Source organism: Diorhabda sublineata, chromosome 7 (genome assembly GCF_026230105.1).
Source record: "Diorhabda sublineata isolate icDioSubl1.1 chromosome 7, icDioSubl1.1, whole genome shotgun sequence".
Lineage (NCBI taxonomy): Eukaryota > Metazoa > Arthropoda > Insecta > Coleoptera > Chrysomelidae > Diorhabda > Diorhabda sublineata.
Window position 1 is genome coordinate 28225508 of NC_079480.1, and position 125026 is coordinate 28350533.

The window sequence follows — 125026 nt, forward strand, 5'->3', positions numbered from 1 at the left end:
AGACACCCCAACTACGGAGGAATTAAACATTTAAAGCTAAATACAGGGATTGAAGATACCGTCTTAACATCTGCAAATATGCGCTATATAGTCTGTGCGCTCGAACTACCGTGCGCTCCATGCACGCATTTTTTTGATGATTATTCGGTTTTCAAATTTTAGTAGTGACAGATTGAGTTTCATACCAGTACCGCTTTTTAGGACCCATATCAAACTTACACATATATTTTACTAAAATTTTTATTAAAATGAAACTGTATGAAACACAATATTCTGTTGTCGTTATTTGTGATTATTATAGTTTTATTTTCACATTTTTGGAATAATATCAAATATAATCATCACATTTTGATAATTAACTTTTACATTTCGTTTACAATTTTGACAATTGTAGTATTTGGACAAAATATAAATATCTTAAAGTGTGGTATGTTTTCCGTGTATATTGTTGTAAAATCAGGCAATTTTAGTGTTTTTGTCTATTTTCAATTGCATTTCATAAGTCATTGAACATTAAAACATCTTCAGTTAATTTCATACAAAAATATTTAAAAGAAAGTATTGAACATTGCTACAAAAGTTATAATTAAAGCTCTGAATTGGACATTTGAAAATAAATAAGAACCTCAAAATTATAAAATTCCTGCTCTAATTTCCTATGGGTTGGATCGAACCTGTTTTTGAAAGTGGTACTTAAAATCGCAACTGAAGAAAATAAAAAAAACTTTAGCCGAGCATTTGATTGAGAGTCTATATTAATTTTTTGGCGATAAAGATATTATTTTATCTATGTATGTGCTGTTCGAGAAAATATTTAAAAGTATAGTTTTTTTCCTCTTTAGTACCACATTCATTGATGAATTTGAAAATTCGGTAAATAAAAGGCACATTTGAGTAAAATTTGCCGAAACTGACCAAATAAAATGATGAAAAGACAAAATGAGGAAGAAAATTGGTTTCATATGAATAACGATTCTGTTTCTGCTAATAAAAAAAATCATAATTATTCTGCTATTTCCTCTGCATTATCAAAAGTATCATCAGTACAAACTTCAATCTCAGGTTTTATAGTTACTACTATCAGCAGTTCCAATTTTTCACCAAATGAATAAGTTATAAGCAAAAAGGTTGATTTTTCTAACAAGTACTTCAAAGTATACTAAGTGATTTTAAAAAAACTTCAGAGGTCTATCAAAAATGAAAAAAATTCGAAAATCATTTGGATTTTCAAAATTTCCCATTATTTCAGTCTGTAATGAAGATGGAAGAAAATAAAAAATACCACGTTATAGGGTTAGTTTTACTCAATATAAAAGGTCCCTTTTTTGTAAAAGCTATAGTTTTCTCTGAAAAAATTCGTAAATCTATCAAGTCGTTTTTCTAAGGCAATCAAGTTTATAAATACCTCCTATAGACGCCAAAATTATCAATTTTTATTGAATCATTCATACAATTACATTCATTACAAATTTTGGAAATTTTTTTTTCAATTATTTGTATGCAATATGGAAAAATCAATACATATTAAATTTTTTTCTGATTATATAATGTTTTATAGAAAATATAGAAAATCGTCTAGAATTTACATCTTCATCAATGTCGATATCGGAATCTGATGTTTCACTCTCAGATTCAACTTCATTTAAGAGCTGAAATTTTTACAATTATCAGGGTCACAAGTTTTATAAGCTGAGGAACATAGCAGCTGCCGCGCCCGTCCCCGCCGAATTCTATACTAACATTCGGACATTGTATTTTGTACCTGGATAATTCCTTACTTGTACGATACATTCTATTCTCCGAAGCCCCTTGTATATGTTATAGCATACCGGAATTTTATAATAGAGATCGAGCCTCACAACGAGAATTTCGTTGTATTCAAAAAATTATTTGTACTGAAAAATTTCTCGTAGCCATTGATCTTATACTTATATATTCTTGAAGTGTATCATTTTTAACCAAAATTGAAAAAAAAAATATTCAAATTAATCAAGTTTAAGCAGCGTTTCCTTATTGGGAACGTGGCAATGAAACACCAATGTAGACTAATTTCAATATATTTTCCGAGCTTTCAAATTCCAATTGTTTTTAGTTTTATGTTTCCAATGTTTCAAAAAGTTTAGGAATTAGAAATAAATTTACAAAAACGTTACAAAAATTATCAATACTTTCTTTTCAGGTTATAAAGAGAATGCATATTTTTCATTCACTGGCATTTTTCTCAATTTTTATATGCAAATATTACAGAAAACACAGTTACAATTAATTTTCGTACAAATTTATTTTTTCTAATAGAACTTCTACGCATATTTAGAGAAAAGAGTTTACTTGATTTGAATATCTTGTTTTTCTCTTTCCTCCATTAAAATGTTTTGTTTAAATAACAAGTCTATCTCATAATCACCCTGAAGTAGAATTATATAGAAAATGCACCCACTTTTCATATGCGTTTATTTTGAAACACAAACGTTTCGTTTATATAAATTTTTATAAAGTTTCAACAAATTTGATTTTCGTTAAGTACGTCACACCTAATTTGATTTATTTTAATCAATTCATATAAATACACGTGAGATATACTACACAAGGTTTACATACTTAATATATACAGTGTGTCCATTGAAAGACTTGGAATATTTGAATCATGTGATCTGGAGTGCTAGTTTGCGGAATTGTAGCTAGAGAACAGCAGTAATTTCTTGAATCGTTGGTAATTATCATATTAAATACACACTATCACTACAATAACACAATTACATTGTTGGGTCGTCAGAGCTGGATATGGAACAGCGATCTATGGAAGGAAGGAAGAGCCAGACAATGTAGTTGTGAACATTACCAACACGTTATAGATGGATATATTGGCGTGATGCTAACTCTGTTAATATCTCTTTATATTATAAATTTAATTTTTTATCATCCATTGGACACAATGTATATCAAATTTACTAACTACATTCAACATAAATTCTATATTTTTCTATCCTAAGTAACAAAAAATATATTCTCTTACGCAACATATACATATATACAATGAAAATTAATATAACTACTATAGTTACAGAGATATGAAAAATTAGGTGTCATTTTTTGACACCCCTATCAAATTAGAACGATTTTTACTGGATTTTGAACTGTAAAAAAATCTAATATGCAGTGCTTCGGATAAAGAATATAATGAATAAAAGTTGTGGAAAAACTTACTTCAAAATTTCTTGGCAAAATATTTATAGAATGTTTTTAAATATTAGATACTAGCTCGTCGAAAATGTACAAATACAATTTTATTTTAAACTGGAAGACCTGAAATTTTGGCACGTAAAAGACTTTTATTCATTACTAGGTTTCAAAGATAAATTGAATACTTTGTATGTATGAAAGTATAAGGAAAAAGATATTTTGGTAGACCGAGGCGAATCGGATCAAAATAAGAAATATGTTCGAAATCAGTATGATCTTAGATGTTAACGTCTAAAATATTCATTTCAAAGGTCTTGATTTGGGTCTAGTCGGATCATATCGTCAGGGGTGAATTGGATCACACTTTTAAACTGATTTATTACTTATATGTTTGAGATGACCTTACGTAAAGCTGTTGAGACGTTTGCAGTACCGTTCACGATCTTGCAGAGAAGAGTTACTTTATCCAGAAACGCAGAAGTTATCTGACCGGCTATTGCGTTTGGCTTCGGAATTACACCTAAAGCAGTGCGTTCGCGTTTGAGTTTGCACAACGTAAAAACATAAAAAACACAAATTGTACAGAAGTGATGGAATGGCTCGCCAAGACAGGTTTCATCGCTTGATGCAAAGAAATAAAAAAGGTATGAAGAAGGATTGATGGTATGAAGAAGGAAAAGTGGCAGAATTCTTTAATATTTTTGAAACAGTAATAGATGATAGCAATTTAAGAGAAAAACCTGAATAAGTATACAATGTTGATGAAACGAGGATGCCCCTTAGTAACCACCCACCCAACATTATAGCCCAAAAAGATACTACAGATGTTGTCAGCATGACCAGTGTTTCATGAGGTGAAAATCTAACCTTTGTAGCCTGCTTGAATGCAACAGGATGGTACCTCCATATGTTCTCTTTAAATGTGTGCGTAAACGTGACGATTTTTTCCTGGTACTGAAGTTGCCATGGCAGAAAAGGTCTGTGCGACCGAAGAAGCTTTTAAGTTGTAGCTACAATATTTCAATCGCTTCCGGACCCTAGAAAAAGTAGTTATAATTTTGGATGAGTACGTGTCTCACACCAGAACTTGTACTTCACATCAAAATCTTTCGGAGCACTTTTCCAATTGGCTTGGAATTAGGCTGCCACTGTTGGAAATGCTACAAATGGTTTAGAAAAGACTGGAATATATCTACTTAACGCCAATGCAATACCTGACTACAAGTTCATCGATAATAAACAGTCGAAAATTGTATAGTCCCAAATTTAGTCCCTAAGTTCCTAACAAATGTCACAAATACGCAACCAGTAGCTGATATAGTGTCATTTGAACAGTCTAACAATGCCTGGTGTTCCACCTGCGTAGTTAAAGAAATACTGCAGATGAAGAATAAAGCGATGGCAGTGATAAACATAGTTCATAAGTAAAACAGAGATAGTATCAAATGATCCAAGTCCAATCAACGAGTTCCCAACAGCCACAAGACCAAATCTCAAGTGCAGTTAAAAATAAGGGTACCAGTACAAGCCACAAATTCAAAACTTCTTGATAATGTAGTACCATCCACAAGTTCGCTACAATCTGACGAATCCCAGCCTCCCATCTGAACAGAAATAATTAAATAAATTCTTCCATCACCTTTAAAATCACCATTGGTTCTAAAAGAATTCGTAAAGCTTCAAAACTTGTTCTGAAGAAATTTGAGGTAGACAATGGAACAAAGTAAAATAAGAAAAAGATTGACGGCAATGAATACGAAAAAAAAACAAAAAGAATAAAGCAAAGCCTGCGATAAAAATTAAGAGTTTATCTGCATAACAGAGAGAGTGACACTGCATTTACTGCTCCGAAATATTCTTACATCCACCATCAGAGTATTGAATTCAGTGCAATGCCCTGAAAAATATGCTGAAAGCCAGGAGGGGGGAGGTGTTAAGGACCATATATATGTGAATAATGTGCCGATAATTAAAATTGATCTCATTATTAATTGTTTACTGATTCCAAAGCTATACTGTTAAGAAAATTTACATGTTGTGTACGATCTGATTCACTCCGAAAATTGGGGCGATTCTGATATTTTTTTCAAGTTTTCAAAAGATAATTTAATGTATGATTCAAGTTGTCAAATGTCTATTTTATAGCTGATTGTTACTTCTTACGTTTTTATTAATAAAAATAACATTATGTAACAGTTTGGTATGACTGTATGATTTGCTGAACTTCAAAGAAAAAGTGATCCGATTCGCTAAATGTAAAGATAAGTATTTGCAGTTCCGCTAGACTTTTGAATAACTTATTATTATGTAGATTCAATTGAAAAAACTGAATAGAATATTTTCACATAGAGCAACTAATCAAATTTGCATGTAGATACAAATATTTTCCTATTAGTATTTCATAACTATATCCAGTAACGTGAGAAATTCTAATTTAATACCGTCTTGTAAAATGACACCACTTAATGAATTATCTAGCTAATTATTTTATTACGAGACCACATTTGACAGAAGAAATAAAAGTTTGAAGCTGATTTTATACAACAAATGATATAACAAAAAATGCAATTAAACAGGAAATAACAATAAAACTGTTAAAAAGTTTAGTATTTAATCTTTTTATTTTATTGTATCTGAAAATGAATGTGCGCAATCGTTAGAATATTATTTTATATTTGTTATACATTTGTATGGTTCACTTCATTAGGAAGTGTATGGTGGTTTTTCTTTAATTATTTGCTCTGTAAATCTAGCTGAACTTTAAATATGTATTAATTTGGAAATATTAGGAACAAAATGAAACATCTAGACTTTCACAATGAATACCATTAGATGGGATGTATGGCTAGTACCAACTGCTCTTCATCATTAATATTCTACTACGATTCTTCCAGGCAGAAATATTTGGAATTGAACTATGTGTGGAAATTAACCTGGAAAGTAAAGTGACACCTCGATTAAGTCTGATAATCAAGCAACCTTTGGACCAAGGAGCTTCCTTTTTATCGAATCAAAGATGAAATTGAAATGCCGAAAAAAACTTAATGAAATGGACAAGAATTACAGAGTCTAAAATCCTGGTCAAATAGAAATCGAAGAGACTCTTTATAATCACCAGAATAAGAGCACAAACATCTTTGATTGGCCCAAATCTGTCCTATGTTTTATATATGAAGCCCATCTGAAACCGTTCCAAAACGTAGAGGAATCTGGAATAGAAATGTATTGGCGCTGCCTTCCTATCTGTATTCACAAAAGTTTCTTCTGAACTGGAGTACTGCCACATAGAAAGAGCAAGAGGAGATTAGGTTTTGCAAAAATGACGAGTTTAGATACTGTGGCTAGGGAGGTGAAGCTCCAGTTCTTCTTGTTTTAGAATGTCTCGCGATTGAAGCTATTAAGCGAGCTCTAAATGGCGAAAACAGCTTTAATATAGGTACACAAAAACATTAAGGTGGCAGTGCTAATGTAATGTGATCTATCAGTTATCGATCCGTTGACTTTTTCTTTTCAAATACTGTCAGTTGTTATAAAGATGAAAAAATTTTTTCTTATCAGTGAACATATACATTGGGTGTGTTCCACTAAGCGTTCACAGCGCTTAAAATAATCTTTTGATGTCACTACGACATCACTATGATGTCGTGACTAACAATTTTGCCAACCATGTCAAGAGGTGAGTTGAAGTGTAGATAATTAGCAAAATTATAAAACCGTGAAAATTTTATTCGATGCGGTAAGGAATATTTGAGTAGAAGTCGACAGTTCTTCAAATTACCTAATAATTATAAATATTCACTGTGAAGATTCCAAAATTTTGCTCTATTTTTTTGTTTTGCCATTTGTTATTATTGACGTCATACTCAAAATGCTCCATAATCCATTACACTGAGATTTATAATGGTAACACATGGGACTAAGTGGAATGGGAAAGACCATGAAAGAAATCAAATTTCAAGTCATTCTTCTGTAAGCATTCAAAATTAATATTGTTAAATATGTTGAAACTGATTGCGGAGTTTTAATGAATTTTTTTTTGATTTGCTAAACGAGGTAAAAAACTAGAAATATTTATAGAGGAGTGGTACGGATAATGTGTTATAAGAAGCCAATATTATGATTTTATGATCAATTACCTACTTACAAATAGAAAATACTTTAAAATAAATATCAATTTGGCAATGTTGCACTTGGTAACGAAATGGTAAATGAAAAGGTTGATAATGTAAAAGTATTTTATGGAATTTCTTTTACAGTAATGTTTTGTCGACGATAAATGAAAAAAATCAAAATTCAGTGCTCTCTGCCTAATACTTATTTTAAATTTCGAATAATTCAGGAATGGACGCATTTGTTCTGTTATTAAAATGAACAAAGGACATAAGATTATTTGTTTGTTACAAAAATCTCACTCATTTATTTATTTTTAAATCCTAAGCTCGTTCTGTCAGCTGCCACCTTTGTGTTTCGAGACTACTACTGCATCTTTCTGCTGTTATGCCTCTTACGTCCGTATATCGGGAATCTAAGCATAACGGATATCTTGAATTTCGGAGGAGGCCGTCCGGTGATATGAGATGCCACTTCTGTTCATCTGAACCATCGCATATGCGCATTATTACTTGGGAGCCTACTGAAACATTAATAATTAAGTTAATTATTTTATGATTCATAGAGTAACGTAACTAGATAATAATATATCAATCATGGAAGTTTAAAAACGTTTTTTCAAAAATTTGTACAAGTCGACACCAAAATAATCTATTATTTTAGAAAAATAGGGCTTTTCAACGGATGTAGAAATACATCCTTTACCATTTAGTAATTCAAAAGCAAGGTTCAAAGGCCACCTGCGTTTATTAATCAATAAAGTGACTTATTGTTGATATTTTCAGTTTTTCGTAATTTGTACTTACAAATACAACAGAATTGTACCTTCTAATCAATTTTTTTAAAATCTAGCACGCATTGTAATTTTTGAAAGTTACATTACTTTATGAATATATATAAAAATTCATTGTCCGTGTGTATGTTCCGAATGAAACGAGTCAACTGATATTCATGAAAGCTGACATATATATGTAATTTGGTCCAACTTAAATGATAGTTATTATTTAAATTAACGGTCTCAATAATTAATAATAAACTGATCATCAACGTTGATTGTTGTTATTAATCGTAGTTTCCATAAGTTTGGAACAGATGGCGCCTTAAATGAATTTCTTTACAGAGAACTGTAAAATTTTGTCCTTTGCACCTCACAGATGGCGCCACACTTCAATGTGATATATTTTTTTAAGCTACACACTATACATGTCTTATTTTGCCTATACCACTTAACGTCGCTTCTTTTAAATAATTCTTCATTTTGTCTTCCTTGCGTACATTACTTATGTACTTATTCAGAGAACAGCGAAATTAATTCACATTAAAAATTCAATTACTATTTTCAGTAAAATGCCACCCAAAAAATCCAACCTGTAGTCTGTAGCCTATAACAAGAATAATCGATGTGCTTGTGTTAAAAGAGCTCAAAAATCAGTCGAACAGAGAGCAAAAAGAAATGCGGCTCAATAAATTCGTGCACGAGAACAGCGTAATAATCGTCGACAAGAAAATGCTTTGAGAACCAGGGTGGCACGGCAGCAACACATAAATTCATATAGAGAACAAAACCGAGAAAATCATCAAACCAACCACGCAGTAACACGTGGATCATTTATTCGTCTTGCATTTAATTATGAACCAGACATCAATTACTCGGCCGATTTCAAAGTTACTATTGGTGCGATGGACAAAATATGCAATTATTGTCAGGCGTTAAAATTTCGCAATGAAACACCCGCCATGTGCCCAATCAATATTAAAGCTGAATTAGATTCTATTCTGGGTGAGACTGCTTCTTTGTTATCAACAATAAAATATTGGGTACCTTAAACGAGGCCGTACGACCTTCAAAGACCAGCATTGCAGTGGTCATCCAAATGAGGTGACGATTTCTGAAATGTTAAAGGAAATCCACTGGATGATCGTCGAGTGAAAGTGCGCGAGTTAATAGACATAGTAGGCATTTCAATAAGTGCGGTATATCGCCTATTAGCTTGGTAAAGATGCTTCCATCGAGTATTTCGCAATGTTTCACAGAAATCAGGCCGAATGTTTTCACCGTTTCATAACTATGGATGAAACGTGAGTCCGAACAAAAGAACAATAAAAACAATCGCTGGAAAGGGAGAACCGGCTCCAAATAAGGCAAAGACTGTTACATCTGAAATGCTAGGTCATATCGTCGGTTTTTCGGGATTCACGTAAAATAATTTTCATTGACTATGCTGAAAAAAGAAAAACTATCAACGGCAAGTATTGTGCGTAATTCATTGCAACATATGAGCGAAGAAATGAAGCACAAACGGCCTTTGGCTAAAAAGAGAGTGTTTATTAATAAAAACAATGGCTAAAATTATTGAATTAAAGTTTGAATTGCTACCGCATGCACCCTATTCGCCAGATTTATTCCCCACGAATTATTTTCTGTTCCAAGATTTGAAGAAATGGCTCTCAAAGATTTACCAACAAAAAAGAGGTGATATCGGCAGTTAATGACTGTTTTGAGGAGCTTGACGATTCTTATTATAAAAAGGGTATTGAACTTATTGAACATCACTGGGAAAAGTTTGTCGAGCTAGAAGGGGATTATGTTGAAAAATAAATAAATTTTTCCCCATATATTTTCTTTGTTGGGCCAGGTACTTCTGGGTCCATCTTTGTATATCCGGTTTTATATTTATACTCTAAAACCGCCGAACTAATCGACAGAAACCGCGCCATAGATCGGACAAATTGCCGGGCATTATATTCTCTACCAATCTTCGAAGCGAGGATACTACCAAGTTTCCAAATAGAATAAAACCGAGAGAAAGTGAAGTTACCAAACAAACATCACGCACGTTTCTAATATATCAGAACCAAGAAAGATTTTCGTAAATTTTCGCAATATTAAATCATTCTTTTGCAAATGATCTGATTTATTTCATATTGAGCTGATGATATCTGTTTTCATTTTGAAATAGTGGGTCAAATGGAATGACAAACTGAGACATCCATTTAGTTCATTGTATTCTAAACTAAAATGCTCTTGTCAATACAAAAGTAGAGTAGAAATAAATTCGCGAATATTAATCACTATGCACTAATAAAAAAAGTAGATATACCCTCAAACAAAACAAAAGTTGTTGTTGCATCGGCAACGGGGAAAGTAAATATCTCAATTCATCTGACTTGAGTATAATTGAATGGGACGTACAATTGAATGAGCTATACTTAAATTACTTCAAATTATCTGATCTTCCATGCAAAAAGGAAATTACTAATATATGATATTTTCAAACTCATTCAAATATAATATGTCAAAAAGATGGCGTTGTCTTTGGAATTTTAAGCAAGCGAAGACATGTAGTTGGTCATTCAAAATTAGTGCATACATGTTTGAGTCATTTTATAGACATAGTAGCTTTGTTAGTCAAAGGGTCAAGTTCCCAATAATTTTGAATTTTCAGTTTATTGCTATATACACATCATATGTTTGAATAATTTTTTTCATATTACTATTATTCTTATTGTGCAAATCCGGTTTAAAGTTAGTTGGAGAGAAATATTTTACATCTATAGATAACAAGAATTCTTTTAGAGTCTATCATATGTCGACAATATTTGAGTGTGTAGAGCTCTAGCGATTAACACATCACGATAGGAAAACAATTCAATGTTGTGAGCAATACATAATTAAGTATTAGGGAGGGAGGAATAGTTTCTACCGTTTGGTGTATTCAAAAACAGAAATGTATATATTGAATGAATTTATGGTTCACTTTATTATTAGTATTAGTATTAAACTTTACCTTTATTGAAATTGATCAGCGTCAAACATAGATCGTGGTGTCTAATAAGGCCTGTGTTAGTCAATCCCCATTCTTGATTACCACCAGTATGATGGCATTGGTACAAAGCTACGATACCATCTAGCTGGTGTCCCATCGAATCCAAACAGAAGGCACCTTGGCGTATTTGGCCGACATGTGAGGTAGTGGCTTGAGGCACCGCTAATTCTGGATAAACATTTTTCAAATACCATTTAAATGGTTTACATTGAAGTCTAGTTTTCAGTTCTAGGCGATCGCTGATACTGTAAAAAAATTTAAGGTTACTTAAAAAAGTATTCTGGAATAATAGCTCTCAACATTTGGATCTCAAACTCATCCATAAGACGGGTCAACAAAAAAATCTTTTTTTGCGATTGGGTTTTAATTAATATATTCTGATTATATAAGCATGTAGATAAAAAGAAATGTGATTAGAGTTTAAAAATCTTTCCATTTTAAGAACTTGCAGTGATTTAACAATGTTTGATTTTTGCGCCCAATCAATTTCGATTTTCGCGCGCTATTGGTGTAGAAAGAGAAGTATGAGGGTGTGTAAGCAGTGTTTCTTGCGTTGCTCGTTGTATACGACAGGTGTTTGAATATTACATACTTTCATATCAATCTTACTTTAATCTACCAGTCAAAAATCAAGACAAAAATGGGCTCCACATGTATTATGTAACTCTTGCAGATATAATCTTGACGGTAAGTTGTCATTAAACAGATTGTTGTATTGTGAGTCCACTCAGGAGTAGAAATTTAAGGAATACAACTTATTCTGACCTACCATCCACATCTGCTTAAATACCACATACAAAAGAAAATACTGTACCTGCTCCGCCATTGTTAGAAAAGCAATTACTATCTGAAGGCAGCCCCGCAATCACGACGAAGTTCATCTGTATCGGTATTTTGAATCTGAACCAAAAATACCACACCTCATCAACTTTCAAGATCTCAATGACTCAATAAGAGACTTAAATCTTCCAAAAAGTAGTTACTGGCATCGCGGTTAAAACAATGGAATTTATTTAAATCTGATATTTGAATATCTTGTCAAAGAAAGCAACATGAAGAATTTTCTTGTTTCTTCAATTAGGCAGATGGCCTCTGTTTTTGCCATGACGGGAAAGGTCTATTTGAAGAAATCGGTATTTCATGTCATACATCTGAATGGCGTATTTTAATTGACAGTTCAACTAAAATTCTGAAAGCTGTTCTACTATAAAATGGGAACAAATTTCAATCGATTCCATTAGCACATTGCGTACATTAAATATATGTAATACAAGTGGGAAGTTATTGGTGATTTCAAGATGGTGTGTTTTTTGGACAGGAATGCAAGATGGTTAGGAAGCAACTGTCGATCTCTATAAACTATATTAATTGCCACCATTGCGTATTAAATTAGGTCTTATTAAACAATTTATAAAAGCTCTTAATAATGAGTCTACAGCTTTCAAATATTTGAAAAGTTTTTTTCTAAAGCTCCCAGAGGCGAAAATTAACGCTGGAATCTTAGTTGGCCCACAAATAAAAAAAATATGAATTTTGATATTTTTGTATAGTTACTCAGCAGTAAAGAGAAAAAGCCTGGATCAATTTTAAGGCAGAAGTTCACGGTGTCCTTGGAAACCATAGAGCTGAAAAGTACGAAGAGATATGATCACGAATTTTTCTATCGTAGGATGTAGAATGTCTAAAAATATATTTGGAAGAACAAGGGGAACGATTCCATCAAGACATAGTGGATTTTGAGAGTTTATATTTGGAGGTTAATAAGAGAAACTTCTAGTAAACATGTCAGAAAAGGAAAAAAAATATTTTTAAATTTCTGAACTGTTGTTTATGATGTGTTTTAATAAATCATCTCTTTGTGGATTTTCTATGTCCTTTCATTGATTCTATACTCATTAAACCAAATTCAGAAGTATTTTTTGTTCAACTTTTTATTTCTAGGTATAAAAGCAATAAAAATAAATAACGTATAATCCGAGCGCAAAAATTTTGTAGACCGGGGAAATTTTAACGAGCTATGAAATGTGTTGTGGACAAAATAACATTTTGGGAATTGGTTAGAAGTATATGGTAACAGAAGAGAACTGGGAGAGATACAAAAGATGTCTTCAGAAACTGAAAGCAAGCTATTCCTTCTGATACCTTTATTATCGAAACGTCTAATAGTATAATTATAACTGTTAGTGTAGTGGTAGTAAACAGTATGTTAAAAATGCACATCAGCAACGGTTCAAAAATTAGTTGGATCAATAAATTAACTTTTTATTTACATAAATCTTCACTTTTATTAGGAGAACTACTGTAAGTATTAACTATATTGACAGTTGGGTTTATTTTGCGCAGTGGAATATAGAATTCATAAATAATAACAAAAAATAGAATTCAATAGAGACAAAACAGGCTCTAACAAGTAGGTTTGGATTTTACAAAGAATTATAACTTTTGATAGTTATTAATAAGAAGCAATTTTGTTACAAATGTTTTTGCTAGAAGAGCTTGAAAAACTATTTAACAATAATTTTAATAACCACATAAAAGAATATGTACATACATGTCAGTTGGTTAGTTACATATTCTTCATAAGTATTATGTGATGACTTACAAGGCTTGCTACAGTGTATGAATGAGAATGAAGAAATTTGATTCTGAATCAACATCAACGGAACAAATTTTGTGAATGTTGAATATAATACTAATTATAAACTACTGTTTGTTTAACCTATAGAGCGGGTAAGCGAATACCAAATTCTGAAAATACAAATTACATCTGATCTTAACATAGGCCTACAGGAGATGTCAGGTAAGTATTGTTTTAAGGCCTGGTTGTAAAAATTTATTGATCAGAATGGTACAGTTTCCTTCATCAGTACGCTTCTTGGACCACCTCAAGGGGGATGTCTTTCAGCGACCTCATTGTGACGGATATTGTCCAAATGTTATCTTTTCAGTCATCTATTAAGCTGAGAAAACAAATAAAAGTCTAGCGGGACGAGGTCTGACGTTGATCTCGTTTATTGTCAGGTAGACGGTTATGAGAAAGGCTGAGTAAGTTGACTTTATTTTAATCTCACTACCTCTAGCTTTTCCCGGTCATCCCGAATATCTTTGGCCTTTTGTTCGACAAGAATTTCGATAGACAATTATACCCATGGATTTCTTGCCTTTCGAAATTCAAAGACATACAGTCGCTTCGGAAAAGGTCGTGACGCATTATTATCTGAACATCTACCGTAAGTTGAAATTACGAGAGAAATGGCGAGGTAGGTAGTTATAAAGTTTGGAACCATGATGTGTAGTAGGAATCTATCTTTAAATTGAAAATTAAAGGCGAACACAAAACATGAAAGCTTTCACAATATGGATCTATGAAAGGATATTTGAATTCGCATGGATTACAAAAATTACAGACCGGTAAATCAATATATAAGAAATATACGAGAGAGCAATAATATGAGAAGGCCAAATATGTATATAAAGAGGAATTAAATAAAGTTACCGCAATTTTTAGTTACAGGAAGAAATAATAATAGGAAGAAAGACGTTTTTGCTTCCTTTCATTAAAGAGTACGACGAAATGATTGTAGGAATTAAGCAGTTTTACTAATGTTTGTCCTGTGAAATCTTGCTAAATGTTTCAACACTTATTTGATGATGATTTTTTATTATTTTGGATATTTCAACACTAAGTGGCATAAAATTGAAAGTCAACAAGTATCTACATTTGATATTGATCGAGATTTTGATCAATTTATTGAACAATAATCTATTGAAATATTCTGACAGTTATACAGTTTATTCAGTATTCTACAATTTTCACGTTTATTTAGAGATAGTTTTCATTTTCACTTTAATTAAATAGGCTAGCAATATTTGAAAATATAACTATTTTTATTTCATCTTTACTGTCATAATCAAATGTTTCTTTGAATATCTTAAAACTATTCATAACTGATGTGTAATTTTGTATTATATACTGGTCGAAACTAGTTCTCGTGATGGTATATTTGTTGAAATGTTGCTTATTTTCTTTAAAGTATTTACTTGTACTCTTGTCAATTAGGTTATATTTGAATTATATCTTATTAGCTAAATTAAGTTTGCATGGATTTACTGAACATTTTTGTTACAGAATAGGCACTTATTGAACCGCGATACAGTGCTAGCAATAATAAATCTGGCATTATATTGACATATACGCAGTAGTAGTATAAATTGTAGGAATATGTAGGAATAAAGAAAGCAGTACTTTGTGCAGTATTTTGACATCTACATACTGAATAAAAATAAGCTCTTGTATTTTTCCATTTTCGCGCGGTGGAAAGGAAAACAAGATTAAGATTTACTTTCGAAGATTATGTAATCCTGCTCAAGGAATTTATTACAAACAACCCCATTTTACATAATACAAATTGTGAAATAATCCATTATAACAGGAAAAGTATTTTTTCTACGATTGTGCGTTTTATCCCACTTTTCCGCACGCATTTTAGTTTTGAAAGTAAACCTTTTCTAGCTTTTTGTAGCATTTTTAATGTTTTGAAAATATAAAATAATAAAGATATTTCTTATAAAACCTAACCATGTACATTCTTCAAAGGAGTGTCACAAAACAACCATCAAACCACCCGGGTTTGATATCAGTTGCTATGACAACCCTGGCGTGTAATTGTTACTAAAACGACAAAGTTATTCAAAACGTCTTGGAAGTGACTGAATAAGTACAATCTTCTTCTAAATTAAACCACATTAAACCGAATCCCATACAATAATATTAATGGATTCATCCGATAAAGAACTTCCCGAAGCCATTTTGAAGGCTGCAAATGAAGCTGTTACCTGCCAAATCCAGGTATGAGAAGCAATACGACCATTTTGTTACATGGTGTAAGGAGAAAGGGGCCAAAACTTATAAGGAACAGGTATTTCTGGCGTATTTTTCAGACCTAAGTACTCTAATACATTATGGTCCCGCTATTCGATAGTAAAAGTTTAGTGAAAATAAAAAAAATTGGACATAGGAAACTTCCATAAGCTAACGTCGTTTCTTAAACAAAAAAAGTTTCAGACGTTCTTCGGCAACGTTCCTAGCAGACTCCGGCGAAGAAATAACCAGCCTAAAGCACCTCGGTGGCTGGAAGTCTACTACTGTCGCTGAGGGTTTTTTGGAGGACTCAGAGTATCAGAAGAAAAAAATATCAAATAAAATTCTCTGTACTACAAATGACTTAAAACCTTAAAAGTTTTATATATTATTATGTTTGTGGGAATAAAATAATTTTTGAAAAATGGGTTGGTATACTTTTTTGTATAACCGGTCGTAGAAAAAATGTTCCTAACTCACGCGTAAAGTGTCTTTCCCGCACTTGACCGCTTGCCCGAACTCCGCTCCGCGTCGTTCGGCATAACTCCAGTCGCGTGCGGGAAAGTATCACTTTCCGCACTTGTTAGGAAAATAACTATTCCATTAGAACCATAAAACAACATATTATGCTACTAATGGAGATTTTTTTGAAAACGGCAAGAGAGTAGGAAGTGAGGTAAGTTTTACCACATATATCTATGTGCAGGAAATTACACTTTAATTTTTGTTATAAAAACAGAAAACAGCCTTTCGCAAAGTAAATCTGTAACTGAAAATATTTTATTCTTGAAGTTTTCATATTGAAATGGTATTTATAATAGCATGTAAAGCAAGATTAACATAAGTAATTACGCAATGAGTATATCTAAACTGTGTAAATTCATCACTTTATGTTTGATATCATTTTTTAGGTCGGGCATAAAAATGTCATTTACCGAAAAAGATGAGCTTCTACAAGAGGTTTCAACTTTGTGCCGAGAAGCTGACTACAGTTTTAAGATACCCCGAAAGGGATCTGCATTAAGTAAAGAGCAATAGTTGTGTGAACTATGAAAAAAGGAAAGAGATGATATTTGTTATGGTTTTAATAATTTGTGATATTGATTGTGTTGATCTTCCAAACATCTTCCTCAGCACTTAACCGTGCAGGATAAGAAAGTTTTCTTAATAGAACGCACAATGCAGTTAAACCTAAAATAAATATCAAGGGTGTCCACAGATTTTCTTTTTGGAATTTTCTGACTTTCTCTGTCCAGATTATAAAATTTATTTAGAAACAAAATGATTTATTTAAAATAATAATAATGATAATAAAAATATTATACTATAATTAAATATAGTTTTTATCACTTTTCTTCAATTTTTATTTAAAATAAAATTCGTATAGGACTAAAACTTGAGTGATTCATGAATTGGTGTGTTTCTTAGGTGAGTTTTTAGTAATTCTAAATGTACCCTCCTTAAGCGGAAATCATTCAGAATTTCTTCATCAATTAAATTATTGATGTCAATATTTAAGGCACCCGGATTTACATATATGTTTATTAAAATATGTTCTAATATCACAAACTCTATCTCATCATCATTTTCACCTGCCAAAATGATTGCTTCCAATGCTTTTTCCATTATCAGGAAAAAAGAAGTAAACACTCACACAATCCTAAATTTGTGGGTTATAAATAAAAACAACTTTAAATGAGAGTGTCAATAAATCTCTTTCTGAAAAGCCCGTTAAAGCTTAGCAGTGTAATAATAAGTTGGCGAATGGTTTTATTTCTAATTTATACTTACTCTCCATATGAAACACTTTTGGCTAGAGGAACTGAAGCGTAATAATAATTTTTATATTCATCCATCCAAACTTCGGCGGCACGTCTCGTGTTTCTGGCAAATACGGTACCACTACCGCCTGGAAAAGTATATGGATGTCTTTTTCGGAATACGTGACCAACCTAAAAATTTTAGATCAATTAAGTTGTCTGTCAATAGAAACCAAAATGCAGACGAAGTGGAAACATAGAGGTTTACCACCGCCGAAGAAATAAAAGATGTTCCTTCTGCTGGGAAGATCATAAGCATAATTATTGTAGATTATTTGCAGAAAGGAAACACAATCCAATCATTTGTGTTTATTAAGTCAATTTATATCCAAAATTACGTGAATTCAGACAAGAGGGGACAGTAACTCTATAATATTGACACAGGAATCAGGATATATGGTCAAATAGTAGTGATTGCGCGATATCAAGAACGATTAAGACAAGGATCAATGAAGAGAATACCAAAAAGATTCACGAAACAAACTATCCAGAAGGTTCATAGTGATAACTAGTTGTTGTACTGTTGAAATGAGAAGTGATAACGGACAACTACTGCTAGGAGTGTAACGGAGAAGAAGAGACGATCGAGCATCTTCCCTGCCAGTACCCTGTCTTGACGGAGAAACGACGTCGAATGTTGAGGGTTGACACAATAGATTGCCTCGAAAAAATAGCGGAATTGGAAATACAAAAAGTAAAAAAAATTTATTATGTGTGGGAAATACTTAAAAATAATCTAGGAGAGATAAAAAAATAGTAGGCTAGTTAATTAAGTTTCCAAATCATGAAAAATATAAGATAACATGGGTTTCAGGCCTCCGAGAGAGCCACAACCAGTTTATATTGAGGTTGCCTGCACCAATTTAACCTAATTTACGTGAGCCGTTAAAAGAAAACCAATTTCTTTCAGATAGTAAAGTGAGCCGTTAATTAGGGATTTGATTTTCGATACGTAGGAGAAATGTTATTACATCTAAGAGTAGAATTTGTTAACTTGAATCAAGACTATGTTGAGAAAAAAAGATTTCAGTTAATGAGAGAAACAAATTTATTTGATTTGAGTAAAAATGTGAAAACATCAAATCACTTACTCTACTGCATGGAATGATTTCCAAGCTTCCACCGCACTGCCATACTCTAAATGAGATTTCTAAATTTTCTCCTCCCCATACATCCATTTTCATGTCGTACTTTCCTAGCTTTTCGAAATAATCTTTGTTTATGACAAATAGTCCACCGGCTATCATTGGTGTCCTTATAGGCTGAAATAAACATATATTTTGAAAATACAGTCTCATCAAATTTCAAAAGTGAGTATTAATGTATTTTGGCAATTTTTATTATACATAAAATTTAGAACGTTCTCGTATCTTCATGAATATTGGAAAGAGGGAAATAGATAGATTGTGTAACAAAGAAAACATTTATAAATTATTATAATTATACAGTAAATCGTTAATTTTTTGTTATTTATATAATTATTGTGAAAAATACAATCAATTCTACCTAAATACATATTTTTATTTTGCGTAATACTTCATTACACATATTAAATATGCATTATTATTTATGTATATTAGAAGAATATGCTGTAAAAGTAGCAGTTTGTTAATTTGATGAAAAGAAATAATAATAGTCATGACGTCTTGAATTACGTTCTCGTCGCGACCACAACGATAGTAATCGATATGTGAAACGTCCGAAAGAGTATTTCTGATTAGTTCTAAGGTAGCAGTTCATTCTGCTACCTTTAAATGCTACCTACCTATAAATGATTTAAATTACGCGCTATCAATAAAATTTAAGTTTGCCAGTATTTTATGAAGGTTCAGGTTCAGACCCCCAGTCGACATCAATTTATCATCATTGTCGTGATCTATATTAATATAGGTAATCGTGGTTACCATCCTATTATAACAGAAACAAATATCGATCCTAGTTCTGACGAGCTCGATTTTCGTGATGATTGCGCTTAAACAACCTTTCACATTGCAAAGTATAGAATATCAATTATCGACATGTGGTTTTCGCTACTTATGTTAATTCAAGTTTTCAAAATCCATACTTCAACCTTCATACTTCTATTCAAAATTGCCAGAAGAAACTACAATATCTGCAATATTTGAAACAACGCCTTCTAGAATTCACGTTGCTAAGTAAATTGCTTATAATTTATATATTTAGTATTGCTGGACAAAACTTCATCGGAACCGGACATAAAACAAGATTCCCACTCTCCCCTACTTATTATTTGTTGAAGAATTCGATTATTATTTATATAAAGTGCTTCTTAATTGGGAAATTTTGGTAAATTTAGCTTTTTAATGTAATATTACAAATACACCCTCTAGTGGTCCTAATATTCTGAAAATAATTTCCACGTGTTTCTTCGGGCCACTTTCAGCCTTGCATTTGGTCCGGTGCGAGTCCGATTTTCGAATTGCCGTCGTTAGCAACCAAATTGCCCCCCTGTGGTGGAAATTATGTCTAACATACTAAATGCACTAAAATGCCGTTATCGTATACTAATTATTAGTCATAGGCAGATATACCTTGGATATAATTAAAATAAATAAACAATAATTAATCAAAAATAAGCAGAAAACAAGCCACAAGGGTGCCTTTGTTTGTTAGACAGAACTCTATTTCAACAGATGACACCCAGTTTAAGTGAAGTGATAGACCATTATTTCACAAGAGCTACGTCGTGTTGCGTGTATGTTGTTAATCGATATTAGATTATATCGATGTAATTGAAACTAATATTGACATTATCGTAAACGTAGATTGACTTCTAAATTGCAAAAAAACGCAATTAAAAAATGTATTATAGACCGCTATTCTACTAGACGTTTGCAATATACAGAGTGAGTTTTATGTATGGAACGCCTCAATTATTTCAGAAACGGCTAGTACGATTTTTATAAACTTTTGTGTAGAAGGGTCTTGTGATATGGCCGGTATTATGGTGGTATTCACATTGTTGTCAGATTTTTCCTTTTCCCTGAAAAATAATGAACTTTGTTATTTCAAATGGATCAACCTGTATATTTTCCGCTTTTCAAAATCCTAATGATAGATAAATGTTACTATCGAAACGATCTAAAATTTTTCGTAAATCGGTAAATCACCATAATTGTAGATACTGGTCCCGTAATAATCTTCGTTGGATGCATGATTCCCACAACCAATATCCCAAGAAACTGAATGTATGGGCTGGAATGATAGGAGACAAAATAATTGGTCCGTTTTTCATTGAGACTAACTTACATAGTTCGGCATATTTAGATTTATTGGAAAATAGCATTATACCTGAGTTGGCTCGGATATTTCCAAATCCCAGTAAGTATTTTCAATTACATTAAAAAACGGACAGTAACAATATCCCAAACGACAATATTTGGCTACAACAAGATGGTGCCCCATCTCACTATGCGTGTGTGGTGGGGCAATACCTAAATAATATGTTCCCTAGAAGAAGGCGTGGTTTTATCGAATAGTCCCCACGATCACCCGACATGAATCCTTTAGACTGTACGGTCACTTAAAAAACATCGTTTATCAAATAAAACCTGCCAATATTCAGGAATTAAAAGATAGGATTACCACAGAGATAAGAAGAACTGAGAAGTCAGGGATGTTGCAAAATATATTGCAAAGTTTTAAAAATCACTTGGCTTGTTGTATTGAAGTAAACGGACAATATTTTGAGCATCTACTGTAATTGATTTTACTGTATGTTCTCGAAAATTCGTAATTCACAAATGTGGATGTACTTCTAACTTGACACAAACATTTAAAGATTTGTCTTCAGTTGTTGAAGATTTTCTACGCCATGATTTGGATAAATATTTTACTGCACCAGTTTCGTTAAACTTTTTACTAACTTCCTAACACCAGACCTTGTTACGAGATTTGTATTAGTACGTAGATTATTAAAGAAACGACTTTATTCAATCGTAGCCATCTAAATGTACAATATTTATTGTAACTTTGATGGAGACACAGTAAATGTAGCTATAAACTATAAATTATGGCATTTAGGTATGGAAAATATCACATGAAAAATAATCAATATTTCATAAGGATTTCTAAAAACACAAAATATATAGGGTGATCCTTTTGAAGTTCATTATTTTTTCGGAAAAAGGAAAGACAACAATGTAGATACCACCATAATACCAGCCGTATCACAACACCCTTGTACATCAAAATTTATAAAAAACGTACAAGCCGTTTCCTAGATAATTGAGGCGTTCCATACATACTACTCACTCTGTATAATATTTACTCATGCTTATTTTGATTTGATAGGTATTTCTCACCTGCGTTGGATCACTCTGTCTATTTTCTCTCTCGGCATAACTCAAATATTCCCATTTGAAGACTAGATTCCAATCAAAACCGCCACGTAAGTCAGCGGAAGCACCGATATATTGAAATGTGTCCATACTTATAACATCTATCACAGGACAAACAACTCTAGTAGGATCCTGAAATATATAGTATATCAGTTTATGAGCAGGTAATTGTCTACGAGAATAAGTTTCTCAAGAGAAGTTATCTAATATGTGAAAATGTATACTTTTTCTATGATTAATAAAGTGCTAAGTATTAATGTAATTATACTTTTTAATTAGCAATAGCAATAGAGAAAATACTATGAAAGTTTGGACGTAATCTGCTGAAACACAAAATACACACTCAGCAGCGTTTCTAAAGAAATATAACTAAGTGTTGCACGTTAGTTGAAAAAGTTGAAGCTTTAGTCTCACAAGTTTAGTAACTTCTGCGAATGTACTAATTATGTGAGTGAGGATAGTAATAATAAATAAATGTTATTCATCATCACGCTCTAATGATTAAAGAAAGCTGGCACTGTAGCTTAGGTTTTAGTTTTGTCTGGACATAAAACATCAACATAACCGCAAATTCGCTTTTTGGGATTCAGATTGGCAGCAACATGTCCTGAAATAGTCACGTGGTCGAATTGCTAACTCTATATATCCCGATACAGTTTCTAATTCCAGATTCGCCCATCGTTAAAGGATTTGGCTCCCAAGCATTCCCCTGACGATGCTCGATTTAATACAGAAGAGACTTAAAGGCGAACCAAAGTTGACCAGAAACTTAGAGCATAGAAGAAAGGCAGCTGACCAGACTTTACTGATACTACCATGACAGTTGTTGCCCAACGAACACAATATGTTGACATCTTATACTCTCTTGAACGAGAAAACTCGCCAACTTAAGTCAGCATGTTCAATAATACGGTTCGATAATAGGGACAACTTCAGAGCGGTATGGCCACTTTAAGGTTTCTACAATTATCATTTACTAGTGTAAGATTGAGAGTGACTACGTAATGTACGTGGTGTGACTTCAAGTGAGTCGACTGTTGGCCGGCGGAGACTCGAGGAAGTGAATTACTCCCTGAAAAACATGCTAATGATCCAAAATTAACTCCCTCGTATTACCAATCTTTACTTGAGTTACTATAAATTGTTCGCTTACTTCGAGGGGTTCTCATTTATTCTAATAACATAAAATTTTGAGGAAATTTCTTCGAGTGTAACTAAATTGAATTCTAAGATCAATAAAGTTTATACAAGTATGTTTATGAGGGTGGAATGCAAGAATAGCTTTCTTACTGCAGCTTTTATTTTTATAACTAATTCTTGTTGATGACAAGCTATTTTATCTCTGCTCCTCAACTATATATGGACCAGTTACACCAGTTCCAATATTTTAATTGAAAATAATCATTATACTTATTATTTATATATTGTACAAAGATTACTCAATTTCAAGAAATATTTCAGAATTCAAACTGAAATCTTACCTCCATAACTCTTTCAAGTAGAGGTTCCAACCAATCCACGTTACACTCGCAATGACTATCTAAAAATGTCAATACAGATGCCGTAGCAGCGTCAGCACCTTTAACTCTCGACCTCATCAATCCTTCTCTTTTCTCATTTCGAATAACACGAACTTTTTGAATTTTCGCCAATTCTTCTCCATCAGATGCTGAAATATTAAATCGATTAATATACTTATTTGAAAAACACAAAAATTTGTATGCTAGATCACATCATAAACGACCGAGTACTGCTTTTGATTTCATATACGAGGGTTGTCTGGAAAGTTTCCAACCTCAATCTGAAAATGTAAACACTTATCAAGATACATTGGGAAATATATTTGCGTATGCGTTGAGAGAATCTCACTATAATTACAGCCATTTTAAACGATTAATTTCTGTTTGAAGATTATTCTGAGTTAGACACTTCGATAGCTAAATTCAAACTTATCAGCTCGACTGACAACGAGCGTTCGGTGACGGTGGAAAAACTACACCAACCAGCGATTTAATCGAGAAAGTTTAATAAATGGTACTGTACGATCGTCAGATTGAGGTTAGAGAGATTGAAGAGACTATCGAAATATCAAAAAAACGCTTTTGTCATAAACGTAATCTATCTGCGTGTTGGGTGATGCGTTTGCTCTATGAGAAAAAAAGCGAAATCGATTGAAAATTTCTCATTTCCACTTTTATACTCCTGAAACGAAAAAACGTTTAAGAAAATGGATTGCAAAAGACGAACCTCAGAAAAAAGCAAAGACGCTTTCATCGGCAGGAAAAGAGATGGGACCGTTTTTTCGGATATTCATGGGATTGTGTTCATCGACTATCTTCAAAAAGATGATAGGATATTAGAAGATTATTATGCATCATTACTTGATAAGGTAGATGAATAAGAAATTGCGAAAAAGCGACTGCATTTGAGGTGTTTTTCTATCAGGACAACGCACCTCACATTTCGGTGATCTCCATTGCTAAAATTCACGAATTGCACTTCGAATGGATAGACTACAAATCGCTTTCACCAGATCTGGCCCCTACAGACTTTTTCCTGTTTCGTAAACTTAAAGTTTCATTAATATGCAGTAGAAACTAGAGAGGAGAACACTACCACTAAACGGCTCCTAAGAACAACAGAAATGCGAACTCTGAGATCAATAACAGGATATACGTTACTCGATAGGAAGAGAAATGAAGAAATAAGGGACGTATGCGATATTCAGGATGTAGTAAGATGGGCAAGGAGCTGCAGAAGAGAATGGAGAGACCATGTTGACAGAATGCCAAATGAACGGATAACAAAAATTGCAAAGGAAAAGAAACCAGGCACAACTAGACCTCCTGGACGACCACCTATAAGGTGGTATGAAAGCTGGTCCTCAGCATCCCAACTACTCCTGGCGTATCCTTGATGAAAATACAGGTCCTAACGTAAGAAGAAGAAGAAGAAGAAGAAAGTTTCATTAAGTGTCTCATGTACCGTAATAACTACGTTAATTATATATTAAACAAATTGTTGTAGATGCATTTATTAGTGATCCCATGTTTAATTCAACACCTTCCAGCAGTTGTTAGAAAAAATGTCTGCTGTCGGAAGTCACCTCCTGTAGGTACATAGAATCGAATTTGATCTAAAGTACCTTTTTGGTATAAAATTGAATGAAGTTTAAGTTCACTTGAAATTTTGCTTATAAATCTAATAATGTATGTTCAATACTATTTGGTACGTGTAACTAGCGCCCTCTATGAGAGTCAGACATAAAAACAAAATCATTGGATGTATCAGCATAAAATTTCAATACAATGTTGCCAGTAGGTGCCGCAAAATCATAAAAAATGTTTATAATTTTTTTCTTCAACGCCCTTTATCTTCATTACGAATTCTATTTATTCTAAATACAGGATCACCTTTTTCTGAAACACCCTGTATATTATTTTTTTGGCTATGAAAAGGTGAAAACAAAACATTATGATTATGATAATAATTACATAAAATGAAACAGAACATCTGAAATTGACCAAAAAATTTAACATTTTAACATTTCTTTTTTTGAAACTAGTCATCTAGTCTACAACCTACTCTAAAACGGTTTCACATGGTAAATTTGAAAATGAAAATTTTTCTCTTCGTAAACGGTTTGGATTTACAATTTCCACAAAATCTAAGATCGTTGTAAGGCTCTTATCATTAATATTTTTTCCTTATAAATCTAACTATAGAGTTCAAATGCTCCTTTATTGGTCATCTAAGGTTTGTAACAGTCAATTCTAATTTTATCGATCTAATTTCGATAATTTTTAGACCCTAACGCCTCTTTGTAAACATTGTCTGAAGTCGCTTCCACTTTGGTGGATTTTTCAATTACGATCCTGTAAAAAATGGGGTATTTTTTCACTTTTTATTCGCTACAAAGATTATTGTAACATTATGTTACAATAAAATATTCATGAACATCATCGGATAAAGCTCATAGAGCCATTCTTTTTCTGATATTTCAAAAACCGTTAAATCAATGGCAGTCAGTGAATTGGATTGTTGACTACAGCCATTACAGACATTAGTAAAGATTGCCCTGTCGTTGCTTATGAAAACCGATTGCTTTTAGTAACATTAACTGTTCCTCCAATTTCCGTTTCAGTTGTAAGAGTACATAGAACTTATTAATTGTTGACATAAATCACGTTTATTTGCGCTACTTACGGTTGTCACTGAAGTCATCTACTAGAATAATTTCCTTAATTAGATGTTCCGGACTCCTATTCAGGACGCTGAAACACATTTATACATATCAGTTCCACATTTAAATTAAGAAATTCAAGAAGAATGAGGTTTATTTTGTATATTATATACGAGGATTGTTCTTTTTTCAACCTCCGATGGGCTGTAAAGAATAGACGGGCGAATATACAAAAATATTTTATTACCAAAAGTTAGATACAACTTCATTCTCTACGTAATCACCTTGACGATTCAGTCATTAGCCCTATCTGTGACCCACGATACATCAGTATGGTGAATTGTCGACTAAAATTTGACACGCCTCGCGCATAACGTCACGCTGAAATCAGAATGTTTCCACGGCCGTTATTGTTCAGTTGGAATTGTCTCATTCACCGGGTTTTTGGGATTGCAATATTTTCTTGGTCTTAGCTAGTATTTGAAACTATTATAGATTTGACATTGTAAAAGATTGTACTTTCTATTATAAGATCATTATGACGGTTTTGGCCGTGGCGACATGCAAAAGCACTAATGGGGCCTTTTCAATAAGGCCCGCGATCGCAATGTGTCACAGAAAGAATAATCCTGTTTTTCGAAGCTTTCAGACCTAATTCGATTCCTCTACGGATGTTTTAAATACTCGTACTCTCAAGTCTACGGATGTTTATAAGTAAATTCAAGGGAAGCGCGTGCCTAGACAAGTTAGAGATAAAGACAGTATCGTTATCTCTTAGCAGCAAGCGGAAATATCCTATTATTTTTGTCGAGAACGATAGAATCTTCCACGCGTTTCGAGTCTAGAGTAGAGCCTTCCTTAACCATATAAAGCGTCGGCACGACGTGAGTCAGTTGAGTCGAGTAGTTGACGCGATACGGTTTTTCAGTCTAAATGGGAAATTGCATATTTTTTCATAGAATGGAAACTCTGAGTTGTAATCGAACAGTTGCTGTTTGTAAGGAATTTAATTTGAAGAGACTATGTACGAAGTAAAAATTCGATTGTTACGCTGAAAAATAAGAATCGACACATTGTCATCTTTATAATCTAAACTTCAATGTCAACAATGGATGTTTACTAAAGCTAATACAGAGAGCGAAGATGCCCTGAAATCAAGTTTCATTATTGCATTAGAAATCGCGAAAAAATCAAAACCTTTCACTGATGGTGATTTTAGAATGTATGTTGAAAGTTGCCGATGTTTCATTTCCATCTCAAATGTCAATAATTCAAAATATTTCGCTCTCAAGAAACACAGTTGCTTCAAAAATAAATGATTTATCTCAAAATATGATTTTTAAACTGAAGTAGAAAATTAAGGAATTGACAGCTGCTTGTTGACGAGAACACGGATACTGTTGATACAGCTCAACTTGCTGTTTTTATAAGAGACATTAACAGTAACTTTGAAATAAGAGCTGAAGAACTGTTACTGTATAATCACTGTATAATTAATCAGGAATCATTGGCATCCAAACGAAAAGTTTTCTGATGTCCCTTATTCCACCGAAGTTCGTTGGCTCAGTCGAGGAGTAGTTTTAGAAAGATTTTTGGGATTACGTGACCCTATTCAAGCTTTCATGTTAGGAAATGGAAAACTGGTGGATTGATTGTGCCTTTTTGGTAGATATGAATAAGCAAAGGACTAATCTGTGCAGCACGCATTCTCTGCATGTTTTGCAGCACCAATTTATGTGAGCAGATGTTTTCCGTCATGAAAATAAATAAGAACAAACATCGCACAAGACTTAGGAATAAACAACTCTAATCAATTCTCAAAATAACTACAACGAATATGATATCTGACATCAATAAGCATCAACAAGAGAAGTCAGGTATCTGGATCCTCTAGCTCAACATAATTACCTACCATCTTTTGTAACTTTGATATTATTTTCAATGTAGCCCATCCATGAATTCAAAATTTAATATATGGCCCTGCAAAATTGAGTTTGACACCACTGTCCTAGGTTTTATCATATCGGAATAATCCATGGTATAAGTTAAGTTTTTTATAATGTAATTCACATTTAATACGTATGTTAAAATCATTTAAAATTTGTTCAAATTCATGAATACGTAAAAATATTTAAAATTATGTATTTAGGATTGACATATATGCTAGATAAATAATTTGTGTGAATTTCTGTCGATGTAACGTGTGCTCGAGTTGTATAGTAAAAGATCGACTGGAAATTTATTAATTGACATTCGATCATCTTTGGTGGGTTTTACGATAATTGGAGTAAATTGTTTGAGTATGACTGAATGAAGTCGATTGCTGTCATAGCCGACACGTGGTAACAATTTAGTCTTATTTGAGGTAAAAAATCATTGAAGGGATCCTATATCTGTCGGAAAGCATTATAAAGCCAATGTGAAGAAATATATCTTGGGAACACCACTAATTATTGGTACACTCAGACTATATAAAATCAACCTTTCGTCAAGAGACCGTGACTGTCGACGTGTCATTGATTGTATGACAGTTAAACCGTGTAAACACTTCTCAAAAGCTTGGATTTATAGTTTATATTTGTTTAATATATGCCCAAAATTAATAGATATTTTTTGTTGATGTCGCTTCTCTTGTAGAATTGTAAATATTTTAAAACTGGCTGGAAATTTACCTACATGTTTTGCTAGCAATCGTTATGATTATTAGATACAATACCACTTATTTACGTGTTAATTTATGTTAGTGCGAGTTTGTACCATCCATTTCGAAGAGGATAATTCCATATAATACATCATACAAGTTTCTAGGATTAAAATATTTACACAAATAAAATGCGCTTGAAGAAATAACTGGAATATACAAAATAATATTTCAGAAATAATATTAATTAATTGAATAATTTCATAATTTTGTTAATTATATTTAAAAGAGTCTGTTATTTCACGGAGAAGGGTGGAAATTATTTTGTAAACAACGCGCGGCCTAGAAAAACTTGGTAATTGGTAAACTTAATAACAACGTATATAATACATAATATACAGACATGTCTTTGTATGAAATATTACTTTGAGAATCAAAATTAAACTTTATAACAGGTTTACAGCATACATTGTACTTTACATTTTGCTTCCACCGTGACGGCAAATTATGCGATAGATCGCGCATGCTTGCGCATTAGCATACCGGTGTATATGTATCGTGTTGTGCAGAAGCTTTGCACTACTCTCTTCATAAAATGTCGCTGCCAATGATCGAAAGTGAATTGTGATGGTTTATCTGAGTAAAACATCGCCACTGCTTCAATTCAGGCAAAAGATAAAATTTCCTAAAATTGCTGAAGGAGTTATTGGGTTAGATATACGCTGTGGATCAGAGCAAATCCAGAAGTCAGAATGCCTCTTGATTCGTTTTGAATAGCTCTCTGTGAGCATTGCAAGGTTTCACTAGATACAGATATTGAAGACTGCATAAACTCCACAAGCAACACATATTTTTGATCGCAAAAAACAGCTTACATTGCCATCTAAAGTTTACTTCGAAAAACACGTGTGCTTTAAGTGACGAGCTTGGATAGTGCTTCCATCAAGATGCGTAGTGCTGGCAGAGTACTGTTGGTCTTTAATTAGAGTCATTCCGGACTCCCAATATAGAAGACATGTGAAACGGTCCAAAAAACATGTTTTTTCAGGCTGATAATAAAACTGGAGTTTCATAAGTACTTATGGCTTTTTATAAAACAATTAAGAATCACTTATTCCTATCCACGAGGAAAAAATGGTTGCCTAATGTTATCAGAAAATAGTAGTTTTTATGTATATCCAACTTCTTCAGCTTTGTCGTCATTAGCATGTATATTTTTGAATTATTCTCAAAGACCGAATATACTAAGATTCATTGCAAAAAAAATATTTTTTATGTTTATATTTACACAGCTTACTGGTGCATTTTCTAATTCAAATTTCTATTCAATTACAATTTCAGCTGTGACTATTCACTTTATTTTCTTAATATTTCACAATTCGATTTCTGCGTGTCTTGTTTAAAACAATGCCATATATAAAAAAAGACAAAAGCCTTCCGTTAATAAAACTACATATGCTTTAATTGAGACCTATAATATTGGGAAATATTAAAAAAATAACAATGAGAATGGGAATGTTTATAACAATAAGTATTTCACATTCAACTTACCTAACAACAGTTCTTAATAAGGTAGATCTGGCTTCGTTGTGAAAAGTAATTATGACTGAGGTAGCAGGAAGCTCTTCGGTATTGTAAGTTTTTCTACGACACCTGAAACAAAGGAAATATCAAACAAAGGAAGAATTGACTACTATTCAAATTGAAACAAATACAGCGTTACTAGTATTGGAAAAGATTGGGAAAAAAATTTGTATTATTTATCTCGATTTATAGTGACAATCCATTTAATAGAGTGTTTTCTCCGATAAATTTTCCAGTATCATTAAATTGTCATGAATTTGCTAGTAATGATAATCTTCTGAGATGGTTTATTCCTAACGGTGGTATACATTTTCACTGCACTATCTTTTTCGATAAATTTATTATCTCATTTTCAAATAAAATTCAAATTATATTTGTTATTTACTTTTGGTATATTTTAGTAAGATTTGCAATGAAAAGAAAATTTTACATTTTGGCAGCTTTAAATTCTATGTACCTTACTAGGTATGATGAGAAAAATAATGGTATATGAAAAATTCAAAAAAATTAATACCCTATCTTTGACCGGCTTCTTTTAGAATTGCTTTCATCTAATCTGTCATAGGCCCTGTTTCTTCACTTCCTAATAAAGTCCCCACTAACTATTATTTACAAAATAAACAAAAATTCGATTTCTTCACCTTCTAATAAATTAAACCTTCGAGTAAATCGAGTTATTTACAAAATAAGTTTAGTAGAAACTTAGCCTAAGATAATAAATATCAAAAGTGATTTGTCAATTTATTATACGATTATTTAATTAGTTTATTTTTCGAAATATTTGTCTTACAAATAATTAGATATTTAATATGTAGTCGATCAGAATCAGGCCAAGTTTCTATCACACCCCACAGCTTTCTTGCACCCTAACCAGGTGTGATGAGAAAATAAAACGGTGCACGTAAAACGTAACTCGAAGTAAGTTTCTATCACATCTGGATATCTTTAAATCTTTGTTATTCATGAGGTGTCATGCAAAAAAAAACATTAACACAAAGTAATATCCTTCAAAGAACTACTTCTGGCCTGCTTCTTCTGGGATACCTTTCATCTGAAGTCAAAAAGTTTTCTCTTTCCGAACATTTTTGATTTGCGGGAAGCTTCTTAACATTGTGATAAATAGGAAGCCAATGGTCCATTTTTTCTCTTAGAATGAAATCTGATCGCACTATCTCCTCATTATCGTATAAAACAAATAACCATGTCCTTGAAAGTTGACTTGTCGACTATTTTATGAACTTTCGGCAAAAAAACACTTCATTTTAAATATTATATTTTTTGTTCGACATTTATTATGAAGGTGGCAATTAATACTCATCCGATGACAAAATGAAGCACTGAAGTTCAACTTCCACCTCAGTGAAGAAAGAAGACGGCATTGGTGACAAAAAATCATTTCAACAATCCCTCCAATCCTCCTTATAATTTACGCAGTATGGACTATCGTATTTGTTGATAGGAATATTAAGGTTATGAAGCGCCAATTTGAATACTGATTTTTGAAAGCGATAAACTTAATGTCTTGTAAAAGAAACAACGAAATTTAAAAGACAGCAATTCTTAACTAATTAATTTCCAGACTGTAGATACATAAGTATTCGAAAGCGCGGAAATTCATTAGAGTTAGTACACTTTGAAGTTTAATTTTGCCACATTCCCACTACGAAAACGCTCTTAATCTAAAACTACGGTGTGTAACTCTTACATATTTGAATTTTCGATTAATGAATGTAACCCCCGTTTAACTTTTATTATTTCACACAACGTTGTAATTTTCTGTACTAATTTCGACAAATAATCTTCGTCTATATAGTTCCATTCGTTTTTAAAGATATTCCAAATATATTAAGTGAAAGTAGGACACTACTCTCTGAATTCCCTATCTAATTTGTCCCACAACAACCCATTCAGTACATTCTTCCTTTCACATTGATACTCTGCACAGCTTTGAGGAATGCTTGGGATCGTTGTCTTGCTGAAAGATAAACTTTCTGCCGATCAGGCGCTGGCCAGAACATTTCCAAACGATCATCAAGTCTCTGCTATCTTTCTTAGTCGAGATTACACATGGACCTAGTATCCGTTTTTCCCTTGACCTGCGTATAAAAACTCTTCTTTTAGATCCAAAAACCTCATTGACTCCATAAAACTCTCTCTCCCACTCTTAATGCCCACTGCAACCTCTTAATTTTATGTTGTCGTCTTGAAAGAGGTTTCTTCAATGCCACTATTTCAAAAAGGCTAGATTCTCTCAATATCCTTTTCACTGTAGAAATACTCAAAGGCAGATACGTAGATTCATTGATCTGAGCTAGTATCTCTGGCCCGTCCTCAATCACTTTTACTGATCAACACAATACGTTTATCTTCAGCGGTTGTGGTTTTCCAAGGTCGATAGTTCCTTGGTTTTACCCATTTTAAAACTTACAGCACTTAATTTGCGAGAGCGAAAACAATTTGTATGCGAACTTCACAAAAAGATATTTTGGCTAAAAAAGTATGAATCACAGTACGTTCTTGTGCCTCACAAGACTAGCTGGGACTAAACTACAATCATAAACACAGAAGAAATAATTCACAGTTAAAGATTTTAAACTTTCGACCGGTAGTGTAGATTGAGAGGAATTCAAGAAACCTAACACAAAAATATAATTAAAATGAAGCGGTTCCTTGATCGTGTTAATTAACTGAGAAGAACACGTATTTCTCGTTTATCTCAATTAGGAAAGTGAAAATCCTCAGCGATTTTATGTGCGTGTTGGTATGAAATATCGTGTCAAAAATAAAACGTTAATCGTATACAAAGTAGAGAAGAGATATTTGATAAAGAGTTATTCCATTCACAAATAGGCATTGCTGGAAGAAAAATTAGTATTTTTATATATATTTTGAATATTAAATTGTAGAAACTCTCTTGTGATAGCTTGATAACAGAAAATGCTCGTAGTATACTGATAAAAGCTTTGTACGAATTCATTCACTTTCATTCGGATTACCAAAAAATACAGATTAAAATCTAAATAAGGAAAGAACGGTCCAAAAGGCAAGCAAGGTTGTAAAACGGCTTCAGTACAATTGACCATCAATCAAACATGAAGTTATTAATGGAAAACACTAGAAAACATCAAATTCGACTACAAACTAGATTACATGAGCTTAAAGACTGTGAATCTATCTCGCTACCACTTTGTTCTATTGATGTTTTGTGAACCCGGACTGTTAATCAGTCGGATAGGAACCACATTATAAAGTGATCTAATTGTCTGGGCGCTATGCGGTTTAAATCTTCTGGCTTTCAAAAACTTGAATGTAAAACTGGTATCACACGATGTCCAATGCTCCCAACGTTGGACGCTGGTATGATTTGACGCATCGTATGGTCGTAGTGAGCTTTTTATTCGACGAATGTTTTGCTTCCAATGTTGGCATTTCTTTAATTAGCGTCAATGCTACGTGTTTTGTATGAAAAACCAAAGTCGCCAGTATCATCCAGTTTATTTCAAAAGAATTTATATCTGTGGTATGCTGTTGATCACTTTTTTGCCAAGTTTTCATTTCTTTAGGTGAGTTTATGTATTGGTTCGTTCAATATTTAGCCAACAATAGAAGAAGAATGTTGGTGCAAACATTAGAACCAGGGTGTAGTTGTAGCACTGCTTCCAGCCTTCTTTCCAATATTCAGCCGTACGCTGGAACGTGAATGTTGGCGCAAACGTTGAATGCATCGTGTAGTACCGGCTTTAGTACGGTAGTATATCTATGGATTGCCTCGCACTCCCAAAGGTGTTCAGCAGTTTTGATTGGTTCCTTACAGAAAAGACAAGAGATGTCGGGAGTTTCACCAAATCTCTTCAAATGGTAGTTCACCGGACGGTGTTCAGTGAGTAACTATTATCAACTTATCTTTGCTCACAATTCGACTAGAAAGCTTTCGAAAGTGTAGGACACTGATCTGTGAAAAACTCCTAACAGAATGAAATGAAAGATCAATCCATTTAATAACAAATATACATGAAGTGGCTACAACAATTATTCAACTAATGACAAAACGGATTAAGATGAGAAGGTTAAACGAATTTTTTCAATTCAACAAAAAATTGCTTATCAACTTTGTCTCTCTTTGAGTATATACACATTTTCCAGCGATACACTAACATTTTTGACCTTTCTCTATAATAGTTGCTGTTATTCTCCTGAACGTTTACGTATAAGATGACGTCCTCGTCTGATGAGGGACATTATGGTTAGGTAATCAACCAATTAAAAGTGCAGTTCTTTAATTTAAGTGATAATGATTACTAAAGAGTTCTTTTTCTTCAAAAGCCCACGCATTTCGCAATTTGTCTTTTAACCTTATGAAGCAATGATGGATACAATGCAATTCTATAAAACCATCGCCATCACTTTTCCGGCCGATGAAACTGCCTTTGCTTTATTGCGAGTAGGTGCGCCCTTTGCAATTCATTGTTTTGAATGTTTCATCTTCCGTTATGAATAGACCCAAATATCCGACTCAGTTTGATTAACCCGCGTCACTGAGGTCTGGGAAATGTTCATTCGAATGCGCTTTGAGTCCGAGGTGAGCAAACGCGACACTCACTGAGCGGATAGGTGTCACATGCATAATTCTTTGGTCAGTAAACATGTCCAATGCTTTCTTTTGGTATGCCGAATACTCTAACCTTCGACGGTCGTCCGGTATAACTTGGTGAACTTTTTCGATGATATCGCTGGTTGTTGCAGTTTTTGCGCCTTCGGAATTCTCATCAAGAGTCAATGTACATGATACTGCAATGTCTCTTTACATAGTGGACAGCTCAATGCTCAATTTTTTCCATTTTTCAAAAAAAAATCATTTATAAGATTGGTAATCAGAAAATAATACAAAACATGTCAGCAAATCCAGTTGAATTGCCTTGCAAACCTTACTGTCAAGTGTCTTTGATGAGTATTTTCCACATGTATGTTCGTAATTCTCTTTTGTGGCTTATTATAAAAAATTTTCTCTTTATATCGTTTCACAAACTGGTTCCATAAAATTTTTGACTATAGATATAAGATGTCTGTTTGAGGACTACCCAGTACACTGGGGGACTTCTTTTTGACAAAAAAAAAACATCGATGCATACAAAACACATATTTGAAGTGCGTCCATGTTCAAATTGAAAAAGTATTTGGAAAATTTATTAAGCGGGTGCAGAAATTGAGTATATCTACCTATTTATTTCGACGGTAAGTTTCTGTATTAGGACAAGATGAGAAGTAAGAACCCTCGTATGATGTAAAATTTGTAAACATTGATCTATAAATATACCAACAGGTCTAACAAAACGATAATGAATTGAAATAATTAACCTGGGGCCTGAAATAGGTCCATTGAACCTAACTAATTTTAGTATAATGTGTTAAGTTCACCACAAAGTTGACTCAATAATCAGTAACAGTTTTTAATTATCACCAACATACAAATAAATCATCAAAATACACATGATAAATGTGCTTCAATAATTCGCACTATGAGATCAATTCTAAAATATGGTAAAGTATGTAATCAATTTAAATTGGAAAAAGAAAAAGAGGCTTGTCAAATTTTCTAGAAGAAATACAATTTCTCAAACAATTTATTTATCTGTTACTTCAATTTTCTTGTTAACTTGTTGTATTTCCGTTTCTAAAAGAGTTCACAATTCTTCATTTAGTAATATAGCATTTTTCAAATGTTTGAATCTGGTAAAGAGAAAAATTCATTTCTAATTGTTTGATTTGAACAATAAAAAATAATGCTTCAAAAAGAAACAAAGTATCTAATTAATAATATACATAGTAATTAATATACAGGAGTTTCAGTTTCTAGGATAGATAAAAAATTGAGAAATAGCTTGGTAACATTTTTTTCACGATTTAGCCGAATCTATTGGCAACATTGTATAATTAAATTTCATACGAATATGTTTTGGAAGCATGATTTTGTTTTTTAATATGAATTTCATAGAGAATGCTAATTACATGCTTCGTAGCAAGTAGTATTGAATATAACTTTTTAAAGGTTAGATTCATAAATAAAAATTTCAATTAAACTCAAGCATCAATTAATTTTATATTAAAACGGCACTCGATACGGTGTAACGCAGGGGTCTGCAACCTATGACCCGTGGGTCACCGAGTGACCCATTTGGTAATTTCAAGTGACCCACCTTGGTTCCAAAAATAAAGTATAAGTTATACAAAATTTTTTTTCTCTTTCCTAAAAAATTTTTGTCCCAAAGTTAGGAATGTATCAAATTTGAAACCAGTATAACATGAAAATATCAGTCGAAGCCCCATCCTCGCCTGACTGTGACACAAATATTATTATTTAAAAAAATTACCATGACAAACATAAAGAAAAGAAGAGATTATTTCAAGATGTGTGGACAGAAAAGTATGGGTATATCGAAAATGGTGACAAATTGATACGTACTTTATGTACAGATATAATTCCCGCCAGGACTTATAATATTGAGCGACACTTTTCTTCAAAACTTAAAGATGTGAGTGAAATGGCAAATGAAGATAAATCTAAATACATTGCTAAACGCATATTGAATTTTGGACAACAAGATAAATTCTTGTAGAGTTTTGTTACCAGCTCTTAGCATTTGTACCAATCATTTACAGACGACGAGTTTTTGAAAAACGCATCCATAAATTGTTCCGAGCACTTATTTAATGACTTTGCAAATAAGAAACAAATAATTGAGAGAATCAAAGCAATGTCATTGTCAGCTAGAAAAGTCCAGCGTCGTGTTGTAGATATAGACACCACCAAAAGCACTGATATTTTTCGTTAAATACAAGAGTTTAAAAATTTAAAAAAATGGGCAAGTATTGGATTTAAAAAGTAAATTTTTCATAACAACTGACGGTGCTATAAGTCTGAGATGAAAAACTGTTGGATTTGTAAAACTAATGGAAAATGAACTTGGCCGTTCACTTTTATCGTTTCATTGTATCATACCTGAAGAAAATTTATTTGTAAAGGCATCTACACAACTTAAGGATGTAATGGAAAAAGTTGTTAAGATCGTAAACACGATAATAGCGCGATCAGCATTAACTCACGGGCGCTTTAAAGCTTTTTTGGAGTAAATTGAATCGAAATATGGAGATATATTATTACATTCTGAAATACGATGGTTAAGCCGGGGAAAAGTTCTTACTAGATTTGTAGAGTGTTTCGTTGATATACAAATATTTCTTCACGATATCGGTGAAAATGATCTCAAACTCAATGATAAATAATGGTTTTAAAGATTTTTGTTATTAATACTACGTATTAATATTACGTTCGGAGTGTTTTTCCTCAATATAAAGGGGACTTTCTCGAGACCAGAATGGTGTAGATTTATGTATATGTTGTTTTGTCTAAAGATATTCAATTCTTAAGGAAATTTGGTGTTTCATCACAAGGCCACATGAATATTTTACAAAATTCTAAACGTCAGTCGGACTATCGTTTTGTTGTGAGACTCTATCTGTTGTAGTTGATGAGGATTGTCTTCTAATGACAGCAAAATATCAATACCGCATCGTCTCCTATTTCTGGTCCTCCTGCTTCCCGTTTTATTAAATTTTCCAATAATTCTGCTTATTTTGCTTCTAAAAATTAGATTTTTTTCAAAATGGTGACTTTTAAATAAAGCGTAGATGCCTCTTTATGACTTTGATCTCTATCGCCGTTACCTATTATTACTAGAATTTCTTTCATTTCTCTTTCGGTTAAAGGGTCAATTAATATAATGGTATGTGCTTACTAGATAAGTTTCAACTTTTCTAATTGTGTAGCTTTTTTTCATGAATTTAGAATAAAATTATTTTGTTTTTTATTAATTCCCTCAGTTTTCGCTTAAGTGGCGTGTTTTTAAATTTTTTTTACAAAATAAACATAATACCCTTTAAAAATTTTGCATATCATTTTATTATATCACAACATCTATTCATATTGCGAGTGAAATTATTAAATTATTGTGTAATATGTCTGTTTATACTGTAAATAATTTGATTTTGATACTGTATTACTAATACCTTAGAAAGTTAAATCATTTCAAATTGATTTGAAATAAATGAATCATTTATATTTGAAATGAGTCCTTCCACTTTTGTAATCAGTTTTGATATTACAGTGATTGTTCACCCGATTATTTACCAACAATTCTCAGAAGATTATCAAGTACATATAAAAATATTGGAAAATGTAAGATATACTCAAATAGATGCAGGCGATATGATTTAATTTTGAAATTTCCATTTCATATAATCTAAGTATACTTTCAAATCGACATGATTTCATGATGATATATTTATAGAAATTATATATCGACTCTCTTGATTTAAAAACAAACTTGGATGCTAACAGCTTTATTACTATAATTGATTTATTGCTACATCTAGAGTAAAATATTCCACACAAGTGAACGAAAATATTTTTTTGCCACCAATTTCTAAATTAATTCTTGATTCTTACGAAACGATTTTCATTTAATACTAGAGTGATAGCATCAGTGCGTAGAAATCAGTGGACCTTTCACTATAATAAAATCAACTTCGTGGTGTTGTTGAAATATATTTATACAGAGGTCGACATAAGTCAAGCAACAAATTTGCATTGAGAGAAAAAATGCAGCATCGAAATGAATTTATGAAAATAAACTATAAAAGGATTCAAAAAGGGGTTACTGTAAGTAATAAAATTGATGCTCTTATTGATTAATACATTTACAGCAATGTTCTAAACGGAGAGGCAGGTACAGCTAAGGCTATCAAGAGTATCCAATTGCAGTTTGGAGGTCGAAAAGGGTGCGTCGTCCACTTGAGAATACTCAGTCCTTGGGAAGACCCCTCAGTAAGAAATCAGAGGGTATTACATGACCGTTCAGGCCACTCAACGAATCCTCCACACATACACACCCCAGGCAGTTTTAATTCTTCTTCAATGAAGACGTGAGGATGCAGTACACGCATTTATGCCGATTGACTGCACCGTTCAGCTTGAAGTTTACTTCATCCAAGTACAAAAGGAGAATGGTGACTGTATTCGAGGGTATCACTTGCAAAATTCCAGTCTGCGATCGAAATTATCCTCGTGCGTGGAGAAGACGCAGACGGTAAACTCGATAATGCATACGATTCAGCATTCATCATAAAGAACGATCGAAGTTCTCTCGATAGCCGCACAACAGATTAATTCGGCTGCTCAATTAACGTCATTGACTATTTTCGTTAGTTGTTACAAATAGCGGTCGTTCAGAACGAGACGCGTCGGCAACAGAGCCCATTTTGAAGAATTTCTTCTCATATACCTTCTACACCGTTGAACGATTTGGTAACAGCGAGTTTGGAAATTGTTGTTGGAATTCGATAAACATATTTTCGTAATCCAAGTTCGTAACAAAAAACTTTCTTGAAGAGTGAACTTGTAACGGTCTACGCGTCTACTCGACTAGCACCTATTATCATGACACAGACAGAACGGTCTCAAGCACGAACATGCTTCGTTTTCATCTTTTTCGATGGCTTTGCTAGTTGCCGAACTTATGCCTATTTTTTGAGAGCTTTTTCTGACTTAGCCGACCTCTGTATAAGAAAATTTGAATTCTTAATTATTGGCAAGAGTCAAGGATTTATATACCATACGTAAGGATTTGATCGCCTGAAAATCGTGAAGCATGAGTAGCTTTGTTAATAAAAATATAAATCCTTGTACACTGAAACGTTAAAGTTATTTAACCAAATATTCAAATCAGAGCTATATCAGCTTTTTTTTGATAAAATATGGTCACGTGCACATCTCAAGGATAGCTGGGCACAAATAGACAACAAACTCGAATGCGATTCAAAATGAATTAATCAGAAAAATGTCACAAGCTAAAGCGAAAATGAATAATTTACAATGTTACTTCAAATGAAATTTTTAATTACTTTCTCATGATAAATATTATTATTCTAATAAATATTTCTGAAAGTATATATTCATAAGTATACGTCATTTTCTTTTAGATTAAAATTTTTCAGCCGATTGTTAATATGCTTTAGTGCTAAATACAAAAAAACAGCTAGCAGTTAATCTAAGAAAACTTGTTCAGATGAGGCATTTAAATAGGCAATAGATGCTTTCGCCTAACTTCGCAATAACTTTCAAAGTATCAGATGACAGTTTTTTCAACAAAATACAGCGAGCTGACCTATACATTTATTCAGAGTAGTATAAGCTATCAATGGGTAAATTTTTATTTTTATTAATATTTTTTTATGGTCGAGTGCATCGAGGGGCTAGCGCTGCTTATCACCCCACTGATCCATTGCTGATGTTCTTGAGGTTCTTTGATACAACTCTCAGATACATAATACCATTCAATTCAATAAAAATAATGTTGAAAGAACAGCTGATTCAAGGGGAAAGATTATGAATAGAAGTGAATTTCAAATGGAAACCAAGAATAAGTCCGAAAAATAATGACCCCAGGTAGATTCTCCAAATTCTGTATGCAAGATAATGTTTATTTTTAATATTTTGGTGGAAGTCAATGCTTCACGGTATTTTCGTAATATAATTACTTTTTGTATGTAAATGCATGATAATAAATTGAAATTTGAATAGATAAAAATGAATAAAAACGTTATTGTTGATAAAAATGTATTAACCTCGACAAATAAGCATCTAAAATGTTTACTTATCCTTGGAATTATTCATACTTCATGATGACATGTATTGGTTTCTAAAGATGTAAGCGTTGATAGGCAATTATTGAAAAGATTAGTAAAAAATTAAAACGAACTATTAGGATTTCTACACATGTAAGGGCTTTCCGGAAACTATGATGTGGGTACACCTAACTGCTGATTCCAGCTTCTAACCCAGAACGAGGTTTTTATCAGCATTTATGAACATCACATTCAGAGGAAATTTTAAATTTAAAACTCATCTACCCAAATCTTTTTATTTTTATCACACCAGTTTCGTGCGTTAATTTATAACTTCAAATTTTTTCTGTGTTCATAGAACTTAATTGGGTTGTGTCATTTATTTTAGGTGTTTCAATTATTATCATTGAACCACCAGCATTCACGTATTTTACAACAAATTTCTATATCAATGAGCTGTTTTCATGTCAAGAAGACTACAAAAATCGCAACCATGAAAGTAGATTTGATAATTTTCAAAGCTCAAAAACTCATATCCGCTTATTGACTCTTGTGGCATGACCACATTTTTACGTTCAATTTCTGAACGACAGTAAACAGTTCAACTTGATCATATTTTTCTAAAACTCCTGTAGTCAAGATGCTGCTAACTTTGAAAAGTATATTCTTCTAGCTATAAGTACAAAATCGAAGATCTCAGAACTTGATTTAAATCAATCGGTTGCAATATTGTGAAAGCTTATCCTGCAAATTGTTCATTTGGATATGTCCTCTGCGTTTTCAGGTGATCTAATCGCCCGAAAGACTACAGTTTTTAGTTTTTTTAGCAATTCTAAATGCGTGCTGGGCTGCAATCTCAGACCATCCACTCGAAAAGCAAGCCTCAACGACAAACGCACGGCTTCACTGTTTCTACATTTGATGATGACTGAACTGAACAAACCTTCAAAGCCCCGCTTCTCGAACGAGACCACTAGAACTCCACTACAACATGACGTACGTTTAAAAACAGATATAATACTGTATAAAGTGCTTCTTCCAAACAAACAAAAAAATCTGGTCCTCGATTAGGATCAGCAGATAGTTATCTATCAGATCCAGGATTATAGTTCCCTTACATGTTGGAATTATACATACTGAATTTAAATGACGGAAGATGGGAATGGTGTGTATCTAGGTAGTCTTTAATCTATGAAATTTATAGATATAATTCAGCATTCAACATGGAGTATTTTGTAAATCACAAATATTTTCTATGTATTGCTCAATGAGAATTGAATTTTGTAAATATCATACACAGCAAAGCGAGGGTGGTTTTGAAATAAATAAATTTGCGTACATAGATATTTATAATATTGGTTTTTGATTTGGTTTCAGTTTCACCTTACTTTAAAACTCTATCAAAGGTCTCGAGTACAAAACTACTTCATTTATTAGATTCAGTACACCATGATTTTTGTTTTCTACATCTTCCAATCACCAAATGTTTAACAATATCACCACACCAATTTGATTTTAACTCCAATTCAGTTTACACAATTTGATTTTGATTATTTATAAGGAGTGGAAATCAAACTTAAGCTGATTAGATGGCACTTTCGATACGGAACTTATGAAGAAACGACCGAGAAAAAAAAGTTTTTACTATCACGACTAAGCGCCTACCCAATCATTAGCTATTGTTGCAGAAAAAATAGTGAAGTTGCATAAGAATTGATTGTCCCATTCTACAAAGCGACAAACGCGTATTTTACGTATTGCGAAGCTCCTTGAAATTAAATGAGATTATGGTGGCAAATAAACTTAGCCTTATAATAAATAATATTAAATAATAAATATATATGAATAAATAAATATATAAATAAATTAAATAATAATAATATAAGAATAAATTATAGTTTAATAAACTGAAAAAGTGGAAAATAATTCTTGGCATAATCATAAAGTTACTGACGAGAAACTATTGTAAAAACATGGGTTGCTTTGTACGACATTTTTAAACTAAATTATTGTTTTGGGACCAATAGATCTGAATCTCATTCCCAATTCTGAGACTGTCTGGATGAGTTTTTTCGATTATTGAAACTTAAAATGTCATTGAATATACCAACCGTTACATTAATTTTCACATCAGTAATTATATTATTATGACTAGAATTATTTTTTATACAATTTTTTTTTAACATTTTTGTATGATTGATACTGAAAGAGTATTTCTCAGTGTTTTCAAACTATATTTCATTTTTTGCTTTCAAGTTCTATTTGCTTTTTCAAAACCCGTCTTTAATATGTCAAGATGTGTTGATGGGTGCATCTTGGTAGCCGTTGGAAAGTCAGTTAGAAACATACGAACATGGTAAAACTAATAAAAACACGTAAAAAAAAGCAATACTCACATGGCATTCCGAGTATCTGGTACTTCTCTATTACTCGATAAATTATCACTGGCTTGTTGATTAAATTTGTTTCTACCATACGGGTCTTCGCCTTTACGTAGCCGACCTTTGGAAACGTAAGCGCTTTCGTCGAAATAGTTCCATGCCAAACGACCGTCGGTTGTTTCCAAACTTTGAAGCGCCATCGGTACACCTGGACCAATGGCGTTGTCTTCTTGTTGGATATACGACGACATCGTCAGGCCCTCTTTCAGCCTCAAGGCCTTATTTTCACCCTGTAATCAAAAATTTTATGAAGTAGTAATTATTAATGGAATCCAGAAAAATTGGTAATTAGTTCAAGCAAATTAGTCAAACACTAATAATAAATTCTTCCTTTTTATGAAGGTGGTCCAACTTAATGAAAAAACAAATGTTTCGAAAAATCTTATATTTTTTTAAATCACTTTCTCCTTTATTATACACTCTTTCCAGCGATATTCAAGATTTCAAGTTCGATAAGTTTTTCAAAAAAGAGTTGACTTAGTCTTCAAAATAACCATTAACTACCCATCGTTGACAAATCTGTATCTACTGAGTCATTGTTTTGGAACAGAAAAAGTAATCCAAAGGAATCTAAATCTGGCGAATAGGCTGCGTGAAGTTACAATTACAACTGGGACAAAAATGGTTATAGTCTGTGAACCAAATAGTTTCGTTAGCACTTTATAATGCAATTTTTCAGTATTTTTCGCAAAATAGTTTGTCACCTTTTCAGGAACGGGTATGTTAGAATCTTCTATTTTTTCCAATACTTTAGCATATTTTCCGAAATTTCACTTCCCATGGGTTTTTTGTGTTATTTACCGTTTGAAACTTTTATTTTAATGCCCGTTTTCAACAAGACCTACTTTTTACCTCCCTAATTTACCTTCTATTTCATTTCTAATTAATAGTTTTCCGAAACGTTCTTCCCATATCTACATTACTTAATTTGGTTTCCATATAATCTTGCATTTTAAGGTAACCGTTGTTGTTTGATAACTTCTTTGCTATTTGCAATTTTTTTTCATTACATTATTGTTATTTTCTTTCCTTAATGCTCCAATTTTTATTATTTCCTACTTGGGTATATTTTTAATCTAATCAGACCTTACTGGCCTCCTTCCATTCTTTGTTAATTCCTCATGAAGGCATTTTGTTTGATATATTCCTTGTTTCATTTTGTTCAACCCGTAACTATGGTTTTTCAAGATAATCAAAAGAAACTCGAAGTCATGAACTTGATTGTTTTTTTATCTGTCGAGCTGAAGCCTTGTTTTATCAATGACCGACAGTTTCGCCTTTTTGCTATACATATTTGCTCGACGCTCAATTACAATATCTCCCTGACACTGTTTTTGCATGAATGTGAGTTAACGTGGAAGTCTTCATGTACACAGCTTTCTTATGGACCATTTTTCAGACAATCGATATACCACACTTTTTAGAATATATACCAAGTATACTTTCCATCTATGATAATCCAGTATCAGTTTACGAATTTTTTACACCCTCACATCATTTGGTCGACCATTGCGATGTTTGTCTTGGTCGCTCTAACTCTGCTACCCAATATTTTACTAATGTAAGCGATGAAGGAGACTCACGTGGAGTACAGTTTTTTATATTGGTTGATCTATTGCCTTACAAATGAAAATATTACATCACACAGATCTCCCATTTTCTTCGCTTTCATAAGTTTCATACTAATAACTGTTAACTGTCAAATAGATGCTTAACAATATAGTGTCTGAAAACTTAAAATATATAAATTGTGTACTTTTCTTTACAGTGATAATTTTAAATGCCTACCACTATTTCCAGGAATAGTAATAAATAATAAACATTTGTTTGAATATTTAATTCCAGCGGGCTTTTGAGTAGTATTGGGTAATCACGGAACCTTCCTCGCAGCAAGCTTCATAATATGTATCCTTCCGTGAGAAAGTGTACACCTTTGAAAAGTAATCTTCCATGAAACTGCCCTCGTATATTATGTAATTAGAAGTAAGTTTGTTTATATCCTGATTAACTTTGGAACCTCACGATCATATTTTGAAATACTATATTCTGCATTGGAAACGAGAATAAAATCGTTTTCACTTCGTCACATTGCTAAGAGATCTTGTTATTTTTCTTTAGCTTCTTCAAAAATTTCCAATCTATTGAATTCATTTTTCGAATAAATTGTAATAAGAAGACCTGAATCTTTTGACACACAGAGTCGAGAAAGTAACGGAGATTAATGATTTGGAAGTTTATTGTCGAAATTATTTTCCTCACTAACGTGGCACAACTGTTCTTTATTGCCAAGTGAAGTTTGTGCTCTGTCATTGTTTAAAGTAGATACTTCACTTTGAAGGTCATATCGAGTGTTTTGCGATTCTTACACTGAATAAAAATACTGAACGAATGAACTGTATTGAAAATGTATTTCTCCACTTATGAAAACTATAGATGGCACACTCATTTTTACCTAATAAAGTAGCTTATTTCATACATGTACATATTTTAAGCAAAGAAGTTTCAAGAAGAAATATTGAACATAGTGTTGAACGAAATGCTGAACAACGTACTGACACTGCACAACTCAAAAAAAATAATGCAAATTTGTATAGTTCATCTATACAGCAACAAGAGGCAATAAACAGATATGTTAGGGATACCACCAATAATGCAACATTACAAAATCCACTGCAATTTAGTAATTGTTAATTTACATTTAACTTTTATAACTTCTCATAAAAAAAGTAAAGCAAAATCATTAATATTATTATTTAGTTCTTGTTGGGTATCTAATTATTATTCTATTGGTTCGTTTTCTGTTCTTTAGTTATAAAATATAGTTATAACTTTTCAAAACATTTGTTATATTATTTGATTGACTTTATTATTTAAAAAAATACATTTTTTGAAGAATTTTTTACTTGGTCGTAGGAAAAATAGTGTACAGAACTCGTTGAAAAGTGTATTTCGCACTCTTTAAGATTCAATACTCGCCGCTACGCGGCGCGTGAAAAACAATAACTAGTGCGAAATGTATCACTTTCCAAATTCGTTACGGAATATACTAATGATGTTTAAGGTGTATAAACTATTAAAAACACGTATATTTTAGTAACATATGCGGTGAAAAATTTACTATAGTTCGTTTCATACACGTTTCATACGTTTAGTATTACCAAATAATCATTTCATAATAACTGGACAATTTAAGTATTCCTGTTTAATCTGATTGCATTATTCGATTGTTCAATATTTTCAAATATATCTGAAATAACTCGTTGTGACATTAAATTTTTCTGTGATCGAAATATTTTTGTTTTTTTGCTCAAGACACGAACTACCAAAAATTATTAATCAGAGAAATTATATACAAAAACAAGATAAATATTTAAATGATAGACAAGATATAAAAAACCTCAGCCAAATTTACCATAACTTGATCATTTAGTTTATTTCAATCTACCTGGTATAATGTCGTTTTAATTCAATTTCGAGGTGAATACATTGATTCTAATACTATGTTTTTCATCATATCATCATATATTAATTATTCTTTTAAAAATGCCCTCAAGGAAGGAGCGAAACGTTAAGTTATAAATATCTAACATAAAAATGTGATATTTCATTGAAGTTTTATTATTTTGTCCAAACAATCTACGAACCCAAGAAATTAGAGAGAAAAAAAAATTTAAACTCAAATGGTTGAAGGAATGTAGTAAATATATATGAATTGTAAAGAAGTCTTTGCCAGCTATGTTATGAGCGGTTTCATATTGGAAACGTGGCAACTTGAATATTGAAATTTGAATTCTATGAGTTTAAAAAATTTTTCAAACATTAATAATATCAAAAATCACACTGTTAAGTGCGCGTAAACTTTTCTCACTTTGATTAATTACAATTTACGATGCCGAGGAGAAGAATTAGGTCGTTTCGGTCAATCAAATGTGCGAAGAGCTACCTCACGTGGTAACTGCACTGATGACCAGAGAGAGACATATCAAGAAAATAGTCGTATTGCTATGTCAGAATTGCGAACAATTATAAAGAGAAAATACAAAGAAGATGTCTTGATCTCGCGTATACCGATGATTCCAACTGATTTACCATTCGATTTTATGTTTACAATTTCCAGTACGTCTGGCCTTTGCTATGACCATAAATAAATCGCAAGGCATGTCGTTAGAAGTTTACGGAATCAACTTGGAGTTTCCCTATTTCGCGCATGGACAATTATACGTCGCGTGTTTGAGCGTCGGGAAACCATCATCTTTGTTTATTTACGCACCACATTACAAAACAAAAATTATAGTTTATCAGAAAGCTTTAAATTAATTAAAAGACTGTATCAAAACTGTGTGTGTCTGTCAATATCGAATAGAAACCTTATAAATAGCCAGTATTTCAGGAAAATTCTTTTTGGTAAGTAAGCAACATCATGTGAAATTAATCGAAAATATAATAAAACTTCATTCATAACGAGCAATTTTTAAATTTGTTTTTATAAAAAAAGAATTCCTTTTGTTTGTTTATTTTATACAAAAGTTTAGGTATTTTATTTACCGATTGAGGCAGTACGAAGTCTACCGGGTCAGCTAGTAATTATCATAAAATTATAAAAATGAGTCTGTGAAAAATTTCACATTATGCGTAACATTTTGTTCTAATTTCTGTTATTCTATGGTTATTTCACTTGTTCCGCTTGTTACATTCACCTCGTTAGACTATATGATATAGTTTCATTTCTCACTTTTATCTGATGTAAACTCACTCAGTAGTTTCTTTTTTTTTTTTTCATGGTATACGGAATGTACCACAATTTTGACTGTTTTTAGTCAAATTTTTCAAAGAAAAATTAGACAATTACAGTAGGCATGACTAGAAGAAAAATGGGGGGCACATCATTTCCCCATGTTTTGAGACTTCCTGAACACGATTATGATGGTTTTTCGAATGTCTGTAGTTTATATATATATATATATATATATATATATATATATATATATATATATATATATGTACAGTGCTTTTCAGATAAAAGTATCCACCTTTAATAACTTTTGTAATACTGGTATTTAGAAAAAATCCAAAAACACGTCAATTTATGTTGGAAGGGGCAAGCATTATGGCTTATTTAAACTTACTGGAAAAGCCACCCCCTCACCCCTAGCAGCATCCCCTTTATTTTTTTAAATTACTTTATTTTATTACTTTTTATGTAAAATTTGGATACTCCTCTTTGAGCTGATTTCAAAAATGTATAATACTTGTAGGTTAAAGTGGTTAGTTTATGAGATAAACAATTTTTCTTTTAAGAGCACAAATTTTACTTATTATTTACTTTCACCTTATTTGCCTGTACTAAAATAGGTTGTACAACAGTTCAAACTCTTTAATCTTTTTAACTGTGCTATTTACTATGAAGTTACAATAAGTGTTCAAAATAAGTACCATTCACTTCCATACAATGGTATAATCTATTTTGAAATGCCTCTCTGACATTGCTTAATACGGCTGGATTTAATTGTCGACATTCATTTTCTATCCTCTCTCGTAAATCATCCAGAGATTCTGGTTGGGTAGCATAAACTTTTGTTTTTAAATACCCCCATAAAAAGAAGTCTAGGGGTGTTAAATCCGGTGACCTAGGTGGCCACTCCATCATCTGCCCCCTTCTACCTATCCAACGAGCGGGGAATGTTTCGTTTAAAAATTGTCGGACAGGCATAGCATAGTGTGGGGGAGCTCCGTCTTGTTGAAATACCAGTAAATCTTCGGAAAAGTTATCATCATTTTCTATTATTGTTGTAATACGTGGGTCAACCCCTTCCCTGAGTAACTCAAGATATGATTTACCATTTAAATTTCCGTTGATGAAGAAAGGTCCGACAATGTGGTCACCTAGGATACCACACCAAACGTTCAACTTTTGGGGATATTGTGTATGGAATTCACGCATAATATGTGGATCACTTTCAGCCCAATATCTACAATTATGCCTACTTACTAAGCCATTTAATGACCATGAGCATTCATCAGAAAAGCAAATATTGTTTAACAATTGTGGATTGTTATTGATAATTTGCGTCATTGATTCGCAAAACTCTAGACGACGATCAAAATCATCTTCATTCAACTCGTGCACCAACTTAACTTTGTATGGGTGGTACTTGAATTTATGTAGAACTCGGAAAACTGTAGAGGATGAAACACCGATCGCTCTACTTATTGTTGACAACGATTGGGGTTGTTGAGTCTCTAAGCTGACTTGCCCTAAAATTGCCACTTGGATTGCTTCGTTATTTACGAGTCCCTCTCGCTTATGCACTTTGTTGCAAACAGACCCTGTTGTGGTAAATTTCTCCATCAGTTGAATTACATACTTATGAGTTGCATGTCTTCCGTCATGTAATTCGTTAAATATTCTAGCAGCAGCTCTTGCACAATTATTATTTTGGTAGTATAAACCTACAATTTCAATTCTTTCTTGCAAAGAGTAAACCATTTCAGAGAAACAAAATATATAATGTATCAAATTACACTATCAATAGTGACTACAAATTCTAGTTGACAATGTCAAACTTTGATAAAAAGTAGAGTTTTTTGTTGTTTGGATTTTTTAAGTAGAATAAATAGCACAGTTAAAAAGATTAAAGAGTTTGAACTGTTGTACAACCCATTTTAGTACAGGCAAATAAGGTGAAAGTAAATAATAAGTAAAATTTGTGCTCTTAAAAGAAAAATTGTTTCTCATAAACTAACCACTTTAACCTACAAGTATTATACATTTTTGAAATCAGCTCAAAGAGGAGTATCCAAATTTTACATAAAAAATATGTAAAGTAGTTTAAAAAAATAAAGGGGATGCTGCTAGGGGTGAGGGGGTGGCTTTTCCAGTAAGTTTAAATAAGCCATAATGCTTGCCCCTTCCAACATAAATTGACGTGTTTTTGGATTTTTTCTAAATACCAGTATTACAAAAGTTATTAAAGGTGGATACTTTTATCTGAAAAGCACTGTATATCTGTTTAAGCTACAATTCTTATTTTCGTCTCTGGAGCAATTGTTATGGGTCCGATTTGGTTCAAAATTAGCATACATAGCTTTTTTGCCGGCCGTTTGATGTTATTAGAGTTTAGTTGAAAACAAATGAATATTTCGAGGGGTCGCAGTGCAAAAAAAGTGGTTTTTCGACCTTTGCTCACCTCTGCAGGTCAAACGAAAAGCGACTGAAAAATGAAATTTCACATGTAGGTTCAATTAGTTGCGAGATGATTTCCAGTCTAAGGTCGAACCTTTCCATCTCCACCCCTCTCCATTTTAAGGTCATTTTTGTTATATTTTTTTATTTTTTGGACAGAAAAAGTTTAACTAGAGGGTTCGAGCTTCGCATGCAAGTAGGGGTGATGTTGAAGAATTGTCTTTCTCAAGTTCAAAGTTTTCTTCTTCAGTTCTTCTAGCACAAAACGCCCGAAATCATTTTGATCGTTGTAATTGTTGAACTGGACCGCCTCCTATTTAATGAATAATACGAGTATGATCGTTGCTAGGGTGATTTTTTTTACTTCCTATTTTCGAAATTTCTTGTCATTATGACAAAAAACATAAGAAAAAGGATTTATTACGTGATATTCACTTGTTGACAATGATTAAACAATATTTCGATTTTTTTTTTATTATTAGTTTTGTTCCCAGAAGATTTTAGTTTAACGCATAATGAAAGTTAATTGCTACTCTGATTCTTTCATTCACCTCTACACCTTGATTTATATAATGTACAGGCCTAAATATTCTTTTTTTCTTCACGTCATTATCATTTTTGTCTTCTTCATATTAATTCATTTACCTTAATTTTAATGCATTGCTCCATGTTATGTAATGTTTTGATTAATTTCCATCTTTAGGGGCTAAAACACATTCATATTTTTGTTTCACACGAAGTGAGAATTTACATTCAATATATTCTATTTTCTCCCTGCATAAAATACAACAAATGATAGCCAAGATAAAGAACAGAAAAGCCCCAGGCATCGACGAAATAACAAACGAAATGATTAAATATGGAGGCGACAAACTGTATGATGAACTACAATCCCTCTTCAATAAATACTAGAGTTCAAAAATGTACCATCTGAATGGAAAGAAAGTATTCTGATGCCGATTTTCAAAAAGGGAGAAAAAACCGATCCCCAAAATTATCAAGGCATTAGCCTGATGAGTACGGTTCTGAAACTATTCACTAAAATCTTAGCAGAAGAAGTAATGTCTACCGGGATATGTGAAGAACACCAAGGTTTCAGAAACAACATAGAGTTTAATAAGGCAGCCTTTATGTGCTTCATTGATCTCACCCAAGCGTTTGATAGGATACGCTTAACTGATGTTATAACTCTACTAAAAAAAAGGAACGTTCACCCCAATATAATAAGAGTTATTGAAAAACTTAACACCGATAATTATACCTTTGTGAGAACGGCAAACAAATAAGGCAATAAAATACCTGCGGCAACTGGTATCAGACAAGGGGATAGCCTAAGCCCAATCATGTTAAAGCAAGCCGGGAGAAGATACCGAATGGGAGACAAAGAGATAAAAATAATAAGCTATGCTGATGACGCAGTAATCATCTCGGAAGACGAAGATAATCTATAGAAGCTCCTATATAAATTCCAACAAATAGCGAACACGTACAACATGCAAATATCCACAAAAAAAAACAAAATCTCTGACAATATCTAAAGAACCGAGAAGATGTAAACTAGCGATCTACGATCCGAGTGTGTGATCAGAGTGATGTCCTTCAAATATCTAGAGACAAACATAACAAGGCAGCATTAATATCAAGATACCTTAGAGATTTAATTTGGCGGAATAAATACATGAGCACAAAATGTAAAATTAGAATATATAAAATTTGCGTAAGGCCGGTCTTGACATATGCAATAGAAACTAGAACGGAGAACACAACCACTAAACGGCTCCTAAGAACAACAGAAATGCGGACTTTGAGATCACTAACAGGACATACGTTACTCGATCGGAAGAAAAATCAAGAAATAAGGAACATGCGCGATATTCAGGATGTAGTAAGATGGGCAAGGAGCCGCAGAAGAGAATGGAGAGAACATGTTGAAAAGAAACCAGACACAACTCGACCTCCTGGACGACCACCTATAAAGTGGTATGAAAGCAGGTCCTCAGCATCCCAACTACTCCTGGCGAACCCTTGATGAAAATACAGGACCTAGTCCTAACGTAAGAAGAAGAAGAAGATATTCCATTTTGGAAAGATTTTCGCCCATCTTTTGTATGAAAAATTTAGTTGTATTTCTTTTAGTTACAAAATTATTATGTAATGTTGATCGCCAAGAGCACTCTGTATAATAGCTAATATCCAATTACTACCTACCCTTCTACGACGGCCACCGCTTGAACCATTAACCTTGACCGTTCATCTCTGTCGTGCTTTCAATCTATTTTTTGATATAATATTATCATCCATTACTATCCGGAAGAGAAAGTGAAGCAGTTGTTCAACGTTGATAGTTAGCAAATTATTATTCAGGCGATGTTTGCTTAAGAATTAAACTTAAATCATCCCTTTCACTATGAAACGTCCGTTATGTGAATTTCGTCTCAATACGTATGCTTTGTCTTATTATAGAATAAATCATAATCGTGGGCGTAACAAGAATTTTCTAGTTTTAATTGGTAATATGATGTGTGGGAAAATTATAACAGAAAGAATATGATTGCGAAAATGTAAGCTTCACTGTAAAATTTGGCCGCTTTCGATTTAATTCATGGCTGGTACATATTTTTGATATAGAACAACCAAAGAAAAATTATTATTTGTGATTAACAGATTTTTATTTTCTAGGAAGGTGATTTATTGATTACTATAACGATGCAAGGTGTCAATGCCAAGTCATATTTTGATGATAAAAACCGCAATAGGTCGAAACGTCAATTTTTTACAATTTCAGAAAGTGATTTTTAATTTAAAGATAATTTATGATTTGTAGAAGTTTTGCACACAAAACTATCTCAACATTGTGAATTGGATTGTGCTCAAGGGCATTTTTTTGTGGAAGATTTGCAGGAGCAGGAGCAAGAATACTTTCACAGTTCCGTAGCTCTAATATCTTCATAATAATTCGTAATGTTGAAACCATTCTCAAGGAGCCAACCATAATTTGATGTCCTCTAATTTGTTACTTGATTGATCGCTTGGTCTACTCACTGATAAGCCAAAACGCTGCTCTAAACTGGGCTTTGACAAAGGTAGTCTATGGATTCTTGTAAACGCTGCGCAGTATCTCAAATTAATTGAATTGCCTATTGCTTTGTGTGTATTGTTCATACAACATATCTAAAAAGTGACATACATACGTTGTCAAATTTGCGAAAGAATTTAATTCTTCAATTGACATTTTGTTTTATGGAACAAGTTTTTTTTTTATTATAATGGCAACGGAGTGTCGTAGTCAGTCAATAAATAGCTGGCATTGCTGAAATTAATGGCTTGTGTAATATTTTGAATATGAATTGGTATGTAACGTCTGTGAGCGATAAGATTTCCGTGACATATATTCTTATATCTGTATAATTTTTTTTCAGCATAAAGGAACTCGGTGATTTTTGTCATAAGCCATAAAATAAATTATTTATAAACAGTTAAATATTCATTGTACAATGCTCATTATACATTCATGTACAGGAATAATTTATTTCGAAAGTGTAAATAGTTTCTTAACATAATTATCAAAGTTGACCGAGAGGAAATTATTTTAAAATTGATCCGATTTTCTTCTCTGCAGCATACCAACTTTTTAAAAAACTTTGATTTCTAAACTTTGATACTGCGTTTTCAGAAATAGAGAATCAAAAACTTCCTAACTAAACTTTTTCATCGTAAAAGTCAGAAAAAAGTTTCATTGCCTCAATTTATCGTTTGAGTGTAAAATGCTTTGAGAATTTTGGACTAGTTTCATTTTATCTAGAATCGGTAGGAAAATACATCATTAAAGTTTTGTAATATATTGGAAATAAATGTCATTTTCTTGTCTAGTACCTCCGGCAATATAAAGATAAAAACTGTTTTTAGCTAGAACTAGACTAGAACGAGGTTGCTGGGTATGAGAAAGAAAATGTAAAATGCATAATTATTAAGTAATAAATAATTAATTATTTCAAACTACAGTGTAACTACTAACAATGCCCCCCTTATTTAAAACGGATTCAACAATTTCTTTGCTTGTGGATAATTGAACGTAAAAAATATTATTAATCAATTAAAAAATATTGCCAGCTTCAATCACTTAATGAAACAGGAGAAAATAGTACTCGTATATTATGCAACTAATGGAAAAACCTCAACTTGTCTCACGGCGCCCAATATATAAACTTTTACTATACATAACTGTGCAAATTTAAAGAATACTAGTAAAGTAACTTGATAATTACTTTCACGGTTAGTGAACCTAAAGAAAAACACTACAGTATCCTATCCCTGAATTCGAGCGAATTCTAATTCTAAAAACAATTCCCTCTAATTAAACTTACTTTTTACCTCATACAAGGCTGTTCCGGGACTTGAAAATGTGACATTATCTCTGACAAAAAATCTCATACGACCCCTCGTTTCTAAGTTATAAGCATTTAAAGCTGCAAAATCAGAACTTATATTTGAATATATTTTCTAAATTATACATTCCAACATCAATGGATGATTACAAATGTCCATGTAGTGTGTTTTGCTAGACCAGGTGCGGCTCATGCCGAATGGTTAACAATCCGTAACTTTCACAGGGACAGTCTAAAGATAGCAAAATGTATTTTTCAAATGATTTCCCTCTTGGGGGTATGAAGATTTTTAGATCGTTGTATATGCCTTAAAGAGACATTCTGGAGAAAATTATGATAAATAGTAATTATTTATTGAAAATACTAATAGGAGATATGTGATATTCCTCTAAACAGTCGCAGAGACATGTGCAGGATGAAGCCCCTCCTCATAAACTAAATGATGTAAAAAAAACATTTTTCCTTGGTTGGTCGGAGAGGTTTATTTACATGGCCCCCACGTTTCCCTGAATTATATACAATGGATTAATTCTTTTGAGGATATCTTGAAAGAAACAACAAAGGAGGCAAGGATCATGGAAGAACATTGCAAATGTAAAAAATGCAAGGAGTTACTAAATGGAACCAAAGAAGTTAGTTTCAACTCTTTTTGGGATTGAGAAACATACAATAAATAAAATATTTATCTATAAACCATCAAAACACAATACAAAGAGAGAAGCTACAAGGAAAAATATAATGCCATTAAATTACAAAAAAATAGAGGACATAAAAAAACTTTTGACTTATCTTCCAACCTTTCAAAAAATGGTATTCGGGGCTGGTTCTACTGAGAAAGAGGATTGACCCTGTAGATATCGAAAATATAGATGGTGAAGAGGAGAATACAGATGTAGAAGATGGATAATAATTTTTGGTGGTTTTCACAGAATGTATTTATAAGTCCTTATGCCAAATATTTTTGTTTAAAACGCTGTATAATTATTCACATATTTTGCAAAGTATGGCACAAAAATTCATATTTTCACACTTTTGGCAAAATATTATACAATCGTAGATTAATAAATCTGATTTCAAGATTTGGATGAAATATTATATATAAATATATAAATTTTCTCTAAATTTGTAAATGTGGCTTAGGCACAATCATCAATTCAAATAAACAATATAATTTTCACTATATTTTTTGCACAAATACATACTTAATGTATATGATATATCTAAAATCAGTTCTGTTTATATACATAACTTCCTTTTCCACTAAAATTGATTAAATTTCTTCTAATTACGGAAAAAAATATTCACAATAAACAATATTAGTATACAATGTAGCATATTCGTGTCAATTATTCTATCATTTCAAATATTCTGGGGTTGTTATTAAATTCAAATTCAGTTTCTAATAAACAAAAATTAAAATATTATGCATATTATATTTTATTATCTGACATTTTAGTTTGGATGAGAAATTAATTCCTTGAAAAGTAATACTGTTTGTACTATTACCAGAATTATTCTGTTAAATAATACAGAATCATCCATAAGTTTTTTGACAATGTGCAAGACGAATATAGGTAATTTTAATATCAGTATTAATGATTTCGAAGTATAGTTAAAAAAAGCATTGGTTATTTGTGGACTGGGAAAATCACCAATCACCCAAAGAAGGGCTAGGACAAGATAAATCAAGCGTAGTTTAGCTGATTTTAGTTTAAAAACGAAGAACAAGAAAGCTAAAAGCACAGAAAGAGATGAATCTGATTTTGATGGATCTGGTATAAGCTTTCAAGAGAGTTCAACTTTTGAAATGAACAGCCGATGTTATACCAGAAAATATTAAAGACGGTTCGTTTATTTTAGTGTTGTTCCCTAAGAAAAAAAGGATTATTTAGTATGTAGAAAAAGTTGTGGGTTGTTTATATAACTGATGTTAAAATGATTCTTCCTGAACCTAAGCCCCTAACAGTTTGTACTTCCAGAACATCAAAACTTTTCACTTTTTCAGTTAATTTTTTGTTATTTCACTGTTCAATAGTTCTTATTATGTTGTTAACTAACAACAACGTTTTGCAGTGATAATCCGCACCAAAAATTTAAAAATGTGATTCTAAATTTAAGATAACTAATCTACGTAGAAAATGAAGTAATTTTATATTTTATTGTTAGAGGAAAGGAAGGTAATTTTCGTTAATTTGAAAAAAAGTCATTTAAGTTTCGTTGTACATAAGAAAGGCTATCTAATTTTTGTTGACTATAAGAAAAGTATTTTATTTTTGTTTAATAGAAGTTGAATTTTTGTGTTTCATTTCATTGCCAATAAAAGAATTTTGATTTATATGTGTGGTTTTAATCGTACGTACGGAACTACCTCACAGCGAGGGTACGTCAATACTGTATATATGTGCCCTGTTGTTGAGGCAGATTCGTACATTTTCCGGATTTAGTTTAAATCATAATTATGGTTGAAATATCAGATGAAATCATCTAACATTTTTTTATATGAATTTGAGATAGTTAGACTATAAATTTAAGCTGTCAGGTGATTGATTCATGAAAAAATAAAAAAAAATAAAATGTGGGCTCATTGGGAAATACTAATAAAATTTTACTTATGCTGGACATTGATAAAAGATTTATATTCCATGATGTAGTCTCACTTAAAATAATGAAATTTATATATTTATAGGTTCACATGATCAAATAAATAGGATTAATAAGATTTATTAATAAATCTCCACAACACAGACAGAGTTAAACAGTGAAATTTCTGGACTTTGATCATTTTTAATATTTCCTTGTTCTAGTATTAATCAAATGGTAACTTTGCAGTTACATTGTTTTATATAACTCAAAAAACGACTGTTAAATTGATGAATATGTAAACAATGAATAGTGTATTATTTACGAGACAACTTAACCAGAGCATACATACTTATATCATTTTCTGCTTTGTGAATTGTGGGTATTGTATATACTTAGTCAAATTAACGGTTTACAGTTGACAGTTTCAATATTATAACCGTAAACTGTTCTTGTTGTATGGTCAAAGTATTGGGATCCTCAACTTGGTTTAATAATATTATTTTATCTTTCTGATATAATCGACTTCTATCATAGAGAGATGAATGCACATTAGAAGTGCGGAGTTGAAAAGAAGTGTGATTTCATAAGTAAATGTGGTAGACCAGTGGCCAGAAAAGTGCGGCTTAAGAGCCGCATGAGGCGTATTCTGTTAAAATTAATTTTCTTCTATAAATCGAAAACATGTGTAATTTTATCTTAAAAGATAGTTGGGGAAAGCTTAATTTTTCCGATGTTAGAAGAAGTGATATACATTCGAGAAGAAATTATCCAATTTGCTCAGAACTTTAAAAGGTTGTTCCAATTTCCGACCCTGTTGAAGCATCCCTAAGAAAATAATTCCTCTATTGATAAACAGCACTTTAAAACAATAATTTTAAATATGAGGGAAGCATTTCTCAGCAGGTTACAGAAATTTTAAAACAGCAGAGCTACTTTAGTATTTGTCAAAAATCCTCTAAATGTTACAATAACCGAGTTGAAATTTTCTCCTTTTCAAACTGACATTGGTACCTTTGAAATACAATTGGTGGATTTTAAAACAAGGAGTTATGGCACTTTAAATACGAATGTCTTTATGTTGAAATATTGGATGAGAAAGAATTTGATCTTAGTCCAACTGCTATTGACAACCGCAGTAAAGATGATTCCAGTATCTTCAAGTGAATATGAGAAAGGTTTTTCTTAGATAAACTTCATCATAACTGAATCCAGGGCGTCTTGTCATCGCGAACTTTCTCCTCACTACTCTGAACCTGATTGGGCCACCACTCACTCGTTTTGACCCTTCAAAGTACGTGGAATCTTGGCCACTTCGTTGACGGCACCCTAATTTTGATACTGACAGCAAAATCTCACTAATGGACAATTTTATAGAATGAAATTTGAAATTTATTTTGGTTCAATACTTGTTGTAGTAAAACACTGTTTAATAATAAATATTCATGCCAGAAGGATTGTAAATGCAAAATATTGAGAGGTAATAAAATATTTCTTAGTGAACATAAGTGTATTTCTTCCAAAATTTGTTAAATTTTCTAATCATTTAAAAATATCCAACCAAAAAATAAATCTACTTTATTTGCAGCTTTTTGGATTGAATAGCAAACAAGTGCACTACAAAATATTTTGAAGTCAGTTTACTTGACCCACATTAAAAATTATTATCACTTTGCTATAATAAGAAAATTTGTACTTCAGCAGTTTTAGTCAATTAAATCGACAGTGCTGAGATAATTTTTCCTTTCAAACGGAAGGAAAAGCCTAAAACTTTCGTTTTTATGTCAATATTTTACTTAAGCGTTCATACAAGGATGCAACTACAACCCATCAAGCATTGGGCGCTATTATTCTATAATAATATTCTATTATAAGCATTCGCCCAATTATTTTCAAGTACTAAATACAAAAAGATTTAAAATTTTCTAATAAATTAATATTTAACAAGATGTTATCTAGAAGTTTTAGGTTAAATTTTAATATATCAACATTAAGTAGTAGAAATATTTCAAATTATCAATGTGGCACTCTGTATACTTAATTTCATATTTATAATTATTTATTCATAAAAAAGTGATAATAACGTTATGCACTTCTATTAGTTTAATTTCAGATTTACTTTCTAGCGATTGCTTCTGTTATGCATTGCAAAATTAGAAAGAGTTGCAAAAAAGTCATTTAACATGAAAGGGATTACACAATATTTAATAATTATGAACATTAGGAATCATTAATCTAGTCAGTTTCTACCGAAGTACAATAGCGCACAGATAAATGCCGTTAATATTATGGTAAAGTGTTTTTTGAGGTCACTTAATTTCACTATGCATATTGCAAGATAGATTTGCAAATATTGCAAATATCTTGAAACAGTTTTTTTCAGTTCCATCAGGGTATTGGTCACAATCAATTGTTAGCACCATAACAATGTTAGTGAAAATTTTGTTACGAAATCAATTGAAAAATTCATTTCTTTAGATTGTACAGGTTGTCCCTGTAAAAGTTAGGGATTGTTAACCATTGGACATGAGTCGCCCCTGGCCTTCAGATAGTAGTGTAGAATTATTATTTAAGTTAAACAAACTCCATGGACATCCATTAAAAATTCATAATGTTCTAAGGTATAATTTAGAAAATTCACTATAAGTTATGATTGCGCAACTATAAATGCCTACGAGTATAACTCAGCAACGAGGGGCCATATAAGAAATTTTTCTATATAACAGGATTATTTTCACGTCATCTACTCAATCCCGAATTTTTTAAATCACGTCCCAGAATACTCTGAGTAACCTTAATAGACATATTGATCGTTGTAAGAAGTTTTCTTAATAATTGTAGTTTACAGCCGTTGTTTATTTTTTTTAAACTAGTTACAAAATTCTTAGTAGCCCCAGTATATAATAAAAGAATCAAAAATGTCACCCCATTATTGGCACTAAATGAATTATTCTGTTTGGTTTCGACTGTTAGCAGTGGCGTTTCTTATTGCTTTATTTAAGTCATGTTATTACTTTATTAATTTGTTTTTTGGATCTAAATTCTCAATTCTCTATCTTTATAAAGACTCAAAGAAAAATCGAAACGTCAAAATTTATCTTTCTTTTAAAAACTATAAAAAAAACCAATTTTATATATATATATATATATATATATATACTAGCTAAAAAACCCGGCTTCGCCCGGGAGTTGATATGAGATGACGTGGTAGAGTCGAAATAAAAAAATAAACTATGACGTAAAAAGTAAAAAAAGTTTATTGAAAACGTTTTCTCATTATTTACAATACTTGTTTATAAACAACATTTTTCATTTTATTGTCCGGAGTATATATACATAAATTTTTTGGATTTCCTACTCTTGAGCAAGCTACATATAGCTGACCGTGAGAGAAGCAGGATTCTTTGAGGTTAATGCCACAATATTTTAGTTTGTCCTTGCGCTTTGTTAATTGTAAAACTAAAGGCTAATTTTATTGGAATCTGCAGTCTTTTAAAATGAAATGGCAATTCCGAAGAGATCAGAGGTATTCTAGGTATAAATACTGTCTGTCCTTTGGTCTTTCCAGAAATAATTTCGCGCCACTACTACACATGCTACAATTGCTCGCAACGCTTTTGGAAATGCAACCCAAACAATCGTTGTCCTGAATGAAGTTCAAATATTCGATAACAGATGGCGCCACTATACTTAATTTCCAAGTTGTAGGGTTGGAAAGTTCCTTATATCTTTAGAAACACGCCCTTTAGATTAAAACGGGAACTTTCTAGCTTCTGTAGCGGTAGCGTATGTAGTAAAGGCGCGAAATTTAAAAACCTAAATTTTTAAATATTTTGAGAACTAAAATTGTGTCGCTTTTACTCCAAAATATACGTTAAATAATGACGTATAAATACACAAAATTTAACAACTTTATTATAGTAACAAATGAAATTTAAGATTTTATTGAAATTGGAATTTTAAATTTCGCGCTACTACTACACATGCTGCAATGGCTCACAACTATGGAGACTATACACTATGACTATTGGAGTGTATAGTCTCCATAGTTGTCTTGAACGAAGTTCAAATATTCGATAACAGATGGCGCCACTGGACTTAATTTCCAAGTTGAAGGGTCGGAAAGTCCCTTATATATTTAAAAAAATGCCCTTTAGATTAAAATGGGAACTTTCTTGTTCGAGGAGGGATAAAGGGCTATCACACCACATAAGTCCCTTTATCGTGTCGGGACTCCTTTTTAAGTTTTATCGGCACGCACATTTTATCGACTTAGTTTTATTATATATATAGATATATATATAATAATTTTCATTGACTATCTTGAAAAAAGAAAAATTATCACCGTGAGTATTATGCGAACTTGTAAGTTTGAGCGAAGAAATCTAGCAAAAAACGGCCGAATTATTATGTCAGTTATACATTTGATTAGATAACGAGAAATTTTACATCCTGTTCCAAGAATTTAACGAATCGATAATCATTAAAACTATGCCAATTTATATGGAATTAAAAAACTCTTTGTCCATCAATCACTAGCTTAAGGTAAAAAAAAAACAATTAACCATGATATCGAAGCCAAATAAATTTACTTTCACCGAACTGATGAGTTGGATCGTGAAATGGGAATAGCAATTTCCTTTTTTTTCACCATATTACTAGTAATAGATTATTCAAGATAATGATATAAGATTCGTGGTCATTGAAATTGTTGATTATTGGGACAAATAATCATTTCCTTGACCATGAAATAAACAATTATAATATTAGGTATAGTTATGATTTATTTTATAATTTATTCGGATCGTTGAGATTAATTCGAGCACTCGGTGAATTTTAACACGCTTATATTAGCTTCAATACATACGAGGGTTGTCTGAAAAGTTTCCGACCTCCATCTGAAGATGTTAGTATTTATCAATATAAGTTTGGAAACACATTTGCGTAGGCGTTAAAAGATTCTCTCTTAAGTTTTAGTCATTTACATAATCAGTCTTTATCAAAATTGATTTTCGAACTATCCGCGCATTGGGAACCTTGTTTGGACCAAGAATGCATTCGGAGGAACATTTCCCAGGTCTTAATGACCGCGGTTTAGGAAAAATGAGTCGGATTATTGGCGTTGAATCATAACAATACGTAGTGCGGTCCATGAGTTGTTGTTTTTCAATGTATTCTCCCTTTATTTTCATTCAAATTCCAGAACATCCGAACAAAGATTCTATGCCACTATAAAAATATAATGCATCTCTAGACTCAAATTGATTCTTTTACCCTTTAACTCGGCCTTTAGCATTGCGAACAAATAATCATAGGACGGTGCCAGATCAGGGCTAAACGGTAGGTGTTCAACCATTAAATAATTTTCTCAATATTCTACATTATTTTTACCTTTTGATGAAAACTTTGTATTTAATTTAGAATTTTTATTGATATAATACGATTAAATAAAATTATCAAAATTGCCTTCGCACTCAACGTGATAAATTCTTCACTCATAGTGAATAAATGCATAAAAGCAATTTCTAATGGTAAATACGAAATAATGCCTTTTCAATCTGGAAAAACTATTGTTGAGTGAGTGTCTTGAGGGGTTAAATTTTCGTTATCTTACAGTGTATATTCAACTCTATCAAGAATTCGACTAACTTTTAAAAAAATTAATAATCTAGTGAACATAATGGAATCTAGTTATACATCTAAAATATAAAAAAATATAGTACAGTACTGCTTTCGATATCAATATGTAGTTGACATTCTGTAATAAAACAAATGTTATAGAAAGTGATTGTTTTTGTAATAAATGATGGTTGGAACTTGAATTTATAATGATAGTATCTAATTTAATCAGACATTGCTCTTGACTACCGGTATGGATTTCACTACCTATTCTGGGAATGTTAGCAACTACCGTTATAGAGAATTACTTATACAAGGGAAGAACAACATAAATTCTGAACGTAAAAGTAGAAAACAAACGTGTACTGACGGTGAAAAAATTGTTCAGATTTGGCTCTGATTCAGAATAAAATCTACAATAGATGCAATAGAAAATATATCTGTCATTTATGGAATTTGAATAGGCCCACAAAAACACAACAACAAGAGAACACAGAAATTTTAGAAAATTCATTTTTCAACGTAATCTACTTTCAAACAATTTCCCCTGCAATGTTCATTAAGTTCATTTTATAATAAGAATCATCAAAATAGCCATTAACTGCCGACATCACCTCTTAATTGTTGGAAAATAATTGACCACCGAACCATTTTTTTAAGTCTGGGAACAGGAAATAGTCCGAGGGGCTGGCAAAGTTTTATTCATTAATTTTGGCCATTGCAATAACGGATTTCGCAGCTGGTTCGTCTTGATAAAACAACACTTTCTTTTTAGCCAAATGCGTTCATTTTTGTTTAACAATAAGTTTAAAATTTTTTCCTTTTTCAAGATAGTTAATGGAAATTATCCCACGCGTAACCCAAAAAACCGACGCCATGACCTTGCCTGCAGATAGATAGGTCTTTGCCTTCATTGGAGCCGGTTCTTCCGTTTCAGTCCATTGTTTTGATTATTTTTCTTTTCAGGTGTGAAGTGATGAATCCACGTTTCATTCATGGTTATGAACATTGCCAAACTCGATGGGAACATCTTCAAAACAACGCTGTTTTTGTTCCATTGAAACGCGACACTCATCTTGCGTTCAGCTTCTTCATGTCGAAATTTTTCACTTTTGAAATGCCTACTATATCTACTACTTTGTGGATTCTCTTCAACATTTCTGGAGTCATCACCTCATTTGGTCTACCAATGCGATGCTGGTCTTCGCATGTCGTACGATCTCGTTAAAACTCTGGCACCCAATCTTTTACTGTTGGCACGAAGGAGCAGTCTCACTTAGAGTAGAATCTAGTTCAGTTTTGATTTTCGGTTGGGCTAACGCCTTTCAAATAAAAGTATTGTACCACATAACGATAACCTATTTTTCCATGTTTACAAATCAACTGGAAATGTTTACTATTGATGGCTACCAAACAAATACTAAACAACGTGGCGTCTTCAAACTTGAAACATATGCTGTATAGATTATATATTCTCCAACACAGTGATATTTTTCAAGCAACTACCTCCATCTCTAGGCCAGGCCAAGTTCTTCTAGGACCATCATCATATGTCAGAAACTTTTCTTCTTTAGTATGCGTTTTTATATTTTCAGTATTTTTCTTCAAAACACGTTAATGCGTATTTGATCTTTTTATTAATAAATTTTTTTACGAACGCCTCTGGCAAGAAACATATGATTTACGCTCGGACAGTAATCGATAAATATCCTGCTAGAAGGACAGATTCAATAAATAGAACGTCTTTCTAGTAGGACATCACGCTTGTACAAAAGTATTCTGGAAATGCTCCCAGCAAGACATAATTTTGTACGTTCCATAAATAAAAAAAATTTGAACGGTTGCAGCGAGCATTTGGTGATGAGTCCTTCATGAGCAGCAATGTTTAGCTGGTATGGCAGATTTAAAAGAGGTGGTGATGAGGTATGAGCTGATATGCCATATTGTTCAGAACAGACCTGTTCTGACGATGCTTTTTTAGTAAAATTTCACTTTACTAGTTACTTTCACACTATTTTGTATAGGGAATGTTTTTGAACGTATACATAAAATTTGTTTTTATGAAAAGTTCTAATTATATCGTGTGTATATTCAAACAATTACATTAATGTTGTTACAAACTAATATTTATCTATTGTACTGGTAATTAAAATTTTAAATATAATATGTGATTACGTAACACCCACGCTTCCTGTTTTCCACAGAATATTGAATTAATCATTATTTAAATTTAAAGACTTTCATATAGTCTTTCACTTGTTGAAAATTTTTGGCTCCAGTAGAAATCCAATGAAATAAATTACTTTGAAGTCTTCTGATTGAATACAACAATTCACTTTGCCATGGGTATATATTATTTATATTTATTTTGACGTTTCAAATATTTAATATTTGAAAATGATACTGACGATAATATTAAGGAAATTACAAAATCAAGCATACCAAAAAATACCATTTTCAGTAAAATAATTGCAAGGAAAGCATTTATTGACCTTTACAATAATAGAAAGTATCAATTAGATAGAAATCGGACGGCGGAAGAATTGGCGTTGATTTTAAAGGATTAGGCTGTGAACATGAGAAGAAAAGAGGGTACAGAATTTAAAGAAACTACGGTCAAAACCACGTGGAACCTAACAAGAATGAGCATTGAAAGCAAATTTTTAATAGAAAGCAGACAGCCACGTTTGTCCTGTCAGATAATAAAAAAATGATTACTTAGACCGGACCAAATATTAAAATCAACAGATTATTCCTAAGAATAAATCGAAACCGAAAATGATTACTGTTATGATAATATGCTCATTGGAAAAAATACGATTCAGAATTGGACAAAATTGTCTGCCGAAGCAATTGGTTTGAATACCAAGGGAAAAAAATAATAATAATTCTCATATATCAGTCGATTGGCCAAAAGTGATGTACAAAAGCACGAGCTCATAAAAATTGACGGTCCAACTCAATAAAACCCTACTTGAGTATTGTCGAACTACATCATAATCAAATTATTAACAGCATGTGTATTGAAAATACATCTTCATCAGTAATAGAAACTAACAAATCTGGATCTTCCCTTAATTTTTCTAATTTTTCTTTTGTAAATTGCATCTTCAAATAAATTGTTTTTGCTCTGAATTTTTTCTATAATTAGCAAAAAATTTTCTATCCGAACATTGAAAATGCTCAAAAAATTTATAACAGCTTTCTCAAGCTTGTTGCTAGGCATCAGATGTCGTTTGGTTTCAAAGAAACAAGCTTTCTAAGTTTTTTTTAGAAAATTTATCAATGTCCTTGGGTTCTAACTACTGATAATGATATTAATGAATATTCTTAGTCCTCGTCTTCTGGTAATGCCTATCCGGTCCGGATAGGTAGTAAAGACAAAACATGAGGTTTTGGAGACAAGTTTCTTCTCCGTCTAAATCTTCTATGGCTGAACATTTTGTCGTTAAAGAATCAGCTAGAGCCGGCCATATCGATTTTTATTCTTTGTTTTGTGATCCAAATATTCTAATTTCCTTTATATTAAAGTTATCGATGTCATATATTATGTTGTTGAATCTTTGTACTACTTGGTGCATCCACGATATTGCTAATATCCTTTTTTATCAAATCTCAGTTTCTTCATGGATGCTTCAATCAACATCCACGATTCGACCCCATATAATCTCAAATAGAGAATAGTAAACGTATTTTTGTTGCTATCGGTACATCTCAACTTTTAAAAACAATAATTTTGTGAAAGATGATGCTCTGGTCTCTTCGATACGAATTTCAATTTCCACAAATGGATCGAATTAATATTTCATATTTGTGCCTAGATATTTGTAGCTGTTCACTCTTTCTATTTTTGTTAATTGTAAACTGGTTGTAAGAGAAATGAATTTTACTAATTATCATGTACGTCTTTTTACTTACATTAAAATTAAGCCCATATTGCTCACTAACACACTGTTATGCCCATAAACGAGAGTATGTAGATAATCTAGACCAGAGGTCGGCAACCTTTTAACAAAAAAGTGCCCATTTGTAATTTGTAAGTGCCACTATAAAAAACTGCAAATATATATACGTGTGACTAGTAAAAAGTAATAAGGAAAGAGAACTAATAAAAAGAAAGAAGAATAAACAATATTTCCAAAAATTTTTATCGAAAAGAAAGAAAGAATCGAGTATACAGTATCGAGTTTTATCAAGGGTACCTTTTTTGTGTAAAAATAAATGATGTGTAAGTTCACTTGAAACTTTGCTTAATAAATCTAAAATTGAAAAAATTATGTTCAATACTACTTGGTCCGAGCCGTGTAATTAGCCCCCTCCACGAGAGTTATACATAAAAACAAATTCATTGGATGTATCAGCTTCCAAAACATCGGCAAAATCGTAAAAAATATGTATATTCGAGCAAACCCCAAATATTTTCCAGTTTTCTATCTATTTTGAAACACCCTATATATCCTTTGATTTGATTAATTAGTAACTCATACTACAAGATTTATCACTATGAATATATCAACATTTCATTAATTTTCAATCTGTTTATTACGTTAACTTTTTTTGTGTCATCCGCATTAACTGATTTGGGTTATTTCTTTCGTTTTTTATTTATGCTTGATTACGGCTTTCACGGCGCCACTATTAATTAAAATCGACGATGAATTATATAGTGAAAATTCACACCTATTCTTTGAATGTTTATTTTTTTTTTTTTAATAATTATTATGAAAAATGAAACACGGGATCGATCTAATATTCAGTTTACTTTACACTTATAACTCTAACTATTACTATTGAAGTAATTATCGATTAGTTTAGCACGGTAAGCAAATTATCGCAACAATAATACGGCGCAAGGTGACTATCTCTATAATACGAGGTCTAGCTATTAGATAACGAGACTGGTTACGAAAAAATCATAAAAATTATTCTATATTCGAATGTTCCCCTTCAATACACCCCCCTCTTCTTTGGTGAACCCTTTAGGAGCTCTGCCGTTTTTTGCTTTACCGCTTCCATGGACTCAAATCGAGTCCCTTTCAAAGCAGATTTTTTTCTAACCTTTCAAGGAAATTTGAGCAGATCCGTCGACGCAAGAGCTTTTGGTTAGGATAGGTCAGATTTTTTGGTATCAACTTCCCACAGACTTGTGTCATGTGTAATTCCTCGTGTAAAATTTTTGTAACCGTTTCTTTATCGGCGTTTACAGCCTCGGCAATCATCCGGATGCTCATTTGACGATTCGGAAACGTGTTTTGGGACGTGAATAGACAAGACATTTAGACACCCGTCTAGGGTGGCCTCTAGGCGCAGAGTCTCGTTATTTAATAACAAGACCTCGTGATATATCCTAGCATAAAAACGTTTATATAAATGAGATTCAAACATTGAAAAATAAGGTTTGGAATAATTGAATTATCTTATAATTTCAATGAAAGTTCAAATATTACGTCTATAATTGGTTGGGTTGAAGTTTCAAAGAAGATTTCAAACTGGTGTTGCATGGTTGCCATAGAAGCAAATTTTTGTCAAATCAGTTGATGCTACATAATTAAACGAAACTCAATACAACCAAAAACTTACAGGATTTGACCAAAGCGGCAAATTGGAAATTATAAATCAATTCAAGAAATAAAATATTGAAAATCTTCAGAATTAGACATAATTGTCGGATTTGGACTAGAGGTTTTCCTAATTGGATTCGAAGGAGGCACACATAGTGTGTGTGAATGAGTAAGGATGATTAACAACTAACTAATCGAACCTCTTTTTATAAAAGGTAATTTGAATGGTGACATATATTTCTATCTGTTAATATATGATATTGTGACAACCATATCAGACTAATTTTATCATCCTAACAATCCCATGTTACATTCTAATGATATACAGAGTGTTCCAGGACTTGATGCAGAAAATTCGGGAGTGAGTAGATGCCGTGATATGAAGATTTTTATATCGTTCTACATGCCATAGGAACCGTTCGTTATAAAGAGACATTCTGAAGAAAATTATCATAAATTGTAATTATTTATTGAAAATACTTTCAGAAGGTTTTGAAAAACAATCAAACATAAATAAATAAATATTTGTAATATATACTACTGAAGATCATACTAGTGGCATGAGAAAAAAATAACTGTATAAATAAGATAATAGTCATGCCAACATGGTAACTTGTCAGAAGCCAGAAGGTAGTATAGTGAACGCTTTCCAGGTAGAATTATACCCGACTATAGATCTTTTGTTAGAGTTGATCACAAAAATACGGAAAACAGGCCGGTCTATATAAATTAAGTAAACTAGTTTCCATTATTTTTTTTAAATGATGTTTTAGGAAGTGTCATACGAAAAAAGGTGGCGAAGACCAACAACGAACTAACCGAACACCAGCTTTAGAGCAAATGCATTAGATACAGTTGATGCTGATCCCACAACTAGCGTACGCAAAATGTCACTACAATTTAACGTATGAACTACAACTATTCATAGGACTCTCCAAGACGGTTTCGTTGCCCCTTTCACATCGAGAAAGAACATGCCATGAAAGTAGAGGATTATCCAGCAGAACAGAACTAAGCTCGTTGGTTTCTAGATAAATAACGAGTTAATAATATATTTGTTGAGAAAAGTACTGTTATCTGATGAAGCTAATTTCACATGAGACGGTTTTATAAATTCCCATAATTTACATTTATGAGTACATGAAAATCCTCACGGTGGAATTCAAATAGAGAATCAACATCGTTAATGTGTGGGCAGGAATAGTGAGTAATAATTTAGTAGGTCCATGTTTTTATGATAATAAAGACACAGAGACATGTGGTTCGTGCACGATGGAGCCCCTTCCCACTCCCTAAATGATGTAAAAAATCATCTTAATAAGATTTTTCCTAATAGGTGGATCCCTTATGCGAGTAATATGATCTTCGATAGTATGTAGTACAAATGTTTATTTATTTATTAGTTCTACAAGAGATGTTTGATTGCGTCTAAGGTATTTTCAATAATTACAATTTATGATAATTTTCTGCAGAATGTCTCTTTATGGCAAACGGTTTCCTTAGCATGTACAACAATCTAAAAATCTACATATTTCCTAAACCATAAATTTTATCGAGTTATCAAAGAGTACATGGACATACGTGATGATCCATTAAAAATTCATAATATTCGAATCTATAATTTAGAAAATATATCAAATATAAGTTTCACAACTGTAGAGACATATAACTCAGGAGCGAGAGGTCGTATAAGAAAAATTTTTTTATGTCACAGCATTATTTTACATAATTTACTCACTCCCGAATGTTTTGCATCAAATCCTGGAACACTCTGTACTATAGTATCAAGACGGTACTTCTTCTCGATGCATACGCGCTATACATAATTATAATATTATACGTATTTTTATAAAGACCGAAGTAGGTGAAAACGTCCGTTTTTCCCTGTTATTTCAAATGATTTTTTATCAAAAGCGACCTAAAATTAAGACGATTCAACACGAAACACATATAAAAAGGTTTATGAAGTGAAAAGTTGAAGAAAATTAAATAATTATCTAGTACCAGTTTCCGCAGTGATGGGTAGGGCAACGAAGGGCAATATAATAGTGACCTTGGCCACCAGACTTGATTTTGTTGAGTTTTTTATGACATTCTCAAAAAAAAGTTGAGTAATTTTTGTTGTAAATTCAATTATGTTGGCTAAGAATAATTTAAATAATAAATGCCGATGATGACAAGTAGAAAAAGTATATTCTGAAAATATAGCTACAGAAATGTTGGCCTTATAAGAATTATTACTTTCCAACGATAAGCAGAAAAATTCGTTATCATGGATATTAACGTACAGTGTTAAGGAGTTAAAATTATTAAATTATTGGGAAATGATTGTGATGTGTGAGAAAATAGTATCCAAACTTTTATATTACTATATTCATCCTGTCTTTTTCACCTACCACAATCATTTTTTAATAATTTTAACTTCCTCACATTTTACTTCGGTATCTATGAGAATAAATTTCAACTTTACTCAATAACGGATTTCTGAATAAATTATGGAACTATTTCTCCTCACAATTCCGTACCTACATGTTCACAATATACTTTTCCAACTTTATCATCTTCAGCATCAATTAATTAGATTATTCTTAAAGACCAATTGTATCAAGATTTAGGTAAAAATTTCATTTTTCTGTTTTATAGGACATAAAATGAGATCTTTGTTTTCTTATTAAATTTTTCCCATAAGACTAAAGATATATTTAATTTAATAATTTACAAGTTTTTTCAAGAAATGTTATTATTAAATATTATGTAATTTTTAATTGAATTTCTTGTCATCATTTTTTATTATGTTATTTTGGTAAATTTGTCATTTGTCATCAAGGGCGCGGAAGTATGCGCAGTTTTAAGTCAACAGATTAATTAAAAGTAAAAAAACATTTGATTACAAAACTCTACCTATACAGAGGAACAAAAAAATTGACAAACTAACATAGCGAGATAAATAAAGTGGGACAAAAAATAGGTCAGTAGATTTTCAAACTCTTCTGTGAAGTATTTGATATGAGGGCTGCTACTCAAGTTTTTAGATATGGCAACATTGATGTGAATATTTGAAATCTGACATTGCGTTCATGCTATTTGAGTTGTCTACAGAAACATTAGAATTGGTAAAAATATGGAACTAAATAGCAAACATTTTCGTACGATGGCTTTCGACGTGGATTCGATGTCGATCCACTTTTGGTGATGAAACAACCGTCTTTTGCTGGTTTTCAGAATTCAATCGTGGTCGCACCTCGCTATATGATTAATTTCGTGAATGTCTTCCAAAATCGACTGTTGCGCTAGAAAACATAGATGCTGTGCGTAAACTGATATTACAAGATCGTCATGTGAAATACCGTGAGATTGAGGCAATATTTCCACTCGCATACATTCAATATTGCATGAACATTTGACTATAACAATAGTTATTTACGTTATAAGTCCGGGAAGTGATTTAGTACGGTACGAGATAGATGTTTAAGGACGAGGCGACGGAGCAGCCGAGTCACGAATATCCAATCGAGTACCGTAATAATAACTTCAAGGATGTATATAATTAAATTTTTGAAGTACAAAAAATATTTTCTGGAAGAATGGCTGATAATTCAAATAAAATGGCTGAGAAAAGTATGGAAGCAGTAGAGCAAATTACTCCAATTAAGTCTTCGAAAAGGTACGAAAAATAATATGCGATGTTTTGCCATTGGCGTAAGAAATACAAGGTAAAAAGTGCTGATGAAAATGTGATGTTGGATTGGATTATTTTTTTTATGTAGTGAGATCAGTTGTTTTTTAGGAGCATTCTTTTCAAAGCTTAAATTTTTTATTCCAGAACATCAAATAGCTCTTATGGTCTAAAGTTGATAGCTTTTTCAAAAAAACAAAGTGTAGACTACCATCCAAACCAGTCGAAGGTGCTTATAAAGGAAGAAGTTGAAACATTTATGAGAGACATCCCAGACAAAGACCATTTACTGGTGAAAGTTATCGCATTAATTAGCATGACCGAAGGTTCTGGAAGGAATGACATTCATAATTTAGAAGTATTAATCACATAAAAACACATGTTTGACGGGTTTTTACTTTGATCAACAGCAATGAGGTGCAATACTTGGATAGGTTCAGAAAATATAAAAATTTGTGAAAACACCTTTCACTAAAAGCACTTTTGGTAGGCTGCAGATAAGGAAAATGCGTAGATCAAAGAGCTGGAATATACATTGTTGGCAGGACACCTAAAAGAATTGCTGAATTCCTCAATCTGGAGCATCCAGATAAGTACACCGGACATTGCTTCAGAAAGATTTCGTCAACGCTGTTGGCCAATGCTGGGGGTGATATCAATGTTTGAAAACGGCATGGTGGATAGAAGAGTTCATCAGTGGCTACAAAATTTGTGGAAGAATACGTAGGGAGCAAAATAAAACAGCAATAATGATAAAAGGGGTTGAAACTTTTGTACAAGTGTTAAACCAAAACCTCACATTTTCCACCATTATTGAAAATAAAGAAGTACATGCAGTAATTCCTATAATAAATGTTTCTTGTAACAGTAGTTGCACCATTACTTTCAAAATTCAAAAATTAGAATAAAAGTTTAGTTCTTTATGTTAATTGATTTTTTATTTCTAATTATTTTAAACGGGATTGGGAGAATTTAAGAGTACTGTAAAGTACAAGGATACCGCAAAGTATCATTATCTGGACTCAAATTAGTACTGTAAAGTTGACTTTACAGTACAGTACGGAATAAAAAAAAAGATTTGTTCGCGTTGGATACCGTAAAACTTAACAATCGCTCAACAACACTCGTATCCTAACCTAAATTTAATAGTGGTGCTTTAAAAGATCGCAAAAGACGATGAATCATAGATCTATGCATATGAATCCGAAACTAAACAGCAATCGACTCTATGGATTTTTCAATACGAACCAAATCCAACAAAAGTTGCGCGCGTTCGAAGCACTTCGAAGCAAATGGTCACCTGTTTTTTTCGGAATAACTGAACATAACGTTCCATTCAAGTAACATGGAACTGTCAATAATGAATTATTAATATTTGTATAATTAGTCCATATCGAAACTTGAGTTGCAGCCCTCGTACATCCACAAACATATTAAGTTGATTCAATAAAAAGAATACATTTGTATACGGTGAAAATGTGAATGATTCAAATTTTTCAACGGTAGTGTTTAATCATTACAGTTATTAGTATTAGGATTGAAGTTTTAATATTAATAGAAAAAGAAAACGGCTGAGTTGAAACGCTTTCCATTACCACTCCAAATATTTCATTATGGCAACATTACAATACGTAATGTAACGGGGAGAGAGCCGCAGGCCAACTTACAGCGGCGATAATAATTTAATGTAATGGAAATTATAAAAGATGACGAGTGGCTACATTTATTATTGTGTAGCCATGAGCTATGTTCAAGCTATTTATAACTGGACAGAAGTTTCTAAGTAGAAGTTATCTATTACTAATGCATCTAAATGTTCTTGATTTTATTTAAAATTAGTTTTTTTAATAATTTTTGAAGGATAAAATTTGACGTTTCGACTTTTCTTTAAGTCTTTATCGAATTTTTCCTTTGTCCTTACATCTCAAATATGTAGCAGTACTCAATTAATTAAATTATTTGTAGTTTATAGATCACCTACATCATGAACATCAAAATAAGAATAAAATCAAAATAGAAAATTTTCTAATAAGAACAACTTGCAATAATATTCAACTTTAATTGGTCCATTTCTTAATAACTTACCTATGAAACGTGACATTGGAAGGAGCTTTATTTACCATAAAACATAAACATACAAAGAGTATAAGGCATTTCCAGTAAATATGCCTTCAATTTATTGTGAAATGCGGGAAAACATGTTATAGATTTGGTTTCAAGCTGAAATGTTTTTTTCAAGAAGTGATCTGTAGAACTGTTTGATAGAAATCTTATATCTTACCATATGCTAACCATACTTCAGGCTTCTTTCTAACGTTCAACTGCCTTTCATACTTCCATGTTTAATCAATTATGAGATATTCAGACGTTTCCATATTTCAAATTAAGCCTATATACAAAATAGTGGTGCTATAGTTTCCTTTGCCATATTGACAAGGAGCGTCGGACATTATATATGTTTTAAACATATATTGCAAAAAGATGGTTTTTGATTGTTTCGTGTATAATTTGATTTTTCAAACATGAATTTTTCTCAGTTTAGGTATAACTTGAGTTTTTTCATTATAATTGAGTATTTTTTATTATTATTATTAAAGTTCCTTTAATTTTATACATAAACCTTATATCTTATATAATTTTTTCCGAAAGATTTAAGTAACTGCTGTCAAAAAAATGCGGATAATGGAATTCATAAGACGAAAACTGCCATCTTTAAACTAGGGATACGCAAAGATATTTTGTCTTATATGGAATTACTTTCGTTTGGAAAATTTATTCATTTATCGGCAAACGCAAGCATTCTTCAATATATTCAGACCTTGTCCTTAATAAAAAATTAACCTTAAACTTTCATTATAAAGATTTAGATGAAGATTGTATAATAATAAATTGTTAGACGTATTTCTATCATACTATGATTTAAGAAGAGATAAAATCCGATATGAACTAAAATGATTATAATATTTGTTTTATTATTTATTAAGAATTTCACAGAAACCTATAGTCTGTTTTAATATACGAAGGTGTGATAAAACCCAATTTCTAATCCAAAACTCAGTACGGTCATTTTAAATATTATTCATAATAATCTAAATATTTCCTAAAATCTACTTAATCGGTTTTTTATCGGTTTTTTCTAATTATAAGCTATACAAAATAATAGGTTTTTAGAGGCCTAAAGTCCTGTGTATTAAAAATTACATAGTCGTATCATAAGATTTTTTCAATAAGTAAGTATCTATTCTCCAATAAAAGTTAGAAAGTTTTTTTGTTTTAATTCCAAGAATCCCGACAAATTTCACCGAAAATACGATTTTAGGTTTCTCTATATAGTAAGGAGGTTCAAGTTGTGTATTCTTAACAGTTTAGGACTGCGTAAACTCCAAATATCATAGATATATAATTATTTTGATTTATTAACAGACAAACATTTATGTAAAAGTGTTAATGATACACTTTAATTATTTAGTGGTACGGTTGATGTTGGGAAATTTACGATTTACAGTTATTAAAGAACAAAAATGTCACGAGTTTCAAGTTTCCACCATCAAGAAAGGGATGCAGGCTGATAATAGTACACAACAGCTGTTCAGGTTGGTTTATTGACTTTTGAATCTACTCGTACCGGTAACTACCATGAAGACATGAATGCTGATTGATTCTCAAACTTTTTGTTTCATAAATCATTTTCAAAATTTTGCGTCCACCATGAATTAAAGATACCGAACCACAATGGTTGAGTCAATGGAATTATTTCAATTTCAATACACGTATCTTTTCTCGTGTATATGTTTTGTTGAAAAATAAGGTGAATTGCAGATTATTAGTGTTATCACTTCCATTAATCAATTACTTATTTTACTATTATTATAATTAATTTATATACCAAAAAATTGTAAACAGCCGTGAAGAAATGCAGCAGAAGAAAAATTTGACAGCTTCAGCGCATGTGAAAGCGATATTGACAGTTGCAGTACGTGTACCAAGTCTAAAGAAGATAATGACGTGTTTACCACAAAGAACTTTCACAACCACCGATTTGTTTCTCATACAATTAATTCTATGTGAAGCTAGAGAAGATCTATGAAAAAAAAATTTTTACGAATTACCGAAACGCGGCTTCGTCTCTTTCTAAGATTTTTGAAATAGATACTATGATTAATAGCAAGTTTTGTGTATTATTGAATTTCTTATTGCATGGAAAAGTCGACTGAACTGGACGCAATAAATAGTAAAAAAAGCTACATTACTACCAATTTCCAAATATCGAAATAAAGTGAAGATCTATGGAAATTTGCGTTGTTACTGTTAATGTGACGTTGTGATTGAAATTTTCAATTAAATTTTAATAGATTATGCTGTAAGTGGATTTTCCAGCTTTGATTGATTCATAGGTTCATTGCTTAAAACTTTGTTGCATAAAAGGCATGTGCGAAATCGTTTGTCTGCCTTTGACGGAAGAAAACCAATATTCAAATATTCAACACTGTACTGTCGACCCTTTCCGTAGATTCGGTCATGTTTCGTATCAATTACCTACATGACAATAAAAAAAACTTTCTTTCAGTAATCTTAAAGTGATCTTTAACAGGATATGGCTATTTTAACAGAATATGATTATGAAAGCAAAAATTAAATAATTTCACACTGAATATATAATATGTACAGTCTTCATAATTCGACCGGTTTCGGTAACGATTTTGTCATCATCAGGAGTTAAATAAGTAAGTTTAATATTGTACATATACTCATTACAATATAAAATTTATATCGTAATAAATAAATAATTTGTAGTGTTTGCGTGTAGTAGGTACGCAATAAAAATTAGATATTGAACGTAAATAATATAATATATTATAAATATACCATTATTTTATAGCAGGTTGGTTAGAAGATATTTCTTTTCATTTAATTTTCATTATTTGTTTAAAATTTTCACTGACAATCACTAATATTAGTTCATTTTTCTTTATGAAATTCCAGAAACAAAATGAGTAACGTTTATTCTTGACATTCATATTTATATTGGTGAAGAACAAACGAATTCATGCAAAATTGCAAGCACATACACCACAAGTATTAATTTGAACGTCTGAAGAAGCGTTGCGGACGAGATAGCGAAAGTTTTTACAAATAACAGTCACTGAGCTTCTTAAAATATTACCTGTCTATATTGATAGAAAAAAACAAGCAAATAATTTAGTTATTCACTATAAAAACCAAATAAATTTTCCCGAGTCTCCCGTTGACCCCTGGTAGTCCATATGGATCACTTTGGAAACACGACTTTAAAGAATGGTTCGGACAAATGATTGATTTTCTTCCTCGGAACCGTATAATGGTAATGGATAATAGCACTCAAGACTTTTTGAATAATCGACCGCATCCAAGTTTTTAATAAAAGATTTACAGAATTGGCTAAATTCAAAGAATATCAAATTCTATCTCGGTTCTGTGGAAAAAGAACTGCATCCTTTGTCTTCTTTTCATAAAAAGAAAAATATTAAATTGCAGAAAATCGTAGAATGGTAGTGGTTAGAACATCAACATATTATTGCGAACTAAATCCAATTCAACTGGTATGGGCACAGATAAAAGGAGTGGCTTCAAAATTTTTTTTTAAAAATAGCTTGAAAACTGGGTAAAGGTAGTTAATCATTGGAATAAAAAAGATATAATATGGAATATTAATAAAATGATTGATTCATCAGAGTCGATTTCTGATTTGGATTTGAAAGAATCACTCTACTTATACTTTTGAGTTTTTATATTCCAACTATGATTTATGGATGTAGCGTTGTTTTTTATTTAATACCAAAATACCGGATGTAAAGTATTTCAGCTGTCTATTAAAGAAGTGATACGCCTATGGATTACGAATGCTTCGTCAGTACATTACTCTATCATTCATAAAAAACGACTTTATTGTGACAATTCAATCGCCTTGTTACATTTATAGCTAACTTTTGTTGTTTGTTGCTTGATAGTAACTAATATTTAGGCACTTCCAAATGAAAATTTGACGCTTCCCCGATTAAATTCGAGTTGATTTGGTTAGCGATTATTAAATTTCACTTCTCACTTCTTAGAGACGACCACGATAATATAATGAATCCTACAAATAATTTTTTCTTTACTTTACAGGTGCAGTGGTTAGGTTAGGTTAGGTTAGGTTTGACTTCTATTGATTTGTGTTATTTTTTGTAAACTTTGATTATTCAATTTTTATATCGCTAGACCACCCTCAACTAAACCATAAATGGGAGATTTTCAAAATAATTTACCTCTATCTCTAGCGTATATAATAAATAGAACGGGTTCATTCTACAATGCAATGGTTTCTTTTTGTAGGAGACAATATTATTTTTTGTTTTTATTTAATAAATGTATTATTGCTGGAATCTGTCATATTTATTTCAGAAATTTACAACACCTACCCGACTGGTAGACGCGGCTCATAAACACCGAGTTCGCCTTCAGACATCTTATCTTAGAATCCAAGTCTTTGAAAGTTTTGTGAAAGACAATTTAAATGGACAACATCATTTAGACTTATTCACAAATCAAATTTTCTGCAATAAGAAACATAATTTTGATTTTAACAAGATGGTTTGACTGTTTTAAATTACTTCAATAAAGTTTTCTAGATGGACTGAAAGAACCAAAACAATGGAGTAGTCAGTCAGAGATTCCTTTTACCCGAAGATATCTAAAAACATTGTATTCGAGACAAAATATAGTAATCAAGATGAATAAAGGAGAATGATAACAGTCTATCTGTAAAATGGTAGAAGGAAAGCAATTTGAACATTCGGAAAAAGGGAAAACGTTTCCATGAATTTAGTTTAATAACTGAATAGATAAAATTGCAAACATGTAGACCTGATAATTGTATTCCTCAATAAAGCCCGAATTAAACAGTAGTAAAACTGAAACATAGGTGTCTCTATGTGCGCGCTGTCATATGCAAGTTAACTAGTACAAAACTTTCGAGTTATCTTTAAACAATGAATTACTAAGTCCTTAAGGTTTTTGGTATAGCTTTATTTTTGCTCATAAGAAATTTGCGATACATGTGTGATCAATTTTAATGATTATCAAACAAACTAGAAATTCGGGTGATGCATTGTGTCAATGAAAAAAGTATTCGTGGCGTTCCAGGTTAGTTAACAATAATAATAACCATGAACGAAAATTGAAAAGCCAGCTATGTAAGGACAGCGTTACATCTTGACTTAAGAGAACTTCCTTACAATGAATCCTAAAAGAGCTGGTTTTGTATGTGATTCAGGTTCATTAACAATTACATCCTCAGTATAAATCGATTTCTAGGCTTTGTCAAACAAGATGAGGTTCAAGATATTCCTTTATATATTACAAAATTGAGTGTCTGGTGTGCAATTTAGGGACACAGAATCATTGATCTGTCTTTTATCGAAGAAAAAGGCAGAAGAGTCACACTTAATCAACAGGTATACATACAAATTCTAACAAGCTTCATCTTTGATGTACGTCAATTTTCTCGTGCATGTAATTTATCATTTTAAGACCACCTTTTTCAGCAGGACGGGGCAATTTGCCACATTGCTGCTGCAGTTCGTCAATTTGTTCAGGAACATTTTCTAAGCAGATTTCTTTCACGATTAATTGTCTTCCTTTATGCTTCACATTCTCCAGACGTACACATTTGGAGAATAGCTGAAACTGTCGTTTTTAAATTGCCTCCACAAACCGTAAAAAAATGCAGTTAGAGCCTTCTTCGCGGACCTGAGACAACCTTTATTTCATAACATGACAAGAAGCTTGAAACATTGGTGAGAAGTATGTCTTCAACGAAAAGATAATTATAACATGTATAGAAAAGAAACAACTGGTATGGTACGGACATGTTCACAAATTGACAGAAGCAAGACTATCAAAGAAAGTAATGAGATAGCACCAGAAAACCAAAAGAGAAGAATATCAAGGAAAACATGGACGAAAGGAATACAACGAATAACAAACGAGAGAGGAATAAGAGAGGAAGGGTGCAATAATAGAAAATATGTATACAAGGAAGTGTCAATAATAAGTTCTGCTCGGGCTATAATGTAATTTAATAAATTATGACTGAAAACCGAAGTGTTATACAGGGTTCACTGTTTGAAACGTCCACAAAAAATCCACAGATTTTTAAAATTTGAACTATAAGTTCGTAATCGCCGCCTCTGAATATAATCCAATGGTAACATTTTTGTAGGTGAACCTCAGCATAATATTAATAGAGAAAAAGTAAAAGTAGCGTTTCTATCCGTGTTACTAGATCTTAAATTATATCTCCGAGGTAGTTGAAGGTTATTCTGACGTCTGCAATGTAAAATTTATTGAGATCCTCTCAACCTGAAGCACAATCATTATTGCACATCTTTATTACGACATTGTGGATTTTACAAAATATCAAATCATTTGGTAGGGCACCAAATATTACGAGATTTATTAGCAAAACTAAAAACTAAAAAAAAAATACCCTGAATAATTGAATTGACCCAAATTTTACGAGTACATCCTCTCTTCTAGGTTATATAATACTGATCATACAAATTATATTTCGTTTTATTAGTTTGCAACACTATTTTAAACCAGATAATTATAATCTTCTCTACTTTCTCGTAACTATTATTTAATATACAATTATGCATCTCTTAGTAATACTTATACGAGGGTGGCTACTTAAGTTTTATATTATTAATTAATCGTAATTTCTTGAAGGTCGTCCACAATCAGCTGTTGTGCTACAAGTCATCGATGATGTGCATAAACTGATATTACAAGAACGTCATGTGACATATCGTGAGATTGGGGTAGGCATATTTGGGCATTACTTCCACTGGCATAAATTCAATATTTTATGAATTTTTGGCTGTCAAACATATTATTTGCCTTGGATACCGTATTATTTCACAATCGCTCAAAAGCTCGTGTCGATTCGTGCAAAGAAATGTTGAAAAAATTCGATCGTGTTTCACCATAAGACAGGCAACGAATCATGGATCTATGGATATGAATCCTAAACTACACAACAATCGACTGTATAAGTCTTTCAAGACGAGCCAAATCTAACCAATGCTGATCGCGCACGAAGGAATTTGAAGCAAATGGTCACCAGTTTTGCGAAAGCACACATCAGTTCAAAATGTTTTTGAACAGTTAAAATATCAAATCGTACACTTATTGTTTGACACCCAATGCTTTCTTTTGAATCCTGCAGATCAAAATAAATCAAGTCAACGTTTTTCTACACTTGAAGAAGCGGTTATACGTTCAAATCACATGTTCACATGTTATATTTATGTATATTCTCCAAATTATGCATTCGAACGCTATGTATGGTATTTGAGTAAATAATTCTAAGCTACTATGTGAAGACCGGGAGTAGCTCATGTCCAATGGTTCACAATCTCTACCTTTAACAGGATTAACCCGTGCAATGTAAATATAGCAAAAATAAATTTTTCAATCGATTTTTCAACAAAAAGCCACTCTTTGTTTAAGTCGATATCGAGTTATGTAGATTTTTAGATTGTTGTTCAAACCAAGGAAATCGTTCGATATATAGAGACGTCCTGGAGAAAATTATCATAAATTGTAATTATTTATTAACAATAATTACAGAAGGTATTAAAACACAATCAAACATTTCTAATTGAACTGCATACTGTCGAAAAATGTGTAAGGAACAAATTAAAATTTAGAAAAATTTAGTTGGTAAGCCTACAACTTATCAAAGGAAAACAAAAAAACTATAATAAAAGTTCGAAGTGGGTACCTCGCTCTTTTACACACTTCCAGAATCTACGGAGAATTTTTCTTTGAACACGATTCCAAAAGTGGAAATGGGAATTGATATATTCCATTATAATTATCATCATTAAAACTAAGCACTAAGATCAAATTTTAATGATACTTTTTATTACACAAAACTGTAGTATAAAGTTCATTTATGTTCAAGACAGAATAGAGGTATGTTAATACAAGCAATTTACAAAATGGAATGTAATTGAGCGGCAATTTATTAGTTTAATTATTAAAGAGTTTTTTTATTACACATCAAATAAACAGAGATAACTGAAGGGAAATGTTTCAAATGTAAATATTGTTTCTACAATGTTCGTTAACCGGCTATAATTTTAATCGACGTAGAATCTTTTTTACATATTTTTCTTTACTTTGCTTCTTTATTCATTTGTGAGTGAATTCGCGATCTTGCAGCACAGGTTTAATTTGAATTTCAAAGCACTAAAACATATTAAATCCTCTCTAATTACTTAAAATAAATGTTGTTATTAATATTCTATTTGGATTAGATAAGTCACTTCAGCCATTAGCAACTCGAATGATTTATAATTTTTTAATAACTATAACTTTAGATATAATATAAAAATATTCAAAAGAATTTCTTTACTTTCTCATCTCTTAGACCTTTTCATATGTTTTTAAATCGTCTTCATTTTAGGTTTCTTCTGATTAAAAATTAGATTTTTCCAACCAGAAGAGAGCAAAGATCAAGACGATTTAGAAACATACATAAATTCAAATATATAGTTATTTATGCTATAAGACATGTAGTCAAGAATTATTTTCTGCCATAGCGATAAAGGGGGCTAGCAATAAGTTCGAGTTTACAATGTTACCAACTCATCCATTGACGTAGACCGTGAAGACTGTTCTGTTCAATTATGTTAATCGATGGTAAAGTTGGGCGAATACACCACACATTTGTTTAATGTGGCGGCTAATTCGGTGCATTTTTTCGTGTGTTGTGATTGTTTATAGAGATAATTTGAGAGATTTCTGGGAAACGGACCATTTAGGAAGTTGAGATAGTGGAAGGAATGCTGCAGATGCAGCTGTATCCTAAGACAAAAGACCAAAAAAAATTTTCCGAAAACAAAAAAGAATACAAACAAATATATATCCCACAATTGAAAAGAGCCGTTTTTACATACACCAGAGCTCGTTTTTCGTTTTATTCTGGCGAATGGTAATTCGCTTTTCCTCCTTTCCAGCCAGTATCAGGGCCAGCTCCAACAAGCCTACCTCCTATAGAAATATCTGCTCTATAATATTGTGAAAAGTGAACCAAGCTGTGTGTTTAAATAAATTAGTGTGTAAAGTAATGGTGAATAGTTTAGTGAATAGTTCAGTGCATTTAGTGTTAGTTGATAAATAAATTAGATACGTGCGTATGAAACTATCCAGGTATTAAGGATAATAATTGTTAGGTAGATCTTTGAAATATTTTTGCCATCGCGACTGTACACTGTCGCATAGAAAGAGCAAAACTTTAAGGTACAAAGAATCAGTTTCAAAAGTATTTATGATGAGATTCATGAAATACTGCACAAAGAATAGTATACAGAGAAAATAATGGAAATTCATAGTAAAATGAAGATACTTACTCAGAAGAATGAAGGTATGGATTAACTGAATTTAGTAATAATGGAAAAATTATCAAATTAAATATAACAGTTCAGTAGATATCACCAAAAGTAGAATTAAAAAGCCAATTGTAGGATTTAAAAAATTGACCTGCTAGGATTATGGATGATGATACAGAATTAGATGATGACGATAATTCCAATATTTGATACAAGTAACTGGACCCAATAAAAGAGTAAAAAAAATGATAGTTAGAAAATTAGATTTGGAACTACAAGAATGCAGGTGTCTGTGTTCTCGAACGATCTAAAAATAAACTCAAAAATTTGAGTACCTTTAATTATAAGAGTCACCGGACACGAGCTTTAGAAACTTTAGGTGAGACATCAGATATACTACTAATGTATCAAAAAGGTTTTTGAATTCTTGATGATCAAACATTGAAGACTTCCCAATCGTTTCCGGGAAATCCAAAACAGAGTAAGAATCGCATTAGCAGTATCGCCATTTGACATACAAAATAATGAAGTCTCTAATATTCTAATTTGTGAAATGTGAAATAATAAATATAAAATAATTACAGAATATTGAATAAGTTATTAAGAGCAGAAGATGGGGAAGAGAAAAAAAGAAGACCAAGGGTGAAATGGATAGAAAGTTTGGTATATAGAGATATGGGAAGAAAAGGCAAAGAACAAAATCAAATGAAGAAACTTAGTGAAGAAGATCGAGCAATATAAGCAGTATAAAGAGCAACGGGCATAGTTTTTAACGCTAAGAAACTATGTTAGTAGATTACTTCAATGAACTTCATATAATTCTTATTTCTGGGAGAAACTAACACCAATCATCGATACGTGTATACAATTTAGTACTGCCAATATTTTTTGTTATAATTTTTAACAATGCTCATTATAATGTTTTTGAGTCTTTGAGAAATTGTGCTCTTACCAACCCTCTCAATAAATTTCCGTAACAACGACGGATATCAATAAATACTGAATTTCAAAATAACATATAAGGAGGCCATAACACATGCGATATTTAATAGCATTGTAAACCTACAGATTCAAGATTTTTATTAAAAAAATTGATTAAAAACATTATTTATTAGTCGATATCAAATAACTGGATTCATATATTAAGTAAATGTGTTGTTTATTTAAATGTTATATAGTCCAGTCACTAATCGTAATAATATGATATTACCTCGCAGTTTTTTTAGGCAACAACAATTTATATTAAAATATGGAATTACCCTTCCTGTCTCTCAAAAAACGAACAAATAAACATTTTAAAAGTGAGTTTTAATAGCTTGTAATAATATATTACACTATAAGTGACGAAAGTTGAATTTTCGCCCCGCGCTTCATGATTTTCGAGGCGAAGTCGAGATTTCAGCTTTCGTAAGTATTGGAAAACCTAAAACGGACAAAAGTTAAAAACAATAGATTTTTATCCATTAGATAAACAGCTGGGTATGAATACGAGGTATAGCAGAAATATAAGAATAAATTTAAGTTGATGTTCATACTGAACACACTGTTATCGAAACTCGCTTCAGACTGTTTAATTGTGAATGTTGGTTAATGTAAAGAGTGTGTACAGTATAAGATCAAAAATTCTTGGAAAATCGGAATCATCGGTAGAGATTTCAACACTTTTGGGGTATATGCAATTTTTTTCTTCAGTTACTAAAATATTCTCACAATGCTGACATCATATAGGTAAAATTGAAATAACTATTAGTGAGCGCAGTCAGCCCTTGTGAGTAATATCTATTGCGTTAATAATACCCCTAAAGCTCGTGAAACTAAGTGTACAAAAAAGCTTCTGCAGAGTATCAATTTATACCATTGGTGAATTCTTAAGAAGAATTGGCTAGGTTTCACTCCTGAGAGCTGCATGACCTTGAAGTTGGTTCTCGATCCTAAAAAGGACGAGTGATGCTAAGAAACAGCTCAAAACTATTGGTGGGATCACTAATGCCAAGTAGGGAAAACTGGCCGAGTTAACATGTACAAATATTGCATTCCATATTTCTTTGGCCGAATTTACCACATCAAACGGTCATCTACAAGCTATCTGACCGAATTTAGAATTTATTACCGCCTATTTCATTTGCCAATGGAAAGATTTTTTGTAAAGTGATAAATAATACTGCTATTTAAAATTGTAAAAATACTTTGTCAACTTTATACCTCTACCGTGTTCTTAATGAGAAAAAGGGCATTCAGTTAATATTAAGAAAACAAACATTGACTTTATAAAAAATATTTTTTGCTTAAAATTGTCACATTTAACGATTTGTGGGGTGTAAGTTTGTATTTATTAATGTCAACACTCGAAAAGAAGTGGCAATCACAAGCAACTTAAAATCACATATTATCGTCACAATATAACTTTCGAACCTCAAAGTATTTACTATTTTCAAGGCGATTTTCCTGATAACCGGTGTTATCTGAAAGAATTACTACACAAAAACCTTTAACAGTTGCTGACTGGTCTAATATCGATGCTTCTTTAAAAGGCAATTATATCATAAACAACCTAAATGAAGTGAAAATTAACTGTTATAAATATAAATGATTATACTTATTATTTTGTGTGACGCATTTTCTATAACTATGATTATTTTAGCAATACTCAATTAAAAACAATAGAAGTAAATTAAAAACAATGGTTAGGTTAGGTTGAATTTAATTTAATTTGAATTTAAAGTAATTCAAATGTAACTGAACAACTTTGATCTGTTAAAAAAGAAAGGAGTTGATACAGGATATATAATTATAATGGCGATATTTTGAGATTATTTCTAATTAATTAACAACATTCACACATTTTCTCAGACGACAAAATATAACTTGGTGCATTAAAGTTAGAATTTATGTTTGATTAGCCTCAATTATACAATTCGACGTAACAATACGTTCAATTTACAGGATAGAACTGCAAGTAAACAATACTTTCGATTGCAATTTTCTCTTTACTAGTTACATTTGTTGTAAATAAACAAAAGTAAATTGAATAATTCCCATTGCTTTTAAAATCACGTCAGAAAACAACTATTGTAGAAATGGGGTGAGCAAGAGAAAACAATATATTTGGTAAGGTTAATATTAGCCTAGTTACCTATTTTGGTTAAAAAAGCAGGAACCGCACTATTTAAATACATATCATACAAGGTATATTCATCAAATAATGATAGTGACGTTGAAACTATCTCTGCTGTGCTCTATGCAAACCTTTTATTAATTGAAATAGAACTTCTTCTATCAGATCCTTTAGTACGCTATATGTTTCTAGCCTCACAGCCTCAAATTTTGTTCGGTGTTAATGTAGACATCACCGTAGGAAGCAAGGCGTGAGATTTGGCAAATAAGGAGGATGATATTTAAGAGATTTTCTGGACATAGCTTGATGAACAATACAGAATAAACAGCATCATTGATTGTCCTTTCTCAGTTTAATGGTATGGGCTCTGTCATTGCATAAATGGGTGCTTTGTTTCTGGTAAGAAATTTGATTATCTTTAAAAGTATCAGTACAGACATTTTTGCGAGGTTCTTGTTGTTTAAACATGAGAATATAAGGTTCCAATTTAGAACACACCTTTCACAATTTTAAATATTATGCACGACTTCTTTACCAATTCGTATAGTTTGAATAATCTCATGAATGATAACCAACGAACAGATTCCTCATTTTTATTTTATAATGACATCTGGTTTTCACGTGAATCAGAATATCTTCTGGGAAAACTTGAAGGCGCTTAAAATACTCAAAAATACGTGGCTGCAATAAACATTCCTGCCATTCCATTAATTCAATAAATAATTAGTTTAAATTGCAACAACTAATATAACATATTTTTGCTCTGGTATTACATTTAACATTTTCGCGATGTAACTAGAAAATTGTTAAACTAATGAAGAACACGACTATAGTGATTTTGTTTACAGTAGCGAGTTGACTTTCCCCAAATTAAAATAGGATTTTAATAATACTGGTGTCCATAACAAAATTTTATAGGGGCGTTATTGTTCCTCAAAAGTCGTACAAAACATAACGACGTTATTATCAAACAAATTAGCTGCACAGAGTTTGGTGATCGAGACAATAACATTCCGAAATCTTCGTATACTAGGATATATTGAAAAATTCTTAGCCTACTATAGAACCAAACAAAATATTTTATTACTCTACTTTCAAAAAAAAAAATATTTCTTCTTGCTCTGCAAACCAGACCTCCACAGCTTTTATTACCTCCTCGTTGGAAGAAAATTTACGACCTTTTAAACTTTTTTTGAAGGAAAAAGATGATAGTCGGATGGAGTCAAATCTGGTGAATAAGGAGAGTGTTGTAGTGATTCAAGCCCTTAACCCTAAATCACGAATTTTTTGCATTGCAACATGAGATTTGTGTGCAGGGGCGTTGTCCTACAAAAACCAAACACCTTTCGGTAGCTGTCCCCGTCTTTCCTTTTTAATTTTTTCCCGTAGAATGGTCAGTAATGTCGAATAGTAATCTCCAGTTATTGTTCTACCCTTATCCAAAAAATCAATCATGATTACTCTATATCAATCCCTAAAAACTAAAGCAAGAACTTTTCCAGCAGATTGTTGGACACGAAACTTCTTAGGTCTTGGAGAACCAGAGTGTCGCCATTCCAACGATTGTTGCTTTGTTTCTGTATCCTAGAAATGTACCCAAATCTCATCCATAGTAAAAATCGAGCACAGATCGAACGCGATGCTTTTACCCTTGCACGCTTTTACTCATGTCCAAATTGACATGAACTATATGATGAACGCGTTTGTATGAAATATTCATGTCATAAACTGCATCGATATTTTCGGGGACTTACACAGAAACTGGCCTTCCCGATTGGTCATCATCTTCAATGGAAAATGTACCTCTTTTGAAGCTTGAAGTCCAATTTTTCACGGTCGCATACGAAGGACATTGATCACCAAGGGTATTAAGCATATCTTCGTAAATCTGCTTACCTTACCTTAACCATTTCAAATACAGGTACTTGATGATGGCTCGAAACTCCAATTTTTCGATTTTCACAATTTCAGCGGACATCTTTTCTCTTTTAATTTATTGCATAGCTCTGGTTTACTTTTTTGTTGTCAAACTTTACACTGACACTTCTAATAAATTATTGTTCGTTGCTATGGTAACGCAATATTTTGTTTATGCATGGAACTGATCTAGGCTAACTAGATATCAATACATCCTCGTAACTTGGATTTTTAGCTTTTTATTTAAAAATATAAATAGGAAAATTGGGACTAATTACTGATACGCATTTGAACTTTACCACCTGACATTAAAAATCCATTTTTTCTACAGTGAAGCCATAACCAAAAGGTGTGTGCACAGTACTAAAATTTAAAATCGAAATTCATTTCAAAGTGATATTTAGTTTATAGTATGTTGATATTGATCTCCAAAATTACATTAAACACTTGCAGTTAAGTCATTTAATGTTAGTTGTCCAATGCAAAATCAAAGGTGAAAGAAATTAGTTTGCAAACAATTTCCTCGCTAAAGAATCTGCGGTAGTGGTATGAAAGGACCACCGCACGGAACTATTCTATACACCAGTCAACAAGATAATGATAGTCAATATAACGAGAGATAACGACCAAGGCACAATAAAGTGAAAAAAATATTATCGAGAGAATATCTACTTTTAATTGTGTTGCGGAAGAAGAATTTTGCTTATTTCCTATCCAGTGTGGTCGTCGGGCTCAAGTGGTGTTCGCAATCACGTGAATGACAAAAAATAAATACATTTCTTTTAATTTAACCCGAATAACAAAGTTTTAAAAATGTTATGTGTTCGACATAACTTCACATGATTATATAACATTTTATATTATCCTCAGTAGCCGCTAATACTGAGTTCAATTTCTGACAAAATGTTTTGATTGTATTTTGTAAAGTGTACATCCTTAGAGCCGATTTTATCAAATATCATTCAAAGTTCTTTCTCCAATTTCAGAGCCCTTATGAATTCTATATATCTAGGTTGGGCTTACGGAGATCACATCTTCAATCCGCCACATTTTCGATAAAAACTATTTTCTGCTTGAATGTATAATGGCAAGGCAATCTGTGGTTCGGTGAACTGGACATTCCTCCTCGTCCCTAAAGTACTCGTCAATTTCTACAGGACATAGTTCCATCAGGAACCTCATGGATTGACAATATTTTCTAAGAAAGCCAGTGAGAAGTCGTAGTGAGAAAGCCTTTGGAGTGGTCCAGTACTGGAAGCAATTACTCCTCGTCCCGTCAGTACTTGTCAATTTCTACAGGACGTAGTTCCATCAGGAGCGTCATGGATTGACAATATTTTCTAAGAAAGCTAGTGAGAAGTCATAGTGAGAGAGCTTTTGGAGTGGTCCAGTCCTGGAAGCAATTACTCCTCGTCCCTAAAGTACTTGTCAATTTCTACAGGACGTAGTTCCATCAGGAGCGTCATGGATTGACAATATTTTCTAAGAAAGCTAGTGAGAAGTCATAGTGAGAGAGCTTTTGGAGTGGTCCAGTCCTGGAAGCAATTACTCCTCGTCCCTAAAGTACTCGACAATTTCTACAGGACATAGTTCCATCAGGAACGTCATGGATTGACAATATTTTCTAAGAAAGCCAATGAGAAGTCGTAATGTGAAAGCCTTTGGAGTGGTCCAGTACTGGAAACAATTACTCCTCCTCCCTAAAGTACTCGTCAATTTCTACAGGACATAGTTCCATCAGGAACGTCATAGATTGATAATATTTTGTAAGAAAGCCAATAGAAGTCGTAGTGTGAAACCTTTTGGAGTGGTCCGGTCCTGGAAGCAACTACCAAAATGAATATTTTTGAGATTTTTTTTATTAGAACACTTTCAGTGTACATTTTTATACCAAGGAATGGTTCCAGTTCAGTGAAAGCCTTTTACATTTCCTTCTAGACAAATAGATATTACTCCTCATTAGACTTGATTTTCGGGAAACCGAATTACTCAACGTAAGGTATCATTCTATATGTCTACTTTGAAAGCGATAAAAGAGATTTGGTTAGATTATACTATGTGTTCCAGTGATAGATTCTCGATTTTTTGTATACCTATATTCATTTGACAAATTCTTTACTCTTTCATAAATACCAAGTTTAGTATTATAGTTAATAAGAGAATCGGTTTACTAAGCAACGATTTCATGTCACTAAAATTCAAAATATTTCCTGTTTTTTTCAGTCGACGTTTCCCATTTAAATAAATAAAATGGAAAAGAAGCCTCTTATCAATGTGAATTTATGTTTTATGCGGGCACTTTCGTATAAAGTTATTGCGTGTTCCATATTTCCTATTCTGAATGAGGAAACAGAAAACGTAATCAATTTTTTCAACGCCCACACTCTCATTCTCACCCTTTTTTTTGCTCAACGTGACTCTGAATTAATAGAAAATATTGATTATACGGGAGCTGTGAAGCTGTGACCTTTTCTCAAAGCACTCATGGTTAAAATTATGGCGTTTTATGTTATTATCAGCATTTTAAAATGGAGTTGGTATTTGAATGACAATTAAATTTTGTAAATACAGATTGGTACATAAGATACGAATTTGAAGCAGAAGAAGCATTCAAAACAGAAAATCATTGATAAAAATAGATATTTCTCCTCATTAGACTTGATTTTCGGAGATCCGAACTCCATAACGTAAGGATACAATTGTAGATAAAATACTATTTGTTCCAGTGATAGATTTTAGATTTTTTTTATACCTATATTCATTTGACAAATTCTTTACTCTTTCATAAATACCAAGTTTAGTATTATAGTTAATAAAAGAATCGGTTTACTAAGCAACGATTTCATGTCACTAAACTTTGTGAAATGTTTTCAAGTATATTTTTTAGAATCAAGGTCTTCTGGTCTGTAACAAGAGCGGTCAACCAAGGCTTTTGTATGTCATAAATTTCACCGTCAACTCGAGAAGATGGGTCAATCGCAGTAACCGTAAAAGAGAAAGCGGACTTGTTGGGCCGCATATTTGCTCGATTTCAACTCTTGATTCGTGGGAAACACTACCATCCATCTTACTTGGAGTCAGTTCATCGATACCAGAAATAGGATTACGACACACATCAATAAAGCCACTAAAGGCTTATATAAAAGACGTCATTTTCCTGCAAATTGGAAACTTGTTCGGAATCAAAGCATACCAAAGAAAGAAAAAAGACGGTTTCCAACAGCTCCCATTGTCCCAGCTATTGCCAAGATTGTAGAGAAACACGTTAATCAGCTAATAGATTTATTGAGGAAGCGACGATCAATATGGCTGTCATAAACACAGATCAACAAGGGATCTCCTCGTCTATGTCACCAACATATGAATCGAAGTTATAGAGAAATATAGGAAATCTCCAGCAATCACATATCGAAAACTTTTGACATAGTTTAACATGCCAATCTTCGGAATCTTCACTTATAGACTAGCTTAGTAGCTGTCTCAAAGAAGGACTCCTACATCCAAGTCGTTATCGATGGTCACACCTCAGCTTTAAGGTCAATGCTGGTGTTCCCGAAGAATGCATCTTGTCAACGCTTATTTTTCTCCCATACATTTACGATACACTCGAAAAAAGTACAAACCAGTTCTATAGCTTTGCCGATGATAACACACTCGTTTTGCAAATCAGCCGCCCAAATAAACTCGGCTAGCACCCAAATCCGTATTTTATCATAAAATATCACCATAACCGCAAATTCCCTTGTTTGGTGTTGAGGTTGGGGAGCAATATGTCCTGGCATAGTCACGTGGCCGAATTAGGTAAGGCAGCTTTACAAAAACTTGAAGCCCTCTTTACAAAAAAAAAGCTATATACTGAGCAATGGCTTCTCTATAAGGCCCAGATTTGTCTATCTTTGGAGTATTATGTATGCGTTAGCTAACGTTAGGTCACTTTGTATCAAAAGCGTATTCGAATCAATAGTTCCCTCTCTTATTAAGGCATCTACTGCTAAATTTCTGAGAAGAAAAAATAGCCAAGTCACTGAATCACAAAGGAGGAACTTGCTGCGGAAAAAGCAGGACAAAGCAACTTCTCACGCTTCGGTGATGGCCATGGCTAAAACATGGACTCTAGTGACTTTTTCCAGTTTCTTAACCTCAGAGCTTCATTTGCAGGAGAGGTATTTTCATCAGACAAGGACGTTAACCCTTATATTCAGAAGAATTATGGAAACTTACCTTTTTGTTATCAAACAACCCCCGTAGAAAATGTATTTGTTACCTAGATGGTCTAATATGAGATTTTTTGTTGCTTACGATTTTGGGTGAGGTTAATTGATCTATAAAAACCACAGACCGGTCTGTAAATGTTTTTGAATGTTGATCTTGAAATTAATTTCACCAGTTTTGCATGTTAAATGTTCAAATAAATGCGTTGGTAAAAGTAGGTGAGATCCAAATTTACTTTCAATTAACTTGTTTTTTTTTCGAATATGCTACACGTCCGTCATTAATGGTGCACGAACAGATCTTAATCTCTGAAATGTTCAAAATATAACGAGAAATTAACGAATTTGTCCGTCTCGTTTGAATAACTTTCCATTATACAGTAAAATATCACATGATGGACCTAGATGCCGATACGAACAGTTGAAAATTGTAATAGTTAGTTAAAATTTATGCGTAAAATAATATTAGTGAATAAATAAATGCCTTCAGGCTGTTTAGAAAATTGAGAAGCGTATATATAACAGGAATTTTATACAATAGTCTTGGTTAATTTTTGAACATTCTAGTACTGGAAATAATTTTTACCTTATCTGTACAATTTATGGTTTCTTGCAACAATACAATTTATTGTATACATTTTTAGATAGCATTGTATTCACGCATATATTCCTGACTGGATAAAATATATCCAAAACAAACAGGAATCACACGTATTTAGAATTAGATCGTAGCAGTTTTTCATCTAGTAATAATGTGACATTTTGTGGTTGTTACAATTTGGAATAATATGGTTGATGGAAAAGCTCCACAGTATAGCAGAAATTTATTCAGAGAATAGTCGACGATATTGACGCTATAAAATTGTATTTTCTATTTCTACATTTTTTACTTATCATCATTCTATACATTCTATACTTTCTTTCGAATTTATTAAGCAAAATTACACTTAAATTCCATGTCTTTAATTCCAAATCCGGATTGGAAGAAGACTAGATTTTGAAACAAAAATTGTCAAATTGTTTTTAGCCAATTTTTAAGTAATAAGCAACACAAGAGGGAATAGTGTGGGGAGGCCTGTGGATATTGATTTGAACTTCTGTAGGTTATAGTGTTCGAGAAAAACGTGCCTTTGTAGCTGATTCCACAAGCTCGCATGTCTCCAGAAAAATTGACCTTCTAGGCGTCTGCAGATGAACTTGTTCATAAGCCACGTCTGCCTGTTGAGTAGGTCTAGCGAAAACTGCTCTAGGTGTGATAAAGTTGGACAGCTTGGAAAAATATTTGCCGTGGTGGTATCGGTAAAGCAGAATCAGGTCAGCAATTCTTATATGCCCTTGACTATATGTATTACTTTGTCTATTACAAATCTAACTTTGCCTTACACAAATATTTGTGGAGATGGTAGGCTTTGCAATATTTCTTTCCATTGGCGTTACGGGACTGGGATCTGACTAGGTAGCCTTTGAGTGTTAATATTTTACCATTTACTACGTTCTCGTTCACCTCCCAACCCATTCATGAAGACTAACACTTGTGTGCAAGTAAACACAGAACTGTTTGAGAATTGAGTCCTCAGTTCTTACCACATATTTATCTGTACCTGTCTAGTGATATTGCTTTTTGTGAGCATTTCATCTTAGCCTATGAAATATACCCCAAGCTATTCCAATTTTATCGCTAACACTAATGGTTCAAAATCTGGCAGTTATTTAGTAAAGTTAAACACTTATGTTTTCTGAGCATTAACTGGGCGCCCTTTTCGTTTACACAATTTGCTAATATTTCAAGCTGTTTATATTCTTTCGACAATCTGATCTAAGCTGTTCATTGATAAACTTTGGATCGCCTATAAGTCTAATTGCTCCCTTGTGTGATGAGTCGAGCATCCTCAGGGTATGCTTGGGAACCGGGCTCCAAATATCCTAGCAATATTCCAAAGTTGGACGAATCTGGGAGTTTTAAGGGAATAACGAGCTGTTGCAGAGTATAAACGTTTTAGTCTTAAAGAGTACTTTAAATTTTTTAGAAGCTGCATTATCTAATTCAGCCTCGTAACTATGCCAGGAATGCTGCAGTGCCAGCCTTCTTTGTAAAAATAGCAGACCGGGTCTTCGCGGCTTACGGATTTAGTGTTTGCTTGGGGCAGGTGACACTATAAATCGGATTTGAAGTTTTGATGATTAGATCGTTGATATACAGAAGAAAGAGAGTTGGTGAGAGAATGCATCCCTCGGGAACACCAGCGTTGACCTCAAACTTTTTTGAAGTGTGTACATCGATAGCGACAGCGAGATATTGAGAATGTTAAAATAACTAATCTCTGCTATAAGCAATTTGACAACATCTAGAGTCATTCAAATTACTAGTGATTCTTCAACTGAGTCTTCCAAGCCATACCGAGAGCTAAGCAATTAACATCATCTTTACATCGTTGAAAAATTGAAAAAAAAACGCTACCGTGCACTACCATAGATAACGCAAGATCATCGATTGATAACAATGTTTAATTAACAATAATTGTACGTTGGATATCAATACTAAATAAATGATTTATTTGAATATTATTCACCGTATAATCGTAACGATTACTACTCATTCAATTGAAAATAATCGATTATGATTCGTTACTCCTAACTAGACGTAAATCTTAAGAACGATGCTAATTATACTTTCGTGATTTTTTGCCAATTTCGTGTCGTTCATTGTCCTAAAAAAGATTATTTTCTCTTGGGATATAAATGAAAAATATAGTCCACCAATTAAGTTTTACAATTATTTGTAGTAACCACACCGACATCAATTATTCTATCAATTCATCCCAATAGTAAAGTAACATTAATTTTGGTATACACTTAAAACATTCATACTTTCAGGCACCTAGTAGAGTGTGAAAAACCTAGATCTTTATGCCTGTTTTATTTTACTCAATCAGGCATCTGGTTAATGTATTGTTACATTTTTTATTGTATAGATATTGAATAATAAATAATTATATTCCAACAATAATGACAATAGTAGACAACGTGTCTTGAGCGTTTCGTAAAAGACGACTGAACTGAGATTTAATTTTCCAATCCTTATTTTGCTTCACTGGTATTCGCAACCAACCTTTTTAATACCTTTATTCTCTCTATTTGGCCTCCATTAGCCACATTTGCAATTTTCATATCTTCCTATATTCCACGACGTGAAGATGGAGCTTTGGAGCTTATCTATATAACATAAGAGCTCATCTATGAAACAGATGTTAACGTGCGAAAGTAGATTATGCGTAATATACATTATCCTTACATGCGCAGGTCTTTGCTCACAAGGTACTGCAATGCAAAGATATTCATCTTATCAGATAATAGGCCTACAAGCACTTCACTCTCATAAAATTGAATCAAAACTAGTTGGTATGGAACTGCATCGAATCTTTAAACTCAATGGGAGCAAACAATAAAGTTACTCTTGTGTGGGCCATTACCAGAGTACACGGCAATCATCAATACAGTCATCTGGTGGAAAAAGGCGGGATAATTTCTGTCACAGGAACACAACCCGTCAAAAGCCATCCATGATCATAAAAAATTGGGAAAACGAGAAGAAATCAGAAACATGGGAAAGATTTTTTCCATCAATTGAGAAAGTAGGGTATGAGTATAGTTCCCACTCTACAAAGGATGGCTATTAAAGAAAAGACTGGTGACGAAAAAGGGTTTTATTATAAAAATTATTCTACATTCGAATGCTCCCCTTCAATATACTCCCCTACCTTCCTACCTACCTACCCACACATCTTTCCATACATTTTTTCCATTGATCGAAGCAGTGCTGGAAGTCTTCTTTGGTGAGTGCCTTTACGAGCTCTGCCGTTTTTGCTTTACCGCTTCCATCGACTCAAATAGGGTCCCTTTCAAAGCAGATCATTTTCTAACCTTTCTAATATTTCAATGAAATCTGAGCAGACCCGTTGGCGCAAGAGCTTTTGGTCAGGAGTCAGATTTTTTGGCAGCAGCTTCGCACAGACTTTTGTTATGTGTAAGTCCTCGAGTAAAATTTTTCTAACCATTTCTTTATCGGCGTTTATAGCCTCGACAATCATCCGGATGCTCATTCGACGATCTGCACGCACAATTTGGTTGATTTTGGTCAGTGTTTCCAGAGTTGAAACAGTCACAGGGTGACCTGGGCGCTGGTCATCTTCAGTGCTCTCTCGGCACTCACTAAAGCGCTTACACCACTCAAAAACACGCGCACGAGATAGATAATTGTCCCCATAGGCCTCTTGCAATAACTTATAGCACTCAGTCGGAATTTTAAGTAATTTAACGAGAAATTTGAGACACACATGGTTTTCGGCACAAGATAAAAACACGTTCGTTTTAAACCGCTACTGCACAAATACTATAATAGTAACTGAAACGTGTTTTGGGAAGTGCATAAACAATATATTTAGATACCTCACGCGTCTAGGGCGCCCTCTATAAGCGCAGTCTTCTTATTTAATAGCGGGACCTCGTATATGAAAGAAAGGTGTTATAGAAAAAACAGTATTTCGTCCAATTACGTTGGAGAAGGGATTACCTTCACCTGAAGCTTTGATTTTGTATCTTTCAGCTGCCACTTCCCAACCCTTTCCAAGGTTTCACTTACACTCATGTTTGATGAAAGTGAACGTAATAGTGGATATGAATGTACAAAAAACTCCAGTAATTGAAGCAAAAAATGTATGTAAGTCTTTTAAATTCTGAGAATTATTTGAAAGCTTAAAAAACTGCAAAAATAGTCAGTTTCAGCTGTTTTTTCACTACCGGAAAAATAAAGAAAAGCTGACACGGATACACACGAGAAAACCGATTGTTTATCCACGACCGCCTTTTAAGATAGAACAACCTGTTTTCTTAGATTGCCTAACAACTTTGACATCAGATCGCATACCAATGACTGTCAAAGAATAGATTGTAATGCCATTTTATAAATAGTCTTCACATCTACGTGATATTTCCACACACATCAGTTGTGATTTGCCATTTTGAATGCCTCTATTTTCTTAGTGTACAGGATTTTATAATTTTTTTACTCGATCCAAATAAGGAAGAAGGTCAGGACTCACAAGTATGTTGTATGTTTTCGTTACGAAAATTTTTTCTAAACTACGTAATCAATAACAAATTAAAAGAATCGATTAGTTGCTTAAAAATCAGTTATATATTAGAAACTGTGTTTCTAAAGCTTGATTTATCATTTCTTTGGATATTTATAGCTAATATGTTAGAGTGGCAGCAGTTACTTGTCTTATGTAATGGTGCTGATCGATATAAATGAATCGCACTTAATTGCTCTTGCAACAACTGTGTTGGCTTTATAAGAATATGTTGATGAACTCAATAGTATACAAAAATATGAAAACGATAATTAAGTTTCATTGTAAGTCTCGTCCTATAAACGTTTAATTATTTTGTCGTATTTTATAAATTGTATTTAATAGGATCTTTTATTTAGAATTAAATAACTTTAGAAGATTTACTATTAATTTATTAAATGAAATAATATCCACTTCTTAGCAAAATTGTTTACATAGTTACATATTTGTTCAGAAACCCCTAGTTGCACATTCTAAGTTGCATGAGTCATTGGTATTTATGCAAGCCATTAAATTAAATATGCCAGTAAAAAATAAACTGTGTGAGATAGTGCGTTGTCCTGATGGATAAACACTTCCTCTTCCTTCAAATACGGTCGGCTTAACAATTTCTGTTATTATTTTACATTCTTGAAGACGGTCGATGAACACAATCCTATGACTACACCAAATAACGATACCTATCACTTTCTCGGACTTTAAAACCATATTTGTCTTTTTCGGAGATGTTCGCCCTTGTATCTTGACTGTTATTTATTTCAGGAGTGTAGAGGTCGATCCAGGTTTCCTCTAAAGTTATAGACTGACGCAAAAAATCCTACTCATTTTGATTAAGCCGCGTGTATAAAGCTTGGGAAAAATTTGTGATTTAACGCATTTGGACTATTTATGCAAGCCATTAAATTAAATATGCCAGTAAAAAATAAACTGGAATATCAATTAAAAAAATGAAGTTTATATCGATATTCGCAAGGATGCATAGAGAAGTAATCCAAGAGAATCAAGTAGCTGTAAAGGCGCTTGATATGATGCAAGTTAAAGATCAAAATATTGCATAGACGCACATCGCACTTTGCTGGACATTGCGCAAGTTTCTTACCAATCAAAATTCCACGAGAAAAAGAAAACAATTTCCTAGCCTCAAATTTTATTGTATTCTTTGTGGGCGGTTTAAAAAATGAAAATAACAAAGGTAGGAATAGTGAACAAGAAAATGTGGCTGTGGCTTTGCTTGCAAAATTATATTTGAGAATGGTTCAAGAAACATTTGAAAAACTGTAGGAAAATAAAACATAAGATAACTAAGAGAAATCCATGGCTAAAGACCTAATATCCGGCTCAGAATCTCTTTTCTTCCTAGACTTGCACACAATGAAAATGACACCAAACCGATAACCTCGCAATTGCGAGATCTTGCAAGAAAACATCAAATGAACTAAATCTGTGCATGCTTTTGATCAAGAAATGTTGCGTTTTGCATTGCATTGCGCGTTGTCTTGCATCATGTAAAGCGGTCTTAAAAAAGTGAGTTGACAATGTCAATTGATGATGTAGTATTTGCGAAAGCTCATCTCATCCATGCTATGTATTGAACCAGTTGACATAAAACTTTGATTTATCTACAAAGCAATCGAGGATCACTAAAGAAAATTTGATAAAATATAAAAGTATACTCAATCTACCCTTTAAGGATTATTGAAGGCATCAAAAAGTTCCGGCCGCAAATTTGGTGTACCAGGACAAATTACAAAGAACTGCTCATAATATCCATTCTCACTACAAAAGTAGTTTGTGTTATTAATTTCCAAATTCTTACTAACCCGATGAAGAAATTAAAGTGTCGCCAACGAGATAAAGAAAGTCGACTGATTATTTCCAAAAAGCCGTTCATTTAAGACACAACCACGGCATAATTTGTTCAGTCATTGTTAGGAATAACGAATATTTTATTGAGACCTTAAATGTTCCCCAAAAGAGTACCACGAAGAAGAAATTGCTTCAGTCGATAGCATTTGCGAGATTCATTGACAAGCTTGTGGCTTTAAAGCAATAGCATGATAAACTACAGTTGCTTTATTTATTCGATGTCATGCGTCAAATAAAATGGGAATAATTTGAATTCTATATTGTATTTCGCAGGTTGAAATAACTTTGTTCTCCTCTTGCTCTTTCTCTTTGGCTTCTGCGTCTAGTATATCGTTGAAATAACGTTGATATCTGTTAATAGTCTCATTATTTCTTCATAATAATTCCAGTTTTTGATCTCTGTTTTGAATATAAAACCTTTTGATTCTTTCTCTCAATGTATATTCCTTCCATTGCTTTTATTTTTTTTCCTTTAATGACTTTTTTTAGTGATATCTTACTATTATGTACTAACACTTTCGATTGAAAGATTTTTCTCTTATTATTAATATGATTTATTTTATTTGTTGCAGAGAAAGAAATTGAGGTGTGTGGTGACTATGTCCTGTGACCTTGCATTTAAAAATACTTAATAAAGCTAAAATATTGCTCCGAACTAATTCCCCCAATTAAACGATAATCCATCCACACCTGACTGACCGATACTTGACGCAAGAAATTCCAAGTAATCTTCTTAATGTCCAATAGACCTGAGTTAAGGAAACCAAAAACCTTCTACCTCATCTTTGTTCCCTACTTACAGGAACCCAGGCGAGGCGTTTGGAATCGTTGGCAAACTCATTCTGTCTCGAGACCATAAAGCAATCAGATCTCAAACGTGTTTCCAGAGACTTAGATTTAGTCTTATCTGTCGATGTATATATTTTTATTCATATAAATTTGTTGATTTAGTAAGTTAAAATTATTGAATTTTGTTTTTTGTGCTACCTCTCCACTACCCTCGCTTATAAGGGTGATAGATCTATCAAGAACTTAGCGATACAATATATGATTATCAAACCTCGTAGATAATGTAAAATATTTAAGAAAATTGCCTAAAAGACCACAAAACTTTTTTTTCATTCATTTCCATTTAATTTCCTCAATCTATTTTATTCGACAGCTGATCCGTTTCTGTAATTAAATAAAATTCTTCCCACATTATTTCAAGTTATACTCGAGCGACTAGTATAGAAGAGGGTATAAGTATAATTCACATACATCTTTAACGCAGAAATTAGACCGATATACACAGAAGGAAATTATATCGTAGCCAATCTGAAATTGCTCATGTACTTATATCGAAATTGTTTGGAAAGTTGATTTAATAATAATTATCTTTTGACAAAAAAATAAGCTCACAGCTCGTCTACTTCATAATAAATCATGACAAGACGTGATGGAGCGTGCACCAGAACACAAACAAGTCTATTTGTTTGTGTCACAGGTCTTTAAAACACTTTGGAATTTGATTTGATACAAACTAAATGAAATACTACCGAAATTATTTCATTTCATTTAGATATTTTGTTCCAAAATTTGAACACTGTAGCTAATGAATTTATTCTGAGAAGAGTGTAGGTTAAATTTATTTCCCCACTGAACCGACGAAAATTGTTTTGCGTTATACATTATTTCTACAAAATATGTTTTATTGAAGTGAAAACTGATCAATTTACTATAGGTGTGGGGAGATATTGAAAAAAAATTGAGTATTGTAGATAATAACTACTTAAAAAATGACATTTTTTTTATTTTTAGACTTTTTGTTTATACATCTTGTGACCAATTATCATTATTTTGTCTGTTTTAATTGGAATTTAAAAAAAATAGACAAAGACAATCAAGACCAATAAAATGGCAACACGTAATTAGTCTGTAAAGTTTATTCAAAATCATGCATACACTTAGCAATGCCCTAACCTTTTTAATCTTTCCGTATTTTTCTTAAGAATAGGCGTTTAAACATTCGATGTCATCCTAGTCTGCTAAAAATCTTTTTCGTACAAGTGAAATTTTGAAGTTAAGGAACAGAAAAAAATCACTGGGAGTCAGATCAGGTGGTCAACCAACTCGAAGTGCGGTTCGTCAATTTTGGCTATGGCAATCATCGAAGTGTGAGAAAGTGCGTTGTCCTGATGGATAAACACTTCCTCTTCCTTCAAATACGGTCGGCTTAACAATTTCTGTTATTATTTTACATTCTTGAAGACAGTCGATGAACACAATCCTATGAGTACCCCAAATAACGATACCTATCACTTTCTCGGACGTTAAAACCAGGTTTGTCTTTTTCGGCCCTTGTATCTTGACCGTTATTTATTTCAGGAGTGTAGAGGTCGATCCAGGTTTCCTTTAAAGTTATAGACTGACGCAAAAAATCCTACTCATTTTGATTAAGCCGCGTGTATAAAGCTTGGGAAAAATTTGTTATTTAACGCATTTGGACTATTTATTGTGGGGCTCTGTTAAGGCTAATGTCTACAGGGATAAACCAGCAACGATTGACGCACTGGAAGCCAATATTGAAGCATTTATTCGCGATTTGCCGGCCGATAGGTTGGAGAGAGTGTGCCAAAATTATACCTTGCGCATGGGCTATCTAAAGCGGAGCTGCGGCCAATATTTGCATGAAATCATCTTCAAACATGAAATTATACTGATCGTTCTATAGATTCCAATAAAGATTTCATCAATTTAATTTAATAGTTTTGTTAGAGGCAAACTGGTAGGATCATTTCCTATGATTTGTTATTTTAAAATTTGTTCATTTTTCTTTTTTTATTTATATCCTTTTTCAAATAACTCATACCATCCTTTGTTGATATTTTAATGAATAGCTTAGAAGTGACAGCAGAATTTTGTATATTAGATATATACGAGCACTTACAATCTCTTTGCATCACTTATCACTTAATCAATTTACTACTTTCTCTTCTGTTAATTTTCTTTTTTTCCACACATTGTTTACGATATTTATTTTTAAGACATGTGACTTTTTCAACACTTAACTGCGCAGTTTTAAAATGTGGTAAGCAAAAGACAGTAAGTACAGTAAGTTTTTTGTCTTGATTGCTCTACTGTGGTTTTACACGAACAGCTTGGAAAACGTCATCGATTTATTATAAGATGAGATATTTAACACTTTTTATCTCTAGCATCAAAATAGCCTTAAGTTGGAATTATAAACTCTTCATGGGCGCAAAATTTCATTCAACAGAACATCCTCTTTAGGTCTGAGAACAGAAAAGTCGCTGTGGGCCATACGGTGGGAACTGGGAACGGAAGCAATTCGAAAACCAATTTATGAAATTTTGTTATTGTTATCATCAACTTGTAACTCGGTGCATAGTCTTGATAACACAACAAAGCTTTGTGCCAAAAGCGGATTCGAATGAACATTTCCCAGGACTTATTAACGCGGTTTGAGCAAAATGAAACGAAAGACACTTGATTGGAATGGGCGATTGTGCTCAGAAAAAGATAAAATCGATTTCTTCAGCCGGAAAAGTGCTGGCAAACGTTTTTTGGAATCATCATGTGATTATGCTGACCGACTATCTTCAAAGAAGTAAAACAATAATAGAAGAATATTTCGTGACATTGCTGAAAAGATAAAAGAAGAAATTGCGAACAAGCTACCGCATTTGAAGATAAGAAAGTATTTTTCCACTTCGGTGATCGCCATAGCTAATATCCACGAATTAGTTGACCATCCATCATATTCACCAGATCTGGCTCGCAGCGACCTTTTTCTATTTCTTAACGATCACTTACAGAAAAATGACGACAAATATTATTTGGAAGGGTTACATTGGTTTGCATATCGCTGTAAAAAATATACAGACTTTAAAACTAAAAATGATTAGCGAAAAAAAGTGTCTTGTTTCTATGTTAGCTCGGGAAGTTTTCAGACAACCCGCGTATATGTTATAATATCGTCGATCTTTATCTTTTTTTATTTCCTCTAAAGTTACTTTGTTTCTGGTAGTGAAATTTTGAGTTAATAAGATATGTAATTCGTAATACGTAAGCTTTCGTAATTTATGTACAAATTGTTCAGGACAAAAATGATCATTAAGCAATTACATCATATAACATTCAAAAATATTTTTTAAATTGTCAAAAAAATTGTGCCTAGACACTAGGAATATTGTAAATCAGTGGCGGATCGTTGTAAAAATTTTAGGTGTTCTGCAATCAATTGTGTAGGGCTTTAGCAGCCGTCGTCAACTGCTTGAATGTTTGTTGTGCTACTGGTACTTGACGTATAGCCTCATTCAGAATCAGTCGAAGCAACAGGAATCTTCTGAGTATACCCACCGCACGAGCTGGAGAAGCCCACTAGCACAAGAAATATTCAAAAAATATTTGTTCTGCAATGTTTCCAACAAATAATAGATTGGGGGAATGATTACAACAAAAGAAAAATATAAATCATCAAGCACTATTTCATGTCTTTGCTATACTTTACTACTTTACGAGTACTTTGATTGTCTCCAAATAAAATTCGCAATTTAACTATGTAACAAAACCATGTTAATAGCTTTAATGATTTTTGACTACATGTACCTATTCTTCGATCCTTTTTCATCAAGCATCTATATATTTATCCAATAAACATCTAATTAAACCGTAATTTTGGTTGCTGACTCATATTTCCGTCCAAACTTTTAATCCCATCAAAACGTAAACAGGGAAAACAATATTCTTGTTTATAAATAATAGTGAATTTTTCTTGTGTAATTTCAACTACTCAGAATAGTTTTTGTTTATAATCATATTTGGTAATGGCATTCCTTTTGTTTTTAATTCCATCTTTCGTATAAATATTTACAAAATATCTTTATTTTGTATTTACTAAGTAAAAAAAATAAACTTTCAAACTGCACAAAATCACCATCACATTATAGTAATATATTAAATTGTCCTATAGAATTAGACAGTTCACAACGTCGCGAAAAAATCAACTTAGGTACTCGGTATCTATCCACCATAGATAGATAGACCATAGATATTATAACATGAGTCATTACAGGTAATAGAAAAAGCGCGCAGAACACGTTCATGTATTCCAGTTGAATAATACTACTGCAACAGCGTGAGTTACATATCAAGGTATTACAAGATGACTGCGAAAGGTTAGCTCAGATTATGATTATTCAAATTATGTAATTATCAATTACCATTTTTTTAATTTCTATTTTTGTTAGAGCTCTGCAGTATTGCAGCGGTTATGCATTAACTGTTCATATCGTAAGTAATTGATTTTTCACGATATTAAATTTTATGAGAATCAATTGAAATAAAAACTAAAGAATATATTAAACAACACGAACTAATAGATGAAAAATTTTAGATAAAAGTAATCAACAAAAGCGTAGGGTGCTCTATATCAATTAATACTCGTAAATTGATAAAATGGACAGATTATGGTAAAAGTGAAAGCACCTCATGATTTACCACCATTCTAATTTTATTATATTTTATATTATTAACATTTCTCGTTAAGTCGTCTGTTGTTTTCTTTTGATAATGGGGGTTGTAGAGCTGGATTTTCGTAGTTTTCAATTTGTGCGTGTTGGGAGTTACTTATTTGGCGGATGGCAACTTTTACAAATTCTATTTTGATGTCGATATAGATTGTTGGAAACGAATCATGGACAACTATTATTGTTTGTAAAAAATTCGATTGGTATCTTTATATTTACTCACAAAGTCCTATATGCAGCAATAAGACCGTTAATTACCCATCAGCTTCCTCGCGTATCCCTTTTTCAAACCAGTCCATGTGTAGCGCTGTTGAGCAATTCGATGAAAGATTGTTCCTGCGTCTTTCCTAATGTAAACTCATCTTACATTTAGATGCTATTTTAATATTTGGACTCCAATTGAAACCTATTGTGTTATTCTCACCTATGTGGTTCTTATTGTTTTATTTATGCTTCTAAATGTTCTTGACTTTGAGTATTTTCTGTTTTAAAATTAGTTTCTTTTATAATTTTAATCTGTCTTTAAAAAATTATAAAAGAAACTAATTTTAGAACAGGAGAGACCTAAAATCAAAAACATTTAGAAACATAAACATATCAAAAATTAAAGAAACAAGAAATTAAAGAAAGTTATTGTCTTATAGATCAATATTTTGTTTTCCATCACTAGCTCAGATTTTCTTGCAGTTTATTTGTTTTGTAGTTGAGTCAATTCGTTTTCTCTGATATATGTTTTATTTATCACAATTCATTGTCTATTTTATTTGTTTCTTTTTTTTTGGTATTGAAACATTATTAACATGAACTTGAAATTTCTTATAGAGTAATGTAGATGTGAAGTGTATGTATGTATGGATTTGGGGTCTCGCAGCAGATCTCCTCTGCTTATAGTTTCCCAGAAGTCTTTGCCTGTCTCAACCCTTGAAGGTTGTCCCAATAATTGGTTTTGCTCCTATCTTCCTTCTTTTTTAATGTGTTGAGATGTTTCTCTAAATTTAGTAATGATATTTCAGAGTTTCTTTTCAACGATAGTATGGATGAATAATCGGTAAAGTGTAGTATGATCCTACATAAGACAATCATAAAACCAGGTCAGAATAGTAAAACTACAATTCAACCTAAATAATTTCCTCATAAAGTCGAGTCTTATCATTTCAAAACTTTATTCACACAGTGTATCAATAACCAAACTAGAAACAATGTTTATCAATAAGTCTCTCTCTGTGTGCATTAGGACAAATGCTTCTAAATTTTCATCACTCATTGTTGATCTCAATCCGATCTTTATTAACTTTAACTTTGAAAAAACTCGTTCGCAGGTAACCTGTGTTAGTGGAATTGTTAGTAAAGATTTGTAGACTTTGTACAGTTCAATAAATCACTTCAAATGCACACACATAAGTTATATTTACGTTTTACTGTGCAAGCTGAGAAAAATTCATCATCTTTACCTTTGGTTTCTTTATCTTCAAGTAGACATAAATCGTCATGCATACCTTTCAATTCCCTGAATGTTTTCAGAGCTATCACCTCTTTCAGGCTTATCGGTACAATAATTTTGCTCAATTGACTTCCTGCTTATATTGGGCCAAACATTCATAAACGATATGATTTCTTCTCTCTTTATCAACAGATGCAATCAATGTACTTACTTTGTCCAAGGCACTTTCTTGCAATTTTACCTTGATTTGATCAAATCATCTAGGGTCGAAGACAACCAAGTCCAAATACAACAGTTTATGCTTGGGAAAACGGTTTTCCATTGTTTGACTTTCTTCTCTACAATCCAGTTAAAGACAATTATCAGGAGATGAAGAAACTTTTTTATCCTTACGTTTTACGCCGGCCTTTTACTTTACTTTCATTGTCCGCTCAATTTTGAAATTAGGTTCAATCAATAAATCTTTCAGATCTTCGAATTTTGAGGACGACTCAATATTTTTATTAAATTTAGCAACGAACGTCTTTGCTGCTTCTAGTGTTTCACTGAACCTGTCTCGAAGGCCTTTCCGTCTTACTATTGTTGACTCTTTTAGTTTTCAGGCTTGAGCAAGTCAAGGTTTTTCGTTTGGAAATAGTCTGAAAACGGTTTAATCAGTTTGAATATCTGCAGAAAAGTTATTGCAATAACTTTCGTCTCGAAAACTAGGAATTTAGTAAGTAGTCCTGTAGCGTTGCTCCTAACTGTAGGATCGAACTCATTTGATAAGGAAATCTTTTGTAAGGATGCAGTTAGTTCACAGAAGATATGTTTTCTTTGGAAAGGGTCAAGAGTGCTTGACGTTTAGTTGGCAATTCTGTCAAATATTTTTTTTCGGTGGAATCACTCTACTTCACTAACGAGTTGCACCAAAATCAGTGCAACTCAGAGCAGTGGCTCTATGACACTTCCTTGCGGGACTCCATATAATTAGGAGATTATCATTTTAATTTGATTTCAAGTGTGTTCAATTTTCAATTCGGTCTTGTAATAAAGCTTTTTCTTTCAGTTTTCTTTATTATTACCTATTTCACTCTTTTGAAATTAAATATCATCAGCTTCAATTGTATAGTTTAAATTCCGACAATAATAATAAAATTTGATCATCAACTTTTCATTAAAATTCACTGAACTAAATTATTCTCACAACTCCTGTCATTTTTTTAGATTATCATTGAAAACTTATTTTGTCGTGAACTACTACGAAAACAGATTTTTAGTATAGTAAAATTGATGAGGAGATATATTCAATTTACAAATAACATTCTTTACATTTTAATAAGTTTCTGGGAAATATTCAATAAAGTTTATAATTTTCTCGATAAATCAAATGTCGCATAATTTGAGAAAAAGTTCTTACAACATTCCTTCTGTTAAGCTTTTATGTACCGCGCTGGCAGCCACGACCCCAACGAAAATCAGCTGTTGTTACAAACACACCCTCTATAGAATTATAGAGAAATTTCATTCGCGATCAACACTATCGAAACATAAAATTTATTTTTCAATAAAAACAACAAAGCGGAACTCACCTTAAGTTCTCTATTATTTTGTAGATAAAATACAACAACAAATAACCAGGCGGCGGATAAAACGATAAGCACTTTGACATTTCGGCGCATTTCAAAAGATTTACAATTTTAAATCACTCAACACTTAAAATAACTAAGTTTTTCATTGAAAAACGTCGGAAGCATTGAAAACTAATCGAGGTATTGAGCCAGAGACAGCCTCGCGTCCGGCCGACTTGTTACAATCGCCACGGCCTGCACCGCATTACTGAAAAATGACTCAACCGTTCCTAGCTTGGATTGAAGAAAATCGCGATTGGGGATTCCGTCAGCGGCGTAACAGCGCTATAGGCGACACAGGGAATCAAATAGAGAAAGACCATCTATCTGAGTATAGGTAGACATAACAACGCTCAGAGTTGAGGGGATGGTAACACTAAATCATTCACTAGTTACAGTACTTTCGAAAAAATTAGAAAAATGTAATTGAAATGAAAGGTTCTTTACTTACCAAAATTATTTTATCGGTAAACCAATAAACCTATCTCTTTACTATATATAAGAACCATTTTCAAATTTCAAGCCTAGCATTTATGGAAAAAATTAACTCTATTAATTTATAAATATAATTTATTTCAGTAGTATTGGTACAATTGAAGTTTTTAAGTCATACGATAGTTATTAATTCATAGAATTTTTATGAAATCACTTTTTTAACACTACCACTACAATTATTCAGCCAATTTTTATCCTATCGATTTAAAACTTTAGACAGAAGCTTAATAATATCATTTTCTAGGGAACTATACAGGATTCTCTCCATAAATTGAAAAATTTTTGTTTTACGACCGACTTTTCATGATTTTTTAAACGAAACAAAAATATTTTTTGAAACTCCTACTTACTTATTTACCTTTTAGTACAAAACAAAAAATTGATTCATAAATGTTTCATATCAATAACTGATTCAAGAAATTAATTCAATGAGACCTCAGAATTTATTCGAAATCGTCCTCTACCCATCTACACTCAAGTATATGTTACTGTATCTCTTCTATCTTCTCGTTCCTTCTTCAATAACTTCCATCTGTGTTCCCGTTTCCTTCCTAATTTTATTTTTTTCTCTCAGTTCTATAGCTGCTAGGACTACAAATTGAACCAACAACTCAACCTAAGCTCTAACATCTGGGACTTCAGTTGAGAGCTGCAACTATCCCGGATTCCATAAATAAGTTTCAGCCTTATCTTCAATATGGTAGCGGGTAGTAATTCTTTGCCATCCCTCTCGTCCCCAACAAGAATTACTACTTTAGGTCATGTCATCGCGAGTCTTGAATATCTCTCCATCCCTATACCAGAGATTCATGTCCCATCCTTTTTTATCCCGTTCTTTCTCCGAATTTTCTATTATCGACGTATGTACTTTTAAACCAGATATTTGGTATACTTCTATGATAGAAAAGGACTTACATAATCCTGATTCGTACCCCACTTTAAGGTTGACAGTAACATATCTTCTGGTCTATCCAATTTCTAGTAACTTATCTAATTGGAAGATTGTTGTTGTTTGTCACATGTTTATATTAATTTCAGCATTTTTTGTTTACAAATACCTTCTTATCTTATCATACAAATAACAGCAATTAGGAAGCAGAAAACTTATTTTCGTATGAAAATATTCAGAATTTGTAAAAGAAGTCAGTTTTGAATTGTAGTGTATATAGAAAGTATTCATTGAAGTTTGTCTAAGATGCCAGGAAATCCGATTTCGCAATTTGATCGAGCAATAATTGTGGCCCTACACCAAGAGGGTTTCTCAAATCGTGAGTTTACTAAGCGTTTAAATATGCCGCGAACTTTGATAAGGCGGGTAGTGGCCCTTTTTCAAGAAACTGGTGGCGTTGCACAAAGGCCGGTGTCTGGTCGACCTAGAGTGACTTCAGAGAGGGAAGATCAGTATATGGCTTATTTCACTCGAAGAAACCGAAGATTAACGGTCACAGCCCTTCAAAGTCATTTTTTGCATACCTACCGTATTTTCGAGAAGTACCATAAGAAGGAGGTTACATTCTTTAAATCTCAGGGCAAGAAGACCTTTAAGGGTACCTAGACTTCTACTTCGACATAGAGCTGAACGTCGCCAATGGGCCGAAAAGCATCGGAATTGGCTTTTGCTCCAATGGCGCAACGTTTTATTTTCTGACGAGTCACGATTTGGTCTACAGAGTAATAGTCGCCGGGAAAGAATTTGGAGAGGCCCAGGTAGACGAGAGCTACTAATTTTCGCAAGAGGCGTTGTCCCTTATCAAGGTGGATCAGTTATGTTTTGGGGGGTATAATGTATAGTCACCGCACTCCACTTATTATTATTGAGCGAATAATGATAGGTGCCATATACGCTCAAAACATTATCCAAGCAATCGTGCAACCTTTGCGCAACGAATATGGAGCAAACTTCATTTTTCAAGATTATAATGCCAAACCACATCCCATCCCATAACAAAGGTACAGAATATGCTACAAGAGGGAAATATCCAAAGATTAAACTGGCCAGCAAACTCGCCAGACATGAATCCCATCGAACATGTATGGGATTATCTTGGCAGAGCAATATACAATAGAGAAAACCCCCCCTTTAACTCTCCGGGACCTAACTGCAGCTGTTCAAGAAGAGTGGAACAATATGCCCAATAATGTTATTGATGAGCTAATTCGTGGCATGCCAAGACGCGTTGGAGAATTAATAACAAAAAGAGGTGGAAACACAAGTTATTAAGTTATGTTATTTTCAGTATTCACATTTTTTTCTTAAAAGATTGTATTTTGGTTTTTTTTTGGATTTACTTTACAAAATTCTGCTTATTTTTACACGAATACAAGTTTTTGCTTTGTAATTGTTTTTATTTGTATGATAAGATAAACAAGTATTTGCAAACAAAAAATCCTCAAATTAAAATAAACCTGCGAAAAATTACCAAGGGGAGCAAAGACTTTTGGAGATGTGTATATTTCTCCTATCCCTAAACTTTACTATTGACCTAAACTCAGCAAGTTCTTTATAACGCCACGTGAATAAATGTTCAGTTTGTGGTTTTTCTAAAACCCAAAATTTACCTAAGACCGGTGTTATGGGTATATGAGGATATTCTTTCTGTAATTACTGATTGGTTCACTAAATTTTGTCTTGTCCATCCTATGCCTCACGCATCTGCTAAGGGTATTGCGAAATTTAGAGAAAAACAAGTTTTTCTTCTTTTTGGTGATTCACAGGTTTTTTCTATTGACAATGGTACTGTTTTCAATAATTTAATACCGCAGTATAAAATGCAAAAAATTCTTTATAACGCTCGTCAACATCCTCAAGCAAATCACATGGAGAGAACATAATATGAGACAATTGTTACAGCTCTAAGGTGTTATATTCATGATAATTCGTATCATAATAACTAGTATACTTCGTTACACAAGTAATTTGAACCGCGAAACATGGCGTGTCGGCTTATTCTCCAGCTTCTTCTTTGATTATATTTTAAAAAAGTATAGATTCAGTTTTTTTATGTTAGAGCATAAGCTCGTTTTTGTTCAACTCTGTTCCTTCTTCCGTTATTTCCATCTGTGTTCCAGTTTCTTTCCTCATTTAATTTGTTCCCGTAGTTCTACAGCTGCCAGTTTCGACTACGCCCAAAGGACTCAACCAGGTACACCGCAAATAAATACATTAAACTCAAGAACTGAAATTCAGTTGAGAGCTGCAACCATCTCGGATTTTCATAGATAAGTCCCCGTCTTATCTTTAATATATAAATAAATTTGAGTTGTTTTTTGATTTATAACTGCTTTTATTTGTTGTGCTCTTTTGGATACGCAGTTAATGCGAATTTAGTATCTTTTCAATAAATTTATTTATTGTTGAAACTTTTTTATTGTTCTTATTAATGAATATTAATTTGGATAATCGTCTCCGGGGATAGTTCTATATTGTTTAATTTTTATTTTTGATTTAATTCATATGGTGTATCCAGCTTTTCCGCCTTTTTTATTAATTGTAACATCGTTCGTTAAAAAGCTGGTGGCGTCCAATGTAATATTGTACCAGTTTCATTATTATATTTCAATTAATTTAATTACTTCAAATAATATCAAAATACTGCATAATAAAGTTATCTAATTAGATTTTGCGTCCGATAAAAAGTTTTTTCTTTTGATTCCAGTAATAATCTTCAAAAACCGGGCTCTACAGTAGTGTTAGGCCTTAAATGAAAAAAACAAATAGAAGCTAGGATGGCGTTTGTCGAAGTTTGTGAAAACTTTTTGGGGAACTTCAGATCTTCTCAATATTCTGACCTCATCTAAAAAATACTCAATATATATTATAATGTAATATGTCTTTAAAAATACACTTTTACATTCCCAGCTAGTTCCGGAAAATATGGGCGCTTTGAGGGACGAGCATGGAGAGCGCTGTCATCAAGATATAGCCATCTAGACATTTGAAACGATCTAAGAAAACATGTTTTTTTTTAGTGCTGGAGTTTCATAGATACTCAAGATTTTTCAAAACCACATTTTTTTTTCACTTTTCTAATTTATTTTTTCTATAAAAATTACGAACCATATAATCTTTTCCAATAGGAAAAAATTAATTTAATTTTTTTGTTGACTAGTATAATAGATTTTTTTCTAAACTAAAAAATAAAATAAATAATAATTATGACAAAACTACAGTGATATCGCACCTCCACTCAAATGGTGTCATAACTCAAAAAAATCTCTTTTATTGAACTATTGGTACTACAAAACTTATATCAAATTATGTCATTTAAATAGCGCCATCGTAGTAATTTCGTCAGTTTTTGAGTTATCATACGAAAAGTGAAAAATAAATTTGGAATTAAATTCAAACGATTATTACTGGACAGTTTGGATTCTTGACTTATGGCACTATTGAGGAGCAGAAGTGCGTTATATCTATACCAACGAAGCAAATCAAATAAAACACTTTCTATGATGTGCATAAAATTATTAAATAATCTATTTATCTAAAATTATCAATAAAACAGATTGTTTTCCTTAAATTACAGCGTCATTCCAAATGAAATTATATATTAAAAATTAATTGACCCCCTCAGAATTTGATGAAATTTGTTATGAAGACTGTCCATATAGAGATTAAGAAAAATGCCAATTGTTTTTTAAATATCTAAAACAGTCTCAGAATTGCCGATAAGTAAAGTTTTCCAAAATCCACCAAAAAAATGTATCCTACGCATTTTGAAATAGCCACTGTTTTTCTCCTAATTGAGGTAGAGAGATGGGAGTGGTTTCATTTTACTCAGTTTTAACACGTTCACTGAGAGTAGACGCCGAGTTCCGTAAACTGGAACAGTACGGCTCACGACTCACCGGAAAAGGTGATGTCGGTAGTTGATGGCTATTTTTATATATATTTCTGATAGATCTCGATCTCCATGCTCTATTCTCACATTTAAAGCCTTATATTCTCATCAATATCTTCATTTGAAAAGGATTTTTATTTTTATAATCCGCATTTCGTCAAGGTTGGTTTAACACTGCTGGCAAAAGTACAGACTGGTAGATAGCAACAATCTGATTGCACAAATTTATAAATTTTTAGCATTTTTTCAAATCAAAAGTTTGTAGCTGAATAGATTTTCTACAATTCTTTGTATATAAAACTTACGTTCTGAATAATTTTCTGTAGTAAGAGTATGAGATATCACCCAGTAATTAAATTTCGAAATAAAGTATAAACAGTACGATGATAATTTGTCTGTTCTATTGTGATAATAATCATTCATCTCCGGATTCAATATCTCTCCTAATTTTTCTTCAAACACCCTTTAACGCCTTTTTATGTTTATCAGTCAGATGTTATTGGAATTTTTGAACAATTCACTGACTCAGTTTTACTGCTCCATTACGATCATCAGACAAAATGCCTTTCTAGTTCTAACTAAATCAATTTAATTTCTGCTATATATACAGAGAAGTAGTATATTTAAAAATATCAACCACTATGCTAATAATGGAACATTATGGGATTGAACACGACAGTTGGAGTTTGGGATTAGTGAGTTGTAAAGAAGGAATTACTTGAGCACTTCAACCATACTGACATCGAAATGGATACAAAGTGGGACAACATTCAACGGAAGCATACATCTTTATCTTCTTGTGACCTCAGTAGACAAGGTGATGCAAGATTGTTTTTTCAACGTTAACTCTTATCTATTTGGAAAAACTATTGGAAGTTACGTGTACTGTAAGACACTGCTTCACAATTAGTTATTTGTATGCAAGGACTAATATTGCTACTTTGTTGGACTAGTTTGAAAATTGCGAGACGATTGAAGCGAGGCGAGCAACAGACGAGTAAACAACTCTATTCTTAGAAAAAATGTTCACTATGCACTATGAAAAATCAGCATAAGGAAATAAACTACAGGTACAAAGGATATATAGGGAAACCAGCTTTATACCCCAGCTGTTTTGAGAAGTGGCTCGAGAGAAATGAAAATCCTTAAATTTAGGTTTCATTAAGAAGAAAATGTTTTTTATTCGAATAAAGATCCTTTTGAAACTTATGTTTATTTAATTTTATAGCACTGATATGCGTCTGCGGTAAGTGGCAGTTAACTTATTCATATCATGACAAAATGTCTATCAGCATAGGATGCATTACGGTGTTATGTCATTGTTTCAGTAGGCAATCTACTTAAAATTTAGCAGGACGCATTTATCTGCGTCGAGTAGTGGGGGGTGACTAAAATGTTATTCTAGGTATAAGACAACCTATACAAAGAAAGATGGACCTTAAACAGGGAGACTCCTAACCTAACCTACTGCCATTAAAATCAAAATAATCTACCAGGTACTGTCCACGAACGTGTTAAATGCTTTTTCTTTTAATGGAATACAACATAGTTAGTTATAAAAATTATTTTTGAAAAATCAAATTAAAAATTTTTATTTCCTCCTAAGAGTATTTTTAAAAATTTTCCAAAAATTTCTATAAATAGTTTATACTTTTTGTAAGTGATCTTTTTATAGGAATTTTTTCAAAATTTTTAAAAACTTACTTTTTGAGAAAGTCAAAATGATAATTTTGAATTTGAGTTTTCAATAAAACTTTTCGTAAAAAAGTATGTCACATTGGATTTTGGGAATCTTTACATAGCCGTAATTTTAAAATCGTTTGAAATATTTGAAAAAACATACACATTTTTATTAATCTCTATGAGGACAACCTGCATACCAAATTTTGTTGAATTCTTAGGGGTCATACAACACATTCCTATTACCAACAAACCTGTTTGTCTGATATTAATTGTCTAAGGGTCTTTTCCGTAATAGCTCTTAGAGCATTTGTAGGTACAGTTGAATTATATAATATACTCAATACATTATCCCCAATTCTTAAAGCATGACATTTATGATATTCCGAACACCAATAAGTCTCTATTCCAGCATTTTCTACAACCTCTAAATTATCACATTCATTCGATAAGATTGAATTATTTTGTTTATCATAAGAATCTTCAGACAATATCAAATTATTTAAAACCGCTCTATAGAAGAAAGTCCTGAGGATATCCAATCGATGAGAACTTGTTGCTGATTTCTTAGTCAGCTGTTGAGGACTTTTTGATATCATATATTTTTTAGAAACACAATTTACTAGTAGTTGCCTACAAAACAATAAGATTCAGTACTGACACACATACAAAAAAAATTCTCACCCTAAAATACTGGAATCAATAATATAGGAAGCAGGAAAGTTTCTGGGAATACACTGCGCAGCAGCATTTAAAATATCAGCTGAATTCCTAAAAATCTGAGTAGCAGATAACTCAATTTCATTAAGAGGAGGTGTAGGACCACACAAACAACACAATTGCACCTCTGGTATCAAAGTACATACTACAAATCTAAAAGCGACCTAAAAAATTAATAAATATTAGAATTATTCTCAACTATTGATAATTTGTCTTACAGTTGGACTTTTATGCGGTAAAAATACAGGAATATCTTTAGAATCTGTTATATTTTCAGATACGGCTAACAAAGAGAGCAATCTTAGTTCATCGGGGTGTAATGACCACCAACTTTCTGTAGCTGCTGCTATTTTTCCTTCCACTAATATACAACTGAACATCGAATCAACATATTCTGTAAAGGAATCTAAAACTATCTATAAGTGAAAATTAGATTAAATGTATTATATTATACAAATAAACTCACCTGTATTAAATGATTTTCAGTGCATAGGATTGTTTCTGCAAATCCTACTATATCTGAAGTATGTTTATTGCTAGCATCTCCACAATCAAGTGAATCCATTATTCTATCAATAACAGGAAATGCTATTCTCAATTCTCTTTTTAGTCTTTCTATGTTTCTTTGTAGTTTCAATTCCTTTATACCAACTATTAACACTGTAGTGTTGAATATATCAACAAGTACTCTATTAAGGACATCTATAGAACACCCACTAGCAACCCCAATTAAAATAATACTAAAAAACTCAAACTTGTAGCTTTTTGTGAAAAAGTTAGTAGGTAGTAGAATGGAAGATAAAGACAAGTTCAGAAATTATCGAAACGAAGAGAAGAGAAGATGGGATAAAGTGAGAGTAGATGGTAAAAATATACAATGAAGACAGGGTGATGAACGAATTTATCACCAGCAATTGAATGTAAAGGGAAATTACCAATTCAGAATAAAAATTACCTGTCTTCAAATTCCTTCCAACTTACGGCATAGTCATCAGTTAAAGTATCTAAGATTTCTATACCGAAAGGTTTTCCAAACATATGTATACCATTCAAAGATCCTATCACAGAAAATGGGAGCTAAAATAAAACAAATATTTTCCAAATGACAGTGAAAACTAATTCAAGTATCTTACTGTTTCAGCGTTTCCTTTTTTTCTCGAAAATATCGGTAAACCGCCGCCAGAAGTTCCGCATGTAATATAAACTGACATTTTCTATCAATAAATATTAGAATAAATAATTATCTTTTCAAAATTAAGTAGCCTAATATTAAAACGTCATGTCTTCTTCTTCTTGATTGTTCAATTATTTGTAGCTAGACATTGAAGGTTATATAGTCACATAGCGTGTTTGACAATTTTCCATAATTAATTTAAACTGCCTTATTTTTATATACACCAATAGCAAAACGCAACGTTGTGAAATTTGTATTAATGAACGTCCCAATAGGTAAGGTTTTAAGGTAAAGCATCCTGTATTCAGTATCATAATTTTATTATTATTTATTAATTCTTCTACCACTAATACGTTCATGGCATACTCCACAGAATATACTCTAAGAAGAAATGTAAACTCCATTGTTATTCAATGCAAACAACTTGGCGTATTTTCGATGCCAGTGCTCTGGTTGGTACGTGCCAGAACTAATCTATTTTCGCGGCTCATTTATATTTACAACGCAGAATATCTACTGCATTCATTTCCATCCAGTTCAGATTTCGGTATTTCCTGAATATATGTTGGTTATGTTCTGTGACATAACCTTTGTCTACACCAGCACACTATACTGTAGTTTAAACCTTATAGGTCAGTTTAAACTCTAGATATCGACTTTTTCACCTTTTATATATGGGGTTTACTAGTAAACTACGATTTAAACATTACTAACGATTTGGGGTAGCTTAAATTCCAATCTAATATGAAACTATGAATTCCAAAAAATTTTGGACCTTAGGATGGAATACAACTTCCGTACGCTTATGAAACGACGTGTATTTGTAAATGAATGAGCAAATAAAATTCGAGTCGTTATGCTGGTTGCCGATTTTTAGGGGCATTACTGAATGTTTCAATAAATATTGTGCAAATATTGTGATAAAATGCTTCCATACAGAATCTAATTATAATGTTAACTAATATTAATAAGTTCGTCAAGATAGTAGTGTTTAACAACAAAGAGAATCATTGACGTTTCATCGTTGAAACGTAGGTGATTTATTTTGTCAATAATTGCCAGTATATCATGTCTTAACTGGTTGCGAGTTCAATCCTCAATTATTCGGGAGGGTAAAGTAACGTCGTTTACAAATCTTCAGAAAGAACGAAAATTTTTAACAAACTTTTATATTAATAGACTCTGAAGATTGTGACGAAAATGGTGTACTTACCGTGTTCGAAAAATTTGTTTGCAATTTATGTAGTTTCAAGTCCACGAATTCTCTAAATAATGCCCGATTCGCATTATTCTTAAAAACTTATGAAGTAAACAACTTGATGAACCAAAAAAATTACAGAATTTTGTTGCTTCGACTTTATCATGCGGCCAGGCTGAATTGAAGCAACATCAATTAAGAACAAAATATATCGCCGGAATATGACAAATGCTTACATTTGTGAATAAGCATATATCAATTCATCTGGTTCGACTGTCCTCAGTCGCCGAGTTGATAATGGAATTATTGAAGTCAAAATACTCTGTCATAGAATAAATAAAATGTCTATTTACCTTAATGTGTAAAAATCCTCTACTAGAACCAGAAAGCACGGGTTAAGCTGTATCAGAAAATCAACATAGAAGACTTCAAAGTTTTAAGAGGGGCACGCCAAGGGTGTATTTTGTCTCCTATGCTGTTCAACCTCTATTTAGAGAATGTCTTTGCTGAGGCTCTTGAGGGCTCTGTTTATGGCGTTAAAGTTAATGGATTCCCGCTGAATAATATTCGCTATGCGCACGATACGGCAATACTCACAGACAACGTACTCGAGATGCAATTATTACTAGATAAAATAAATAATATTGGGAAATCATATGGCTTAAAAATAAAATGCAACAAAAACCAAGTGCATGGCAATAAGTAGAAATGCAATTTTAAGTGCCCAACTGCATATAGATAACACCTATAGAGCAAGTGAAGATGTTTAAATATCTAGGGATAACTATAAATGAGAAATGGGACCCTCAGCAAGAAATTAAACGCCGCATTGAACACGCAAGACAGGCATTAATTAAATTTAAACCGATGTTGTGTAGTCAAATTTTATGTGTGGTACATTCACATGGACATTAAAGATATCGTCTATCAATAAACGAGAAGCTTTCGAAATGTGGACCCTTCGAAGAATGTTGCGTATACCATGAGTGAGGAACGAAATTGTATTAAGAAGAGCGGGGACTGAGATAGAGTTGTTCAACTTGATCAAGGTGCGAAAGGTTGGATACTTGGGTCACGTTCTTAGAGGAGAAAGATATACAATACCCCAATTTATCATACAAGGAAAGATCAAATATAAAACACTGAACTGGCATAAATAACATATGTATGTGTCATGCCGCTATAAATAGATGTCTCACCATAAGATAATCACCAACGCACTGTAGGTGCAAGGCAGTAGAAGAAGAAGAAATAAAACTCCTTCTACATTTCAGGCGATGATGCAGGAATATGACTGCTGACAAAATTCTTAGTTAACTAAAGAGGGAAATACGGTGCTCAAACATTTACGAGAACGTGACAACTTGGGGTCCTTCATATTGTAAAGAACTGATCGTTCCCGAACCAACTCGATGAGAAGCTCGTCGTTCATTTACAAAAATGAGATACACACAGAAAATATTGAATAGTGAATCGAGCAAACTCTTTTCACCGTACGTCACGTCACGGCACGGATATGTGTAGATCGACCTTAATTCAATATTTATTCCATGTCTGCCAAAGCTTTCGCCATCACTTTTTTGTCTGCCATTTAATACATTGTTTTCTTCATGATTGAATAACAAATGAAAATATTTTTTGTTTATAGAGCTCGTAATTTTTTTGATAAACTTTTCCACCCCTGTGATGCTATTTGGTGACACTTTAGCCCCAAGCCAATTGTCTGATGATATTTCTCCTAATTTCCTCATTATACATATAAATACAATTATTTTGCCTTATTTTTTTTTACACCTAAATATCATGTGTTCAACTGTACGTTGCCGCTTTTAGTCACACTTTCGCGATAGCATACAAACAGATATATGTTAAGTTGTACCAACGGTACCTTCTACAATAATGTTAAATCGTATACCAGATACCTTCTCAAGTATCGAGTTTTCCTTCTGTTTAATGATAAATTGGTACGTCGCTTAAGCACGAGTCGCATCCGGCACAGTTGTATCCCGCACGATACTCAAGATAAGGTTTATTAATGGAAGGGCTTAAGAATTGTGATAAAAAGTAGAATAATTTATTCAACTATAAATATTTGCATTATACGTTCATTTGAAATACAAATATTATGTGTAAACTAGAATTTTTATTTTCAATTGTACTCAAATTATTATTACACAAATCAAACAATCCGTTAATAAAACGAATTACTTTAGAAATTATCTCGTTCAATATTTGACAGTAAATGTGTCATAAAATGAATCAGTGTGTAAAACATTTTAATTTGAACTATTGAAGTCACTTGTGCTAACATTTGATAAACCAAATCGTGCAATATAAGATAATAGTTTTCATCTTGAGACGACAACGTAGTTTTAGGGTAGAAAATTTAAATTTCAGATTGCTTCTCCGGTCCCTTTTGTAAACTACTCAAGGATCTGCTAAAAAAATATGAAATTTTTTTCATATTTTTAAGATTGTCCTCATTCAACTCATTTTAATCTGAAGTACTTAAAAATAATTCAATCTTGAAACATTATCATATTGACTAATAGCTTCAATTTTTCTTTAAGCTAATAATAGCTATAATTAATCATAATATAGTAATTTAATGATTTTTATTTGATATTTATACCAAAATCAGAATGGTTGCGATTTATTTTCATTTTTCTGCAAAGCAGCTCAGAAAAACTGTTTCAAAAAGAAAACAGCGGAATCTATATATTTTTCTTGGTTCCATTTTCTTATTGGATGTTATTTATCGGCAATGAAATATTCCCCGTACCGAGGGAAGTTTCTACATAATTTTTCTTTTTTATTTCTCAAATATCAAAATAGTTGGGTTACAGTTAATAAAAGTGGCAATCTCATAGTAGAGGAGACCGATATGATTACCAGATGAGATGTATTTTTTAATCAAATATGACATAAACAAATATATTTTTAATTTAATTGATTTGAATCAATTTTTTTTCATCACGTTTATTCTTTTGATAACTGAATGAATTTTATCTCAACTAATAGTTTTTAAGACACAGAATATGTCTAGGGTAGGCTTGTCTACTCATTTCTGTGTATGGCTAACTGGCAAGAAGTGTGAACAGGTAAGTCAATAGAGTTTTAACTATTTGATAGGTGCGAGACAGAAAGTCTCAGATCCCCACTCTTTACTAGCACGAAAAGTATTGAGCCCTTAACAAACAAAACAACAATCTGACTCAACTTTTTCATTGGAAAAAAGAATTTATTCATTTCTATGTTTTAAATACTGGGAAACGAACCCTCTGAAGTGATGAAATTTTAGTCAGATTAGTCAGATAAAAAAACATTTGCGAATAGATTTTAATTTGGTTAATCCAAGTTGTTATATTTTTTGTATTCCATTTGTATCAAGATAAGTTGAGTTTATTTTTAGTCAAATAATATCTTATTTATAACAGAGCATCCCTTTATTGTAATATAACATGAAATTATACATAATTAAAATAAAATTTTTATTCTAAAAACGAAAGAAAATTATATTGACATGGATCAAGAGATTCTGATTTAATAGAAACAAATTAGAGATAATGCGAAAAAAAATTAATTGAAGCTCAAACATTGAAAATTATAGTCTATACGCACAGTTTGATATTCATTATACATAAAACGGCAAAGACCAAAAAATATTTAAATTTTTAGACTTTCTGTAATATCTACCCTTCAAATCATATACTTACTTGAATTTACAATTCATATCATAATTCCTACCAATGAAAATTATGCTTTTTTCATACTAGTTCTTTCTAAACTCTTATCTTGTATACTCTACGCGTTTTTTATAGTATTATTACAAGTTTACTGTCTTCTACTTTGTCAATGCTCATTTAACGTAAATTAGTGGCGTGATTATATTGACAATTTTCATTCTACTTGATATTTTAACATTTTTTCGGGTAATTTTTGCAAACGCCTCAATTTTTACTCATTCTACATTAAATATCTATTTCATTTTACCAATACATGGCTGAATTAAAATGGAATTAATATTCTGACGTTCCAACTGATTTACCATCAGTGTATCTTCTTCCATGTTTTAGAGAATTTTCTTTCCATCTTTATAATACGTATCTGAAAACGCTTCTTTTTCGGTCTTTTGGCTACCAGTATTAGATTTAGGACTTTTTTGGGCTCCACTCTCTTTCGCTGTGGATAGATATTTCGTCCTCTAGGTAACAGTCTCTACACGTTGCACTCTCTGCTAAACCTAGCGTCTTCAGCTGTTCATAGAGGCGACAGTGCCCTGTTCATTCAACATTCAACAGATCTTCCCTTGGTTAGTTTCCTAGAAGTGCTTGTGCCTGTCACAACCCCTGTAGATTGTCCCAGTAACTAGTTTTGCCCCAGCTAACTCCTTTTCAACAGTTTCTTCTATTATATTGTAGCTAATCTCACCAAAGGATTCTGGTTCTATAAGGGGTTTGTTTGCTGCTAATTTAGCTAATCTGCCGGCTATTTTGTTTCCCTTCACAGTAATAGCTTTGAAGCAACAATATTTTCTGTTTTTTTCGGCTCTTTTTACGCTTCTTTCCGTTTCTTTAGGTTCCAATAATATTACTTTCTATAACCATCTCTCTTGCCACGTTGCCATTCACTGCCACTCCGCTATTCCATAAATAATTTCGCTCACTCTGGCTCTTCTAGGTATTTTATCTATAATTTTGTCTTTCATACTTTTTTTGTGGTTTAGTGTTATTATGTACTATGTAAAAAAACCACCAGTCACTTCTTGATAATAACTGATGCGATTTTGGAATTCTAGCACAACATTTTGTATGACCTCAGGGGTTATTTCGTTAATTTCTTCCGTTATCCTAGCATTTAAATCAGCAAAATTGCCTGGCGTATTGAAATATATTTTAAAAATCTGCTAAATATCAGGAAAAAATCTTTGAAGATACTGAAATATTAGTCAAAAAGCCAAATACACAATTGATATGAATCTTTTGTCATTTAAATATTTCAAGTTACTAAAAGATGTCAGTATAATCTTTGGGCGCGTATTAAGACGTTAATTATGATTGGTTGTGTTAATAAAACTAGGACTCAAAAGAAGGTTTGTGAAATTTTTGATAATAAAGATCCTAGTCGCAGTCTACAGTTAGCAGTAAAATTGAAAAAATTGAAAAAAGTTGCATGAAACTGGAAATGCGAAAAATATTGAAAAACCAGGAAGAAACGTTCAATTTACTGATGAAAAAAGTTAGATAGAGATTGAAGAAAATCCGCAGAAGACAACTCGAGAACTTTCCACTGATAATGATGTAAGTAAATCATCTATTTTGAGAGTTTTGCATAAAGGAAAATACCACCCTTACAAAGTTCAGCTGGTTCAGGAGTTAAATGAAGAAAATCCTGATAGAAGGTAAGAATTATGTACATTGAAGATGGACTGAATGAACGGAGGCTCGGCTAGATCCCCCGATTTGACTCCTCTCGATTATTTCTGATGAGATTATCTAAAATCTAAAGTGAATATTGCTGATTCGATAGCTAGAATAACGGAAGAAATTAAGAAAATAACCCCTAAGGTCATACAAAATGTACGAGAATTCCAAAATCGCCTCAATTATTGTAAAGGAGTGACTGGCAATAATTTTGAACATTTAACAGAGGACTAAAATCCCTTTCCAACAAGGTACTACACGACCCCCTTTCTTATTTGAAATTTTCGAGGCGATCCTTATAATTCAGAGAGGATACTGGAGGGGCATAATATTTTCATACTGTAAATTTCAATTTATGAATCAAAAAAGACCTGTTTCAGTTTTTTTTTCACTTAGTACATAATAACACTAAAATTGAATTTATTCCATACATATGGACAGCATAGTATAAGTTGACTTCATAATTACGGTACGTTTCCATATTTTCATTGCTCTTCAATTGTATATCTTTTTGTTTTGAATTCAAATTTTGTACAGAAAATCTTCTGTACCTTGTGTTTTTTCTT

General features: G+C 32.3%; 2 protein-coding genes across 7 annotated transcripts; both read right to left on the reverse strand.

Annotated features, from left to right (window-relative positions):
- Positions 1-6841: 6841 nt before the first annotated feature.
- On the reverse strand, positions 6842-109139 carry LOC130446846 (polypeptide N-acetylgalactosaminyltransferase 2-like). 2 transcript variants are annotated; one of them, XM_056783338.1, is made up of 10 exons: positions 108891-109139; positions 43644-43918; positions 30535-30636; positions 26366-26433; positions 23641-23828; positions 22124-22291; positions 18890-19060; positions 17770-17930; positions 11079-11362; positions 6842-7813 (listed from the first exon to the last, which is right to left on the reverse strand). In XM_056783338.1, exons 1-10 carry the CDS (start codon positions 108978-108980, stop codon positions 7614-7616), a joined length of 1707 nt encoding a protein of 568 aa, XP_056639316.1. In that variant the 5' UTR covers positions 108981-109139; the 3' UTR covers positions 6842-7613. The 2 variants fall into 2 exon arrangements, with proteins under 2 accessions (XP_056639316.1, XP_056639317.1); XM_056783339.1 differs by having other exon boundaries at positions 6842-7810; positions 108891-109136.
- A 372-nt stretch (positions 109140-109511) lies between these two features.
- Positions 109512-117975, reverse strand: LOC130446739 (protein fuzzy homolog). Of its 5 annotated transcripts, none has more exons than XM_056783147.1 (8): positions 117799-117972; positions 117621-117742; positions 117132-117405; positions 116884-117081; positions 116630-116829; positions 116200-116578; positions 113276-113554; positions 109512-113218 (listed from the first exon to the last, which is right to left on the reverse strand). In XM_056783147.1, the coding sequence occupies exons 1-7, from the start codon at positions 117874-117876 to the stop codon at positions 113474-113476; spliced, it is 1332 nt and encodes a 443-aa protein (XP_056639125.1). In that variant the 5' UTR covers positions 117877-117972; the 3' UTR covers positions 109512-113218; positions 113276-113473. The 5 variants fall into 5 exon arrangements, with proteins under 5 accessions (XP_056639125.1, XP_056639130.1, XP_056639127.1 ...); XM_056783152.1 differs by having other exon boundaries at positions 117132-117234; positions 117799-117950; XM_056783149.1 differs by having other exon boundaries at positions 117132-117381; positions 117799-117950.
- Positions 117976-125026: the final 7051 nt, after the last annotated feature.

Bases quoted from the DNA above. Each gene is read 5' to 3' on its own strand.
- LOC130446739 (XM_056783147.1), bottom strand. From the start codon at position 117,876: ATGTCAGTTTATATTACATGCGGAACTTCTGGCGGCGGTTTACCGATA. The intron at 117,082-117,131 runs GTGAGTTTATTT...TTTCACTTATAG, and splicing joins CTGAAAATCATTTAATACAG to ATAGTTTTAGATTCCTTTAC. The intron at 116,579-116,629 runs GTGAGAATTTTT...ATTGTTTTGTAG, and splicing joins ATTGATTCCAGTATTTTAGG to GCAACTACTAGTAAATTGTG.
- LOC130446846 (XM_056783338.1), bottom strand. From the start codon at position 108,980: ATGCGCCGAAATGTCAAAGTGCTTATCGTTTTATCCGCCGCCTGGTTA. The intron at 26,434-30,534 runs GTAAGTTGAATG...AATGTGTTTCAG, and splicing joins TTATTAAGAACTGTTGTTAG to CGTCCTGAATAGGAGTCCGG. The intron at 7,814-11,078 runs GTAAAGTTTAAT...TTAATGTTTCAG, and splicing joins GCTGATCAATTTCAATAAAG to TAGGCTCCCAAGTAATAATG.